At 37.2% G+C, this 141814-nt stretch overlaps 11 protein-coding genes, 2 long non-coding RNA genes and 2 pseudogenes across 29 annotated transcripts in view; 8 read left to right on the plus strand and 7 right to left on the minus strand.

Annotated features, from left to right (window-relative positions):
- Positions 1-8185: 8185 nt before the first annotated feature.
- SCY2 (SecY protein transport family protein) lies at positions 8186-13038 on the plus strand. Its single transcript, XM_086236444.1, has 14 exons — positions 8186-8509; positions 8723-9247; positions 9383-9471; positions 9612-9691; positions 9820-9909; positions 10262-10353; positions 10639-10722; positions 10897-11038; positions 11361-11477; positions 11716-11845; positions 11953-12076; positions 12191-12297; positions 12468-12589; positions 12684-13038. Exons 1-13 carry the CDS (start codon positions 8437-8439, stop codon positions 12555-12557), a joined length of 1743 nt encoding a protein of 580 aa, XP_086092570.1. The 5' UTR covers positions 8186-8436; the 3' UTR covers positions 12558-12589; positions 12684-13038.
- Positions 13039-13983: 945 nt separating this feature from the next.
- On the minus strand, positions 13984-14927 carry LOC147292071 (putative disease resistance RPP13-like protein 1 pseudogene; annotated as a pseudogene).
- Positions 14928-16788: 1861 nt separating this feature from the next.
- LOC147292072 (uncharacterized) lies at positions 16789-23290 on the plus strand. 8 transcript variants are annotated; one of them, XM_086237639.1, is made up of 11 exons: positions 16789-16941; positions 17063-17248; positions 17453-17547; positions 19995-20059; positions 20169-20217; positions 21028-21681; positions 21780-22015; positions 22095-22310; positions 22412-22513; positions 22590-22670; positions 22760-23290. In XM_086237639.1, exons 6-11 carry the CDS (start codon positions 21033-21035, stop codon positions 23186-23188), a joined length of 1713 nt encoding a protein of 570 aa, XP_086093765.1. In that variant the 5' UTR covers positions 16789-16941; positions 17063-17248; positions 17453-17547; positions 19995-20059; positions 20169-20217; positions 21028-21032; the 3' UTR covers positions 23189-23290. The 8 variants fall into 8 exon arrangements, with proteins under 8 accessions (XP_086093765.1, XP_086093764.1, XP_086093767.1 ...); XM_086237638.1 differs by having other exon boundaries at positions 17080-17248; XM_086237641.1 differs by having other exon boundaries at positions 17151-17248.
- Positions 23291-26226: 2936 nt separating this feature from the next.
- On the minus strand, positions 26227-29129 carry LOC147292073 (uncharacterized). The gene is made up of 4 exons (XR_015121453.1): positions 28876-29129; positions 28353-28389; positions 28002-28186; positions 26227-26327 (listed from the first exon to the last, which is right to left on the minus strand). It is a non-coding gene; the product is annotated as an uncharacterized LOC147292073 (long non-coding RNA).
- Positions 29130-29166: 37 nt separating this feature from the next.
- Positions 29167-30164, minus strand: LOC147292074 (uncharacterized). The gene is made up of 3 exons (XR_015121454.1): positions 30032-30164; positions 29861-29954; positions 29167-29367 (listed from the first exon to the last, which is right to left on the minus strand). It is a non-coding gene; the product is annotated as an uncharacterized LOC147292074 (long non-coding RNA).
- A 15631-nt stretch (positions 30165-45795) lies between these two features.
- Positions 45796-56209, plus strand: LOC147292075 (putative disease resistance RPP13-like protein 1). 2 transcript variants are annotated; one of them, XM_086238799.1, is made up of 5 exons: positions 45796-46081; positions 47134-52041; positions 53020-53166; positions 53830-53909; positions 54125-56209. In XM_086238799.1, the coding sequence occupies exon 2, from the start codon at positions 47229-47231 to the stop codon at positions 51666-51668; it is 4440 nt and encodes a 1479-aa protein (XP_086094925.1). In that variant the 5' UTR covers positions 45796-46081; positions 47134-47228; the 3' UTR covers positions 51669-52041; positions 53020-53166; positions 53830-53909; positions 54125-56209. The 2 variants fall into 2 exon arrangements, with proteins under 2 accessions (XP_086094925.1, XP_086094926.1); XM_086238800.1 differs by having other exon boundaries at positions 47134-51312.
- Positions 56210-56232: 23 nt separating this feature from the next.
- On the minus strand, positions 56233-61518 carry LOC147292076 (protein RETICULATA-RELATED 4, chloroplastic-like). Its single transcript, XM_086238801.1, has 8 exons — positions 60791-61518; positions 60091-60159; positions 58774-58905; positions 58630-58683; positions 58502-58546; positions 57455-57594; positions 56497-56622; positions 56233-56408 (listed from the first exon to the last, which is right to left on the minus strand). Exons 1-8 carry the CDS (start codon positions 61331-61333, stop codon positions 56360-56362), a joined length of 1158 nt encoding a protein of 385 aa, XP_086094927.1. The 5' UTR covers positions 61334-61518; the 3' UTR covers positions 56233-56359.
- A 5959-nt stretch (positions 61519-67477) lies between these two features.
- On the minus strand, positions 67478-71042 carry LOC147292077 (uncharacterized). The gene is made up of 8 exons (XM_086236125.1): positions 71004-71042; positions 70405-70554; positions 70168-70328; positions 69160-70060; positions 68799-68932; positions 68214-68706; positions 67649-68134; positions 67478-67534 (listed from the first exon to the last, which is right to left on the minus strand). The coding sequence occupies exons 1-8, from the start codon at positions 71040-71042 to the stop codon at positions 67478-67480; spliced, it is 2421 nt and encodes an 806-aa protein (XP_086092251.1).
- A 1615-nt stretch (positions 71043-72657) lies between these two features.
- EMB3126 (Ribosomal protein L1p/L10e family) lies at positions 72658-78154 on the plus strand. Its single transcript, XM_086238128.1, has 7 exons — positions 72658-73104; positions 73781-73960; positions 74067-74121; positions 76476-76603; positions 77041-77124; positions 77547-77672; positions 77765-78154. Exons 1-7 carry the CDS (start codon positions 72742-72744, stop codon positions 77900-77902), a joined length of 1074 nt encoding a protein of 357 aa, XP_086094254.1. The 5' UTR covers positions 72658-72741; the 3' UTR covers positions 77903-78154.
- Positions 78155-79958: 1804 nt separating this feature from the next.
- Positions 79959-95972, minus strand: SMC5 (structural maintenance of chromosomes 5). Its single transcript, XM_086235463.1, has 30 exons — positions 95124-95972; positions 94806-94983; positions 94567-94720; positions 93672-93745; positions 92408-92557; positions 92216-92320; positions 91992-92137; positions 90912-91023; positions 90641-90796; positions 90150-90271; positions 89924-90068; positions 89775-89840; positions 88617-88745; positions 88435-88533; positions 88069-88234; positions 87837-87982; positions 87572-87635; positions 87352-87476; positions 87172-87249; positions 85915-85987; positions 85200-85303; positions 83633-83749; positions 83476-83553; positions 82614-82713; positions 82472-82526; positions 81721-81769; positions 81550-81637; positions 81384-81456; positions 80659-80762; positions 79959-80566 (listed from the first exon to the last, which is right to left on the minus strand). The coding sequence occupies exons 1-30, from the start codon at positions 95159-95161 to the stop codon at positions 80505-80507; spliced, it is 3156 nt and encodes a 1051-aa protein (XP_086091589.1). The 5' UTR covers positions 95162-95972; the 3' UTR covers positions 79959-80504.
- A 15853-nt stretch (positions 95973-111825) lies between these two features.
- SIG4 (sigma factor 4) lies at positions 111826-115490 on the plus strand. Its single transcript, XM_086238780.1, has 5 exons — positions 111826-112357; positions 112748-112978; positions 113051-113191; positions 114319-114519; positions 114994-115490. Exons 1-5 carry the CDS (start codon positions 111935-111937, stop codon positions 115270-115272), a joined length of 1275 nt encoding a protein of 424 aa, XP_086094906.1. The 5' UTR covers positions 111826-111934; the 3' UTR covers positions 115273-115490.
- A 1846-nt stretch (positions 115491-117336) lies between these two features.
- LOC147292081 (uncharacterized) lies at positions 117337-120802 on the minus strand. Its single transcript, XM_086236393.1, has 5 exons — positions 120435-120802; positions 119118-119195; positions 118835-118934; positions 118384-118526; positions 117337-117798 (listed from the first exon to the last, which is right to left on the minus strand). The coding sequence occupies exons 1-5, from the start codon at positions 120735-120737 to the stop codon at positions 117589-117591; spliced, it is 834 nt and encodes a 277-aa protein (XP_086092519.1). The 5' UTR covers positions 120738-120802; the 3' UTR covers positions 117337-117588.
- Positions 120803-136688: 15886 nt separating this feature from the next.
- On the plus strand, positions 136689-139555 carry LOC147292082 (putative protein phosphatase 2C 62 pseudogene; annotated as a pseudogene).
- LOC147292083 (17.8 kDa class I heat shock protein-like) lies at positions 137825-138128 on the plus strand (the record flags this gene model as incomplete). Its single annotated transcript, XM_086234740.1, has 1 exon — positions 137825-138128. A coding segment is annotated over one exon (276 nt), but the record flags the coding sequence as incomplete, so codon positions are not given.
- Positions 139556-139846: 291 nt separating the features above from the next.
- Positions 139847-141814, plus strand: part of LOC147292084 (uncharacterized) — a 5031-nt gene continuing 3063 nt past the window's right edge. Inside the window, exons 1-4 of one of the 9 annotated variants that reach the window (XM_086238663.1) lie at positions 139876-140281; positions 140385-140485; positions 141281-141335; positions 141536-141814. The exon at positions 141536-141814 is cut by the window's right edge and continues 172 nt beyond it. The gene's annotated coding sequence lies outside the window, so the exon portion shown is untranslated. Of the gene's footprint in view, positions 140282-140384; positions 140486-141280; positions 141336-141535 lie in introns of all 9 variants that reach the window. The other 8 variants (XR_015121519.1, XR_015121518.1, XR_015121517.1 and 5 more) reach the window with 8 other exon arrangements.

Consider the following 141814-nt stretch of genomic DNA (forward strand, 5'->3'; position numbering starts at 1 on the left):
GATGCCATGTGGTATCACATGGGAGGATATGTAAGTTCTTCTCCATATTTGGTGATAGATATAACTCCTTTTTCCTTTTTCTTTTTCTTCGACATTGTTTTGTTTTGGGTGTCACTGTTGTAAGAAGCTAAAATAAATTTACTTATTCACAATCACAAGTAATAATTGCATCCGGAATTCTCAAAAGTCATTTTAAAGCAATCATATGAAGTTTCTTAGGTCACACTTTTCTCATAAGCAGCCAATAATCTTCTAAACACATGCAGGACAATGCTTAGCTTGCATTTGTATTAGAAGTAAATATGTACAATTTGGAGGTCTAGACACTCGAGAATATTGAGTCCAACATTGATATAAAAAAAATTATTCTTCAAACATATTGAATACAGGATCGATTTATCAATTACTGCATAATCACCAAGGATTGAATGCCAGATCATGCATGTAAGCTAAGAAGCACCAGGCCAAAGCTACAATTAGAGAATGCAGGCTGCTCATCCTTTGACAGTCAAACTATCTATGCAATTTGATACAAAGGAAGTTCAGACATCAGAATACAAGGAAGCTGCAGCTACTTTGATTTCAGCCGATTATGTGACGTGTGAACTGTTACATAAGGGAAACTAAGTAATAATTGAGAAACAACCAAATAATAATTGAGAAAGTCGTACAACAAAATAATAATTGATTTCAATTTTAGATGATGAAATGCCTCATGGGCAATGATGGACTTTCTCATTTTTATTATTTTGGATGCCTCATGGGCAATGTGGATGCCTCATGCCTCATGAAGTGCCTCATGGGCAATACCTCCCCGGAGTCCTCCCCCTTCGATCAACACCCCAAAGCTCGAAATCACAGTGTAAGTAGGAAATCTCAGTCTATGTTTAGAAATTATGGTTTTGATTTTTTTTTTTTTTAATTTTGGGAAAAGGTTTAATTTTCCAAATTCTGGTCAATCTAACATAAATTTGATCATTTATACATTGCAGGCTGCACATTGGAGCTGAGATTACTGGTTTGGTACATTGGAGCTAAGATCACTTCGAAAATTTGTAAGTCCCAACATTTGGCATCTTGATTAAGGATTAGGGAGTAGTTTTTAATTAATTATGTTTTTGGCTTCCTGGATTACTAGTGTTGTAATTGTAGGAAATGTTTAATTATTATAGGAAATAAAAAACATGTTTCTGTTTAATTATTTAAGAAATTTTACTGGTTTGGTTGTAATTAATTATGTTTTGTACATGCCATCTTTCGAAAATGCCATCTTTTACTCTTTTGTTGGTAAATAAAAAGCATATTTCGAAAATGGATTGCTTGAGAAATATGAGGAAAATAAAAAGCATGTTTCTGGGTTGTGTAACTTGTGTTGTGTTGCTGGGCTGTTGGATTGGATTGCTTGTGTGTGTGTTGTGTTGTGTTGCTGGGTTGTTGCCTTGTTGGATTGCTTTAGAAATTTGAGAGTGAGGATAATAAAAAGCATGTTATGTGTGTGTTATATTGTTGGTTTGCTACTTTGCTGGATTGCTTGTTTGAGACTTTGACTCTTTGAGTATTAGCTTAAATGCTTAATTAGCTTTACTTTAATTATGATAGATGGATATGGAATCAAATAGCTCTAGCCAATCAAATAGGACATAGTGTGGCCCTAGCAGTAGCTCAATTAGACAACCATCCCCCCAAACACAACCTCACTCAATACCTTAAACATAACCACAACCACCATCTGAAAATGACCAAGCATACTCTGAACCAACTAGTATTGTTGTGGGAGGGAAGAGGAAAACCTCAAAATTTGTTGTTTGGGATTACTGCAAGAAAACCAAAAAAATTGTTGATAGGGTTGAGAAAGCCATTGTTATATGCAATTATTGCAAAGAGGAGATGCTAGCCCATTCTAAGATTAATGAGACAACTGGAATTAGGGCTCACCTAGAGAGGAAATGTGAAAAATCTCCTCTCTATGAAAAGGGTAGTAGAGATCAAAGTGTTTTGACACAAGAAACAATGGGGGGCAATTTGGTGTCACACACTTTCAATAAAAAAACGTGTGATTTAAAGTGTGTTAAGTACATTATCAAGGATGAGATGCCTTTTAGGGCTGTCGAGGTCAAGGGTTTTATTGGGTTAGTAAGTGAGCTTCAACCTAGATTTAAGATATCAAATAGGAAGAAGATTAATGCTAGAGTGAAGGATTTATTCTTAGTGGAGAAGGCAAAGATAATGAGTGTGATATGTGATGTTAGAGTGAGTATCACAACCGATACTTTGACCTCGATCCAAAATTTAACTACATTGTAGTCACTGCCCATTTCTTGGACAGTGACTAGAAGTTGCATAAAAGGATCATAAATTTCACCAAAATCACATCTCACAAAGGTGATGACATAGGAAAGACGTCCTAAGAAGGGTGTTTGAATAATTGGGGGATAGACAACGTCTTTACAATTACAATAGATAATGCTTCTTCAAATGATTTGGTTGTTGATTACATGAAAAAAAGGCTTAAGGCATTGCAAACCCTTTTGTTTGATGGGGCGTTCTTGCACTTGAGGTGTGCTTGTCACATCCTTAACTTAATTTTTAAGGATGGATTGAAGGAGCTTAGGGGATCAATTAAGGGGATTAAGAACTGTGTGAAGTATCTTCACTCATCCCTTGCTAGGTTGGATAAGTTTAGGGACTTTGTCATCTTATCAATGAAGGAAAGATGGCAATAGTGCCCTTGGATGTAGCAACAAGGTAGAATTCCACTTATAAGATGCTTGAAAGTGCATTAAGGTATAATTAAGATGGTGTTTAATAGGATGGCTGAAGAAAGTGCACCTTTTATTGCCTATTTTCAAGAGAAGGAGAAGGTGAGGAAAAACAAGAGATAATTTGGGGGGCGGGGGGGGGGGGGGGGGTTGAGAAGTTTAGGAAGAGTGTGGGGCCTCTTATCGAAACTGATTGGGAAAAGGCACAGTCCTTTGTGCATTTTTAAGAAGTTTTATGACACATTCTTGAAACTGAGTGCAACCAAAAACAGTACATTCGATATACCTTTCACTGAAATGGTTGCAATCAAGGTTGAAATTGAGAAGAAGAAAAAGGATGATAAAGATCCTGTTTTGCAAAGTGTGGCAGGTTCTATGATGTTGAAATTTGACAAGTATTGGGGGAGTTTTGATAAAGTGAACCTCCTGGTTCTTGTTGCCAATATACTAGACCCTAGATATAAGCTCCATAAGGTGAAAATAAGTTTTAGAAATCTAGGATCAACTCCTTGTGAAATACAGGAGATTTGTGGGTTTATAAAAAAATGCTTGCATACATAGTATAGAGGGGCTGCTATTAGTTAATGTTGGGACTCAAAGTTTGTACGATTTCCAAGAAGGTGGTGACAATGAGTTGGCTGATTGTGATGATCGATGCTCAATCTTTGTTGGTAAGGGAGCTTATGGCTAAAAGGAAGAAGGAGCAACTTATGGAGATATCCGATGAAATGGATAAATACCTATCTGATCCTTTTGAGTCCCCATTGAACCAAAGTTTCAAGTTGTTGGATTGGTGGAAGTGTAGCCAATCTAAATATCCAATCCTTTCAAAAATTACCAAGGATATCTTTGTTATCCCAAGTTCAAGTGTTGCTAGTGAGAATGCATTTAACCTAGGCATGAGGGTTGTGGATCCTTTTAGGGCTTCCTTGACTCCTGAAATGTAGAGGCACTTGTGTGTACTAGTGATTGGCTTAGGGCAGATCAATGAGTTTGACTTTTACAAGGAACAACTGATGAAGAGCTACTTTCTACAAGGAAGTTGAAGAAATGGAAGCATGTAAGACTAATATATGTTGTACTTGTTATACTGTTAATGTATTTTAATTATGTGTTTCAGTATGTTTTGGAAGTTGTTCTTATGTATTTTGTTGGATTTTTTTTTTTTTTTTTTTTTTTGCCATCTTTCTATGTAGGTGTAGCATTAAGTCAAGGTTCAAGAAGTTGAGAGTGCCACTGCCAACTGTCCAATGCCACATTGCCACTGCCAGACTGCCAATGCCTCTGCCAGTCTACTTGAAGAAGTTTAGAAGTGTGTTGGTAACTTGGTTTCATGAAGTATGAACTAATGTTATATTGTTATGTAATTAATTTCCTTAATCTCTGGATTTATATTGTCTGACTCAATTCTTATACAATTGAATGAGTGCAAAGTGTCTCAATTCTTATCCATTATTGAAGGCCAGAAGATCTTCACATTTACTACAATCAATGGAACCAGAAGTTCAATGTTTTTTGATTTCTTTTATTGGAACTAGAAGTTTCCTTATTGTTATGTTTTACTATTGCGATTGTTCTATTTAATTCCTTATTTTAATTCTTAGCTATGCAGAATTTCATCATTCTTTTTATATGGACCTGTAGTCCTAAACATCGAACCTGAAGCTTCGAGTATAGATATCATTTTGAACTTGAAATTCTAATTAATGCAGCCTCAACCTGAAGTTTTGAGCAATTTATTTTGGCTTGAAGTTCAAAATATATGAATCTTGTTAAGAACCAGAAGTTCTAACATAGTACATACATAAAAGAAATAAGGACTTGAAGTCTAAATATATATGAACCTGAAGTTCAAAACTCGAACATTTTAGACTCAGAAGTTTACAAATTAAATTTAAGTCCATGTTTTAAATCTGAAACCTGAAGTTTCAGAAATATGTTAAAATGGACATGATGTTCATGTTATGACTTTTGAAGAGCAAATATTTAGAACCCGAAGTTCTAACCTACTCCAAATTCGAGGTTTTGGGAAATACATAGGAACATATTATTGGTATTTTGCCAATATTGATTGAACCAGAAGTTCATTTCTATAAATTTATATGTTGTACATAATTATATTTCTTATGTACACTAATTGACTATGTCATTTTCTTTATATAGAGCCTGAAGTTCTAAATCGATATTTGATCTATACTTTATTTATGCTTCCTATCACGGAACGGAGGGATCAAACTTATAAAGAAATTGATATTCTAACGCATACAATGTGAAGTTCTTTATTCCTTGGTTTTACTTAAAACCTGAGAAATTTGAAATTCATGAAATATAGGATCAGAACATGTAGTTCTACATTAAAAAGTCAAATAAGAACCTGAAGTTCTTTAATTTTTTGTTTCTTTATTAGAAGTGGATGAAAATTGGAGATGTGATAGAACTTAATGTTCTTATGATTGATTAAATGTGTAGTTCAATGTGCATTACTTAATCAAGTCAGAACCTGAAGTTCCTTGATTTTCATGCTCTATGTTATAGAATCAAATTGAACAAGAAGTTCTCTGATCTATCATTCCATGATTTAGAACTCAAATTTTTTACAACTCCATAATTTTTTTCTTATAACCCTGAAGTTTTTGATTAACTTTAGATTAAGCCGGAAGCCTTTATTCATATAAGCTTATAGTTCTATACTTTAACAAAATTTAAAAACCTGAAGTTCTGCTTATATTTTGTATAGAAACTTGAAGTTTCATGGCTTTTAATGAACTTAAAAGTTTCATAGCTTCAATTTAGAACATATATGGCGTATATGTTCATAGTTGTTCATAATTAATTTATTGATTCACATTATAATCTGAAGTTAGATGTTAAAAAAATTATTTGAAACCAAAAGTTTCATATACCTACATGCATGTGCATTGCAAACTTAATTATGTTTCGTCCTTATATAACCTGAAGTTATATAAGCATTTGAGTTTGTATAACCACTCACTCTATTGATTTTTATATATGCACTTATGAAAATTTTTCCGCCATTAAGGGGAGAAATGATCGTTCCAGAAGAACGGCGTGAAATAGCATAATATGCATATACTAGTATTTTTCATACCATTCAATATGAGAATAAGATATGAATGATAATGCAAATCTAGTTACTGCATTTATTTGAAAGCTAGATGCATATATATACAACAAAATTGCAAAGTCACATATGGAAGTTTTATATATATCAACATGGATTGATGTCCTAACATGGTAGTCTATCAATTTGGCGGAAAATGGTTTATTGCACGCCTGAAGCGTGAAAAATCTATAAGTTCCAAAGTTTAGCTCCCCAGAAGTGGAGAGTATATGAAATAGTCCATACAAGCCCAATTAATTAAATTTAAAGATCCACATTCTGTACACAAATCATCCTAGAAAAGATGACAGTCACTGAAGAGACTATAAAAGCCCCTGAAGAGGCATGTGTACCAATTACAAAGATATATATATATATATATTTATATCTAATACATGCAAATGAGAATTGTGAGATCGTTGATATATTGATGATGTGTTTTGTCTATGGTAGCTATTAAATATCATCATGGGTTATAATAATGTGGAACCACGTTTACTATAAATGTCGACAAAATTAAATGATTGGCCAAACTGGAAAGGGGCAATTCCAGTAGAATTGAACATCATTATAAACATGGAATAATGAGAACTTATAGTTCATACACCAAAGATGTTAACCCTGAAGGTTATAGAGTGTTTGAAATAAAGTGAACAAAATCACTATTTATAATAGTACAAGGTTTCTCTAAAGAAACATGAGATTGTGGTTATATATTCTCCTGTTATAGATGCAACTGCATTTTAACAAATTTGGTAAATTTAATGTGTTCATTGCATATGGAGAAAAACCTTAAAGATTATGAAATGCCTGAAGCATATCGCCAAAAGCGATTTCCTACAAGATATAGGACAAATTACTAAGTCAAATCCCAAATTGAAAGTGCCATAAAATATTATGTGCTTGAAGCAAATCCTTGAAGGATTGAAAGAGCCTAAAGCTCAAAGTATGTATTCAACCTGAACACTATAAATATGATCAAAATTGCCTTATTGAGTACTTTGATTAGAACCCGAATTCGGAAATTGTTGCAATATATTCAAACTTTTGAAAGCAGTTATGAATTAATTGAGGCTCCTGAAGAGCTTATAAGATTATTAAATGCTTGAATATTGGATTTGATATAAATGACCTTAGGAAATGAAAATAGTGTCTTGAGCTGCAAATCGAGTACTGCACTAGTGAAATTCTTATGCTCAACGGTTATTCAATCTATTGACACTAAGAATGATTACTTGTTTCCTAAGGAAGATGTAAGAAAGATTTTTGGTCCAGAAGCACCATATCTTAATGTGCCTTATTCAACTTAAACACAATGTAGTAGACCGAATATAGTATCGATGATTGTGTCATATAATTTTTCCAATACTCAAAGTATTTTCATAATAATTCATCTCTTTTAGAGATAATTGTTTCTAACCACTTTATTTAGTGGAATTATATTTTGTTTGTATTGCTCAAATCTCAACAGGATTTCAACATATGATGACAAACATATAACCCCTGATAGTATGGAAGCCATGTTCATACAGGCATTGTCAAACTCCACTCTCTAGAAGATGGGATGTGAGATATCATTATTTGCTGGATTATTGAGCCAGTCAAATTAAAGCTTGTTGTTATCATGGAGAGCATCCAATCATTTTGCGTGTTGTACTCTTTTCCCTTCGACTAGGTTTTTGTCCCATCGTGTTTTTTCTAGTAAGGTTTTAATGAGGCAAAGCGCATCCAACATAGTATCAATGATATTGCAAAAGTTGCACTCTTTTTCCTTTGCTTTGGTTTTGTCCTATTAGGTTTTTCAAGCAAGGTTTTAACGAGGCAACCTTCACTGATTAGAGAAATATATCAGCATCAAAGGGAGTGTGCCATCAAGCATTGTACTCTTTTTCCTTCATCTAAGGTTTTTTTTGTCCCATTGAGTTTTCCTGGCAAGGTTTTAATGAGGCAGTGTCGCGCGCACATCGTAGTTATCAGAAACACATAAAAATTGTACTCTTTTCCTTAGTTAGTCTTTTTCCCATAGGGCTTTGGCTAGTAAGGTTTTTAATGAGGCAATTGTCATATTCAATGGACATCCAAGAGGAAGTGTTGTAAATATCATTAATTATGTGGCTACCTATAAATAGAGGGCTTATGTAAATGAGAAGATACTTTAATTTCTCTCCAATTCTTTCTTATGTTCTCTCTATATTTCTTTTTATTTTATAACAAAATGTGATTAATTACCAATTTACCACAGGACCCGAAGGAAAATAGGCAGCGCCTCGGATATTTCTCTCTTTCTCATCTCTCTATCCCTCTCTCTCCTCTGTATCCCTCTCTTTCTCTCGTCTCTCTGTCTCATATCTCTGTCTCCGTCGCGAGTCTCTCTCTCCGGCGTCTCCGTCTCAGTCTCGAGCTTGTCGGTTCGGTCGGCGGTTTGCCGTTTTTGGGTCGGTTATTCGTACCGTGCTCACCCCGGCATTTATTACCGTTAAAGGTGAGCCTTTTTTTAGCTTAAAGGACCAAATTACAGTCCCGCTGCTTTCTCTGAGTATTCTTCCAAGTCCCGCCATGGAAGCCACTCCTCTCAGCTCGCAACGCTTCCGTCCCCAACACTTCCCCACAACGCCCTCAAAAATTCGAGGTCAGTTATCCTTTCGTTTCCGAATCAAAAATTCAAAAAACAAAGAATAGAAAATTCTGAAAATCATTAGGTTTCGTTGTTTGGTAACTTAATCCAGTAAATTTTATGTATCGAAAGAGCTATCGTGTTCATTTTGGGTTGAGTGAATGTTCTAGCTTTAGATGAAACTTCTGTTCATTTTTGCTTATCTGAAACTCTTGTCTGACTTTGCAGGTGCAATTTTAGGTTGTGATATTCGAATTTGTTGTCCGCCATTTGTTAAAACCAACCATGTTTCTCTTAAGACGAATCCGATACTTTCAAGCAGAAGAAATTTTGTGTTGCTAAACAGAAATTTATCGTCCAAAGCAAACGGAAGAGTCTCAGCTAAGTTCTCAAACGAGTTCCGAAATGATTATATGAATGTTGAAGCTACAGCTGCAGAATCTCTAAATCTTGAATTTGATCCACCAAGGCCGAATGATGGAGCAGAAATTCTCAAATCAGATGGTGTTGATAACTCCGAGACTGAGCAGGCCAGACCTCTGATGTTCAGAAACCGGTTTCTGAATTTTGTGCGCTTTAGTTCAGTCATTAATAATGCTGCTGAATCGTTCTTCAAGAGCGAGATTCGACGGAGGTTGTTTGTGACAGCAGTACTAATTGTAATTAGTCGCGTTGGTTATTTCATTCCTCTGCCTGGATTTGATAGAAGGTTGATACCTCAAGATTACCTCAGCTTTGTCTCGGGATCCGTTGGTTAGTGATTGTCATACATATGTGGGCATACAAATAAAACTTTGTATTGTTGACATTTGAGATTCCTACATGTTTACTAGCTGTTTGATGTTGAATCTGTTATGGGGAGAGATTCATTCGTGTCGTCTCTGGCAGATGAACTTGGCGATTTTGCAGCAGAGCTTAAAATGTCCTTCTTCCAGCTTGGAATCAGTCCTCAAATTATAGCATCAATTATTATGCAGGTTTACTGCTATTCTTCAACTAGTTTAGTTTATTTATGTTTAATTTAATGAATATTTCTTACAGCTTTCTTTCTTCAGTCTTCATCGAAGTATACATAATTTGAAATTCAATTTATATATTGAAAAAACTTGATGTACAGGTGTTCTGTCATGTTGTTCCCTCCCTAGTAAAGCTGCGGAAAGAAGGCTTAGATGGTCATGAGAAGATTAAGAGTTATATGTGTGTCTAGTTATTTATCTCAAGCAGTGAGCCAAGTTCTTGTTGCACAATTTTATACCGAATTTTGCTTTGAATCATTTTTTTTTTCTCAAGATTGTGAACCCTGTGAGTTTTTCTGTCTATTCAAGATGGTGGATGTCTCTTGGCTTTGCAATATTGGAGGCTGTGATACTTTCTTGTTATTCACTTCCATATTCAATCTATGCGGCTAGCCAGAGGTAATGTGGCAAGTATATCTTCATTTTCAACAATAAGCTCCGATTTCAAATAATTATAATGTGGATGTAAAATCTTCTGACAATTTTCAATCAAAAGATCTTATAGATGTAGCTGCCTAGGTTCTCATTTCCACCATGCACTTAGCATGGTTATTTTTCTTTTTTATTTAATTAAAATTGCATGGCCTTGTTAACGTTTACCATTATGTTCAACATATATGATCCTGAACCCATAGATCTCTTGTTCTTTTTAATTAGTTGGTAAGTTATATATGTGAGGCAGCTACTTTTGCCTAGATGATATTTATCTATTGGAAGGAGTTTGCTTTATTATAATTTCGGGATTTTGCAGGGTTAAGCATGTGATGGTGACAACTATGTTATTGGTCTGTGGTGCAATGGCAATGACGTGGATCTGTGATACCATCTCAGAATCTGGATTTGGTAAGTTGACATGTTGGTTACTTGATTGGCAATTTGGCATGACTATCATATTTGCTAACATTTCCCAGAATTCTGTATTGTTGCCACTTCAGGCTTTTAGATCATAGTATCACTCAGATATGCTTGTTGTGTATTGAATGCATAGGCTCAAATAAAGACATATGTTGTTGCTTGTTGTGGTTGATCTGTTTATTCCTCTTTGTTTGCCTGTTTGCTCATTCTTTTATCTCCATCATTTATGGGATTATACTCTCTATCTTCTCTGACTGGTAATGCATATTTCAGGTCAAGGTTCATCTCTAATTATATGTGTGCAAATATTGATCGGCTACACAGAGACATTATACAAAATGTTGTCACAGCTCTCAGGTATGTGTTGCAATGAGTGCCATTAATTTTCCCTTTATTAGGAAAAGTTACTATTCTATCAAATGTAGGTATTATTCTGTATCTTTGTTAATGCTATCATTAGTATTCGGTGACTCTCATTTAACTTCAAGTTTGATGCAAGCTTACTGATTCCAAGCTTTTTATATATTGCAGGAAGTTCTGTTAGTTTGGGACCATACTTATTTGCAGTATTGGGGGTTTTCACTATAGTCACTATGTGGGCAGTTGTGGTAACTGAAGGTTGCAGGAAGATCAAGTTGCAGTACTATGGTTTTAAGCTTGCTTCTTCTGCAAGGTAATACAATTTTCACTATTTTAATGCTTAATGATCATTTCTAGTGATAGGAAGTGCACAATGCATACGTTTTCTCTATCATGGGGCTTCTTATTTTTTTTCCTACATTATGTGGTTTAATTGATTATGAAGGTGGTTGTTCTATATACTAATGTTAGATGTATAGCATGTATTGCTTATAAACTAATCTTGGTATCAACTATCAACTGAAGATTCCATTCAAACCATACACTATAGCTTCTATAATTTGAGCATTAAAAAAAGGTATGCTTTGATAAAGCTTTTTGCTGACACTATTTCTGGTCTTCTGTGTTTTGGACAGAGATGACTCGCCTATTACTGAAGTGGAGCCCTATATCCCTTTTACCATTAATCCATCAGGAATGCAGCCTGTCCTCACCACTACGTATCTCTTGGCATTTCCCAGCATTCTTGCAAGGTCACAACTAATTATTTGGCCGCATTTTTGCATCTTTTAGATGAGAACCCATTGTCTCTGTCTTTAAAATAGTCAAAGGCTTCTTATATGGTTGGTTTTATTTTGCATTGAGTTGCTCATTCCTCAATAACTCAATCATTGCCGATCCAAAAAATGTGCCTTGAGATTCTAACTGAACTTTTTTGTTTCTTTTTGAAGTTTACCATTACAACTTTCTGATAGTGTGGTTTATTGGCAGTCTTCTTGGTTCGCCTTTCTGGGAGCATGTTAAGGAGATATTGAACCCTGAAACTTCTGTTGGTGCAGGGCCTTGGGTGTACTACTCAATATATGCGTTTTTTGTCTTTTTATTCAATATATTTGACATTGTAAGTTTCTTCTGACTTTATATAGAAATATATGATTATTCTAGATTCACATTGCTTTCCCCTTTGTTTTATAGTTTGCTAGTGTTTAATCAGTAATGCCTGTCCAGGCCAACTTGCCCAAGGAAATTGCTGATTACTTAAATAAGATGGGAGCCAGGATACCAAATATAAAACCTGGGAAGGCTACAATTGAATACCTCACAAAGATTCAGGCATCGACACGTTTTTGGGGTATAATTCTCCCTTTATTTTGTCTACCTTTCATTTTGACCTAATTCCTTTTTCAGTGGCCCTCATTGAATTTATTTGCTTGCTTTTTGCTGTCCTGTGGGGGAAATTCTGGAGGTGGCGTATTGTTAAGTATCTTGGCAACAACATCAAGCATACTTGATCATTATTTACGCAATATCAATGCGGGATTTGCAATAGGGTTGACATCAGTCCTAATAATAGTAAGTACAATACCGAGTATGAGTTCTGAAATGCTGAGTTCACCACTTTTTCTAGAAGCTCTACTACTATAGCATGCTCTTGTTTTTGGTTGTGTTGAAATTTTGGATGGTAATTAAACTCAATGTAGTTATAAAAATGTGCTGCCTATTGCTGACTGTTAATTGTCCAGGTGGGTTCTATTATTGAACTTAGAAGATCATATCAAGCATATAATGTAATGCCAAGTTTAAGTAAAGCCTTAAGCCGGTATGGTGTGTAACTTCCAACCAGGCTGTGCCTTCTAGTATCCAGGTGATGCTCCAATTACTCAAAAACCCTCAAAGAAATTCTGCATAGATGGTGACGCTAGCTTGTAACAAGAGTTTTGCTTTCTTTCTTTTTTCAGTGGAATTCTCAGACTGATGAAACACCTCCTGCACCATCACAATCTGGTTTAAGGGGTCCGGAGGTTTACAGTGAAAACTAATGCTACGTTCCTTGGGTGAATACGTAGTGAAGCCTCAGTGCTGGCATGGTTTCTGTATCTAATGGAAAATCTTTTGTTTCAATTGGTGTCAGAACGGGTTTAGTTAGTGCATTGCAGAGCAATGCTGCTTTAGTCATGTCTAAGCATCTACGACAGGTTATCCAGATTCCATATACATGTTAGTCCATTGTACGCAAAGTATATGTAAGAAATTCCAAGGTACTCTTTGGGTATTCATTGGATTTATTAAGATATTGTAAATTTTTTTTCCCCCTGGATTATTGCCTTTATGGAAAAACAATCGAATTCATTATTAGTAATGGTAATACTAAGACCCAAAAAGAACACATTAGTGTTTTATGATATTATATTTTGTGTGATACATGAATTTTGGCAAGAAAGTTTTGAGTTCAACATAACAATGAGAGAACAGGGGCATCAATGCAAAAGTACAGTTGTAAGGAGTGGAAATGGAGTTTAGCACCACTAACCATTGCTTTATTTCTTTTGATGAGAGTAGAGAAGTTGCACCATGGCCATCTGTCACATTCTGATGGAAATGGAGATTGGGTGCTGACCATATTTACAGCGCTTTCTCTTGTAAGTGATGTTTATGTAAAGGATTCAATATTTTTTCAGTTCTTTCTTTTTATGTACTTCTAATAAGAACTGGCCTTATGTTACTCTCCTTTTCAGATGTAAAACTTGCATACTTTTGAAATTTATATTTTCTCATAGATTATAGATTTAGCGTCAAATTCATAATCAAACCAGATCCCTTGTTTTTTTCCCCTCATTCTCCATCAACTAGGGCATTGTTGTTTCCATTTATGTGGCTTCAAATGTATTTCCATCATCATATAAGATGCAAATATTGATTGCACAGAACAGTTATTTCTTCTGATTAGGACATAGCAGCCATTGATCCTTGTTTAGTTCTTGAATATTTCTGAATATCATATCCTCCATTCTTTTCTTGTGCACGTGAAGGTAGATAACAGTAGCTCAACCGATGGAAGAATTTTACTCTCTTCATCTGACAACTCTCATATGTCACTCTTCAATATATTGTCCCATGCTTTTGGATTTAATTCAGAGTGTAAGAGACCACCAAGCCCTCTTGCAGCTAAAGGAAGGCCTTTACACTTTTTAACAATTTGCCTTCCGATTACTTCAAGATTTAGATATGTACTAATTACACCTGCATTTTTGCAAACAACTAGCAATCTTCCTCAGTTATTTGCTTCAAATGGTGAGTTGGAAGAGTTCCCATCATAGATGCAACACCTTTATTGCGTGTTGTGACAAAAATCTTACTCCCAAGTGCTCCAAATTCAAAGGGAAGCTTTAATTTATTCCATTCCATATAATCTTTGTTCCAAACGTCATCAAGAATAATAAGAAACTTCTTCATCAAAGCCTCATTTAGTTGAACATGAAGTTGATCCAGTTCCATGATACTACAAGTTTGTGAAGTAATAGACCTATAAGTTGCTTGTGTTATTCTAAGAATATCATATTCTTCAGAAACACAAACCCATCCTTGGAGGTCAAAGTGTGTCTTTACTCTCTCATCGTTGTATACAAGCTGAGCAGAAGTTGTCTTTCCCATGCTGCCCATACCCATAATAGGAATCACGCTTATCTTATCATCAGTTGCATCATCAGATCGTAGTAATTGAATGCTGGTCTCTCTGTCTGCATCCCTTTCGTACACACTGGAATCTTCTAACAGAGAAGAACTTTCACGCGTTCTTGCTTTTCATCTATCTTGAACACCTTCTTTCAAACCAAGCACATCATTTTGGCTTAGAATAAGATCTAATCTGCCAAGAATTTCCTGTATCTTTGGATCGACAGTTTTGTCAAATTTTTCGAGCAAAGTGGAATAGAAAAGGTTGCGCACCCAACTGCTTGTGCTGCTACTGCTCCCAGAATCAGTACCCTCCTCCAGCTTGCGGCGTAGTGCTTCAGTGTTGATCTCATCCAGAACATCCCCTGCAGCATAGGCAACATCTTTAAGCTCGTCAAGCCACTTCCTCACCGTGGGCTTCTGATCTGCTTCTCCTTGGCGTCATCAAGCACAACATTGACTAACAGCAACTTGATTTCCAACTGCTTGAGCATTCCATTGGTGTTGTTCTTACCCAACGCAACTGCCATGACTAATGGCTTGTTCCGTAGACATGAAACAAAGAAATTGAAAGAGATTATCAAAGAAAGGTAGTGCAGAGAAATGACACAAAGATAAAAGAGAGTTGAACAAAATCTTATAGAACAAAGAAATATGGTAATTTTGGAATGCGAAGAACTAAGAAGGGAAAATTGGAGTAAAAAGATATGACATTTACACTTATTCGCAATTGAGAATGTGACTTTAAAGTGTTCCAATTAAAGACTCCACTTTCACTTACAGTTCAATCAAGAATATTCTGTCATTTCCGTTAGCATTTCTGTTAAAAATTGATCATGTGCCAAACACATGACCAATTTCAAGGGTAAAAGTATATTCCTCTATAAAATAATTAAAAAAATTAAATTAAATGAATTTTAAAAATTAAAAAAGAAAAAAAAAGGGGTTGGAGACCCAACCCAACTGCTACCCTGCACCACGCCAACCCAGCCCTGCCCATCCCACCACCATCTAGCCTCAGCCCTCCTACTTCCCCCATCAGCTCATCTCTCTCTGCCTCTCCTCTCTTTCTCTCTCATCTCTCTCACCCAGCCCCTCCCTCATCTCCCCCTCATTTTCATTGAGAGCTGCTATTTGCACACCATTTTTTTTCTTTTTGCATACACTTTTCTCTTACACACATTCTACTATCTTTTAAAATATAAAATTTTTCTTTAACACACCCCTCTCATTATCAAAATATCCAAAATCTCATTAATGTTACCAAATTTCTCTTACACACCCACCCAATCCATTCAAACAATACACACCCACTCAACCCTTTTAGACAATACACACCCCTACCTCCAACCTCACACCCACCTGATCCTAGCCAAGAACACACCCCTGTATACCAACATCATCATCGGAGCCGTCACCACGGCCGTCAACTCAGCCGTCGAAGTCGCCGTCAACTCACTACTGTCAATCCGCCGTTGGTGGTCTCACCACCTTATTACAACATCATAGCCATTGTTATCAACCCATAGTTATGCCTTAAGCTAAATTATTTTGATTTATATGCAAATCTAAGTTTTTTTATCAAATTTAAATTGGTTAATCCATCCCAAGACCTATTTTTTTCTATTTGAGATAATTTGGAGTGCGGGTTTTCTGGGTTTCAAGATTGAAATTTCGAGTTTGGGTTATAGGGTTTCACAGGTCGTTCAGCACTGGTCTATCGAACATTTCGGTTTCATTCGGTAGTAAGATGTCGAACCTTTCAATTTCGTTCGACAGCTTACTACCGAACGAAACTGAAAGGTTCGACAGTTTACTACCGAAAGAAACCGAAATGTTCAGCAGACCAGTGCCGAATGACCTGCGAATCCGAAAATGAATAACCAAAAAATTCACTCTTGCACTCTAAAAAACCTCACTCCAAATCATCGCAAACAGATGAAAAAAGTATTAAGATTGATTAACCAATTGAAATTAGATAAGAAAGCATTAGATCTACATTCAAATCCAAAAATTTTAGGTTATGGCATGCCTCCAACTTCCAATGGCTATGGTGGAGAGATGATGCATGGCGGTAATGAAGGTGGGTTGACGGCGGGAGGTGAGTGTCGGCAATTTTGGGATGGAAGTGGGGTCATGGGTGGGGTGTTTTGGTTATGGTTGGAGGTGAGGTTGAGGGTGGAGTGTGTAGTTGTGGTTTAAGAGTGTTGGGTTTGGAAAGTGTAAGGAGAGTTTTTTTTTTTTTTTTTTTTTTTTTCAAATGATGTGGGTTATCTCTTAAGATTTTTTGTGTCAATTAAGTAATTTCACAAAATAAATTGACGAGGGTGTGCCAAAAAAAAAAAAAAAAAAAAAAAGAAGAAAAGAAAAGAAGGTGTGTGCAAAATAGCAGCACTTTTTCATTTCTCTATCCCGCACTCTCTCGCTCGACCTTCACTGTGTGTGCAACCGGCCTCCACCGAGCCCAGCTGTCTGGGCAGTGTTCTGGCGACCCAAAGACCACCGACGTGTTCCTCTCTTTTTCGTCATTTCATAATCCCCAGGGTATGATACCTTATAGCCTCACATTTACAAGTCATTTTCTCATTACTTTGGATCTCTCATTTTCTATTTTTATTGGCATTACTATAGTGGGATTTCTAAGAAATGGGCTTCATTTTTTAAGCTTCTCATTACCCGCAGGAGTCCCACTGCCGTTAGCACCTTTTTTAGTACTCCTTTGAGCTAATTCCTCATTTTTTTGAGCCGGCCAGCCACCCTGTGTTCCTAAATCAGCTCGGAAGCCCAGCTGTACCGCCAGATTCTTTCACCGATTCCGGCCATTCTCGGCGGCTTCTGGACCCGATTTCAGGTGGGTGCTTCTCCCCTTGGGCTTCAAAACTCATAGTTTCTTGTTGATTTAAATGAGTTTTTCGGGGTTTGACTTTCTGGTGAATAGTGCCTCTGAGGGTTCTCCTTTCACTGCCGGCCTTGGGGATGTTTTGGTGTTGATTTTATGTTGATTCTAACTCTAGAACCCCTAATGGTCAACCCAAAATGAAATTGTGTTTTTCAGGTATTTCTGCCTCTTATGGCGGCATGTTGGGTGGTTTTGTTCGTGGTTCTGCCCAATTGAAACCCTCGAAGCCCATTTCCCAGTTGTCGAATTGGGTGAGTTTTTGTGATTTTTGAGTGGCGGTTGCCGCCCAATTCTGGCCATTTTCGGCCAAGCTACCAACGCCATTGGGGCTAGGTGGTGGCGGTTGCCTTTCAGCTTTTTTTGCATATGGTCATAAGTCTTTTTTTTTTTTTTTTGTTAGTGATAAATAAGGTGTTAAATTTTGATTTTTAGGAGCATGAAAATTTTAACACCATATTAAACATATTTCGAAAAATTTGGCCAAAATTTTCCGAAATTCTCGAAATTCCGCCAAAATTTTCGGCTTGAGCTAGGGAGCACTACAAGAAAAACATATTTGGGCGACGAATCTCTATTCGTTGCTCAAAATAACTTTGGGCGACGAACAATAAAATTTGTCGCCTAATGTCATATATCCCAAAGTTATTTTGGGCGATGAATACTATGTTCCTCGCCTAAATACACTTTGGGCAACGACATAATTTCGTCGCCTAAACTTACGCGCCAAAAATGTTAGTTGACAAATAAATTGGGCGAGGATGTGCATGTTCCTCGCCCAAAGTAACTTTGGGCGAGGAACATACGTATTTCTCGCCCAAACGTACTTTGGGAGACAACAAATTTCGTCGTCCAAAGAGACTTTGGGCGATGAATATACATGTTCCTCGCACAAAGTAATTTGGGCGAGGAATATAAATTATCCTTGCCCAAAGTACTTTGGGCGAAGAACATGTTTCGTCGCCCAAAGTACTTTGGGCGAGGAATATCTTTCGTCGCCCAACATGTCTTTGGGCGAGCAATGTGTGTGTTCGTCGCCCAAAGGTACGTTGGGTGACAGTATGTTTCGTCGCCCAAAGCTATTTTGGGCGAGGAATTTTGTATGTTCCTCGCCCAAAGTCTCATTCCTTTTTTTTTTTTTTTTGTACAATTATATGTATGTTATTCATACAATGCAATCGTGTTTCAAATTATCTGAACCGTTCAATTTTTAATTCCTCATTGAAAGATCAGCATTGCAAAAAATTAAGATTATTGGAGATGTAAAAGTTATGTAACGGTATTCGAATATATGAACGATCAAGAATTTGCTAATACTAATTGATGGAGTAGATGAATTCCGATTTGGCCGATTTTTTGCAGGGATGATCTTTGAGTATAAACGAATAAAATGAACGGCTCCGATCGTTGAAATTACATTGTAGTCTTCACAATTGTTGAATCGACAAAGTTTCAACGAAAAAACTATAAAATTATACTCTTCAAGTGTATTTGTATGTAGAAGATCACTTTTCTATTATGTTTTTAACGATCCGAACCGATCATTTCTTAGTGCCTCACTCAAAGATCATCCATGCAAAAAATTATCTCAGTTGGAGATGTAGAAATTAGGTTTGGCGTTTAGGGTGTATGAACGATCGTGATTCTTATAAAAATAATCAAACGGGTAGATGAACTCCGATTGAGCTCCTTTTTTTCAGGGTTGATCTTTGAGTATGAACGTATATGATGAATGGCTCTGATCATGATAATCACGTTGTGGTCTTCACAATTATTGAAGCTACAAGGTTTCAACGAAAGATTTAATAGAATTTTATTCTTTTAAGTGTAAAAACCGTTCATTTATATGTACAACCTCAAATGTCGATCGTGTTTTCAATGATCCGAACCGTTCATTTATTAGTTTCCCACTCAAAGATCATTCTTCCAAAAAATTAGGTCAATTGAAGATGTAGAAGTTTGGTATCGGAGCTCGAACGTATGAACGACCATGGTTCATACAGAAATTGTGTTTAGGCGACGAAATATACCTTTGGAGTCGTCGTCCAAAGTCTAAAATTTTGGCGGGATGAAACGGTGGCCTAAAGTCAACGACTTTGGGCGACGATATCATGTATTCCTTGCCTAAAGGTGCTTTGGGCGACGAAATCATGTTCGTTGTCCAAAGTCTTTCAATTTGTATAACCAGTTCCTGGGTTTTAGTTTTCACTCATCTCTCCCAACTCTCTTAGCTCTTGCTCCTCCCTCATCTCGGCTGCACGCGCGCCGTCCTTCCTCCTCCCTCCTTCTTCCTTCGTCATCCCAATAACCCACCCCCTCCTCCTCCCTCCTTCCTCTTCCCGAAAACCCACCCCCCCGAAACCCACCTTCCCACCGAAACTCACCCCTTCCACTGAAAACCCACCCCCCCAAAACCCTCCCCCTCCCCCTCACCGAAACCCACCCCCACCCCTTGCACCGTAAACCCACCCCCCCGAAACCCACCCCCACCCCCACCATCGAAAACCCACCCCCCCGAAACCCACCCTCCCCCGAAAATCACCCCCACCGAAACCCATCCCCCCCCCCCACCCTCTCAGCTCACTGAAACCACCTTCCCCCTCACGATAATTTTTTTTTTTTTTCAATTTATGTTATTTTAATTAAGTTTTATTATTTTATGTTTTTTTATTATCTAATATTGTGGATTTTTCATTTGTAGGATTGAACAATTTGCACTTGTTGTGGATTTTGCATAAATTGGTTGTGGAATTTCTGATTTTTGTGGTAATTAGTTAATATTGTGGATTTTTTTAATTTAGTAGTTTGGTTGTGAAATCTGAATTTAGATTGATATTGAGCTAATATTTGACTATGATTTATTTTTTTGGTGAAGGAAGGATAGTGTTGCATTTATTGTGAAGGATAATTGCATTTTTGGTGAGGTATGTGTTTAATCTATTTTTTAGTTAAGTTTTTGTATGATTTAGTATTTAATGTTTCATATATAATTGTATTAAACTTTTTTAGTGAATTAGTTTGTATGTTAAAATTAATTATAAAATTGATTAGTTAGTTTGTATGTTTTTAAATGCTAAAATTTAATAGTTTGTTTGTATGCTTGTATGTATATTGTTAGATTAATTATAGTTTAGTTTGTATGTTACATTTAATTTAGTTGTAATTGCAAAATTCCCGATGACGTAGTCTAGCACTCCTCCAATACTGGGTTAGGTCATGTGGCACGAAGCGCCTGTGTGAAGTTATCAGTCGATAACTTTGTACATTCAACTAATCGTGCGAAGTTATCAGTGGATAACTTTGTACACTAAACTTAAATTCACCTTAGACCCCTTCGAGAGTCTGTTGGACGCGCGCATGGACGCTGGGCGTGACTGCGCTCCAATATGATTCTTGAATTGTCCAAATTACCCATGGACAGTTTGGGAGTGCACAATTATATGTTGTGGTTAGCGGTTCATGTGACGTGGTTTCGATCTGAGAAAATTTCGGCAACATCTCCCTATGTGTTCTTCGAGTGCATACTAGATATTTGTTTTAAATATCTACGTCGTGCATTTGGGAAACCATAGGGAGATGCTGCCGAAATTTTCTCAGATCGAAACTACGTCATGAAAGCCAACAACCACGACACATATGTGCATTCTCGAATGGAATAGGGCCCTTACCGAAGGCATAAGGAGACGAAGAAGGGTGAAGAATCTTTTTCTAATTGTCGTGTAATATGGAAACAGGCATTATGGACCGACAGTGGATACATAATACGAATCGTGTTAGTGATGAATATTTATATGGGATCGAGTCATTTATCCAAGTTGCACAGAAACATGTCAATGCTCAGAATAATATAAAGTGTCCGTGCCAGAATTGTAACAACATGTTATGGAAGACAGTGCGTGAAGTCAGAATTCATTTGGTAAAATATGGGATGTCACACAACTATACGACATGGTATTATCATGGTGAACCGAGAGTTTATACTTCGACTTCCTCGGATGCTCGAACAATTCTGCAGCCTACTGAATCTGTTGGTGATGATAATGACCAAATGATGGGTATAATAAACGATACTTATCCATATGCATCGCTTGATCACGAAGTCAATCAGGATGATACAGAGAGCGATAATATGAATGAAGATGATGGGTTGCCCGAAGTCCAAAAAGAAATGTTTGATAAGTTTGATATGTCCGCCCCTACAGCCCAGCCCGCTCCTGCAGTACAACCCAGCCTCATAGTCCAGGGCGAATCGACCCCGATGATAGCCCCAGATCTCTCATCGAGTACTGGGTCTGCGATTCCGTCAGCACGAAGGGCCCGACGTGGTCACCGTTATGGTGTATATGATAATGTTGCGTCATCCACTCGTACTGCCTCATCATCAAAGAGTAAGAAAAATGTTTTCACAGCACTTGTGTTTAGGTTTAATTTTATTTAGATGTTATAAGATTACTGTGAAATTAATATGTTATATTTGTTTTTCTAGGTACCAAAACCACGAGGGGGATAAGTAGAGGGTTGAAGGCGTCCCGAATCACGCGCACGACCAACGAGAGGATTCGAATCGTTCTTGAGCAAGATCACCTACGACCGAGCAAGGAGGTCCATAGTACTTTCACTTCCTTTGTCGGGGCGATTATCCGTGCCGACTGTCCTATGCTTTTCCCCAGTTGGGAAAAGGTTGATGACGCCATCAAGATGAGCATTATGGGCTCCATTTCAGTGAGTATATTTCGATTAATACAAAATGATGAATTTGATCATTCCTAACAATTTAATATTTTTTTTTTTTTTTTTTCAGGTTAACTATGACATTCGGATGGAGGATCCCGATGTAGCTAAATATATGGAGAAGTTATTGAGAAAAGTTTACACACAATGGAAGCATGAGCTGCACAGGGAATATAACATGTTTGGATCGGCAGATGAGGCATTGGCCAGCCCTCCTTCGGAGATGGCATCTCGGCTTGATCAGTGGCAGTGGTTGTGCACTCATTTTCAAAGTCCAGAATTTTTGGTATGTTCTATCATTTTAAGACTTCAAAATTTTTTTTTTCTTATGTTATTTCTTTATCGTATATGTATTAATGCATTTACAATTTGCTTAATATTTAACAGAAGAAGTCGAATGTCAATCTTAAGAACCGGAAAGCGCCTGCAAGGATTGATCATCATGGTGGTTCTATGCCCTTCTCATACCGAGTGGAGTCGTATCGTCAGGTGCGTCATTATTTAATTTAATATATATATTCCTTAGTATTGTTTGAGTTTTTGTCAACATTACATTCTTTTTCAGGCTGGTTTGCAATTTCCGAAGCTCGACAACTACATGGATGTTTATGGCCGACCCAGCAACGACAAGGATATGGCGAAGCACGTTAGTTTTTTATATTTTAGTTTTATTTTACAATTTTTTATATTTGTATATGATTTCCTAATTTCTAACTTGTGTATAACATTTTGAAGGCTGAGATGCTCGCCAAGAAGGCGAGTTATTTGGAGGAGGTGGCCAGCCAGTACCCTCCGGACACTCCGTTGGAGTCGATCCCAGTCCCCGATCGCGATGCCGGTCTTCGTATTATGACGGAGACACTGGGTGTTAGGCGTGGTAGGGAGATACGCGGAATGGGAGCAGGTCAGGTTCGTGATTTCAGCGCCGGGTCTTCGTCACAGCCATCTGCAGAATTTGTCAACCTATCCATTGAAGTGCAGCTGTTAAGGGGTCAGCTAGAAGAATCGAGAGCGGCATATGCACAGCAGACGAGTAAGTTGCATCAGATGGAGCAGATGTTTGGCCAGTTGGCCAGGATTGTACCTGGGTTTGTGTTGCCACCGAACATTGACCAGTGCATGCCAGACTCCTCCACCGGTGCCGATGATGCTACTGACCTATAGAGCCATTAGTGATTGTATGTACCGATTATATTTGCATATAGTATTAAATTGTTCCTACTTTGTATGGATATTTAGATATATAAATTTATTAATTTTGTTTTATATAGTTTTTGAATAAAGATTGTTTTTTAATATTAAATTCAAATATATAATCTAAATAAATTTTAAAAAAAATTTAAAAAATAAATATGTTTAGGTGACGAACAATTCCGCCGCCTAAACGTACTTTGGGAAAGGAATAATATGTCTGTCGCCCAAACTCTCTTCAGGAGACGAACGAAATTTCGTCGCCCAAAGTCTGGGGCATCATGGTTTGGGCAACCAAAGTCTCGACGAACTGATTTTGTCGCCCAAAATCTTGGGTGACGAAATTGGACTTTGGGCGACAAAATTAGTTTGTCGCCCAAAGTGTTTTTTCTTTCTTGTAGTGGAGGTAGCGACCAGAGGGAGAGATGGGAGGAAAAGGAGAGCCAGCCTCGTTGTCGGGGAGAGAGAAGAGATCTGCGCGGGGAGAGAAGAGATCGGCGCGCAGAGAGAAGATAGGGAGAGCGGGGAGGGAGAGGAAGAGGGAGAGGGAGGAGAGAGAAGAGATCAGAGAGGGAAGGATCTCATGGAGTGACTGACTAAGGGAAAGAGAAAAAAAAGTTGACTAATGAAGTAATGAGAGATTGAGAGGGAAGATGACTGGAGAAGTGGAGAGTTATGGGGAAAAGGAAGGAAAGAAAAAAAAAAAAAAAAAAAAAAAAAAGAAAAGAAATAAAAGAAAAAAAAATGAAAAAATGAAAAAAAAATAAAATTTAGGATTGATTAGGGTTTGGGGCCTTTGAGCAATTAGAAAGAAAAAAAAAATGTTTGGGATTTCGTTTAATTGTTTTTAAACCTAATATATTTTTATATAAAAAAATAATTAAAAATATCATAAAAGGCCTAAACTCTAATATCTTATACCATATCCTAAACAATATAGAGTATAGATTATAGCATATATAAAATTTACTGTATAGATTATAGAGTATAAAGAGTATTAGGGTATATAGAGTATATATGGTTTAGTATTAGGATTTAGCGTATAGATTATAGATTTATAGAGTATAAAGAATATACTAATTTCATTTATTTATTGTACTAATTTTATTTAACAGTATTTGCCTCCAGCGCGCATTATATTCATCTTATATCATATGAAACCTACTATATAATTTAGTTTCTTCAATATTTTTTATCAATGTAGTAGATAATATGTTAAATAAACATATGATAAAATTTTATTCAAAATTTTTCGTATTTTTATAGTAATTTCTGTCTAATTTTTGTCGAAATTTTAAATTCTTCGAAATTTCTTTCGAAATTTCCGTCGAAATTTTCATCGAAATTTCTGCAAAATCCAAAATTTTATTCCTTGGTGATAATATATATGTTTAATTTCAGTGACTATACAGTAGTGTATGTTTTTGCCTCCATGGAACAGTATATCATAATTTATATAAAGGAATAAATTTTAATTATGATGACAACCAAGTATATTATGTACATTGAAATGATATGAATAATTAACCTAGTAGCTCTTTTCATTGTTCCAAAAGTGAAAGACACCAGATTCAAGTTTTAGTTTTTCACATACTGTTATTGGCATTGATGATTTTCTTATTTTTTAAAAAAATCAAATTTCCAACTATGTTATTATTATTTTTTAAGAATTCAACATCTAAAGTAGAATATGAACTGTCAAGTCATAAACACTAGCCTTTTGAAGTTGACATTGTAACTTACAATTAAAGTTTCAGTAATTGTCTTTCAGTCACTGTTTAATTCCTTTTTAAGTTTGTTTTCTCATATCGATTTCTAAAGTTTCGTTTTTTACAGTTTTTACGAGCTAAACATGAGCACACATTTATATAAGTAAAAACACATAGGCAACCTGATGCAAGGATAGGAATAAAAGACAGTAGATTCAAGTGTTATTTTTTCACACACTGTCTTACATTCACTGAATTTATTTCCCTCTTTACAATTCCTTGGAAATGCCTTTCCTCCTAGTTTCTTACTCAAAGTTCTAGAGAGTGAAAATGGGGATATCTACTAGGTTCTGTTTGGTTCTTTTTTGAATGCACACACCACTTTGCTCTTGACTCACTTTTGACACTTGTTACTCTCTGTCATTTTTTTTTCTTTGGCTATTTAAAATGGGGATATCTAGTAAGAGTTGAAGGTTTATAATGTTTCTTTGGGGTTTATAAATTTTTATTAGTGTTTAAGGGTGTTTATGTTTTTGGTTTAATGTTTATTATTCACTACAACAAAAATGTCGATAGATATCAGTCGTGGACTGATATCTATTTGGGTAGCCGTTTGATATACCGAGTCGTGATATCTAATGTTTACATTTTAGATATCAGTTTTAAACTAATATGTAAACATTGTTTATATATCATTTTTTATATTATTTATGATATCTATAAAATCCGAATATCAATAGTTCTGATCAATACATATCGTATTTGAGGTAGAATATGATATAAAACCATGATATCAATATCAGGTTTGAGGTAGAATATGATTTAAAATCTTGGTATCAATATCAGGTATATAATAAAATCTGATATGTAATCTCGATATCAATATCAGGTATGGAACATACTCTGATATTTAAATATTGTTTATATATCAGGTCTAAGAGAGAATCTGATATCAAAATGACATAACATTTCAGTTTTTAGACCAAAATTGATATTGTTTATTATTTCAAGTTTTAAAAAAAGATTTGGAATGTATGATATATATTAGTTTTTTTTTTTTCACCTAAAAAGGATATCAATGAATTAAATATACAATTGTGCATGTATTTTGAAATGGCCTGAAATTTGTGCAAGTATAAAATCTTTCATTCTCATATATTTCATATTTTAAGCACCAATAACATTCAAAGTACCCAAAAAGGGATTACAATATAATATCTAACAAATAGTTCTATAGTTAAGGAAATACATAAAGAATTACTAAGGTATGACTGATGATACTAATTTGAAGATATAAAAGCTGACAACTTCATCTAGCTAGTGGAGTAGAATCATTCACATCTTAAAGTTGTGTTGATTGAGACTAAATATATATACATAAGCTCTTCTCATGAACACTAGACCTGCAAAAGCATAATGCAATGGTCTTTAATATTATTGGCTAATATACTGAACAAATGGTCCAAGATTTAAAACAAAATCACAACAATACACACAAGGAAAGAATCTATATCCAATGTTGTACATAAAAAATAAAAAAGTTGATAGTGATGAATATATATATATATATATATTAAGGTTTTGACAAGATTAAAAATATCAAGAGTTGTTTACAACACAACCAAGAAAATATATGAACTATGATACTCATCTACAACTTTGACATACCCAATTCTTGAAGCTTTAGCAAAGTTACTAAGCCATTTATAAACATTATAAAATCATAGACAAGCAAGACCAAATGGAATGGCAGGTACATTTAGAAATGGCCGGCTTCATATTCAGTAATAACTAGATAAGAAATAAATGAACAAAAATTATGTTATTTTTTTAAAACAATTTACCATGAAACTCAAAGTAAAAAAAAAAAAAAGCAGAATGAGGTGAGGAAACAAGTATTAAAGTATTATAGTAGGACACCTAAGTAACTCATTTCTTTCTTCATGTTTTCAGTTTAATAGGAAAGTAGTTTATACTGTTATCTTTACTAGTCATACAAAACTCTCACGAAATCTTCTCAAAGATTAATACTTAAACATTTTCTATTACCATCAGAACTTGTGTAAAGGCATAGCACTCATAAAAAAATGACTTCAAACCAATTAAGTCCCAAATTTCTTGATAAGCTACTTAGATACAGCCCAAAGGCCAAGATTTAACTCAAAACAACTACAAGCAACTGGAAATTAAAAGTATTTATGGTAGTGAGAAGCTACAATGCCAAATTATTAGCCAAGTAACTCAAAACTCTCACAATATGAAGGAAAGGTAAACAACTTCCCCATATAGTTACTTAAAACCCTTGTGTGCCTTTGATTAAAATGACCAAAAAACCCTTTTGATGCTTATATAACCTAGAATAGTCTCAAATAGAAATAGAAAATTAAAAAAACAAGTAGAGGGAAGTAAATTCTTCCATCACATAACTTCAGTATCTTAGTATGTCTCAGTAGAGGCAAGCATATAAGTAGAAACGCAAATATGGAATAAGTAATCTTGAAACTAGCACACACTATTGGTAAAATATAATTAGGTTACACAATGAACTATAAAAGCATATTTAATATGGTGTAACATAAAGTCTAAGGGACTGCATAATAGAAAAATATTGACAAGGTTTTTTGTACAATAGTATTGACAAGGTTTTTTGTTTAAATCACTCTTTAGCATGTCTAGTACATATTTCATAAGTATCAGATCATAAGCATGACTCAAAATGACCAAGTTACACTCAAAATCCCTTTAAATTCATTAAATTATAGTTGTTTCTAGTGCTGCAGAAATTTCTGCTAGCAGGTCCATCTTAGAAAATTCACAACAAATTCAATACAAGTCCGAATTACTTGGTTCTTGTCCTAAACCAAACATTAGTAAGTCTAATTTCAAACCCAAGTTTGATTTGAACCTTACAACATAGATTTCATACAATATTAAACCTAGGCAAGGGAAGGTCCAGAAAATTACCAAGTATCAAAATAAATGATATCTACATATCAACTTTCTCAAAGATGTCATAGATATGAAAAATTTGACAAGATAAGCTCAAGCATAAAAAAGAAATAAAGTGTTCAACTAACCTGGATGACAAGGTTTCTGAAATCAACTTTTTCTCTTTATTTTCTACTTTTGTATTTACATAGAGTGTGCTAATGAGGTAAGTTGTCCAACTTCCCAACAAGCCAGAGAAGAGGTAAAAGAGTATGCCTGAGAGCATGCCCAGCTGTGAGAATGAGTATGGCAGAGTAAGCAGAACTTAAGCCACCTAATCAAACACACATTACAAACAAACAAACAAACCATTAGAACCCACCAAAAAACAAACACATAATGAACAAACAAAGATTACCCATTTCAAATTATATAAAAAAAATAGAGCAAAACTGTAAAAGAAAATTAAATCATAGACAGAGTATACCAAAGACTTGTACCTTTTCGGCCCTTATCTCTAGCCCATATTAACATCACCTGCAATGAGAATGGAAATCAATTAATTTATAAATAAAGATATAGAAAAAGGCAGTGGGAATGATCTTTATTACCCTATACCTATTCCCAAGTAGTTAAACTAGGAAACCAAGCCCATTATGAGAGGTGGACAAGAAACGATGATATTTGGTTAACTAAATTGGGTCTTTTATTAAGCTTCATGTAGAAGTAGTTATAGTATGAAAAGTTTTGTAGCATTTTGAGGTGAAACCACATTTTAAAAAAGAACTACATGTAAATTTAGAATTCCATTTAATCAAATTTACCTAGTATGACAAACCTACAACAAATGAGGCCATATATATAAACTGTCAGTACACATTTTTCCAAAACCAAGAAGAGCACACATAAATAAGAATATTAACTTCTATACATCAGTTGTGACCTTATTATTTTTAGGAAACAAGAATGGTAGAATCATATCCCATAGCATTTATATTCAAAGAAATAATAGATATGGAGTACCTGCTTATGGCTAAGTTCTCAGCAACTAAAACATTAAAGGATGGGATGGAAAGATAGAAATTGGTTGTCCCAATGAGCCCCCTCCCTGCTGTATTTCATTCAAGTTCAGAAAAACATAAATAAGTTCAAAAATTCTAGATAAAGAAAGAAAGCACAAAACTAAATCCTTAAAAAAGCACTTTAAGGTGAAACCGCATTCAGAATCACATAGGAAAGTAAAAACACAAGACAAAGAGAGAGAAAAAGCAGTAACAGAAACTAGAAAACAACCAAGCAAGCAGCACAGTTCCATTGCTCAAACCGAGGATAATTTTATAAGAGAATGTTGTCCCATATATTCTGTACAAGCAAAATGCCACTTATTCCCAGAAATAATCAGAAAAAAGACCTTTTTAACTTTTAAACAAATTTCAAAAGAAGAATCCACTGAAGGAGCCTTAACTTCACTGCTAATTTTTCCTCAACATACTTGCATGCTTCCCTCATAGCAAGCTGTACACAACGAGATACATGGCTAAACATAAGGGGTAAGCCACAAAACATTTCACATAAAGAGCACTTGGATGCAGTTCATAAATATTAAAACACTAACAAACAAAAATAATACTCACTCTGTAACCACTAATATTTGCTCTCTGCAAAATAAACCATAGATTACCAAGCCACCCATACAGAGGGATTCATCCAATACAAATTATTTCATAATCTAATTACCCTATTCTCCATAATTTAAACCCTACAAGTCATAACAATTTATCTAATGGGCTAATATCATAACAGAACTGATTTGATCTACTATAAATTTAGTATAAAATTTTCAGATTTCTCGTTGAAGGAGAGAAATAAAACAACTAAACCCTAGACCCATTCATAAAATCAATGAAAAATTGGTTTTCAGAATTAGCAGCTGAAAATTGTCACAATTCATGAACAAATCGAAGAAAAAACATGAAGAGAAACCCAGAAAAAAAAAATTAACACTTACCATAACCTGTATATCGAGAGGATCTTGACGCGGCGACGGCGACGGCGACGACAAGAGAGAGGCTGGGGTGCGACTGGTCAGGTGAGAAGTGCGTCTGCGAAGGGAGAGGCTGAGAGTCAGAGGGTGAGAGAGAGACAGAGAAGTGAGAGTGACAGAGACAGACGAACTCACTAGGAAGTCTTAGAGTGGCGACAACGACGGCGACGGCAGGTGTGTGAGGCTGAGCTGAGAGAGTTTTTGCGACTTGCGACTTGCGACTTTGCGAGAGAGAGAGACAGACAGAGAAGTGAGAACTGACCTAGGTTTTAATTTTTTAGTATATATAGAATTTGTGTTTAAGTGTTGGGAGCTAGGGTAAGTGGGAAAAAAAATCATTACATATCATATATGTTTGGGTGTTAGGACAAGAAAATTATAAGTGGTATGTTAAGATATAGTTTATAGTTTAGATTGATATCTTTATAAATTCTTAGAAAAAAAGAAATATTATATATCAGTTGAAAAAAACCATGTGATATCTAATAGACTTTAGAAATCAGCTAAAAAATTAACTGATATTATAATTTTTACAATATCAGTCAATTTCAAATCTAATATAAAATTGGTGATATCTATTGACAATTTTGTTGTAGTGATTTTATGGTGTTGTGAATTTTGAATCAGTGATTGTCACACAATTATTGATTTCGAATTAATTAGTGACTCTTTGACAATCACCATTTGAGTTTATAAGGGTTGAAGGTTTATAATGTTTATTTGGAGTTTATAAATTTTTATTAGTGTTCAAGTGTATTTAAGTTTTCGGTTTAGTGTTTCTTATTTTATGGTGTTATGAATTTGAATCGGTGATTGTCACACAATTATTAATTTTGAATCTATAACTGTTTTACAATCACCATTTGAGTTTATAAGGGTTGAAGGTTTATTTATGTTTATTTGGGGTTTATAAATGTTTATTAGTGTTCAAGGGTGTTTAAGTTTTTGGTTTAGTGTTTCTTATTTTATAGTGTTGTGAATTTTGAATCGGTGATTGTCAAACAATTACTAATTTTGAATCGGTGACTGTTTGACAATCACCGGTTGATTTTATAAGGGTTGAAGGTTTATTTATATTTCCTTTGGGTTTATAAATGTTTATTAGAGTTCAAGGGTGTTTAACTTTTTAGTTTAGTGTTTCTTATTTTATGGTGTTGTGAATTTTGAATCGGTGATTGTCACACAATTATTGATATCGAATCAGTAACTGTCACACATTTACTGATTTTGAATCGGTGACTGTTTGACAATCACCATTTGAGTTTATAAGGGCTGAAGGTTTATTTATGTTTCTTTTGGGTTTATAAATGTTTATTAGAGTTCAAGAGTGTTTAACCTTTTGGTTTAGTGTTTCTTAATTATTTTATGGTGTTGTGAATTTTGAATCGGTGATTGTCAAACAATTAATGATTTCGAATCAATGACTGTCACACAGTTTCTGATTTTGAATCGGTGACTATTTGAAAATCATCATTTGAGTTTATAAGGGTTGAAGGTTTATTTATATTTTTTTAGGGTTTATAAATATTTATTAGCATTCAAGGGTGTGTAAGTTTTTGATTTAGTGTTTATTATTTTATGGTGTTCTGAATTTTGAATCGGTGATTGTCCAACAATTAATGATTTCAAATCAGTGACTGTCACACAATTATTGATTTCAAATCAGTGACTATTACAAAATAACAAAATAACAAAATTTAGGGTGAACGTACGTTTAGTATTGCAGATAAATCCCATGATATCTATAAACAAGCTGGTCAGCAGGTTATTTTCTCTATCATTTTGGTCTCATTTATGAGTTTATTATTTATATTGACAACTTAAAATATGGTGTTTTGCAGCATATTGATGATCTAAGGTCAAATAGTTTAGGTTTTTACGATTAAATTGAAGAAATCTTGGCTTTTGCTACAGGTTGCAGGTCTCACTAATTTTTATAAAATTTGAAAATGGGAAGACGTTGCATATTGTTCTATTGTGGTTAATCACCTGCATATTTGTTAATCATAGTTAGTTAGTTAGTTAGCTTTATTTAGCCATGTGTTAGCTTTTGGTTATTATTAACTTTTTTGTAATTTTTAAAAATATGAGATACTGCTGACATCAGCAATGGGTAAGAAGAGTGGCAGGAAGTGTAAATACATTTATATATTGAGTCCAATATTATTGTCCTTTATTTCTATTATTTCATTTTAGTCGAAGCTTATAATTTCAAAAAAGCATTGACCACTATGTAATTGCTGATTACTTTACTAATTTTTATGTAATTTTCCCTAAAAACTATTTAATAAAGAAAAATGAGTGTAAATGAAGAAAAGTACAGTGCAAAAATTGCCTCGAATTTATATCAGAACACGTATTTAGGGTTGTGTTAATGAATGACATTTATTAATGGTTTGTATCAACGTGAGATATTTCGTCACTTCTGTCAAAACTTCCGTTAAAATAAGACTATGTGACAGTCATATCCCCTTCTATTAAGGGTTAAAATTTTCATTTCCTATTAAAAAAATTAAATTTAAAACTAAAAATAAAAAAGATTTAAACTAAAAACAAGAAAAAAGACAAAAGAAGAAGAAGAGTGATGTAGAACAAATGGCAGAACGGTTCATGCAACAACTCGACCGCCAGAAGGCCAAGAAAAGAAACAAGCTTCAGTCCGGCCCAGTGTCAGAAATGGGCCCATGATATACCGATTCGAAGGGAATGGCGAGACAAATCCAATTCATTGCCACATGCAATGATCGAGGGCCTATTTTGGCCAAATTCCTTCGTTTAGGGCTTCAAATAAACAATTTAGTGTTTTTGAATAAGTTCCCTCAATTGCACTTTATTTCCATTTTTGTTTCCGTTTTGAATTTCGAACGTCTAGGGTTCTGAACGTATTTAAATAACCTTTTTGGCTGTTTGTAACATTCATTATTATTATTTTCAATCAGAAAACCTTGAGATTTCTCTCATTTCTCTGGTGGATTCCAGATTCTTTCTTAGGATTAATGCTGATTTTCCTTAATCTCTTTTAATTGCGTGTTACGCTGCGTCAAAGAGGTGCATATCGCACCCCTTCCACCTCGCCCTTCTCTCTCTCTCTCTCTCTCTCTCTCTCTCTCTCTCTCTCTCTCTCCATTTCTCTCTTTCTCTCAGTTTTAGGGGGGATTTTTGCGTTTGATTGGGATTCCTGAGGAAAAAGCGTTAAGTTTGGGTTTTGGAGAAAATTTGGCAGAGCTTCGGTGAGAATCCAAAGGTGTAACAATGGCAGGGTTTTGAGGAGATATTTATGGAGGATTGAGCGAAGAAGGAAAGGTCAGGGTTTTGAAATTAAAAAATATATATATATTTACATATAATTACTTTAAAAGAAACGACGGTTTGCAAGGTAACCCATTAATACCTCGAAAAAAAAAATCGAGGCAAATAATGAGCTCCTTTATCACGCTTACTCATGATTACTACATGCAACCTCAAATAAACCCTAGTCTGCGATGTGTATCTCAGGCCGTCCTTTTTTCTTTCATCTCTTTAAAGCTCAATATTGTCGTTGCAATTCAGTTTCATGCCAACACGTCCCTTCACCAATCCTTTCAGACACTTTTTCAAGAATCACAATCCATGCAAACTTGTTAAGTACTGTGGCTTACAACCCAAAAGTTTAAAAGTCATCGTGCTTCAGCCATGGTAGGCCGAAACACTCAGACTTGGGGGGCAATGTTGGCACCCCTTATGAAATACTGCCACATGTCCCATTCCCCGAAAACCCTGAAACACCATGTGCTGAAAGCTGCCTTTTGAGACCAAAGTGGCGAGCCGAAAAGAACCGTACTTCTAGTCAACAATTGTTTTCCATGAGCAAAAAAATAACCAAGATAGAAAAGAGTTTTGAGCCGGAAGGAAAGCTACTGTTTCGACCTAGGCTTCCTTAGTGGATAAGAATGACTTAGAAGAACCTTCAAGAACAATGACAAGGATAATGACAGCTCATTGCCAACCCCCTAGGGCTTACATCAGCAAGTTGAGGTCATCTTTCAGCATCACATTCATGGCCATACACGTGTCCATTAGGGCATCATAAAAAGGAAAAAACCTTAGTACTATATAAGGACAGATATGGCTTAAGAACAAGGACTGCCTCCGAGACAAAGAAAAGACAAGTTATTTCTTCATTACAAGACTTTCATTTTTATAGTTTTTTGAGCACTGTTGCCTCTACTTTTCACTGTTCTTCACTGCTTCTTTCGTTTTCTGAATTTTTCTTTTTTCCTATTATCCATCAGGTAATCGCTTTGTACCTAGGATATTAGATTATTTCGGATTATCGCATTTATGTTGTTTTTGTCGTTTTTCTTTGGGTTTCACCCAAGGAATAAAATTTCGGGTTTCGAAGAAATTTCAATGAAAATTTCAACGGAAATTTCGAAAATTTTTAAATTTCGACAGAAATTAGACGGAAACGACAGAAATTGCTATCAAAATACGGAAATTTTGAATAAAACTTTATCATATGCTTATTTAACATATTATCTACTATATTTATAAAAAACATTGAAGAAACCAAATTATATAGTAGGTTTCATGTGATATAAGATGAATATAATATGCACTGGAGGCAAATACTGTTAAATAAAATTAGTATAATAAATAAATTAAATTAAATAATTTTTTTTTATATTTTATAATCTATACATTAAATTCTAATACTAAACCCTATATACTCTATATACCTTACCTTAATACTCTTTATACTTTATAATCTATACATTAAACTCTATATACTCTATAATCTATACTCTATATTTTTTAAGATTTGCTATAAGATATAAGGGTTTAGGCCCTTTAGATAATTTTTAATTATTTTTTATATAGAAATGTACTAGGGTTTATGGTTTAAAAACAACTAAACGAAACCCCAAACTCGTTTTTTTCTTTCCAATTGCCCAAAGGCCCCAAACCTCTTTTTTTTTTTTTTTCTTTTCTTTTCTTTCTTGCAATTTCAAACTATAAACTAACTATTCTTGAAGCTCTTCTTTTCTTTTATATCAAAGATAAATGACAATTAAATTCTAACTGTGAGTTCTATACTCATATTAGGTAATATTTTTTACTGAAATCATATGTTCTTATGACTTTTTTAATTAACATGAGTTACAATATGTGATTATCTTTATTAAGAGAACTAATGGACGACTTTGCTCTAATTTTTTGTTTGGTCTAAATGTCTAATCCGGTTTAAAGTTTAAAGGGTTTTTTTTTTGTCCAATTGTTTGTCAATGACTTGTTTACTTAATAATATCTTTGTCAGAATTTTCATTCATTCATTTAAAACACAATAAAGGTTTAATCACTGTCAATTTTCACAATACAACTCAAGAGTAAAAGTCCCCACTAGATATTAATAGGAGCTAGCATAAGGCCAGAGCATATGATTGATGACACCCTATTTTTTTCGAAACCTCTAGTTTTGTTGAATAATATGTGTATTAAATGGTAGGCGCGCTACTTAAGAGATAAAAAACATTAATTAGTAATTGCTTAAACTTAAACTATTAGGACAAGCTACTAAGGGTTTAAATTTCAAAAATTTCGATTTTTAGGGGTTCCGAAATTTTAACACCCATTCGACCAAATTTCGAAATATTTTGGCGAAATATTTGAAATTTCGCCGAAATTTCGTCAAAATTTCGCTCAAATACCCAGCTGAAGCCAGTGAGGGACTGAGGGAGGAAGCGGAGACCAGAGGGAGAGAGGGGAGAAAGAGGCGAGCTGGCCTCGTCGCCGGCCGTTGTCGAAGGCAGTAGATCGAAGAGAGAGAAAAGATCGGGGAGGGAAGGAGGAAAAGAAGGAGAAAGGAGGAAGAGAAGGAGGGAGGAGAAAGAGGGAGGAGAGAGAAGGTCTTGGCGTGGGTCTGGTGGCTGGGCAGTGGGAAAGAAGAAAGAGAAGTGGGTTTGGTGGCTGGGCAGTGGGAAAGAAGAAAGAGAAGGAAAAGCTGAAGTCACGGGAAGAAAGAAGAAAAGAAGGAAAGGAAGGAAGGAAAGAAAAGAAAAAGAAAAGAAAAAGAAAAGAAAAGAAAGAATAAAGAAACAAAAAAGAAAAAAAAAAAGAAAAGAGAAAGGAAAAAAAAAGTTTAGAATTGGTTGAGGTTTGGGGTCTTTGTGCAATTAGAAAGAAAAAAAAAATTGGGGTTTCGTTTAGTTGTTTTTAAATTTTAAATCCTAATACATTTCTATATAAAAATAATTAAAAATATCTTAAAGAGCCTAAACCCTAATATCTTATACTATATCCTAAAGAATATAGAATACACATTATAAAATATATAAAATTTAGTGTATATATTATAGAGTATATAAGATTTAGTATATAGAGTATATAGGATTTAGTGTATAAATTATAGAGTATAAAGAATATAATAATTTCATTTATTCATTATACTAATTTTATTTACTAGTATTTATCTCCAGTGCGCATTATATTCATCACATATCACATGAAATCTACTATATAATTTGGTTTTTTCAATGTTTTTTATCAATATAGTAGATAATATGTTTAATAAACATATGGTAAAGTTTCATTCAAAATTTCCATATTTTGATAACAATTTCCGTCGTTTCCGTCGAATTTTTGTCGAAATTTAAAAATCTTCGAAATTTCCGTCGAAATTTCCTCGATATCCGAAATTTTATTCCTTACAAGCTACTGAAAAATAGGTGGATTTATTACAATATATAGCAATAATATTCGATAGAGATATTTTTCATTCTCTATCAGCTTTCAATCTCTATCAGCTAGTCGCATATTCGCATCCAAAACAGAGAAATTTCATGTTCTTGCCGAGATGCTCTCCTCCCATCCCTCTTATTTCTCTCTGCCAGTCGCTCTCCTTTCTCCTCCTTCTCCCTCCTCCCAATCGCTTCCAGTCTTCCTCAGTTCCTCCTTGTCTTCCCCGATCTCTTCCTCTTTCTCCTCACCCTCTTCGATCTCCCTCCCTCTCTTGGCCGCCCAGATCTGGAAGGAACGGTGGTCCGGTCATACTCCCCGATCTCCTTCCCTCTCTTGGTCGCCCAGATCTGGAAGACGGTGGTCCGGTCATACTCCCCGATCTCCTTTCCCTCTCTTGGTCGCCCAGATCTGGAAGACGGTGGTCTGTCACATGTCAGCAAGGGGAGGACTTCTATGAGTGAAATTTGGAAAATTTCGCGAAATTTCGATAATTTCGGTGAAATATTGATGAAAAAGTGACGAACTCGTGTTAAAATTTTCATACCCTCTAAAAACGAAATTTTCGGCGAAATTTTGCCGAAAATTTTGAAATTTAACTACTTTCACCCACTTTAATATTAGAAGAATTGTTCATTCCTTTTGTGTGTTTATTCTCTGCTCATTTCATTGTTGCCAACAAAAGTCCTTTTGTTTGATTGATTAAGTTATAGTTGATAGGCACAAATCCCTATAATTTTTGCCCTGAAAGTCTCATTATTAGTTTATTTATTGCCTACTCGTTTCTATTTTCAATACTTATTTCTTCTAAAAGCCAGATCTTTATAATTAGAGTATTTTAATATCTAGTTCCATTTATTGTCTTTTCCCCATTTTAGATCTAATATCTTATTTCTTTGGATTGTCTTTCCTTTTTATTTATGTATGGTCATGGATGAGATTCGTAGTCAAGACTACTGTTGTTTGTGAATATCACTCTGACCACATTTCCATAGTTTTCTTTATTCAATTTCATTGATTTTTCTTGCAACCACATACACAAGCCCCAACCTATCTTGTCACTGAATTCACACATAGGGCTAGGGTTTTGAGGTCACAGTGAAGTTCTGAATCCTCTTAAGCATAGAAAGGACTTAGGCCAAGTTTGGTTTCTCTCGGCTGCATAATTGCCTGAACAGAAGTTAGACTTGGGCCGAAAGGCCGATTTATATCTTTCCGGCCTAGGGTTTGTCCCGGTCGGTGGCACTCCCACGCACATTTAAAAAGAATTTAGAAAAGGCGCAATCAATCTCGATCTAACACGTGGATCAAGATTTTGTTGCCGAAACATTAGCAGAGGCTTTAAGGCGTTGGGATTGAGATTGGGGAAGGGCTAGGGTGGAAAGAACTATCTGGTAGTTCATTGTTTTTGTACTTATTTGCTCTTTGAGTTTCTTATAACTCTTTCATGCTCTATTTGGTTGCTCTTTGATTTTCTTATAATTCTATCATGCTTTATTTGGTTGGACCAAGAAAACATTAAAAGAAATTGGAAAAGGATCCATGACATTTTATTTTTAACACAAATTTTCAATGGAGCCTATTTTATATAAAATTTAAACGATCTGAACCGTTTATTTTTTAAGTTTCCATTAAAAGATCATCCTTGTAAAAAATTAGCTAAACTGTAAACCATTTATCATATACAATTAAATGGTTAGTATTTTAAGTGTTTATTTTTTAATTATTGATCTTTTTAGTTTTAATATTTTTTAAGTTTGAAATAGAATTAAAATTTTATTTAATATAAAAAGACTAATTTGCCCCTCATTAGATGACAGGACCGCCCCCGGATTTCACCCTGAAACCCGGAGAGGTCCCGCGGGAATCCAAAATCAAGGAAAATCCTACCGAAAATTCGGCAGAACCTCCCCTGAAAATGGACTAACCCAAAATTTCAAAACCTGTCAAAAGCACTTCTAAGTCTTTCAAGCCACCTCTACCACAAGCACATAAGGGTCTCAGACCCGTCCAAAGATAAATACAACTAATTTTCATAGGTTATCAGAGCCATTCTAGATTTTATCTTTATACAAATAGCATTAAAAGGAAACTCTAAAAGCCTACAAGGTCTTCACACGCTTTCAAAGTGCCTCGACGTTCTTCTTGGCTCGACCGCTCGTACCTGGGGAAATTTTTAAAATAAATAAGACGTGAGAGAAAAATCTCAGTGAGTGGACATAGAAGTTTTAATAGCATGTAGTTTTTCGTAAACTCTAAATTTGATTTTTCCTCTAGAATTTCCCAATTTTAAAACATTTTCACAAATCCCTTTTTTAAATCATCTCAAAACTGTAAATCAAACTCTGAAAAACACATAATACTTTGAAGCTGTAAAATTATTAAAACCTCTAAAATAAAATACACTGCCTTAATGAAATTGTCATTTAAAACGTTTACTGGTGTAATATATTTTCTCAAAATACTTCCCAACTGAAAACTCACGCCACACTAGTACCCGGGAAACTGCTGGTCATACACTGCCGAGTCATCTCTAGGCAAGTGCAGAGCAAATATACACCTGTGCTGGTCATACACCGCCGAGTCATCTCTAGGCGAGTGCAGAGCAATTGTATACCTGTGCTGGTCATACACTGCCGAGTCATCTCTAGGCAAGTGCAGAGCAATTATGTACCTGTGCTAGTCATACACCGCCGAGTCATCTCTAGGCGAGTGCAGAGCAATTATGTACCTGTGCTGGTCATACACCGCCGAGTCATCTCTAGGCGAGTGCAGAGCAATTATGTACCTGTGCTGGTCATACACCGCCGAGTCATCTCCAGGCGAGTGCAGAGCAATATTTACCTGCTGAAGGGGGTACTAATATGACGGTTTAAAACTACTCATTTATCTTCATAAAATTCGTAACTCAAAACCATATTTCTATTTTCAAGACTCGTGATAACCAAATAATAAAATCATAATTTAAGAAAACACTTCCAAATCAAAGATCCAATTCAACTGCTATTATCTCTCAAACAAATTCAGTAACCAGATGAAGAAATCATGAATTTAGAAAAGCATTTGCAAATTAAAGTCCACTCACAGTGAAAAGTCCTAGCTTTGATCCTCCATCGGATCGTCACGAGTCACAGCCGTGTCGCCTATAAAATAAGAAATCAAATAAATACAATTAGTTCCGACTCGAGACACTTAAATATAAATATGTTCTCAACTTACACCCGACTCTCAATCTAACTCGACGATTCCCAACATCTACTCGTAGATCCAAACCTCCTCCATAAACACTTCAAAAGCTCCTCGGCTCAGCCTAACCACAAACAACATAACCTAGATCGATAACCCACTCCACAAAGTAGTCCCAAATACTCATGAAATCATGGAATATTCACAGGGGTTCGAAATCACAATTGTTGCTGCGCTAAGGTGGCTGTTTCCAGCCCAAAATTAACCGAAATACAAAAACTTCTCAAAAATTTCTCATTCGTTCAAATCTAGTATTAAATTTTTTTGGGTTTCCTAAAGATGGGATTGTCCAAACCACACCAAAGTTACCCCAAGCTTCAGCCAACCCTCAGCAAACCCGAAATGGGTTCCAACTTGTAAATCAAACTTCCCAAAACTCAAATTTCACTAAATTTATTCTAAATTTCTGGTTCTACACATCATATGAGGTTCTTAGAGATGTAATTGTATAAGAAACAACAATAATGGCCTCTAATTCTGAGATTCAAAGAGAACCCGAAATTGGCCTTAAACCCAAGATTTTTCATTTCCACTAAAATTCAAAATTTAACAACCAACTCAGAAGAAAAAGGGAGGCCCATACCTAAATGAGAAAACCCACTAAAAATCCTCTAAGATTCGTGGTGAAAACTGGCCGAAAATTTGAAGAATTAAGGCCGGCGTCTCTGTGAGAGTTCTCTGAGCAGGGGTCGCACAGGGGGGCTGGGCTAACTGGAGGAGGAGCTGACGAGCTGGCCGGCGTCGGGGAGGCACGCCGGTGACCTCAGGTGACTGGAGATAGCTGGGCGAAGAGAGAGGCAACGGCTGAGGGTTTTCTGGCTTGTTCCCTGCGCGAGTGTTGGCTGATGAAGGGAGTGGCGGGGAGTGGTGGTTGGCTTGTGAGGGTCACGCCGGTGAGGTCGGGTCGGTGAGGGGTGGTCGACGGCGAGGTGGTGGTGCTGGTGGTCGACTGGTGCAGGGGTGGTTGCGGGGGAAGAGAAGACCGAGCGAGAGAGTGTGCGGGGAGAGAGAAATAAAAAGAGAGAGAGAGAGAGAGAGAGAGGGAGAATATACCAGAAAATTCTAGAGAAATAGATCAGAAAAAATTTTCTGATTTTTGGTTATTTAAAATCCCACTTTTATAAATTTACAAAATTGCCCCTCACTTCACACGCCCGTATCTTCCAAACCGTAACTCAGATCGAAGCGTGCTACGTGTCTATGAACTCGGGGGATCGAAACCTATCTAACGGACCCGAAGTCAAAATCGAAAACCCATTCTTTTTAAAAGTCAACTTTTGGTCAAGCTTAAATTAAAACAAAAATAAATCAAAACCCTTTTTATTTTCCAAATAAATATCAAAATCTTTAAAATACAATCCAACACCCTTTTAAAACAATCTCTTAAAACATAGTTAAATAAAAATTTAAATTTCTAGTGAAAATTTGGGTCGGGTCGTTACATTAGATGAAATTTGTAACAAAAGTTATCAAATGTCCTACATTGATACAAATTATTAATAAGTGTTCTTCACCAATACAACTTTAAATATGTGTCATAAAATAAAATTAATCCTAAAATATGTGTCCTATTTATAAAATTTTCCCTAAAAACAAAGGCCCTCATGTCCTCAAGGTTGTCATGTTAAATTTCCCTATCAATTTTAGAAGGGAAATTTAACCTGAGGGCCAAATTGGCCGATCAGTCTCCCAATGATTGAACAATAAGAAATTATTATCTTCTTCTGAAAAAAAAATTATCTTAATTTAAGCATAAAACAGAAAAAAACAAAAAGATGTACCCGATACGCAGGAACCCCACCCCCTCCCCCTCTATCTTTCCAGCGACCCCTCCGCTCGACGCCGGCGACGCCTCCACTTGACGCCGGTGACCCCTCCGCTCTCTCTTTTTCTTTCATCTGAATTTAATGGACTCAAACTATGAGGAAATCAAAGGAGTCACGTTTGAATGTAAACGTCAAAGGGTGGTGAGGACGGGGTTTCTTAAGTGTTCAGTGAGGGTTTCCTCACGGAACTTGTCCCCAAAAGGAACCGAACATATCTATGCAAAATAAAAACTGATAGGTTTGTTGCATATTTAAAATCGCAGTTTTATGGTTTTATCATTTATGCAGACTTTATTTATTTTCTTCTTCTTCTGTATATTTATGTCTATATCTTGGTGTTGGAAATTAAAGAAGACGAGGGACAAAAATAAACTATAGAAAAAGCGAGGCCGAATGGGAAAGTGATGACCGGACGGGGTAACGTTGCTGCAGATCGAGCATGGGGGCTAATGGGTTTTCCTTTTTTTTTTTTTTTTTTTTTTCTGTGTTTTATTCTTAAATTAAGATTTCTTTTTGGGAAGAAGAATATCACTCTAGGTATCTGAGTGCATTTCTTGACCCAAAAAAAAAAGGTATCTGAGTGCCTCTATTATTAGTGGTAATTATGGTAAATTTGTAGAACATGTGGCACATATATAGATGAGTGGTGACTGGTGACATTCACCACCAAATTAAGGTGGCGAACAAATGAGCATGTAATGGTCATCTTCATCATCATTTCTAGCACTAATATATTTACATGCTCATCTAATGTCTCCACGACAGACTCCACTAAATGACTTGAAACCACACAAGGAAGCATATAGGCCTCTTCATATTTTCTCTTCTGCCTCTTTTCATCTCTTTTCTTTTCAAACTATAATTATCTCTTTCTTTGTTACACTTTGGTTGGTGAAGAACATCGATCTGCTGCTTATCCAAGATTTAATTAAACTGGTATATACTTCTCATTTATCTTCTTTCTTTAATTGTCTTTAATTTGTTTTTTCTGCTCACTCTGAGATAGTAAGCACATCTAGCCAGTTCCTCAATCTGTTTGAAGAACAGAGCGAGTATATTCATCAATCTATACTTTCTTGCTTAATTATCAAAAGTCGACACTTCCTATATACTTCTACTGTTTTGATACATATATATGTATAGGGAAAAATTTTCAAACAGGACACCTACTTTGGGGTCAATCTTAGTTTAGAATACCAGTTTGAGTTTGTCTTAGTGTAGGACACATATTTAGGGTTTGTGTTAGTTTGGGACAATCTGTCAACTCCGTTAACTTTTCCATCAAAAAAGGGATAATTTGGTCATTTTATATTTTTAAAACAAAAAACTGAAAAAAAACAAAAAAGTTACTACTAAAAAACTAAAAAGATTAAAATTGAAAAAAAAAACAAAAAAAGAATTAAACTCTCTCTCTCTCTCTCTTTCTCTTTTTCTCTCTCTCTCTCTCTCTCTCTCTCTCTCTCTCTATCTCTCTCTCGGAGCTGGGTGGGGGGGCTTGCGAAGGGGCGGGGCAGGCTGGGTTGGGGTGAAGGGGGGTGGTCGGGGAGGGACTAGGTTGGGTTGGGGAGAGAGAGATAGGGGTGGTTCTGGGTGGGGAAGAAGAAAGCGGGCGGAGGGGGGGGCTGGTGCTGGGTGGGGGGTGCGACGGGGGCTGGGGGTGGGGAGTGTGACGGGGCGGGGGCTAGGGGGAGGGGGCGGATCGGGTTGAGTTGGGGAGAGAGAGGCAGGGGTGGTTCTGGGTGGGGAAGAAGAAAGTGGGCGCGGGGGGGGGGGGGGAGGGGCTGGTGTTGGGTGGGGGGTGCGACGGGGGCTGGGGCTGGGGGGAGGGGGTGCGATGAGGGCTAGGGGTGGAGGGTGTGACGGGGCGGGGGCGAGGGCTGGGGGGAGGGGGGCGAACCAGGTTAGGGTTGGGTTGAATGGGGTGCGACAGGTGGTCGGGCAGGCTGGGGGCGGAAAGGGGGGAGAGAGAGAGAGAGAGAGAGAGAGAGAGAGAGAGAGAGAGAGAGAGAGAGAGAGAGAAGGGGGAGCTTGAGGTTGAGTCGACAGGTGAGGCCTCTGCCGACGGGTAAGCTGTCGTCGACAATAGGGCGTAGGTTGGGCGATGTGGGTTACTTTTTAATGATTTTTTTTTCCTCAAAAAAAAAAAAGTTTTGATTTTTTTTAGGTAGTAACCTTTGTTTTTTAGTTTTTTTTTCTTTTTCCTTTAATTTTTATTTGTTTTAAAAATATAAAATAATCAAATTATCTCTTTTTGGACGGAAAAGTTAACGGAGTTAACGGATTGTCCCAAACTAACACAAACCCTAAATGTGTCCTACACTAAGACAAACCCAAACTGGTGTCCTAAACTAAGATTGACCCCAAAGTAGGTGTCCTGTTTGAAAATTTATCCCATATATATATATATAGGGATTAATGTTATTTTGGTGCTCAGACTATTACACTTATATCAGTTTGGTCCCCAGACTTCTAATTTGGAAAATAAGGACTCTGACTTTTTCAATTTTGCCAATTAAGATTATTCCGTTAATTTACATATTTTTCATCTAAATTTAGCGGGAAATGAAGGAGAGAAAAATGGTAAGATCTAAATGGAAGAGACCATTTTGCCCTAAAAAATGACAACACGTGAGTAGCATATGGTGTCATGCAAACGGAAATTTAGATGAAAAATGTGTAAATTGACAGAATACCCTCAATCGACAAAATTGAAAAAGTCAGAGTTCTTAATTTTTCAAATTAAAAGTATGAGGACCAAACTGATATAAGTGTAATAATCTAGGGGACCAAAATGACATTAATCCTATACATATATTTATATATCTATATAATATATTCTCATTGATTGACTGTTATTGTAATGATTCAGAGCAATACTAACAAAACAAAATTGAGATGAAAACACTCTAAAATGACTAGGAAAGTATCTCAACAAAAATTTTTTTGTAACATGTCAAATTGGATTTTAATTCACGTTTGTAACATGTCATTCATCCAACTGATTCCGAAAGCCTCACATAAATGACATGCTAGTCTTTATAAAGAAAATTCAAACTCTTGATCATGGATTCATATTTATTAATTTTTTTTAGCTCTCTTGAGAACTTTGATTTGGATATGGTGAAAATCAAGTGCCTCTCTTAAGATTGCCTTAAAAATAATAACAAAAACAAAAGTTAACCAAAAAAATCTCTTTCAAGATAAACTGATTGATAATTCTATCCTAGCCAAAAAAATTGTGACACCTAACAGGTACTATTTATTATGGCAACAAATGGTATATGTAAGTGCTAAATTAAGGAGTTGTCGGCATTCATTCATTCAATTTGGACTTACTGATAAGCGCAATCCATCATCTGAACTACCATTCATTCATTCAAAAGGATAAATAAATGTTATAAAATGGGCTCAACATGAAGTGATTGAAGATTAAAGGACTATATGGTATATACCAATGAGTAGTGGTGAGCGCCTCTGCAATTAAGGTCGTCATCTTTTTTGTCTTGGACACAGATATTTGTTCCTTTTATATTAACTTCGAAATATAGAGGGTTTAATTTGCAAGTTTGTAATTTGATATTTTGTCATTTTATTAGTTGGTTTCTTTGTTCTACCTATTAATTTACACATCATTACTGCAAGTAAGTACTGGGTACAGTCAGGGAGGCTGGGGGAAAAATTTGGAATGAACCATTTTGTATATAATTTTGTTTTACAAACAAAAAAATTATAAAATTGTGTAAACCAATTTTTATTATATATAAAATAATATCACAATTTATATAATTTTAAATAAAAAATAATTAAAGTTGTAGAGTTTTATCTCTTTAAACATATTATTTTGAACAAAAAGCAAAAAGTTCATGGACTTGTCAAACAACATAGCCCCTGCTCAGGGCCGGCCGTGGGTACAGTACGTGGGTAGGTAGTAGTAACACCCACTATGTGGTTTTCGGCCAGGAAGTTGACACCCACTTTAAAGCTAAATATTTGTACCCACTATGTCATTACTTCCACAGTTCCACAACACCACACACTCTGCGTTCTAATAAATAATAATATTAAAGTGCATATTCCATCCAATTACTTCCAGTGTTCCACATACACCACACGGCCCACAACCTCTCTCTTCATGTTCTGATTTGCCTCTTTCAGTTTAACATCCATTTGCTGCCGCTCTATTTTATCTGCCTTTGATTTTTGGTTGGTGATTCGATCATTAGTGCCGCCTTTCACTTTGGTTGGTGATCAAGAAACATATATCCATCTGCTGCTGAGACCCAACGATTTAAGCTGGTACTCTGATTCTTTCCAAACCTAATCAGATCCCTTCAGTTTGGATTTATTGACCAATCATATCGAATCACGCACGTCATCAGAACTTCATCAGAACTTCCATGTAAGTGCTTATTGCAACTGGAAATCCATTTCATTTTACTTAAATGTGTACTTAATTAAATGTCCCTTAGGGTCCGTTTGGTATTTATTTTAAAAATCATGATTAATTTTAAAATTTTGAGTTTTAAAAATAAATTTGAGAATTTAAAAATCAGTTTGGTATGAAATTTGAAAATCAGATCAAGAAATCCATCTTTTTCTTCCTCCTAGATTGCAGCAACAAAAACCAAAAAACCCAAACAGCGAGTATGCATATTCCCACTAGCTTTTGCAATTCCAATCCCGCACACCCACTCTCACTTCGACTTTGAGTGTTTGGAAACACTGTGCCCTTTGCGTCAATGGCGGTGTCAGCTAGTCGGCGACAACAGCAATGTCGTCAAGACCAGCCTCCATTGCTTCTTCTTTGCTGGGGTTTCTAAGGCCCATTAGGAGCATAAGAGCCTTAATCCAAGAGCTGGAGGAGATGAGAGAAAACATGAAGGCAGAGGGACATAGTGAGGCAGAGAGAAAACGACGGGCCGAGAGACATAGAGAGGCAGAGTCTCGTGAACGAAAAAAAAAAAAGTGTAAAAACGATAATTTATCATATTCAGAAAATGGGCTGTTTTTGAATTATTTTTGGATATTCATATTTAAAAATAGATTACCAAACATATTTTTAAATTTTAAAATGATTTAGTGTTTTTGAAACTAAAAAACTGTTTTTAAATCTATTACCAAACAGGGCCTTAATTACCAAACCAAAAAAACAAAGTAAGTTTGCTATCAATGAGACGATAACATTTACATTAAGTTGATTTTGTATTATTTATGAAGTTTGGTTTATAAATTTGGTTGTTGGTTTGGACAAAAACCTTCTAACATGATGTGTAATTGGGCATATATTCCATTGGTATGCATATACGCAAATGGCATAAATCAACTTAATACCAAGAAAATATAGCAACACAATATAGTACTCAATCAAAACTACCATTTCAATTGCAAGGGACAATCAGAATTTCCGTAAAATGACGTGCCTTTCCATTGCATATATTTCATTTTGTGCAGTTCTGACTACTCTTGATCGATTCTTCTCAAGCTTTCACTTTGTGCTTCTATACGATCTTGATTGCTTCCCAAGCTTGCTTCCTGCAAAAGAAACTATGCAAGAAGCTATTGTTGGGGCAGTCCTTCAGGTGCTGCTCGACAAGTTGGCGCACTGCGAGTTCCTTGGCTACTTTGGGCGCCTAATGGGTGTCAACCAAACTCTGGAGAAATGGCGTGCTAATTTGTATTCAATTCAAGCAGTGCTAAAAGACGCAGAGGAGAGGCAACTAGAGAGCGTGGCAGTGAAATTGTGGCTAGATGATCTCAGAGACTTGGCTTATGATGTGCAAAACATTTTGGACAAATTTGCTACTGAAATGTTGAAGCGCAAGATACAGGGACATCAAGCCAGCACAAGTACTAAGGTATTGGGTTCGTTGTCAAAAGCTAAATTCAGCTTTGATATGAACTCAGAAATAAAGAAGATTACTGATCGATTACAAGATATATCTAAGCGTAAAAGGGAGTTTGGTTTGAAGGAAATTCAGATGTCTACCAAGGAATGGAAAAGGCCACCCAGTACCTGTCATCCGGATGGACCTGTGATTGGAAGGGATGAAGAGAAAAGGCACATTGTTGAATTTCTGTCAAAAGAAGAGGCTTCTGCCATCAATTATCATGTAGTTGCCATTGTTGGTATGCCTGGAGTTGGAAAGACAACACTTGCAGGACACGTATTCAATGATAGTGTAACGGGAAAGTTTCATCCAAAAGGATGGGTATGTGTCTCCGATGACTTCAACCTTGAAGGAGTGACAACAAAAATTCTTGAATCAGTCACTAATACTCCAGTGAAGAAATTCAAAGAATTCAATAACATTCAGGAGAATTTGAGGAAGGAATTAGCAGGTAAAACTTTTTTAATCGTTTTAGATGATGTTTGGCACACATGCGACTATGGTTCATGGGCAAAATTGCAGTCCTCCTTTCTCGTTGGAGCGCCAGGAAGCAAGATAATTGTGACGACACGTGATGCAAATGTTGCAAGGATGATGGGAGCCAAAGTTCATGACTTGGGGTGTATATCAAATGATCATTGTTGGAAAGTCTTTGAGCAACATGCGCCATTGAACATTGACAATGACATACTACCAAATTTTGAGATACTCAAGGAGAAAATTATTGAACAATGCAATGGATTGCCCTTGGCTGCAAGGTGTCTTGGTGGTCTTCTACGAACCAAAGAAATAGACCAATGGGAAGAAATATTGAACAACAAAATGTGGCGTCTCTCAGACCAAAGTAGCATTCTACCAGTATTAAAATTGAGTTATCACTATCTCCCTTCATATTTGAAACAGTGTTTTGCCTATTGCTCGATACTTCCAAATGATTATGAATTTGAGGAGAAGCAATTGATCCTTTTATGGATGGCTGAGGGTTTGATTCAAGAACGACCAGAAGACAATAAACAAAAGGAAGAGTTAGGTGGTGATTATTTTCAAGAGCTAAGATCTAGGTCATTATTTCAAAAATCAAGCAAATGCAGTTCAAGATATGTAATGCATGACCTTGTTGGTGAGTTGGCACGATGGGCTGCAGGAGAAATATGTTTTAGATTGGAAGACAAGGGGAATGATGATTCGCAACTTAGATGTTTTCCAAAGGCTCGTCATTCGTCTTACAGTGCTGCCAAATATGATGGGGTCAAAATATTTCAGGCTTTTTCTGAAGTTAAACGGCTGCGAACCTTTCTGCCACTTTCACAGTCCTCTTGGAGTTATCTGGCTCATAACATTACTTTTGATCTATTGCCAAAGTTGCAGTACTTATGGGTGCTTTCTTTGAATGGCTATCAAATAAGTGAGCTGCCAAGTTCAATTGGTAAATTGAAGTATCTACGATATCTTGATCTTTCTTGCACAAAAATAACAAGCTTGCCTGAATCAATAAGTGACCTTTACAACTTACAGACATTGATATTAGAAGGTTGTGATGATTTGAAGGCCCTACCTAAAAACATGAAGAATCTAATTAATCTGCGTCATCTCGACAATTCATATATGTCTTCATTGGAAGGAATGCCAGCGCAACTTGGTGGATTGACCAATCTGCAATCGTTGCCTAATTTTGTGGTGGGTAAAGCTAGTGAATCAGGGCTAACAGAGATAGGGCCCTTATTGAATCTCCAGGGGACATTGTGCCTTTCAAGATTGGAGAATGTGATTGATTCCGAGGATGCTAGGAAGGCCAACTTAATTAGCAAGGTGAGACTTGATGAGTTGCTACTAAAATGGTCTTATCCAAGTGACACAGGAGCAATGCAATCAGTTGTGCTTGACTTCTTAAGACCTCATAGAAACCTCAAAGAGCTCACCATCATAGGTTATGCTGGTTCCAAGTTTTCAACATGGATTGGGGATCCTTTATTCTCTAATATGGTGCTTGTAAGCTTACAAAAATGTAATAATTGTCGTTTGTTACCACCACTTGGACAACTACCTTCTCTCAAAGAACTCCACATAGAAGGAATGGCTGCAGTGGAAAGTGTTGGTCCAGAATTTTATGGAGAGGGGAGCTCACCTTTTGCACAATTAGAGACTCTTGAGTTTGAGGATATGCAACATTGGAAGAAGTGGTTTCCTCACTCTCAAGATGAGGGAATTGCAGTTTTCCCTTGTCTGAAAATGCTTTCCATTAAAAAATGTCCCAAATTGGAGGGTGGGCTACCCGAGAACCCTGTTTCCTTATTAGCAAAGCTTAAGATTGTTAACTGTGAGGAGTTGGTGGTTTCACTTGCCAACTATAGACAACTTTGTGAGTTATACATCCATGATTGCAAAGGGGTGGTTCATACAGGAGCAGTTGACTTTGAGTTACTAGAGTCCATCTGTCTTTCATATATTTCAGAGTTGGTTGTTTCACTTGCCAACTATAGACAACTTCGTGAGTTAGACATCGACAGTTGCAAAGGGGTTATTCATACAGGAGCAGTTGGCTTAGAGTTTCTAGAGTCCATCCGTCTATCAAATATTTCAGAGCTGAGACTTCAAAATGATGAATTCCTGCAAGGATTGAGAAAGGTTAAAGATTTGAAGATTACTGGTTGTGAGAACTTGACATCTTTGTGGAAGAAAGAGGATAGATTATTGCAGCACCTGAGTTCTCTTAATCGTTTGCATATTGAAGGCAACTCTTTCCTTGTTGAAAAGCTAGGAAAAGAAGCAGAGGAGTTGCTGCAATTGCGAATGGCTTCCAATCTTGAATATCTAAAATTGAAGGATTGTGAAAGTCTTTTGAAGGTACCAGAAGGGTTGTATCACATGACGTCTCTTCAAGAGCTTGAAATATATGGATGCTCAAGTCTAGTTTCTTTTCCAGATGTTGGTTTGCCACCTTCTCTTAAAGTCATACAGATATGGAGCTGCATGTCTCTGATGTACTTTGCAAAACGCCAGATTCCTCCAAGTTTAAAAAGAATAGAGATAAACAGGTGTACGAATTTCAAATCATTAGTAGAGGAGGAATCAAAGGTAGATGGTTCTTCGTCTTCTTCTTCTTCTTCTTCTCATTGTCTTGAGCACTTGGAGATAAGTTATTGTCGATCTCTGACGTCCTTAACATTCAGAGGCCAATTGCCCAGGGCACTTAAACATCTTAAGATATATAATTGTGAACAGTTGGAATCAATAACCGAGATGTTCTCCCAGGACAACACTTGTCTTGAATATATTCATATCAGCAATTGTGAAAATCTTAAATCCTTACCAGAGGGCCTATGCCACCTCACCGCTCTTCAAACGTTTCATATTCATAGTTGTGGAAATCTTGTTTCTTTCCCGAGAGGGGGGTTGCCCTCCAATCTGAGAGAGATCCGAATCACCGGTTGCGGCAAATTGGAGGTGTTACCGGACATGCACATTCTCAACTCTCTTCAGAAATTGACGATTGATTACCATCAGGGTTTCACTTCCTTTCCCCCCAACCTAACATCTCTGACGATTTGGAGAGTCAAGAGTTGTATGCGGCTGTTGGAGTTGGAGTGGGGGTTGCACAGACTCACCTCTCTAAGACAGTTGTCGATTGTTGGTGAAGATCCAGATGTGGTGTCGTTTCCACCCGAGAATAAGGATACGCAGCTCCCCAAATCTCTCATTCAACTGCGGATTGAAGGCTTCCCAAATCTTCGGCATCTATCCAGTAAGGCCTTTCAATCCCTCACCTCTCTTGAATCTCTTACATTCTACAACTGTGCAAAGCTAGCATCCATTCCAGAGGAGGGCTTGCCTCTTTCACTTACGCAACTTGAAATCAAGTATTGTTCGGCACTACAAAAGAAATGGGAAGCGGGTAAAGGACGATACTGGCCCAAAATAGCCCACATCCCTTACATATATATTCAGGCAGAACAGACCACCGAACCCGCGGAATGGCTTAAAATGGAACAGCCACAGTTCCTCCGGTTGTCGGTTCCCGACTGTTTCGGTGTCGAACCACCGGAACTTTCAGAAAAAATGAAATACTGCCTGCCAATGCTTACTTGTGGTCTTACCTAGAGCATAGTTTCTCATCCATAAGAAATAAATGCAGGAACTCCATATAGGCCAAGAATTATCCACAAAGTTGAGATGCTTATATTAGATGCTCACAAAGCTCATGGTCTTTCGGGATTAGACTATGAAGCTCACCTCTCTTCAAGATTTTACAATGGGATGTTGGCCAATGACGTACTGTCTCCTTTCCTGACCACTGATACTTCCCATGAAGAATCTTGTTAAGTCCTCATTAATGGCTGTCATTGGACACCTGACATGATGCCTGTTCCAATCTTGCTTTCGCAATCGGAGGCTAACAATCAGAATAATAATGGAGCACATTTGACATGTTAATTATAGAGTAGGCGACTACATTACACACTTGGTTTTCCTGGTAATATTTTGCTTCTTTTTTCCTCTTAAGTTTTTCTTCAAGCAAGCAAGCTTATTTGATATTATGTCAAGATTTAAAACCTGATCTGGGGCATAATCTTTAGGGGACTTAGCAAAAAGGATTATCTGCAGTTCTCTGTAGGGAAGCTTTTAGCCACAAAAAAAAAAGCCACCAAACTCTGTTATCATCTGTAGATTTCCTTGCCGCATTGTAATAATTGTTGACACAGCATTTCTACTAACAGATTATGAGGAAAAAATCGAAATTATTTATGTAAACTTATGAAATGCCAACAGAGTACCGTGTTTTTTTTATATACGAATCATTGTCATTATATTTGTAAGGAATTCAAGGAAAAATGACAATTATCAAATCCATTGAGTAAATTTGTGTTGACATCATGAACAGAGCTTTTTACCTGTTTCTAATTGTTCAACTTTGAAGCATACATGTTTTGGAGGAGCTTGGTGGATTTCCATAAAATTTATCATTTTTAAATCCTTCATTGGACACTTAACTGGTAGTTTTCTTACTTTTAAATTGCATGTGCATTTCTCCTTCTGTAATATATTTTTGAGTAATAACCAACATCTTTCACGGAAATATTTACTGAGATGTGCAAACAGTTGCAGTCATAATAGACTTAATAGTAACATACTAACTTGTAAAAAAAAAAACAGTAATATATATTATTGTGAGTAAAGAGAAATAGGAGAAGCTTGTATATCAAGTAATCAAGTATTCTTCTTTGTCCTTATTGTGTGCTACAGTACAGCATTCCTTTCATTTCCTTTCCATCCAAACCCCACTCCCCATCAAGGTTTAATGTATATATCAATAAGAACAGATTTATTATAAAACTGAGAACATGGTCACAGTAAAGTGAAAGTAATCTATTGGTCCGCCAGTTATGGTGCTTACAATTTGCTATTGTACACTTTGAACCTCAAAACTTATCTGCTCTGTATTTTTTCTCAGGCATTTCCATCTACAATTTAGCTTAGAGGTGGCCATGATAATAACTGCTTTTTTTCAACTCCTTTGAAGCATACATATCTTGGAGGAGACTTGGTGCACTTCCATGAAATTTGTTGTCATCAATATCCTGTATTCGACTCTTAAGTGGTGAGTTTCAATAAATTTTCAACGCATCACCTTTTCTACATTATATTTGGAGTAATAATTAACATCTCTCATTGAAATATTCTTGAGATGTGCCAATACTAATTGCAGTTTTGATAGTAATCTGCATGACTTGTCAAAAAAAAAAAAAAAAGACCACTAATATACTGGAGTAGAGTGGAAAGGCTTGTACACAAAATCCTAGTTTTGGGAAGCTTAGGCATTCTGATTAAAAGACTGAATTTTCCTGCTTTGGTTTGATTCAATTTGGAGAAAATCAGAAGACTACTGATAAAGCATCTCCCATTATCCTTAAGTTTCACTTTTATTGTTTAAAGTACAATGGTTGTAGTGGACTGTGGAACCAAATTGTTGAAAATTGTTTTGAACACATCCTTTTCCATCCGCCTCAAGGGGATCAGTCTTCCAGCCTTCTAATTTTCTTACAAGATAAGTTAACTAACAGTGATATCAATCCACTTAGACTCACTGACATATTGAACTTCTGATTATTGTAATGAACTAGATCATTTTCAATTTCATCGTTTCTTTTTCTTTTTTCACCTTAATTTTGTTTGCATTTTAATTATTAATTGTAATGTGGCCAATAAAAATGAAAGGAAAAAAAAAAGATTCCTAGTAATTCATTTGGTTTTTATTTTACAGAAAGTCCTTTGCATCAATGATAGACTTGAAGAGAAGAATCATCATCACAACACTTACGCCTGTTCCTCATCTAGCTCTGTGTAAGTGCAACTAAGTACCTCATCTTTATTTCTACTTATGTTTTTAATCTCTTCTTTACTGCAAATTACAACTGAGGTTACATTGTGTCAGATCATCATTATAATCTATTTGTTATATATCCTAATTGTTAGCCGCTGCAACTATTCTTTTCCTCTCTGTTAGCTGCCTTGCTGCCACCGCTTGCAGCGCTCACTTTTTCCTCTTCTTTTGACAGCCACAGTCAGATCTCTTTCCCTCTTCCCTTATCGGTCTCTCTGTCTCCTCCATGAGCCTCGTCAACGCTTACTGAGCCTTCTTCTGGCGTCTTGCTTTCCTCCGTGAGCCTCGTCAACGCTCACCGAGCCTACATCCTTGCCACTTCTTACCTCTCTTTTGTATATCATGTCTACTACTGCTGCCACCTCCTCCTCCTGTGTCTCAACTACTTCCACTCCATCTGATGAATATTTCTTACACATTGTACCAATTCTCCCATTGTGCATCATTAATGCTTTGGGCTTAAACTATTCAGATGCTATATACAGATGACAAAAGCATAAGCTGTGCCGGACTAGTCTACAAACTCTCATCCCCTTTCACGAAACAGGATTTGACTATATGGAAATCTGTTAGCCAACCAATGCAATGTACCTACCTTCTCAAGAACGTTTGCAGGCGCCAGTAAAGTGGTATTGTGTATACTCTTTACCTCTCTGCAGACTTTGCTTGCTCCATAGTTCAAGTGTGACTCCTACCATGGTGTTGTCTCCTCCGAAGGGTTGCATCTTTCAGCATTGAGGGACTTACAAGCTCACATTGAAAATTGTCTACTTAATCTTCAACAATAGGCCCGATTTCAAAATTTTCAATTAAGGGCAGACCTCTCTTGCTTTGTGAGGATGATGATGCCAGTGGTGCAATATCAGTTGTATTCTGGCATGCCAAATGACTTCTCTCCAAATGCAAATCAATTTCAATTTTTTTTTTTTTTTTGAGTTACATTTTGACAAGTATTACTTAGCATGTTTTTGGATAACCGGGGACTGTAAATGTTTTTCTGCCTTTTAAAGCAAGAAGTATTGTACTATCGGGTTATGTCAATTGACTAGGAAACTCTTGATTACATCTCCATGCTCTATCAATGTATTAAAATTAATAAGTGAATATATGATTTGTTTATGTATTGGTAATGCCTATAATTTCTCCCTGAGTAGCCAGTGAATTGTTTGCTGACCAAAGGGTTTGCTAAGTTTTGTTTAGAATTTCATTTCCTTTTTTAATTTTTAAATAAACTGTTTTTGACAATTATTATGTAAAAGAAAAACCATAGAACCATGCAAATGTGGTATTTCTCACTAGACTAACAGACAAGTACAAGGGCTCATAGCTCTTGTAGTAAAACACTTGCCTCCTCCTCATATCCAATTTTCTTCGACACAAATAGGTGAACTTGTGAAACTAGTGTCAAAAAAAGCAAGTGATAAGACTCGAAGTACTCAGCTTCACTGGTTGATAAAACCACTACACTTTGCTTTTTCGACATCCATGTAAAAGTTGTTGAACCAAGATAGAGAACATACCCAGTGGTACTCTTTCTTTAATCTTTGTCACCTCCCCTGTGTATCCATGTAATATGGCTGCAAGCCAATGAGACTCCTATTGATGAAGAGTCACAGAGACGTAATAATAAAGCAGATGAAGAGTCATAATAATGATGACAGATGAAGGGTCATAATAATTCAGCATTAGAATCATAATAGTTATTTTAATGTTGTCATTTATCTCACATCCATTCATCTGCCACATTCATAAGGGTGAGAGGTGCTATTTGAGTACTTCCCTGTGGATTCAAGGCCATTCATAGTACAATACATGGTTATTCTTCTAGTTTCAATTCTGTTGTACCTATGGTGTCTCCATGTATCTGCTTAAAACCCAACACTTTACACTGTGTTTGGCCTAGTCATAGTGAGATTACCTCAAGTTTCCAATCAAGCTTTTAGTTAATGTTGGATCAAAATTTATGCCTTCATCTTTTGTCAAACGCAAACTTGCTATTACAGTTGCAGCCAGTCAGCCACAGAATTGCAGCTACTCATCGTAAACTTTTCAAGCAATTCCTTAGCATATCTCTTCTGAGACACAAAACTCAATTTGCAAGCAAGGCTCTGCCCATGCTACTGATTTGGTCTTTTCTACAGAAGTTGACAAAGACATCTAGGAACGAAGGAAATTGGTGTGCATAACCTTCATTACAATGAATTTACAACACAGTTCTGCTTTCATGTGAACTACATAGGATCAACAAAACTAACAAAACTCACAAAACAAAAAACATAGGAGGAACAATACTAAAACAACCCTGATAAATCTATTGATATCCTCTGTAATTCCATAAATGTAATCGATACCCATTCAAAGATAACATTTCCTTACACAATGAGGTAACTTTGTTTATGTACCCTATGCTCTAATCACGTATCTTTTGGATTCCAATCCAACGTGCATAATCAACCCACCTGTTCCAGAATACAGAGAATTATGATTAGCAAGTAGGAAAACACAACCAAGTGATACAATGAAACTCAAGGAGAACTCAGATCTTACATCAAGGACCCCAAGAATGTGTTGCCAGTTCGAACGGCAAAGCAAATTACACTCAATATAATCTTGTGTTGGTGTAGCAAGGGTTCTAGAATTCGTTGTTCAATTATTCCAGCCAGAACTTGGTACCTTTTAAACAAAATGTATATCATATCCTTGTGTAAGTTGCCAATAATTCAGAAAATCAATAGTAGAGTGGTTGCCAAATAAAACAATTAAGACACATAAATAGTCAGGAGATCTCTTAGTTGTTATCTTAAAATCCCCTTGCGAATTTTCATAGCTGTTATTTCAATCTCATGCAGGTCCCCAGTTTGCTACACAGATTGTCCATCGTTGGAATAAGCCATAGTTACATCCACGAAAATAAGCAAGAAATTACATCTTCTAGATGCGGGTAATGTGGATTGAGAGGTTAAAGCTACTTGGATTTTTTTTTAAAGTCATATTATGGTATATGTCCTTTCACATAATAACCGTTGTATGGATTTTATAAAGGGTTGCTTCTGTCACTATGTTCTTGTAGACTTTATATGGAGTCAAGCAATAATTAGATCACTGCCCAAAAACCTAAACCATTCCCATCAATTTTATGTAATTAGAGCTTCTTTCTCTTTTCTCATATGCACTTAGGATAAGAAAAATAAATAAATAAAATGGTTCTTGATAACCCGGATGGTCCAGTGCCATCTAGATATGCCACAAATGGTTTGTTTGTTTGTTTTTTTTTTTTGTATCTGAGCCTATCTCAAGTTTCTCTATACATTAGTCAGTATGGAACAGTTTGTAAATGGCATATGCATAGTATAGAGAGAGAGAGAGAGAGAGAGAGAGAGAGAGAGAGAGGGTTAGAATAAACAATAAATAACGCAGCCACATGAGCACAGAGCGATCTATTCTTTCACCTTTTACTAAAGAATAAAGAATAAATAGAATACTTAAATTTGGAAGGCCCCTGTACCTCAGATTGCTAGAAACTGCCATATAAACTCCATAGGCTGCACTAGTTGATAATATGGGAACATCCTCTGCTTCACCAGCAAAAGATTTATCGAAAGCTTTTCGTGCATTAATCAATGCATTTGTTACACCTGTACCAACCTGAAAATAAAAAAAAAAATGTAATCAGTCATATGGCATCAAGCCATCAAATGGCTACTGATGCCATGAACCATATAACAAAAATGGTAACTTATAACCAGAAATGTTCAGTACTTTCAGTTCCATTTTGCTTGCTATATCTCTAGTCCTCAAACTAGAAATGTTTGAATTACTTAGTTTTCAATATGAAAAAGGGCAGGTTATCTAACATCTCCTGATCTCTCCAGGGGTATGGCGTAAAGGAAAATGAGATTTACTTTTAATAGCAATAAATTAAGAACGCTAGAGTCTCAGAATGACAGAACCTATTTAGAAGACTGGTTTGAGGGACGCCTAGTCTCAGAATGGCCTTTTCATATTATTTGGAGAAAATTATTTACATGCTTGTCATTGATGATACATGATTGCAATTATCCTATACTCATAGAGACATGGCCACCAAATCAATGCAGTTCTACAAATTACTTGGTTTATTTTTGATAAAATCGAGTACAAGATTAGATTGTATTTTAGATAAACAAAGCTGAAACAACCAAATGTAAAAGACCATTAAATTAGAAACAGTCAAGGATTATAATTCAAGTAAAGAAAGAAAAAATTGATAAGCAAATACTACATAAGTATCCTATGTGTATCAATACAAAATGTTAGTAGAGTTATTTTACATGGCCAAGCAAAAACTGATGTAGTTTATCCATGGCTGAGAAAAAGGATTATCTATAGCCTTACCTAAAAGGCATGATGATACAAGTATTCCAATATAGCATGCAGAAAATTGTTGTATTGTAATGTCACACGAAAAAGAAAAGAGAAAGAAAAGGAAAGCCATCATGCTTTCTATGTATTGTGTAAAACTTGAAAAGTCTAAAGCTGAGGCATTTCAGAACATCTAAGGTGTTTAACTTACCAGAGATGCACCGGTCCCAACTGCAAATAGTTTAGCTCCATTTCTCTGAATAAAAATATTAAATTATTATTAAATCCAATTTTCCACGAACATGACTGCTAAATTTTTTCAGATAATCCAAGACATACCACTATTGCACCTATTCTCTGTAAGAGTGAGTAAGATGTTCCAGCCAAAGCCACCTGCAGTTAGGATTGATGATTCCATGATGTTATATTCATATGACAAAAAAAGCAACTTCAAGTGTCAGAAATAGTTAAGCAAAAAATAACCTGAAATGCATTATCAGGACAGCCATAGAAGAACTTAGCAAGATGCCCAGCACTGACAGCAAGAGGAGGTCGAAGCGAAACGGTAGGAGCAGGAAGCCAGACAAGCATAAAATCGGCTATAATGGCCATCACCTAAGATTAAAAAAATTAAACAAAGAAAAAACTGAATTAGTGGGATGCCAAATATTCTCTTTTTAAAGTGAGAATATTTTATTAACAAAAAAAAAAAAGAAGCAGCATGGCAGCCAAAAAGGTGGAACAACAAAGAAACAGAAAACAGAAACACTATACCAAGTAGAAAAAGAAAAGAACAGATAGCATGAAATTGGTAAACAAAAGACATAAGCTAAAGTTGAAGAATTGCTGCAGAGCTTTTGTGCGCTAAGCCGCAACTCAAAGGTTAACATCCATGAAAGCTTATAACTATCAAAGGGACAACTCTTTCCTTTGAGATTAATAAGCCTCTGAAAGTGTGAGGAAGTAGTCAAATGAGTGAAGAAATTTAAATGAAGAATATTATATACCAGATCCTACTAATAAAACTGCAATTAAATAAAAAGTGATCCCCGCATTCTATAACTCATACTTTAGATAACAAGTTGATATTGGCATTGCAACCCAGTTAACAGATTCTATCTCTGGTGGTAAGCCCATTATGGATGGCAGGCCAAGATATAAAGGAATGTTTTGGAATACTCCTATTGAACCAAACAATGTAAACCAGTCAATTCTGAAAAGGACCCCCATAGCATGCCAAGTTTTATACCACAGTTTCCAGTTGGAGGCCAAGTTAAGAAATGCCAAATGTATTGATTGAAAAAATTGGATTACATGAATTTATAAGATACCTAGAACCAAATTGCCAAAAAAACAACTACAACAACGCCAATAACAAGAGAGAAAAGTGAGGACCCTGCAATCAAGCAACTTTCATTAAAGGAAAATGAACCAGAGACATGAATACCAAGTAAGGATTATGTAACTGGATGTGCAAAAATTGCATATTGAGCTCAATATGAACAAAGATAATTTTCTACATCTATTCCAATTCACAACCCCAAATAAAGATACAATGATTGACTTGAAAGGCAGATTTTCCTAGTTTAACTTGGTTATTTTTAATTTTTATATGATAACATTTCCCCAGATTCCACTAGTGTTTCTTAGAATAACTCTGTTACTGGCCCAAATTGTGCAAACATTATAATAATCACTTGTATTAACTGCTCATGTATGAAGCTGAATAAAAATACTTAATTTCAAGAGAATAGTTTTGCATTACGTAGAACTATGAAATCCAACATGATAGATATATACCACATCCGCAAATACAAAATCTAGCTCCTTTGTAAAATTTTCTCTGCGCCGCTCCAACTCTGCAGCAGTCTGAAACATAAGCAACATGGAACGAGATTACGTCAACAGATATAACAGAGACTTAATTTTGTATTCAATAATTCGAAAATTTAAGAATAAAAATATGAAGCATGCAGTAAATGAGTATACATATAATTGCTAGTAAAAAGTCCAAAACATTATCTTTGAATTGAAGACTTAGTTCATAGCCACGTGGTTTATAAGAAATATCCTTATCTAAGTTCAACCATTAATCAACTCTAGATTGAGCTCTTTATGGTAACGAGTTATTTAGAATTGATGTTTACAAGGAGTTACCAATCTCCAATCGAATAAACTATCTGCTTACTGTAATTTCATAGGATTAAGTCTTTGGGGCACAAGTCGTTCGAGAGATTTTTCGGAACCATGTAATCAAGCCATCTCATTAATTAAAAAATCCCAAGAATTCCAAAATTCGTTGCAATAAAAAACAGATCGAATTCAGCATTACATTATTTTACTTGTTTTAAATGAATGAACCCAAAATGGACCCGAATATGAATAAACAAAACATTGTCACCTCAGTTAGGAGACTTCATTATTACAAAATATTAAACATTGAATAATATACCCAACTCAAAAAAAAATTATTAATAAGTTAGAAGTTAGAAGCACAGACCTTAGTAAATATTCCAACACCACACTCCATGGCAACCTTAGCCAAGAACAAGTCATCAGCAAGCAACCGCTCCTTGAACCCATCAAAACCAAGCAACCACCTGAACACCGCGGACTTCTCCAGCTCAAAGAACCTCTTCACAATCGACCCCGGCACCCGCCCGGCCTCTATGGCCGCGGCCAAGTCCTTCGGCAGACTCTCCGACGTCCGCCCCGCCTCCGCCACCGCCGCCAATGCCTCCGCCTTGTTCCGCTCCCGCTCCTCGCCACCGCCATCACCACCGTCATTGTTATTATTGTTATTGTTATTACTTCCGCCTCCTCCTCCTCCGCCTGCGGGGGGCCCACCGCCGTGAGTGGAGGAGAATGTGGCGGCGATGGAGGAGCGCTTGTTGGTGAAAGTGAGGGAGGGAGCTGTGGTGATACTGCGCGTGATGATAGTGAGAGAGAAGCTTTGTGGGAAAGAGAATTGGTGGTGGTGGTTTGGTGAAGGGAAGGAGAGAGTGTGAGTGGTGGAGAGGTTGGAGAAGGTGGCGACTGCCATTGTTGGGTGGTTATTGGTTGGTTGGTTGGTTTGTTTGTTTACCCTCTCTAGTCTCTAAAGAAGTAGAGAGAGAGAGAGAGAGAGAGAGAATCAGAGTTCAGATGGTTGAGTTTGGTGTGTGGTTTTGGTTGGCGGAGGAAGTGTCGAGTAGGTGGCACGCGCTTGACCAAACTGGTCTTGTCTTCCTTCATCTCCTCAAGTCCTCATATAATTGTCTCTCCAACTGGTCTTCTTGCGATTTTTTTTTTTTTTTTTTTTTTCTGGACAAGATCTCTTGTGGGATAGAGTAAGACTAAAGACTAACGAGTGGTTCTATTGTCTTGACTCTTGACCACCCTATCTATTCAATTATTTTCCACACTAGGGTTTACAGTGTCACACTTGAATTATGTTACGTTATCCTATCATTCTATGTACCACTTACATTAGTTCCATACAATTTTCCGTTGAGTAATGAACACATGCGCATCACGTGCCATTTCTCTTCTTCTTCTTCTTTTTTGGTCGAATACGTGCCATTTCTCTTAACGTCATTTCGCGTGCTTAGGAGAGGAAAGTGACAACTAAAATCAAGTGGCATTCGATATTGATACATATACCATCCAATATCAAATTAAAGTAGAATGTTCGAACTAAACCACGAAGCATTCTAACCCGCAAATAAGGTTTCGAGTGCCTAACATTTTTTTTTTATAATTTTTTCTTTATTTTTTAATTATTTCTGTTTGTCCAAATTTTTTATAACCTAAAATTTAAATACACCAAATTCAACACACATTGAAGTAAAAATAAGTCGGTGAGAATTACACCAATTGAACAAAGAGTAACTCTATATATGAAATGAGATGTAACTTAATTAGTGAAAGTTATAGACTTATAGTTATATAAAAAAATTTAATTTTCGGATTCCTTTTATGGATTAATCTACAGGGTTTAGGGCTAAAGTCCTAAATACTAAGTCACAATTACCTAAACTCTAAAAGCATAAATCATAAAACAATACTACACTATTTTAACAAACTCTAATTCTATTGAATTATAAAGTGTAACTTTGCGAAAAATACATATAGTGTCAAGAAACAAAAATAAAGTGCAACCAGTGACGGAGCCAGGATCTTCATCTAAGGGGGCACGTACTGTATAAACTTTTTGGAACACAAAAATATTTAGTATTGATTAATAATTTTTTTTTTGGTGTTATAAGCATAATATTTTTCCTTTTATGGGTCTTCAAATTTTAAGAATGTTGTATGATAATTTCATTGTTTTTAATGTACATTTGTTTCTCTCAAGCCATTCATAACAATACAAATCATCTTTACATAATTAGAATTACTTTCACAAACAAAAAATTCAAGAGAATTAACTTGTTCTTAAGTTAATAATCATTAAGTATTTCCAACAAAAATAAGAGTTTTTTTTTTATAAAATGAGCAACATAGATCGACTTTTACCATTAAAAAATATATATATAATGATCATCTCGATTTACACATGTTACGCAAGAAACAATTTCATTTTTTATATAAAAAATAATTATTTAGGAAATATATGTCATATATTTTTTTCAAAAATAATAAAAAATCAACAAAAAAAGTCAATTAACTAAAGGCGAGGGGGGCATGTGCCCCCCCGGTCCCTATGTGGCTCCGCCCCTGAATACAACTATGGAGTTCAATATGGCGTCATAATTTTATTTTTTTGAAGCCACTCCATATCCCTTGGAAATGAATAGAACTTTTACATGGTTTCATGAGTGAAACATGCAACTTTTTGTGGCTTTTTGCTAATTAATATTAAATGGAGCCAAACAAACAAAAAATGAAGTAAAATGTGACTCACATGATAAAAAATTGTGTGATTTTAATGTAGTCACAATTAGTTAATAAAATATAAAGTAAACTATTGAAAATTGCCCATAAGAACCATTTTAGATCTCAAAAACTTTCATATAGTTTTTTTTTCAAAAAAAAAAAAAATTTAAGGACAAAATCCCCTTAAAATCACGAAAAATTTGAAAAAATAACCTAAATTTAACATTTTTAAAAAAAATTTTGAAATTTGGCCATAAAGTAGTGTTCAAACACACATCGAGCACTACTTGATAGGGTTCAAGTACTACTTGAGAGGGGGCGTTGAGCACTTCTCGAAGGAAGTTCGAGTACTATTTGATAGTCAAAATTCTAAAAATTTTAAAAATTGATCAAAAGTCTTTAATGGAAATCAAAATTGATTAGTTTTCCAAATTTCTCTAAAATCACAGCGTGTATCAACTTTGCATTTATCGTTTGAATGCTTGTCCTATTCTTTTTTTTTCTTTGTAACTACACTGCAATTGCTTTTGATATAATGGCATGAAAGGGTGCAATTACAATATTTTTTTTGTTCAGTATGTTTTAGGAGATTGTTGGGTTTTTGGTGTACAATTTATAATTTTTAGTAGGGCTACATATGTGTAATTGCAACACAAAAGTGAGATGTAACTGCAATGCAGGAACACATAATTTTGTCTAAGCATTCGAACACTCGACGAATTGTGTAATTGAAAAACCTCCACATGATGGTTTTTGGGTCTCTTAGAAGTATGTTAGGCCCTTATTAGTATAAAAAACACACACACACACACATATATATATATATGTATACACGCGAGTGTACTAAAGCTAATTATTTAGTAAATTAATACAAAACTAACCATCATTTTGAGCCCACCGTACAAACAATTCATTTTTAAGCCACACTTTAAAGATTATCTTTACTAAAAAAATCTAAATTAAAAGTCGTTTCCATTTAATTATAATTACAACAGTAAATGATAAAAATGTCACACTAGAATCCCCAATGATAAAATAAGAGAGCTGTTATTTGCACACCCCTAATTTTCTCTTTGCACACATTTTTCTCCTACACACCCCTTATTAATTTGTCAAATACAAAATTTCTTTTTGACACACCCCTATTATGACCAAAATACCCCAATGTCACTAATATGTCTAAATTTCTCTTTACACACCCTCTCAACCCAAACATTACACACCTCCACAAACACACACCCCCACAAACACATCTACACTACACACCCCCCCTACCTCACCCCATCTCACCTCACAACTAACCAGCACCCACCATTGCCGACACCCACCTCCGGCTTCATCACCGTCGTCATCGCCGTCGTCAGCACCGCCGTGAACTCCATCAGTGGCCTCATCAAATTTCTGCCATTCCTATCCCCACCACAGCCACTAGAAGTGAGTTTCTCGAATAAATTAGTTGTAAATGTAAATGTTGTTTATTTAAATGTAAATCTAATACTTTTTTTTATCTAATTTGAATTAGTTAATCCATCCCAAATACCGTTTTCGTCTGTTTGAGATGATTTGTAGGGAGGATTTCGGGTTTTGGAGTGAGCATTTTCGGGGTTTTTAGTTTTCTGATTTCGCAGCTCGTTCGAATTGGTCTGCCGAACGAATTCATTTCATTCGGCAGTCAGCTACCGAACTAAATGAATTGGTTCGGCAGTACCCTACTGAACGAATGCAAAATATCGGATTTCCATATTTTGGTTCGACAGGTGACTGCTGAACAATGAATATTAGTTCGGTGGTTACCTGCCGAACGAAATGAATTGGTTCGGCAACACGCTACCGAACGAATGCAAAATTTTGAATTTCCCTATTTTGGTTTGACAGCCATCTGTCGAATGGTGGCCACTGTGTTCGACAGTCAACTGCCGAACAGTTGCCACTTTGCTCGGCAGTTGACTGCCGAACCACCTGTGTTGATTTTTTTTTTTTTAAGCTTTTAAAAAATCATATATTTGCTAAAACAATTTTCAATTTCTTGTTTGAAAATATAGGATGGACAGAAGAAGAATCAGACGTGGTGCATCTTCATCCAGAGGGGAAGTTCCCGATGTTGCCGATGATATGCAAAGAACACGACCCACAGCTTCTGGGCGAAGAAGGCTAGTACAAGCACGAGCTAGTCGTGAGGCAGTTCCTGAACAAGCTGAGGTTCCGGTTGAGGATTACAATGAGGATAATCCCAACGAGCTTGCTAAGCCTTTCTCGGGAGGTCTCATTGACACGTCCCTGCTGAGGAGTTATGGAACTCAAGTAGCTGCTGACATTTGGAACAACGAGGTATGATCTTTAACAGTTGGTATTATATGCTTGTGTAACTTGCAGTAATAATGAGTGAATTTCTTTGGTTATGTTTGAATTAGGAACGGGAGCCTTTGAGGTGCATGTCCAAAACCACCAAGCTTCGTGAGTGGAAGTTGTGGGCCAGAACAGATAATGACCGGTTGAAGGGATATGTCATTAATTCTGGGTTGACATCACTGGTGCAGTTTTCTTACCGTACGGTTGACAAAGTGTTGGTGTCCGCTTTTGTTGAGAGGTGGCATCCGGAGACCAATACATTCCACCTGCCTTTTGGTGAGATGACCATCACACTAGATGATGTAGCCAACATTTTAGGCATTCCGGTTGGTGGTGCACCAGTGGCTACACTTGTCGAGGATAACATTACTTCTGAATATCTACTAACTGCATATTTAGGAGTTAGTGGGGATCAGGCATCAGAGTAGTTGATGGACTTTGGTGGTGAGTATGTACGATTAGAGTGGTTACATACGTGCTTTAGTGATGTCACTGATGCCGACTCTGAGCATGAAATCCAATGTGCAGCCCGGGCGTATCTGTTGTATTTATTGGGTTGTACCCTGTTTGTAGATAAGACTGGCACAAGGGTACAAGTCCAATATCTCAGACTACTCACTAATCTAGACACTGTTAGCTATTACGCATGGGGCGCTGGATGCCTAGCATGGTTGTTTAGGCAGTTTGGATTTGCCTCTCGAGCTGGTGTCAAACAAATCGGCGGATATATGACACTGATAGAGGCTTGGGTGTACGAGCATATGCACACCATTTTCGGTCCATCGTACGATATGAATTATTCCGAGAATTCACCTCGTGCGCTCCGCTGGACTCCAAGGCGGGATGGTGGCAATGATCTTGAAGCAGTGCAAAGAATACGGCAACGACTTGATGTTTTGTCGGCTGACGAGGTATATTTGTAATTTACAATTCTTTTTATAAATTTAGGATTATATTATTACGTTAATGTTTTCAACTATATAATTTTATTGTTTTTTTTTCAAGTTATTTGGGAACCATACAAATCTCAAAGACAAGCACACCCATTGCCAGCTATAGCATTCTTCACAGGGATGATAAGGTGTTTTGATGTTGTTGAGCCTTACTGTCCCGAGAGAGTACTTAGGCAGTTTGGAAGGGTACAGACGATCCCCCCTGCACCACGTGCGGTTTTTCAGGGGGTTAGAGGTTCGAATGCGCACTCATACAGACCCATGTACAATTATTTAGCTGGTATATGGGAGGCATGGGGAAATCACGTGTTGTCTGAGGAGGCGCGCAGTATACCGGTGAGGCGGCCATCGGATACTGTGAGAGGATACCTCGATTGGTTCACCTCTATATCACATCCAATCGTCCACAACCCTACTCGCAGAGGTGCATTTGACCCACACGCCACATCGGATATTGCATACTATCGGGTACGTAAATTTACACAATAAATTTTCTCATTTTCCGATTGCATCTGTTAATGTTCGCATATTTTGGCTTTTAGGAGCGCGAGGCTCGGATGCTACGGATTACCCAGCCGATTATTGACATGGGCGAAGAAGTTGCTATCACACGTCCTACTTACCTCTATCAGTCGGTTCAGAGTTTGCAACATATTTTATAGGGGACGCACTTGCAGGACACTATGACATACCAACGCGGTTCGAGACGGCGTCCCCGCCAATGATTATAACTTGATATTTTTGTAGTTTCTGTAACTAGATAAGGTTTTATTTATGTCAAATACTATGGTTAATTTATATAATTGAATCCACCTCATTATTTATGTGAAATACTTAGGTTCATGCAAAACAAATATCCACATACTTATATATATTTAAATCCACATACTTATATATATTTAAATAATACAATAATCTCATCATAACTCAATGTAAATGCATCAAGTCCAAAACATAATCAATCACTATCAAGAGACACAGGTTCTTGTGTGGATGGATCACTATGGCACACAAATTCTTTGAATTGCTCAAGGCGATGTTGGATCTAGTATAGGTGGCATGGGGTGATCCGGTACTAAGTGTACCTATAAAATAGCATTACACATGAGTTCAATAAATATGGAATAAATATCCACTAAGTGTACCTATAAAGATAATTTAAATATCCAATAAAACAAACCATATAGTTCAATGTGTACCTGTACGAAATGATCGTCATTGACAAAACCGATACCAATCTCACGAATCTCGGATCCCTCTAGTATATCTGGGTGTACGCTAAATGGTAGGCATGTTAAGCATAACGACCTAGATACATGGGTCACCACTACACCATAGCATGTCGTGATAACATATCTCATCTCCGGCATGTCCATCCAATAATCCTTTGGTGCAATAAGAGGTTCTTCAAAATACTCAATCGAATGCTTTAGCTTAGCAACTCGAGATCGACCAAATATGGACTCATATAGGATGGACAATGACCGTAACGAGTGGAATAAATCTATACGCACTTTCCGCCACGCATCTTCACCCAACCCCAATGCCAAAGCTACGACTCTATACCCACAATGACCGTCGGATTTCACATCAGTGGCACCGGTAATGAATGGCCTAATGCTAGCTTTGAATTGCTGTGTATACCGGTGGGTCGGAACAGATGGCGTGAGTGATGTCTTATATGCCTGTAGAAAAATATAAATAAATCCGATTATGCAATGAGTATTAATAAAATAAAGTAAGATCATCCAAATGAATATATACCTTCAATTTTGATACTCTTGCCTTTGGCATCTTCTTTGGCGAATTGGTGCCAACTGTACATATTGTAGGTGATGGTGAGTGGCTACCTTGACCCGAAAGTGCATACTCGAAGGCAGATGACAAACGGCGGGTAGAATTTTCGGCTTTACTAGGGCGCCCTTTAGTCTTTACCTTCGCACGCGGTTCTTTTAGCACCGTTATCTCTAGATTCATAAGCTCTTCTATTTTCAAACTTATCATCCTCTTAGTGTCCTCATTCTGTCCTTCCATCCATATTGCTAGTCTATCAAGTGTTGACTGAACCGATGGATTTGACACTATCACTTGTGGTTCGTGAAGCATATCCAACTTTCTCCAACGGGGATGCACTGAATCAAGTGGAATACGCATCTTACGTCGCCTATACGACAAAATCTCATGTGCACATGGCAAACAGTGTGTATGGCGAATAGTGCAATCACACGGTAATGTTCCAGTCGGATTTAAATCGGCCCTACAAAAAGAAAAGAATTATATTAGTCAGTAAGCATCACATTAATGAAGTGTTCATGGTAGTAATTATAGTTGAGTTAGTATCCAAATTACCGGCCAATCTCACAAGCAATTATAGTCAATGCCGCCATAGATACATAACCAATCAAATCTTTCAATTCCGGCTGTCTCATTTTGACTTGGACAAACGTTTGACTCTTCTCAAATGATGCCTTGATGTGTGTATGCTGCAATACTAACAATAAGTGTATATGTGCCCAAGAGGTATCAAAGGGAAGCTGGCTAGAGCCAAGTTCCCTTTTTAGCTTCGCGTGTGCACTTTACGCCCTATTAATAGAGTCAAGTTAGTTTATATGCAACACAATATAATAATTAACCAGTAATGCCAAATATGTGAAAGTGTTTACCTATTGGAAGTTGTATTACCAAAATGCATACATATGTCTGTCCATACAGCCACAAACTTCTCCTTGAAAGGTATCAACCAAGTGTCCTTCAAATAGTCAATAACTCCAGGAACCCAACCAAACTTAGATTCAATCTGCTGTAAGTCTCTTAAATACACATCTTCTGACGTTGAATTTACCAAGGAATACCATGAACTATAAAACTTATCCCAATCATCCTTGGTTCCAAACTTTTTCTTGCAATTTGCCATCACATTTTTGCTAATGTGCCACCTACACAATAAATGTCTAGCAGTAGGAAAAACTGCAGAGATTGCATTCATGAGTGCTAGATCTCGGTCTGTGACAATCACACCAGGAAGACAATCATCGCTGAGTAACGACCTCAATCTAGTCAAAGCCCAAATGTAATTGTCTTCATTCTCATAACTAATGTAAGCAAATGCAACTGAGAAAGTCATGTTTGTGGATGTGACCCCAACAATCTCAAAGAGTGGCAGACGGTACCTATTAGTCTTATACGTGCAATCCATGATCAATACATGTGGAAATGCACGTAAGAGATCAACACAACCAGGGTGGCTCCAAAACAAATCAGTCACAATATCATCACCACCAGAACATCTATGCCACTCAAAGTATTTGTGTTCAGATAACTTACTTAGCAAACACTGCATTTCAGTTTTTCCAGCCTTCTCTTTCACCCTATTTCGGTGTCTGACATTGTATATTGTTTTGATTGTTGTTGTATTCGAATAATCCCTTTCCTTCAAGATGGTCAGAATCTGCTTCGGTTTCACTAAACTCTTAGACATATCCACCAATAAAGAACTCTCTGTTTCAGATAATCTCCCCACAAATGAATGTCCTTCACCAGTAACTAAAACTCTATGGTTATGCACTCCACATACCACACTTAGCATCCATTCATCCTCATCTATGAATGTCCTTCACCAGTTTGCACACCCTTTAATGAGAAGGGGCATCCACATCTTTTTGTAGTAGAGTCCCTACCATCCTTAGGACGTTTTACTATACAACTATCAGCATCATACTTGGATGGCCTATGGTGACCACTTCGTTCGCAACCAAGGAACACTCTAGCTTTCTTCTTCCCCACCCCTGCTGTATTAGACCTCATAATGACAATGACTATGTTGTTCGTCCTTCCTTGTGCACGTGCCCAGCTAACCAATACATCCCTCGAATGAAATATCTACACATATGTAATTTACATTATTCACATTTCAACTACATTTGCAACATATATTTCCCAAATTACAAATTCATACCTCGTTTGTTGTGAATTCATTACTATAGTCACGTGAGTATTCGGTCAAAACCTTGGCCTCGACCTCGACCTCGACCTCAGCCCCAATGTAGTCCTCAACCTTGCTGTTTCGAGTAAAAGCACCACCATATTGCTCATATTGTTCATCATCCTACACATAAAACATGAAAATAATGTTAAAACAGTACGTTCGGTAGAAGGTTACCGAACGAAATGAATCTGTTCAGTAGAAGCTTACCGAACGAAATCATATTGTTCGGTAGTAATCTGCCGAACCAATAACCTTGGTTCAACAGTTGACTAGCGAACAATATCGATTTTTGTAAACAAAATACTTCATTCGACAGATGTCTTCCGAACATATGTAAAATGTTCGGCATGTGTCTGTCGAAATTCATAAGTTCATTCGGCAAACAGTCACCGAATGGATTTTTTTAAATTTTTTTGTAATTTTCATTCGGTAGTTAACCACCGAATATGTTAGTTGTGTTCGGTAGTCATCTGTCGAACAATGCAGAAACGTTCGGTACTGGTTCGCCGAATGAACCGCGAACAGTAAATGAAAAACACGAAAAAAAACCCAAAAAATTACGATCATACCTCGTCGAAAGGTGAATAAGGGACGAGTGAAGGCTCCATTCATGAAAACTAATATGTATTTCTACAATCTTATTGCGTATATGTGACCAAGAGAGAAAACTTAGGGTTTGGAGGAAAAATGAAGAGATGAGGTTATGAGAGGAGGGGGTGTGCAATGAGAGTTTTAGGATTATTTTGGTTGAGGTTTAAGAGTGTTGGGTGAGGTGTGTAAGAGTGTTGGGATGGGTGTGTAAGGGGAGTTTTTTTTTTTTCAAATAATAAAGGTTGTCCTTTTTGGTCATTTCTCTTTGTGTCAATTAAGTAATTTCACAAATTAGGTTGTTAGGGGTGTGCAAAGAGAAAATTAGGGGTGTGCAAATAGCAGCTCTCTAAAATAACTCACCTAAAGCGTTGAATGTTAAGAATGTCCACCTGAGTTTTTATAAATTTGTTAAAAAAACTAATGATATAAATGTATAGCCCGTAGAAACATTGTTCTACGTCGTGTTTGTGCAAGGCTGAGTGCTCGATGGTTCCCTTTTTTCTTCTACGTAGACAATTGAAATTATTGAACAATAACATATAAAATTATGATGAATGTGATTCTAAATTAGTGTACTTTTGTGTTGTTTATTCATTTTTCACATGTATGTGTAACCAAAAAACATAAGACATTTGTATAAATATCATTTTTATATGATGGTTGAAACTGTTGGCTGGGTTGTACTTAATTTGCTCAATAGTTTCATAAAAAAATAAAATAAAAAACAAGCACCAAGCATTCGGCTCATTAAAATGGGCCGGCTTGAAATAAATGAGCACATGTGGACCTTTTTATCCTTGAGGACCATATTTTGGGCTATAAAAAAGCCCTAATTATAATTATTTCAATTTTTGTTTTATGAAAACATTGTATTCATTTATTTATTTGACTACAATTATATGATTAGATGATTTTTAATCATCTCGGTGTGACCGCTTCTGTTAGATGACTAAATGAGAGTAAAATAATATAAAAGAATTTGTGGGCTGGGGAAAGAAAACTGTAGGGTGGTTTCTTTAGAAGTTCCTTCTTACGTTCGGAATTTCTTCTGGCAAAGGCTATTCCGACTACCCTAATATATTTTGGACAAATTTTTTTCTATTTTACCTTTCTTGCAAAAAATTATGGAATTATCCAAACTCATTCGGTACCATGTTACCAAAATATACTAAGGAGTTCGACAGCTTACTGCCAAATATAATGACAATATTTGATAGAATACTGCCGAATATCTTTTTTAATTCCATTCAGTAGTTACTTACCAAAAACTCCGCCAATGTTCGGCAGTTAGGTATCGAATAACCACAAATATTTCGACAGACAAGTATCGAATAACCTAACGAATAAAATTTAAATTTTTTATTTTAAGAGTAAAATTAAAATTTAAAAATAAAATGGTTAACCCAATAATTTAAGATAGTCGGAATTAGAGAATGTTGTGAGCAGTTTTTTTGGAGGATGTTGTTGCTGGGCTTGCTAGAGCCCGTTTCGTACACAATTAGTTTCTTTCTTTTTTTGGGCCTCAGTTTAACAAAAATAATAATAATAATAATAAAACATTTATATTTATCATTTTAATTCACTATTGCTGATGGAAGCTATGGTCTACTATCCACAAACTCTGCAGTAGACAACAGAGCCACCTCTTATCTCGAATTTATATGGATAGATAAGCAATTTGCCCAAGGCTTCATTTGCAGAGACACAGCTCCAACAATGGCTACAAGTACCACACCCTCGTCCCTCATGCTAACGTACGCCGCCTCCTCTGTGCACCCACAAGACCTCACTTCCTCACTCGTCTCCTTCAAGCCCAAGCCACTCTTCAAAACTTTCTCTCTCTGCCCACTGGTTTTGAGGCCCAGAGAGAGAAGACCAAGCAAGTGGGTCAATTTGAGTTTGTTGAAGGAAGCCAAGTCCGAGCCTTTCCATGTGGTTGCCGCTGCTTTGACTGCTGAGGCAGAGTTGGATGAGGATGTGGAAGAGAAAGATGGAGTAAAAGGAGCTGATGGGTCTGTTGCTGTTGCTGTTCCTAAGCCCAAGAAAGGGAAGGCCGCATTGCTTTTAAAGAGAGACAGAGTATGTGCTTTTTTTTGTTTTCTTTTGCTTGTTTTAGCTTTTTGTTTGGGTGGAATTTGTGTTTTTAGTTATTTCGTTTGTGGATTTTGCTTGCTTAAGGATTTCATTATGGTTCTGGGATTCAATTTCAGAAATTATTGCCTTTTTATTGTGACAAACTATGCCCAATGATTCTTGTATTGTTCTTTCACCTTTTGAGAAATATGGATTAATTTAGTGATTAGATAATGGTTTTTTTTTTCTTGTTTGCTTATCACTTTAGAAATCGTTTCAGAAAAAACCCATTGTTGAAACCTTTAAGGAGATACAGAGTCATTCTAACTCATTCGTTTGTTCTTTTTCTTCAAATTCTAAAGTTAAGGATTGACTGAATTATTTAGGTCACTTTATTGTCTTTGAGAAGATACTGGTTCCACAAATTTATTATTTGTATCTCTTCAAGGTTGATTGGGTGTCCCATTCTTTTAGTATAATTAAAAAGTGAAGAAAGCCAGTTGACTGAAAATAGAAGAAGAAGAAGAAAGCCCCAAAGTTTTTTTTTTTAACAAATTTTTATAATTTGGTTTTAGTTTATTTTGTTGTTGTTAGGTATAGTCCTATAGTGTCCTTTTTTTACATTCTTCCAAGATTTCGGTAGTGATTCAAGTGTTCAATTGTCTTGTCTTGAAAATGTCAGACGAGGTCCAAAAGATTCTTGGAAATTCAAAAATTGAGGGAAAACAAAAAAGAGTATGAACTGAAGCCAGCAATAGCTTTACTGAAAGAAATGACGAGTACAAAATTTGTAGAAACTGCTGAAGCCCATTTCCGCCTCAACATTGACCCAAAATATAATGACCAACAGCTAAGGGCAACTGTGAGTTTTCTGATCTCTGGTTGATAATGGGAAATTTACTTACAGTCTTATCCACTGCATGGTACGACATTATAATCGTTTATGTGCTTGGGAATTCTTTTACTAGGTAAATCTGCCCAACGGAACTGGACAGACTGTTAAAGTGGCTGTTCTTACTCAAGGTAGTTACTGTTCTCAATTTCTCACCTTTGTACCATTGTCCTTAATTGAAAAAAAGTAATTTATATCTGTCATTTAGTATGAGCTAGGGGGATGAACCAATTATGTAAACCACTTATTTGAACTTAGTGAGGATACAAGTTTCCAACTTTCAACCTAGTGAATATAACTGTAGAGGAGCATCACTATGAGCAATTTCCATATTAGCATGTGTAAATAGGTAGGAAAAAAGGTTCTTGAAAGTTGAAACTATTATCTGAATTCTCTATAGCTAAATTGTTCTGTCAATTAAGCCTAAAAGGCTTACACAAGGAACATCTTTACTGGATGGGGTTTTATTCTCTTTATGCTTTTACCTTGATTGAAAAGAACAGAAGAAATGCTTGCTTAGCTGGAATCTCGGCATTTCTAAATGGTTGTACTTTTCTGTCAAGGGATTGTTTATGCAAATGAATTTTTTGGAGGCGGTTTAATTTTCTCATTTCTTCCATGATCTGGGTTTGTAATGGATGATGTGAATTCCATGCCACTGATCTTGGTGACCAATACCTGTCTATTTCTGATTAGTGTATTACACTCCTTTTCAAACTTCAAATTGGACTGTGGCAGTATCATTTGTCTTATAAGGTGATGCAGGAGCATCTGCTAGGGTTTCCAGAATTTAGCAAAATTTAGTAGCTTTCCAATTTTTAGTTCCTAGCTTGTTTAGGACTCTAATTTCTTGGTTATTAGATGGATTTACCTTTATGCTTTCCTAGTTAACTAAGTTTTATGCTTTCCTAGTAAGTTTAGGTTTATGCTTTTCTAGTCATCTTAGGTTTATGTTTCCCTATATAAGCTAAAGGCTTAAGTTGTAATAGAAAGTTTTTTATCAATATATTTTTCTGATAAATCAGATTTGAGAGTTTCTTTTGGGCTCCTAAACCCTAGAACTCATCTATCAACGTTCCATCTTTGATTTCATAGCTTAAATCTCTATTTTCTCTACTGTTTGTTGCTGGAAGATCGGTCTATTCTAGACTTTTGCCCTAATATAGCAGCAAGACAGCAGCCTACGCTTCTGTCCTGCATCATAAGGCATAGTCAACTTCTTCTCTATGTTTAAACTTGGATTTTTTTTGTTTTTTTCCCCTGATGAGAAGGCTCTCGTAGTCATTTGGGTCTAAACGAGGTTAAAAATTTTGTAAGATTTTTCTTGCTTCTTTTTAAGAATATGAAATGAAAGTAGCCATCAATGAGGTTTTTCTTTCTCAAGTGGTTTTTTTATTTATTTTATTTATTTTTAATTTATAAGTTTTAGCCCTGGAATTAGTTACTTAGGAGGTTGGAGATGTTGTACTGTCTTGCTTTAGCTTATAGTTGGCTCTAGGTCTGTTGCTTGTTGATTTGTACACATGTTTATACCTTGAGTTTTTTTTTTTAATTATATATATATGATATAAAGAGAGCTTCAAGTGTGAGATCCCATATTTAGGCTTATTTGTGGGGTCCCTCATGGGGCCCACTCCACATTGTATTTTGATAATCGGAACCGTCTACTTTTTTGGCCTCCATTGAAGGATCATGCTTGCAAAAATTAGGTTAATCGGAAACCATTTGACCGTTGATTAAATGATCACCATTTCAAGTGTTTATCGAAAATATTTTGTTCGTCTATTATTTGATCAACGTTTGATAGCTTTATGGTTTCTGATTTGCTTAATTTTTTGCAAGGATGATCTTTGAATATAGATTTAAAAAATAGACAATTCGGATCGTTGAAATACTATATGGAGTGGGCCCCTGTGAGGGATCCCTCAAATATGGGATCCCACACTTAAAGGGGCCTATATATATATATACACACACACTTTTGTAGATTTAATCTAGTATGGAAAATTTGTATTATATCTACAAAATTGCACCTTGGGTATTTCATTAGTCAGTTGGAATGTATTTTTTTAGGAATTTATTGTTTAATCTCAGTAGACATATGTTCTAGTTTGTTGGAATTATATTGAGATTACATGTCTTCTACTTTTCAAAAATTCTAAAATATAATGGTTCTCATATTTCCTTGCCCAATATGCAAGAAGATTCTTTCCTAGAGCTCATTTTATTCCAGAAACATGCACACAGGTTTCCTATACTTAGCATTATTTTAAAATACACCTTATTTTTCTTATTTGATCTGTATTAAAATACACAAATAGATAGACCTATAGAGTCACACCTGATACCTTTCTATAGATAGTAATGGTATCAACTCATATGACCATGTTCATGTTCTAGTGATTGGAATATTTTTTTTTTAAATTTTGTTTTCATGGTATTTCATAATTTTCCTAAAGGTTATCTTTTTCTTTAATATCTACAGGTGAAAGGTTTGAGGAAGCAAAAAATGCTGGAGCAGATTTGGTTGGTGGAGACGATTTGATACAACAGATAAAAGAAGGATTCATGGATTTTGACAAGTTAATTGCTTCACCAGATATGATGCCCAAGGTGTTGCCTCTATTATATTGTTCTAATCAGAGATATATATAGTGTCTTTATAATATTTGACTATGAAGAATCATATTCATCTTAAAGCAATGAAATATGCATCGGGAGAAGTAAAGAGATTAATCGGTTGAAACATAAATTGCCATGGTCCTTTTTTTTTTCTTTTGTCAACGAACTTCTATGTCTTATGATTGAAACGAAATCTATTTTTCCTGCCAAAAAAAGAAAACTACTCAGCTTCTTAATGGTTCTAAATCCTGATGTGCATGATGAGATTCTGATGAACAGTTTTTGTTTTTGTTATAGCTTTTTTCTAATATTTATGTTCTTTGTTGTGCTTTTAAGGATGTATCTATGCATGATGTGCAAATTCTTACATTGCTGGAAACCATGATCCCCAGTAATTTTCATTTTATTGTCTTTGCTGTTTGTCTCAGGTTGCTAGCCTAGGAAAGATTCTAGGACCACGAGGGCTCATGCCAAATCCAAAAGCTGGTACCGTCACGCCTAATATACCTCAGGTATGGTTTGGAATTTTCCCGTTTTCATTTCTCCCTGCACTTGCATGGATACTCTTTCTTACCTGTAACTTTTAACTAGTCCCTAGCTATGGTTTTAGTTCTTTCCTCATACCTTAATGCATGCACGTATACATCTATGTTTCTGACATAGTAAGAATAATGAAATGAGGAAAAAAGAAACAAGAAGCTTACAGAGAGAGAGAAGAAGAGGGTTCAAATTTGCATTTCCTAGCAAATCAAGTGATATATTAATGCATTTGACACAATGAAATACAATGAGGGCAAATGTAAAACGATAGTAGAAACAACCTGGTTATTCATCTGACTATGAAAGTACATGAATTGATTTACTTGTGGGAGGCCAACATCATAAGAAGTCTGCTTTCTTAGCCTAATTCATTTACTCTTATTTTCTGTTTCAGGCCATAGCAGAATTCAAGCAGGGGAAAGTTGAATACAGAGCAGATAAAACTGGTATAGTTCACTTACGCTTTGGAAGAGCTGACTTTCCTGAAGAAGACCTTCTTGTAAACTTGCTCGCCGCAGTTGTAAGTTCTTCTCCTTCTTCCTTAATATTTTTGCTGTCTGAACTGCACCCACTTGCCATGAAAATTGATTGTACTCATGCTCTACCTGACAGAAATCAGTAGAAGCAAATAAGCCACCAGGTGCAAAAGGTGTCTACTGGAAAAGTGCACATATATGCTCGTCGATGGGGCCATCCATTCGGTTAAATATAAGGGAGATGCTGGATTTCAAGCTTCCAGCAAATGCTTGAAGAACACTAACACCTGTACATGTCTTAAAATTGTTTATTCAGCCTCTTAGGTGCCACTGTCAAATCTTTGCCAATGTAGTTAGTAAAGATGGTAGGAGAGTTAAGGGGGATGAAGAGAGTGGGCGACCTTGATGTTGTATTTTGGTCGGGGACTGTCTCGTAAAGAGCATATGGTCTCTTCTACACTGAGCTAGAAAGGCCATGTACTTTTGTGATCAATATTATTAACTCATCACTTTAGATTTTTGTTTATCAATGAGTTTTATGTAGCATATCCAACATATGCCGATTATTTAAAATAGAAAATTTGGCTTTCCTATTGGCATTCTGTAAATTAGGGTTAGAGCATGTACAATAAGAAAATGCTAAAGCACCCATAAAGCATAGCTTTTCAACTATAGCTATTGCTTTTAGGTTTTGGCTCCAATGAGAAACAGTTATAGTTATATGTTAATATTTTAATCTTTTTAATATATTTACATATTTTTTTTATAAATTAAATCATTTTAGTAGAAAGGTGCTTTTCAACTAGAGAAAAATGCCGAACTGTTGTGTGGTCTTGTAGTTTTAGTGGTTAATAGTAATATGAAAGATTTTAAATATTGTGTGCCAACTTAAAATATTCCCTATAGTTTAGGAGCTGCCACTGTCAAATATTTGCCAATGTAGTTAGTAAAGATGGTAGGAGAGTTAGGGGGATGAAGAGAGAGGGTGTTGTATTATCTTTTGTGATCAATATTATCAACTCATCACTTTGGATTTTTGTTTATCAATGAGGGAGATTTTATGCAATATATGCAACAATAGAAAATTTGGCTTTCCTATTGGGGATACTTTAAATTCTTATTGAGGGTCCATCATGGTTAATGCCAACTGTTAGTGCATTTTTGGACACTTTGTAGCATCCAATTGCATTTTTCTTCATAAAACAGAAACAAAAACAAAAAGTGTTTTTTTCACCTTTTCCTCCCCTCCTATCAAATTTTATCTTGGAAATGAGGCTAGTTCATGCTATAAATTCGGAGAAATTGTTGTGCATATCATTTACATTTTGGTTTTAATTTTTTCCCAGGTGATATGTGAGTTTCTTAACCATTGGATTGTATAAGAGATGATGTGGCAGCCTTATATCATCAAAAGGCAAGCAGAGGATGGACGTCCCTTGGAGAAAACCCATTAAAGTCCATGTCTTTCAATACCTCCATTGCTTCCTTAGTCCTGGACTTTGAATACGTCCATTGCAGCCTCAACATACAAAGACCCATCAAATTACTTATTGCATACCCTCAACAAGAGCTCTAATCTTATTCCAAGGCATACCCATTTTCCCAAACACATTCGAAATCACATAGTAAGATGATGGCTAATTTGATTGGCTGATCAAATGAAGAATGAGATAACGGTAAGATGAAGATGAAGGGAAGAATAGAAGATGAAGAGAAGTGAAGAGTAAGGAGATGAAGGCATCAACTAGAGGAGAGAGGGGAGATGGGAGAGGGGAAGGAGTGGAAAAAAATAAATATGCAATGAGTATATTTATATTAAAATAATGAAATTTGGTATATTCAATGTAGGCGGTATACAAATACTTCAAACAGCTTTTCTGCTCCTAGTGTGATTCTTTTCTCCTTTTTTTTTTTTTTTTTTTTTCTTTTATTACAGAGGATGGGGAGGGTTCGAACCATTGGAACACTCGCCCCCTTGCTATATGACCAAACCACCCCCAACCTAAGTGTACCAAAAAATAGGCCACTAAACAACAAATAGCAGTTTGATTGGATTATGTGGTGTATGCTTTTTTGTGTTAAAAGAAAAAAAACCCCAAACTACCCAAGTGATTTCGTTTGATCAGTTTAATCGGTTAAAGCCCATACTAAGGTTGTATCGCGTTAAATGAACATGTCATTTTAACAAATAATAAAACGACAAAATGCTGTAGCTGATCATTTGTTTCACAATATAAAGAAACTTAATCGAGTATGCATCATATCCACCAAGTCCTGTACGAAACTAATTACATATGCACACTTCATGTTCACTTGCACTACACGCTTCTTTTTTCTTTTCAATCATTAGCACAAGGGAACGAGGGAAGAATCTCAAATGCATTTCCCTTTTACCGTTTTTTTTACCTGAAATGCATTTCTTTTTCAGATCAAAGGTCCTGACCACAATTCGCAAGGAAACAAGAAACAAGACTTTGAAACATCATGAGGCTATACATATGAAAATTTATCTTCAAGACACTCGACAATCAATAGAAAGCGATAAAACCAATAGCAAAATCCTTGTTGCTCCCAAGTATAACGCTTTTTTGGTTTGCTAATGCCCAATTGATTCCTTGCTGCATAAACACAAGGCATTCATATGATTTGAGACTAGACCCTCGTACCAGAAACTACTATAATACATTTGGGAAGGTCATCTTTATGAAAGGGTATCATTGATTAATTTACAAGGGATGAAAAATGGAAATTAATTTGTACAGTGCCACCTGATTTGGGACAAAACACTGCTTACTTCTGATGGACTAAGCCAATTATCTTTGGGTGCCCTTCACAAAAATTCCTGATTGGTGAACAATTTAAATGTAATTGTAATTTCAGCATTGGCTTTTTCCTACTAAGCCTATGACATTTCCCCAACAATCACCACCGCTCCAGACTGAATTAACAAAAAATATTGAAATATAGGTGAGTAGTTGATAAGTTTCAACATATCAATAGATAATACTGACTTTTATGTATCACTTTTACCTTTCGCCGGCTGCTCGATCCAAGGGCCATTCATTATATTCAAAATGCTGCATGCTTCACTGTATTCCAGATCTGGTAGCAACTTTGGGGTAAGCAAGAAACACCTGATTAACGTTGACAGAAACCAATGCTTACGTCACCTTTTAAAACTTTGAATTCAAGCATATGAGAAGCAGAATTTGCTTCGTGAACTACAGTTTTTAAGACAATAATGGTATATGCTCATACCCTCTATTGGGTTGTCACTAACCTAAATTCTGTACCATGTAAATTATTAGATTGCCCCTCAACGTTGTGCTACAAACAGCATAGACAGACCAGCTAAAAGCAAATTGCACAATGGGACATGGACTACACTTGTTATCCTTGCCATGTATAGTGAACTAAAATAACATTATTACCCAAGAAAGATTGGTGATTATGGCACCAAAAGCTTAAAACAAAAAGTTTCATTATTGTACTCATTCTTATAATTGTTATCATGCACCTCTACCCTTCATGTTTATAAATATTATGACAACCCCTAATTGGCAATGGTCTGGACTTGCTCAATCAGACAAACATAATAATTTAACATTGCCTACATTAATGAAGATACATTATAATATACAAGTTTTTCTAGTTTTTCAAGTAAAACAGTTGAGTATGAGAACAGAAAAGGCGGCTTCTAAAACAGAGCATAATAGAGACAGATAATTATCATAGGTTATGATATCTCTTCTTACTGTGGTGTATTTGGTTGAGATGCTGCTCTTACTAACTGCTGGAACATCTTTCTTTCATTTATAGGATCCATCCCTGAGAAAATATCAAATGCCACAATGATTTTTTCTGAGATACATGGAACTTGATCTAACAAAAAAAAAATGATAAACACACTTGTGAACCAACCTTGATTTATCTCATCAACCACCCTAAATGGGCAGTTTGTTAGGTCTTGAAGAGAAACAAGATAAAGTATAGTTGAAACTGAACGCTCCTATGAAATGGAAATTTCAAGGCACAGTAAGGCAAAACAATTGTAGTCAAATCAAGAACTGAAGAATTTAGTTAGTGTAATACCCCTCCAGATTGATGGTGGGCACTTAGAACTTGAAGCTGCCCTGCTTGTCTGATGGTCATAATGTGAAACAAAATAAAATTGAGAACCGCATTAGTACATAATTATTCAGAAGCATAATTTCACATAACAAATCAAAATTATGAATTCATAGCATCTTAATGGAATAAGGGAAACCAGACACTTCCCATTAACCTAAGATAGATTTTCAATTAAGCAGGATATTGATACTAAGTGTAATTGGATTGACAAAGAAAACCAAGCAGTTAGGAAGAGGTCTAATCTACATTATCTGAAATTTGGTATTAGTCATAGTTCCGAATCCAATATAGCTTATAAAGGGATTGTGCACTAGATTTCCCTTCTTCTCTAAACCAATTGAATACCTCTCACAAGCTCAGTTGGTGCATAAGTAATCCTATGAAAAAGATGTCTCTATCCTAACGACTGTTCCAGCTATAATGTCATAGATCATACTATTTCCTCCAGAATTATGACAATGCTTTGCATTTGGGAGGGGGAGGTGGCAATGCATTTTACTGTCCAATGACTCAGAACTCCTAAAAGGTGCAGAGATATCATAGCCCAAAATTAGAAACGAAACTCTAGACAGTCAAGCAGATGATGGAAAAGATGAAGACCAAAGAATGGAGAAAGGTAATCTACTCTATCAGGTCATAAATTAAACTTCCAAACTCAAATGCCAAGTAGTGCCATGAAACTATATGCAAACAGGAAGGAAAATGCAATCACCTGAACTTTACTTTTATAAGTACCCCAAATTGATCGAAGTCCATTTCATGCTCATCTGAGAAGAAACATTAAATCAAAAGGGGAAGTAAAAGAAAAAGTTACAATAAAAATGACATTGTCTAGAAAGTGCAATATTGAATACCCAAAGAAACTTCCCCTGCAACAGCCATCTCTTGGAAGTTCCAACTGAAAGTCTCATTTATCTGAGCAACAAGGTTTCTTAATGTTGGGAGCCAAGTTTCCTACAAGAAATTAGAAATGAGGTCACTATTTTGAGGAATACATTAACAACATCACACATATTAGCAAAAGAACATTATACTGATGAAAGTAGGCAAAGATGCACAACAAAGATGCATAACAAAAGTAACTTCGACGCCGACATTTAGAATCTGAAACCCTTCATCACTGTTGGTCCAAAACTTTATTCAACTTGACCATCAAAATAATACAAGTGAGGATTGGCAATGAGAAAATTGTCCAATGCATTTGGAATTTGTTGTTTGTTGCACCTAATAAATTGTAGCAACAGATAAGAACCATGGTTTTAATGGAGAATGTAAACTGCGCACAACCTAACGACCAGAACTCAGGTTGAATTTTCTTTAAGAACGCAAATGTGATACCCACTTACCGAGAAACATTGTGGGTAAAAGAAACTTTTAAAGACTGCTTCCTTAGAAGTTCGAATGTGAAAGAAAATTCAAGTCACAATTTTCTATGATTGGTTTTTTTTTTTACTCAAACAATCATTACATAACAGTTGATATCATCTGTTACATTTCCTTTCAAAAATGACAATAATGGACGAATATAAGGACATTTCTGGATTGGATCGATTGATCCCAGATTAAAATTTGATGAGTAGTTCATTGTCGTGACTCTAGGTGGATTGGTTACAGCAAGATGTCAAATTGCCAAAATTTATTGTCAGGTATTGATCAAGGAGAGCAACAGCCAACTTCATAAAATACTCATTAAGGTAAGAACTAAGCCTCACTCACCTTCAGATGATCTACTTCAGCTATACACCTCCTAAGCTCTGTTTTATCTGCTTCCAATTTCGTTGCAATAGCTTCTATCTATAAAATAATTGCAAGTATGGGTGACACATTTAAGAAGAAAGTAGAAATACTGCTAGCAAAGAAGGGAGAAAATTACCTGGCACTGACGGTCTTCATATTCTTTCAGTATATTGTGATTTAGAAAAAGAATAGAATTAGCCTGAGAAATATTTTCCTGAATAGCAGCCTCCAATTCTTCAATTGTAGTAGGCATCTAGACACCCATATAAAAAAATATTATTCCCCAGTACTCTTAGGATTAGGAAAAAAGAATTGTTAGATTTTGAATAAAATAATAAAAGGAGAAATGGGAGAGACTAAACAGACAACAAGAGATTTTACATGGGTTTGCTACATTAATGCAAGAGGAACATACACACCACAAGCACAATATGAAATGTAAATGTTATTTTCCATGGCACTTTGTGAAGGAAATTGGAGCATCCAACACCCAATTGGCCAGGGTGGAGAGACCCAACACCTTATAAACAAGTAAGGCTATAATTTTCTAATGTGGATCTTTTGTCTCAACACGCCCCTGCACATGGGGGCATCAATTAAGCCTAACACATGGAGAATTCAAATTGGGTGACGTGGGTGCATGTGTGGCTGTTGGGCCTAACATATAACCTGGCCCTGATACCATGCTGAAATTCACTAAGAAATATAGAAATAGAGTTTAGAATGATCTTATGTATATTCTTCTCTCAAAGGAGGAAATATATAGCCTACATTCCTATTCCATAGAAAAGGAAAGTAATTATGCCTAAAAATCAACTTCTAATTCTAAGCCTATAATTAACAATTAACCTATAATTAAGTTAATTACAATCAATCAGCTATACAAACAAATATTGAAGATGTCAACACTTTAAGCCCCTCCATTGGTTGTATCAGGACCAGGTGAGCGTCAAATGATAAGTCCATTGGGCCAAGCTGCTTCTACTTCAATACACGTAGGCAATTTTTGGACTAATCCATAGGCTTCAATAATCACCAAAGTTTACACAAAACGTTCATAAGAGGAAATCAAGGCCATAGATACTTGTCAATGTAGAATTCAATCCTAAGAAACAAACAGGAACACATCAAATTTTATCCTAGTAAATGTGCTGCCTCAAATAGTGTTCCTTCTTGGCCAAATTTTACAAGACTACAGCTCCCAAGATCTAGCTAACAAGTTGCTCATTTACCGTCTTGTTCGATTCTTTCTTTCATACAACTTTTGACGTATCCAAATACTGGCTTACCACTTCATATGAAATTGCACCATATATCATATTTTTATATAATATATTTCAATATCCTGAAAGAATGACCTATTGGTAGGGTCGAATCTACAGCAAGGGCTGCATGGGCTTTAGCCATGCAATTTTTTAATTTCTTTTTATTGTGTTTTCTAGGTAATGTTAACCCAAGTTCACCCCAGCTTTAGCCCACTCCTGCCTATCCTATCCCACCCCAGCCTACCCCAGTCCACTCCTGCCCAACCCATGTTGAAAACTTGGAATCCCCCATGCCTAATGGAAGTTCAAAGCATCGGATGCTCCAAAACAAGTAACACCTGAACACCTGACAACAATTTGTGAAAACTCATACAGTACAAGGAATTCAAATATTTGTAATCTTTTCCAGGTATTAGAGTTAAATCATTATATATACACCTCAAGAAATGCCTTCTCGAGTTCTGGAGTGATAGTAGCAATGGACTCTGCACGCTTCTTGGCGGCTGAAAGTTGTTCTCGGTAATCCTCTACTGCCTTCTTACCTGGACAAGAAGCAAAATGGCAATAATCAGCATTACAAAATGGGTGAAAAGAAAAGTACATATATATATAAGGTATCAAATATGATCCCCTTTTCTTTAGGTCATTGGTAGATAACTGAAAATGACGGAAACCATGTACAAAATAGTCCAGTGTCCCTAATTATTTTTTTTCAATCCTGTAACTGTTGCTCAGTAACAATTTACAGTTATAACCCTCTTAATTACATCCAAAATAAAGGAAGTTCCATATATATATATATATATATATAGTCCTTAAAATTAGACCACATTGCAAGGGTGGTCCCACAATGTTGTGCTCACTTATCTTAAACTTAGGACATCCTCATTTGAGAATTACCCTATATGTGAGTGTGTGTGGGTGTGTGTGTGTGTGAGCAACAAGGCTTTGGACTTTTAGTTGACCAATTCAATATTCTGACTATTTTTAAGGCAAAAGAACTACAATAAATTACTTTATTACAAAAGTTATATATTATGATAGACAACTTCTAAGAAGAGCGACTTTAACACAAGTTTATGCACATACCATTAAAGTTAAAACAAATTTCTAGCGTAGGAAGAATCTCAAATTGAATTGAAAAACTACTCACACTCATCAAGGTGCAGACTTGCTTGAAGAGCAACTTTTTCATGCTGCTTCATATTGACCTCCATTTCTCTAATCTAAAAAAAATAAAAAGAATATATCAAGTAATTAGAAAATGTATGTACAATGTAATCATTTTACGCCATATTAATATTATCCTTACAATAACAAAAACAAGACTCATAAAGAGACATACAGTCAAAAGCAATTCAATCTAGCAAAGGAATAATTCATTAAAGTAATAAGAGGTAATAAGAGGACACCTTATCTGTTTGCAAACAAACAAAAGGAAAGTTTCAAGCTAATCATTGTCTTTTGTCCTCTCCTCACTTCCAAGGGAAAAACAAATCCCTAAACTATTACATTCTACCTCGAACAAAAAACATTCGCTTCAGATTTTTGACTGTGTTTTGAGACTTACCATGCCTACTTGCGGAAAAAAGATGCAGACACTAATTATAAGAAGAAAAGAAAAAGATCTTTTGAAATTCATACCAAAGCCCAATACCTCTGTTATCATATATCCTTTCTGATATGAGATTATCTGAAGGTCCATTGCACTCACCCCAATCATCAAAAAGCATTCACTTCAGATTTTTGTCTGTGTTTTAAGACTTACCATGCCTACTTGTGGAAAAAGATGCAGACACTAATTATAAGAAGAAAAAAAAATCTTTTGAAATTCATACCAAAGCCCAATACCTCTGTTATCATATATCCTTTCTGATATGAGATTATCAGAAAGTCCAAGACAAGTTTTGCACTCACCCCAATCATCATCAGTAAATAACCCCCCGCACTCACGGCACCATATGACGGAACATAATAAAGGTATCTAAAGCAAACCACCCCAGGCAGGAAAATAGATTAAAAGTCGTCAAAATGGTGAAGAAAGCCCAACTATGAAGTGGCAGCAGCTCATAGTATATTTCTGGGTGCAAAAGATATCCATTAAAATTTGGCAGTTGGTCTTTAGAAGAGATGAGATAACAAAGGACTAGTAAGGCAACAGATGACAAAACCTACTTCTCAGGAAACAGAAAATAAAGCATATCTACTGCATAAGTAGAAATTACTTCCTTCAGTTGTTTATTGGCACAAAGAGAAAGAAAAAAGTTTCATGAAAGCAAAATCATACTTCACAACCTATCAATACGATTTTTTCAGAAACCTATTTGTAAATTTAGTACGTAAACTCACGCAGAAAACGGGTCGGTAAAAAGGCTCAAAACAGCATGTTCTGGACCATAATTAAAAATACCTTTGCATCAAACTCAATGGACACCAAGTGTTTTTCAGCAAAACTCTGTTTGAAAGAAACAGCCTCAACAAGTAAACTCTGAGAAAAAAAAGACAGCAGAGTTAAAAGAATGCAGTACAGAAGAGTGAAAAGAATTGTCATCATCAAACTATAATAATGAAAGTTAGCACAAAACCTGACCTTGATGTCCATCGCAAAATGGAACCGGTCAATATTATGTTTTGCAGTTTGTTCAGTAAGCTTTGCCATAACAGTGTCCGGATCATCCTCCTTCTCCAGAGATTCTAATTTCCTTTTCCTTTGTTCTAAGATCACCAGAGTATATGATTTGTAATATAAACAAAAAAGAGTGAACCATATAGCTTTTAAAATGGCAAATCGCTAACCTATTATTACTTACCAATACGGTTTTCCATATCACGCCGTTTTTTCTTCTCATTCTGTATAATGGTGAGAATCTCCTCCTAAAACATATAGCACGTTATTCTGCATAAGAGATGGATTTGTATGCCTAACCAACCCCAGTTAGTAAAAGATTCAATGTATAGTTAAGATGTGTACCCAAACATGCACACACATAACAATTGTACAAGAAAGATCAAATATTAGCCAGGTAATAATGTATATAACACAGAATGCCATCTGTTGTACTCATTACAACATACCCGCTGTCTCCGAAGATTAGCTGCTTTGTCTTCTACTTGTCTTTGCTCAATCTGAAGAGATCTAACACTTTCCTGTAAAGCAGTAACAGATTCTTCAAGCTCCATTTTTTTGGATTTCAGTGACTCAACTTCCCCAGTATCCAAACCTGAAAGTGAATAGTAAGACTTAAGTTTTTATAAGAAAAGTCTTTGGAGTATGTGCGAATTCAGGAAAGGGTTTGTAGAAACATACCACATAAAAAAAATTGAGAACGATTCACTGATTCTACACTTGCAGATTCATGACCACCATATCTAGATTTTGACCATCGATAGTGATTCTCTGGAGTCCAAAAATCTGAAATCCCCAACTTCGAAACCTCATCAGCCTTCTGATCAGTTTCCTTGGACCCAATATACTGAGGAAAGTAGAAATAAGAAAATATATTATACTCATAAAATTTTGAAAGTCAACATATTATCAGAAATGACATGTTTGAACTTCCCAACTTCAGAAAGGTTGACCTGACCAATTGCCAATATACATTACAAATTTTTTGTAGATTTTATAATTTTTTCCCTGACATATACAAGAAAAGAGGAAGTTTGGGAATCATACTGATCTATCCAAACCAGATTGTCCAGTCAAAACCTCCTTCACAGCAGTAGGAGCATCAAAAACTTGGTCAAGCCGGGAATAGATGCCCACTGCACTCATCTGCTCAGCGAAATGGAAGAAAACAAAAAAAATACTGAGACAGGTTCAAATTTTATATCAAATAGGGCACCGGGGACACATACCTCCTCAGAAATGTGAAAGGGTTCTGCCCGACAACTTTCATTACCCACATAATTTAAAACTGGAACATCAAATCCCTTGAGATTTTTGACCAAAAAGTCCCGATCACCAGAATCTTGAGTTATAAAAGACTACAAAATAGGAAAAATAAAATCACCAACAAAAATGGTTAGATACTGTCAAACAGGGATGTTTAAACAACTGTACAAGTTACTGGCACAGACTAGGTGAAATCCAGCCATATAACCTGCTAGGGGCAGGTATCCACCAACCCACTCACCCACCCACACACACAGATAAACTAGGAAAATTTGATTAAATGCTTGAATATAATATAGTGCAACACAAACATTTTATTCTTTTTATTACATCAAGACTCAAACATAGGATCCAAACCTTTGCCCACCTCTCCAAATGCCACCGGAGCTAAAGCTATTGGACTAGTGCATCCCAAACTTCGGTAAGGATTTAATTCATGTATAAAGTAATGGCTTCATAGGTCTATGTAGTGAAAACTTAAGGTTTAAAAATTCTGGTTAGAAGGAGAAGAATTGGGAGTAAGGCTGTATTGCATGTTGGGCAACAGACATGCGTGGACCCAACGATATTATACTCAACTTAACCATTTAGGTGTAATAGGATATGGGCAAGCCCATTTTTAAACAGGTCTCTACACCCCTACATATCGCAATCCAGATAGCACAAACAAAACATTGCCATTTTACAATCCAATCCAATCCAATCCAATCCAATCTGTAATTGGATTGGATCAGTCTTTATAATCGGTTTTCTTCTTTTTGTTCTTACACTTTTGGCTAATTTTTAGTTTAATTGGACGTTTTATTTACTACTAGGCCTGTTTTTGTAGACTTAAATCATATTTATTGAGCTTTTTTATTAGACTTAAGTCATACTTAAAAATAAAATACAAAACACATGAACTAAGAAATACTTGAGATCTACGTTCTACAATAAAATACCTAACTCCTACCCTTGTGTACCCTTCTTGAGTACTTGAGGTCTCTAGAATTTAGAAAACCAAAACGTTGATCAATACATAATATAAGCCTCATACAAGACAAACATGGAAAATGCTTAATCCGTAGCACTCAGAAGCAAAATATAAGATTAAAAATGTGAAAAAATAGAAATTTAATTACCTTCCATATGTAATAAGGAACATGGTCTTCTAAGTAAGCGGCATGAACCCGATCTGACACATTAACCTATGTTTGCACTCAAAAGAGTATTAAAAATTTGTGAAACCATATTCGTCAGTAAACACAAGATCTTATGTTTACATACAAACCTCAAGCAACACAGGGCCATACACCTCCTTACTGAATTCATGGCGGTGTTCTTGCAGCCAATTATAGGCTTCAAAAATCTTATCTGCTCCAGACCTTCGTAATGCCTGTAAGAGTTTAGTATTCGTACTTTCCATGTCCTTCAGCCTGAAAATGGTACAACAAAAGATGTTCAAATTAAAAGTGTAAAGACATATGGACATCATCTAAACTTGAAACGTATTTTACTTTTCCAAGCACTTGCTTAGGGAAAATCTCTTTTGATTTAAAAGAGGTTCCTTCTCTGATCTCTGATTCCTCGCTTCACGTGCAGAATCGTCTAGGTCCACAATTTGAACACGTAATCTTTCCTGGTCAGGAATATTAACTCAGTAAAAGGAGGGAAGAACTCAACCAAATCAAAAGTATACTAACCAAATAAAAACAGTGAAAAAAAATAGATGTTAAAAGATTGTTTTGAATACATAAGTGTGCTACATTGTTTATAGCCAAACAAAACCACAGACTTGATACATATTTGCACCAAGAAAACTTGATAAATACCAGGCAAGGAAACCATAACCTCTTAAAATTGGTTCACGAAAAACTAGCTCCATTTATAATAATGGATGAAAATTTAACCCATTTATGTTAGTGGGTGAAAATTTAATCCATTTATGTTAATCATACCAGGGACTGCCTGAAGATATTGACATTCTAACATAGAATCCATAACTTACAAGATTATCCTTAGGAGGTTCATAAGGAGGCAGATTTTCAAGTTCTATCTCGGCAGCAGCTAGATCCTCTTTGGCTTTTAAGATTCTTTGTTGACGAGATTCTTCTTGCTTCCTCAAGTCTTCCATTTCTTTGTATTTTCCTTGTACTAGCACCCCCTATAAAGATGTAGACGAACATTGAAGCACAAAAAAAAATTCAATTATCCATGCTACAACATACTAGAGAAACGGACAAGCACAATAGAGGGAATAAAGTATCATTTCAACATACCAAATGGTTTTCATTTTCCAAAAGTTTCATGCGTTTGTTTGCATTCTCAATGATGAGTTTGCCTACTTTTTTACTTTTAGACTCCAATGTTGCTTTCTCTTGCTTTTGTTTCCTGCAGCCAGTAAAATAATGAGTATACAAGCACCTAAAAGCAGAATTAAGGGAAGAAGATTCTTAAACTCATCATTCTCCTCAGATTAAAAATATGAAATATTATCATAATTCATATCAATTATAAGTTTATAACTCACAAGGACAACTTATAGGTTGAGATAAATATACATTTGGGATAAAAACTGCTTTTGTTAAACGACCAACATAAATTTGACAGGAATTAAATGACTGACAAATGGAGACATGAGAATAACAAGAAAATGATATGCCTGCAGGATCAACATCTACATGTGTGTGTGTGTGTGTGTGTGTGTGTGTGAGAGAGAGAGAGAGAGAGAAAGGGGGGGGGGATATGAAATAACTGAAAAAGAAACTTAAACAAAATTGGTAGAATGCACAATGTTACAAAATTAATTGCTCTAAAAGTCTAAGATTTTGGAGTAGCTAGCAGCATTAAACATGAGCTCCACACTGGAGGAGCAGTGTTGAAATAGACATCATTCTTCTATATCCATACACAAAATCCAAAGGCAATATGTATCAAATGGAATGAAAGTATGAAACTCATGCCTCTCCCAGGAAAAACAAAAATGATCTACCAACCCAAGCCAAAAGAGTAAAGAAAATATTTTCAAAAAAAAAAATTTACATTGTGAACAAATTTTCACCAAGATCAAGCACCAGTGCTGAAGCAGGAAATGAATACACCACTAGATTGCATGAAGAGCATATAGATATGTAGTCTTTTAACAGGGCATTTAATGCTTCCAAGAAATTGCATGGCAATCTTAGCTTTGTCAATTATCACAGATATATGAAAAACAGACACTTCAATAAATGATTCTCTAACAGAAAGACATCATTTGTTATGACAACGAATCAGAAAGCTGAAAACATAACTTAACTAGTACAACTATTTTCAATATAGTATGCATGAATATAATCAATTGAATGAAGTCGTCATACTCAATAGGTTCTCGGAGATCATTTAGAGTTCTTGCAGCTGCGTCCAACTTCTTTTTTGCATCCTTTTCCCGCTCCTTAGCTTCCATATATTCAGCCTTCTTCATGTCATACATTAGCCATGGCATTTTCTTTTTCATGGTCGCAGCCTACAAATGACATCACAGAAGGTATCTTAATTTTCATTGAGTACATATATGGTGATGAACAAAACGAAAAAGGCAAACCTTCGCCAGAAGTTCTTCTCTTTGGCGGACACGCTCAACATCTTTCTCTTGTTCAGCATTAAGTGCCTTCAGCTGATTCAAGGTTTCTCCATTTTTTTCAACAGCCTAAATCAGAGAAGACAAAATGTCTTAATAAGATGATCAAGTTTTTAAAAATTTGTAATACCAAGAAAGGAGAAACTAGAAACTCACTTGCTCAATTCTCTTCAGTTTCTTGCTTTTCTCAATAAGTGCACGATGTTGGATCGGCAGTTGAGGATCGCCTACAGCCTTTTCAGTCTCTTCTAGAAGTTGCACTGGACTTAATTTGGCAAACTCACAGACACGGTCTTGTGGTAAAAACTACACTCACAAACCCCCCCCCCCCCCCAAAAAAAAAAAAAAAAGAGAGAAAAATAATCAAAAAGAAAGAGAGAAGCAATTACCAAAATTCATAATTTAGCTACAAATTTGTTAGCAATAGATTCAAAAGTATCATAAATATAAGTTAAAACCAAAAGATCTAAAAGGGAGACAAATAACAGGAAATCAAGCAAACAAATTCATATACAAACAGTGATATGTTAGCACATAGCCAACTACACAAGTGAGATCATCATCATATTCAAACCTTCATTACTCAAATCTATAATTTACCCATTTTTTTCAATGTTAGTGCATCTAGAAAATTTCTAATAGATCAGAAGCTTCAATCCAGATGGAAAAAATACCCCCATATAAGACCAATATCTAAGCACACACTCTAATCAAAATTAAAGAAGTGGCATTTGTTAACAAAATCACTGAGGAAAAAAAAAACTTCTAATTTAACTAGCACTGCAAAGTACGTTCAATGGAATGCAGATAAACCTAAGGTCTCCTTAAATGATCCTCTACCCAGACCCAAAAAAAATTATCTTCTACCTAAATCAGTGAAATGTCATATGAATGAGATAACAGTCCTCATCTTTCTCAACTTCAAGGAAAGACTTTGCATCTTTCCTGTAAAGACTAAGACACTAACAACAAAGAAATGATGCATCAAAGTTTTGGGGGCATTAATTGTAACAGTTTCTACCATCTACTGTTGTCCTTCCCAAGTAATTATTTGAGTCTGTACATATTCTTGCATCTGTACAAAACCAAGCAATTTGCATGCAACTGGTTATTCTAGACAGCCTCAAAATGATGCCTTCTATTCTAATAAATTTCTTGTTTCTTTCTGAAAGCTAGAAGCAACAAAGACTACTTATGGAGCTAAAAACTTCAACAGACTATTGTAATCTAATTACAAGTGTCCAGCAGCTTCAAATATCACAGCATGTCTAGGCAGTGACCTTAAATGAAAAGGCAAGATCTTCAGCAAAAAGGAATTTAAAAAACATATACAGGTCTATGTATATCAAAAGTTAGATTATTTCATTCAAACATTATCATACATGCAATGATTTGATTGTAATTCCCAAAGGAAACTCACTTGAGTTAAATTGTTGACTTGGATATTAAACCTTTGAATGATTTCAGCTACAACCTTTTTAGGCACCACTTTTCCTGAAATCCAAAGAAGACTGGTTAAAATAGTAGTCAAGATTACTCCGCTGTCTTCTCAATGAAAATGATAGTTAAACAGCCCCAACTTTTCCTGAAATCCAAAGAAGACTGGTTAAAATAGTAGTCAAGATTACTCCGCTGTCTTCTCAATGAAAATGATAGTTAAACAGCCCCAGTTATTTGGGAAGATAGTTTTTTTTTCCTTTGATGATATATAACACGTGTTATAGAAAGTGGGAGAGGAAGCAAGAGAGAACTAAACCAATTCCTAATTTCTTCTATCTAGCAAATCACACATCATCCAACTGCCTACTTCCTTGAATACTAGTGGCAAGAAATTTGTAATCAAAAAACCACAAGAATCAACAAAATAAGCATGTATACAAATTTAACACCAGGTAAAAGGAATGTTAAGAGGAGACAAGAAGAACTGCAAAAGAAAAAAAGGCTACATGCATGGAAGAAGAACTATTGAAATAGAAACCAATGCATGAAAAAATTTAAAGAAACGACTAAAACCCAAGTCAAGCAATAACCATAAAATCATAATTCTATAAAATAAAATAAAAATAAAAATCAGCTTGTGGCTCAGATAATCCTCCTTTTCTTGGGAAAATGTAGGTTAAACAGGATACTTTAAGGGGCTACAAACAAGTACACTAAAATTTTCCTTCATGACTAAAACCACCTCAGTTTCTGCCTTAAGATCTCACTATTTGTTGGTTCCTAAATGCATTCAAGAAAAACTATAGAAATAATAGTCAAAAACATTGAAGACTAGAGTTAACTGTAAGAAGTATTACAAGTATTAAACTACTCACCATTGTACAACCATTCAGATTTATTACGTGTATCAATTGTACGCATAATGATAAAACTCTCTTCTTTAGTGTCGCCTCTCAAGGTAATTTTAATATGACCGGACTCCTTCCCACGCTTCACATATGCTCCAACACTGGTTGCCCTCCCAAGCAGCTGCATTTAACAAATTCCCCATCCTTATATACTCTTAGAAAAAATTACAAAATGGGATCACATACATTACCAGATATCAACTAACCTGAGGCTCACCGCCGAGACCCAGTGCTATTGCACATACGAGAGAGCTCTTACCGGATCCATTCGGTCCAATTACTAGGTTAAGACGAGAGCCAGGTTTGCATGTTAATTTATCGAAAGTCATAAAATTTTTTAGCTCAATCTCAGTTATGCTTCCTGGCATATAGTCATCTTCACCCCTGAAAGAAAAAGAAAAACCCTAATGCTAAACAAGACTGACACATGAATACTAAAAGCAATAAAAAGGAAATTTGATTTCATTAGTTGACGGTAAAAGATAAAAACATGGCGTATAGTTGAGAGAAACGAGTCGCCGGACCTTGTAATCTTGGGACGCTTTGCCCGAGGCTCGGCCATTGGAACGATGCCGTGCTACTTTCTGATGCTTCGGGAAATTTGGGCTTTTGAGATTTATCTGAAACCCTAGGTGGTGATCGATTTAGTAAAAGCTAGGGCTTTGGAAAAAGAGAAACTTTGGCGCCAAAAAAGAGAAACAGTATCTGTTTTTTGGGTGAGAGAATTAAATCATGTATTCATAGGCGTACGGCCTGGGAGGAGTTTTTTATTTGGCTCAATTTTTTGGGTTTTTTTAAATTTTAGTAACTAAATTTTGACTCATGTCACCCAAATTTTAATTTATTCTGATTTAGCAACTTAAACTATTATTTTGTCTCAAATTGGCATAAAATCAAACTTCTGTTAAAAAATAACATAACCTAGGGGCATTTTAGTCACTCCAATTCATTTACTCCCCATCTCTTTCCAGCTTGCTGGTTCCCCAAGGGCTCTCCGACCGCCGAGCGATCGGTTGGTTCGCTGAGGGGGTCTTTATCACCCAGCTTTTTCTTCTTCTTCTGCTATCTTCCCTTCTCTCCTCCACCTTCTTCTTCTCTTCACCTGTCGGCTCAAACCGCCACCGACCCGCACAATCCGCAACCGACAACATCCCAAACCGAACAGACCGAAAAAGGGTGGGTCGGTGGCGGGCCGGCACCACCGCAAACCGAGCCTCTCGAGCGGCCGGCAGTTTGGGTCCCAAACCAACCCACCCTGACCGATGCCCACCCCTGTTAATTCTCCAATTTAATCAGAAATTGTAGACTATAAAGCATCCCTTAGGCAACAAGAGAGTTGTCAGTGAACACTCTGCAGTGCAATCATAAGCTCCACAGGGAAAAGTATTCCATGGCATTAGCCAAAAAAATAACCATTCCATTCCAAACAACCAAACCATCCATTAAAAGACCAAAAAAAAAAAACATCGAAACAACATTTCACTTATAAGTTATAACTTTTCTGACAAAACCCCAAACCTGTTGTGTATGTGAGTATGTGGCAAGTTCTTTGTTGATGCAAATTTCCGTAAAAAAGTTACAACAACTTAGGGGTAGTGACCTGGCTGATCCGAAGCCCTGCTGGATGATGACGTGAGATCTTCCTGTAAGGGAAAACAAGATCAAAGGAGATGGACCGGTGTGGTACCAGCCAAACACGCTCCGATGATGAAGTCAGTGATGGTGTTTGATGGTAGGTGAAGAAGAACAAAGGATGAACTTAGGAGAATAGGAAGAACAAGGCAAATGTTCTGGGTTTATTCTCAGCAAGTTGGGTATGCTCTTTGGGGTGAGTGGAAATCTTTGTAAGTGTTTGTCTGGTGAGGAGTTTGATAGCTAGATTCATTTTTTTCCCATTTTGCACATATGGATTGATATATATAGGCAAAGGAGATTATGATGAGTAAGTTACCTGCATGTGACTGGCTGGTTGAGAAAGATCCACGAGTTCGATCGTGAACAGTGGCATGCACATCTACCCACCTCTTTTGCATTCAATGCTGCATTGAATGCAAGTATGGAAGATCCAGGTGAACTGCCCCAATAATCATGAATGCAGGCTAGGTTGTCTCTTTTGTCAGAAGACTTCTGTCAGGTGCATTTAAGTGTGGCAGTTCACCCTAACGTGATCTTCCTGGGAATGGCGGCGGAGAGTCGAGCCGAGCCGACCACATGATCTTATGCGTATACATGAAGCCCATGTGTGATCGGATCGGACATAGGATTCCAGGCCGAGCCGGTCCAGTAGATAGGGATCTCTCCGAGCCTTAACTGGTCGACGCCAAAACTCGAAAGGAGATTATCTCTGTACCGAGCCGAACCGAACCGGGATGACCATGGAAAGATGAACATTCAATCCCTTGGAAGATCATCGGTTCAGCTCGGACCGAGCATGGAGGACTCGGCATGGAGACCCGACCTGAGCTGGCGGAGGAAGTGCTGAGCAGTGATGATGTAGAGGTCAAAGTCTGACCGCTGAGAAGTCAAACATTGAAGTCAGATCTGACCAGCCACGTGTCCAGCCCTGATTGGCTGTTGGATCGGTGTGGGTTTATCCACAAACAGGAGTCCCCTAGCTTCCGATCCGAGCGGACAGTGATGGATTGGAAGTTGAAGTGTGGTGACCTTCCCAAAAATGGCATGTTGCTTGATCCGAGCCGAACCCAACAGGTTTACGTTCCTGAAGATCCGAACAGGTGATGACTTGTGATTGTCCAAGATATCTCGGGGACAGGTGAAGGGACGTTTGGTGTCTGCATGGGGGAACGTAAGGGTCACATCATTTATGGGTATTTTGAATGTTTGACAGGTGTCAAGATCTGGGATTTGAAGCGCCACTTTTAGGTGGCTGAGATCGGTTTGCATGGGGGTATAAATGTGACTGTTTCTCTCTCTTCCCTCTCACATTTTCAGTCTTTCAAGCTTTCCCTCTCTGCAAAACCTCTCTCTCTCCCGCAAATTTCATTCTCTCTCCGCCAGTTGAGTGGTGGTCCGATCTCAAATCCGACCAAGTACGGCGATAGGCGAGGTGATTCTGAGGGTATTGGGGGCGAAGACTTTGGGCGGAGGAAAACCAGTAAGTGATTCTCCTCACTTTTGAGTTTTTGCATTTTCGGGTTTTTTCTGGGTTTGTTCTTGGTGTTCTTGAAAAAGACACTTTTTGATTCAAAAAGGTAAGAGAGAGAGTGAGAAAAAGTGTTTGCCATGTCGACAACTGATTCGAGTGGTCGGCTCGGCTCGGGAGAGGCATTTGATGGGGACAGCGACGCCGAACTGAGCCGAAGCCCACCGGCGGGTGAGGCGAGTTGGGACGGGTTGTCCGAAGAGTTGGACGAGGTCGGCTCGGCGCTGGATCGCAACCCAGGCGAGGAGCGCCGAGCCCGAGGGGACCAGGAGAACCCCGAAGTGTTGAGTTCCGATCGGGAACAAGGGATGGCCGAAGGTGATGATGAGGAACCTCTTGACGTCGAGCCGATCGTGACCATCCCGAGTAGACTCACCTCGGGTTCAAATGAAAGGGACAGGGGTCACGATGCGTCGACTTCAGCTCAGCAGGTGACGGGGAGTTCGATCGACCCGGACTTCTACGAGGAATTAGCGTGGAAGGCCAATCAGATCCCCAATGAGATGACCGAGTATCATCTCGGGGATTTGAGGGATAGGTACTCAGTTCCCGAATCTGTACTGACGAGGTTGCCGATCAGGGGAGAGAAGCCGAGCCGACCCCCAAAAGGATGGGTGACAATGTACCCCGAAATGTTCGAGAACGGGGTTCGGCTTCCCCTGCACCCTTTCCTGCAGGACTGGCTCGCGACGATCGGCGCGGCGCCACACCAACTGAACCCAAACGTATACAGGATAATCTTGTCTATGCACATCTTGTGGCACAAAGTGCACAAGTGTGTGCCAGACAAGGATCTCCTGTTCTGCAACTACGCGCTGTGGTCGAAGCAGAGCGAGCTCAGATTCTACAACCTCCAGGCGTATTCGGGGCCACTCTTCGGTGGGAATCCCTCCTCCCAGAAGACATGGAAGAAAAGATACTTCTTTGTCTCTGGGGATTGGGAGTTTGCCGATCCGAACAACGCCACCCCGGCTCGGGTCCCCAGAGCCTTTAGGATTCCAGGTGAGCATTGGACGTCTGGGGCCGATCCGAAGATAACTTGTGTATGTGTTTTGTGATAGTTTTCTTTTGTCTAACTCTTTTCTATTTCACCTTTGCAGTTAGCTGGGGCAAGTACAAGCTCCGAGGTGAGCTCAAGGACCAGATCGCCGCGATCAGGGACTCACCAGCAGAGTACCTGTCCACCAAGTTTCTGCTCGGGGAGACCCAGATCAGATCGAGCGGGATCTCCTGGTTCGTGCCCAGGTGGAATCCGCGAGCCGAGAGGGGGATGAGTTCTGCCGATATGGAGGCTCGTCTAAGGAAGAAGGCGGCGCGGAGCGTCCAGAGGAAGGCCGCGGGGCGGGCCCCTGCCGAGCCGGTCCAGGCTCCTGTCGCAGCGACAGCTCAGCCCGGACCTTCTGTGCCGAGGTCGGCTCGGCAAGGAGAAAAGAGAAAACCCCCCAGACCGAGGTCCGGGTGGAGAAAAGAGCCCGGGCCGAGCCCAGTGGTCCCGGTGCCGAAGCGTCTGGCTCGGCATCCCTGAAGACGGTGGAAGTAGACCCCTCCATCAAGCCGTTTGTCACGGGCCTCAAGCGCGTGATAACGCCGAAGATACTGGAGGGGCTCTGGGTTGGTCAGGACGAGCCGAGCTTCAGCCAAAAGGCCCTGAGCACGTCTCGCCACGCCATGTTGGTAAGTCCTTTTCACTTCAGATTCATGTTTATCCGCTCGGTTCGGATTAATAATAAATTTTTTTGTTGTTTTGCAGCTCGCCCTGAAGCAATTTGAATCTGCCCACGCCGCTGTCGAGGCCGAGGCCAAGATGGGGAGGTTTCGGGAGCGGAACCTGGAGCTCAGGGAGAAACTGGCCGAGGCCGAGCGGGCGGTCAAGGCCGAGCGCGAGCGGTCGACGGGTCTGTGATCCAAGCTGGCCGAGAAAGAGGTGGAGGTCGCTCGGCTCGGAAAAGAGCTTCTCGTATCCGAGCAGAAGGTGGCCGACCTGGGCCAGTTCGCCGACGATCTTCAGCGGGACGTCGAGGCTGCCGAACGGAGGGCCGCCGAGTTTCGGCGTCAAGCTAGAGTGCTGAGCGCCCAGGCACTTGCTGATGCCCACTTCGAGGGGTATAAGGAGTTGCTGGAGGAGATCCAGTCGAAGAGGCCGGACTGGGATGTGTCTTTCCTCGGCGAGTTCGACGGCGAGGGGGACACCCAGGAAAGTCAGCAAGAAGACCTTCCTCCTCCCGATCATCAAGTTGCCGCCGAGGTGGTCGTGTCAGTGGCCGAGCCGACTCCGGAGGATCCTCCGCTGCCTGAGTGCGAGCCGACCCCGATTCCTCCGATCCCCGAGTCCGATCCCAACGCTGAGATGCAGATGGGCGGGATTGAGGTGGTGCAGCTCGGCGAGGAGACGCCTGAGGAGTCCACCGAGCCGATCCTGGAGGGGCCTGCCGAGGGATCTGCATGATTTTGTTATGTTTTTGTTTTTGTCCCCGAGCCGATGTGTGGCTCGGGTTTGATTGATTTTGGAACAATCTGTTTCTTGGATTTTTCTTGTTAATTTATCAGTATTTTCTTTTTATGAAACAAGTTGTTTTCAGTTCAGCTCGGAAATGAAACTAAAGACATAACAAGTAACACATGAATAAGAAAATGATAAAAGTAACAAGGTATTTTGAGGTCGGCTCGGCATACCGAGCGCAACAAAATGAATAGTAATGATAAATTGAAACTTGTCTTCAGATAAGCTTAATAAGCATAACGAAGATAAGTAGGAATTTGAAAACCCTAGTGATCCCGGATGGGCTCGGCATACTCATTGAGATGTTTAGGAATTTTGTTTTTTGAGAAAAATACTCAAACCTACTTTCAGATCGGCTCGGCATGCACGATGAAAGTTTTGGTTGGAGTGTATATTTTTCTCTTAGAAATATCCTGTTGAACGTTAGGACTGTAGAAAGTCGCTTCGGCTCGGACAGAAATTTTTATAGACCTGATAAGTCTGTACTATGTCGAGCATCGGGCCGAAAGTGGCGCGCCAGCTCGGCACAGAAGTTTATAGACCTGATGAGTCTGTAATATGCCGAGCGTCGGGCCGAAAGTGGCGCGCCAGCTCGACACATGAGTTTATAGACCTGATGAGTCTGTAATATGCGGAGCGTCGGGCCGAAAATGGCGCGCCAGCTCGACACATGAGTTTATAGACCTGATGAGTCTGTAATGTACCGAGCGTCGGGCCGAAAATGGCACTTCGGCTCGGCACATGGGTTTATTATTATTTTTTTTTTGAAGGAAACACTTAGATCTTTCCTCTTTGTTGAAAGTGTATAGGAGTAGAGTCTCCAGTGTTTGCTTCGAAAAATAAGAAGAAGATGAGTCAAAATGTGTTCATCCTTTCATTGATTGGAATGAGTGTTAGGTCGGACACTCCCCGATCCTAACTACATTTTTACTGATAATAAGTCTTCAAGTGTTCAGCGTTCCAGCTATGCTTGAGAGGCTTCCCGGCCAGAGTGGCCAAGTTGTAAGTGCCAGGCTTGACTATACCTGTGATTCTATATGGTCCGGTCCAGTTCGGATCGAATGAGCTCTCCTTGACGGCAAGGGGATTCTTCTTCATGACGAGACTGCCCAATCCGAAGCTCCTGGGTTTGACCCTTTGATTGTAATATTTGGCTACCCTCTGTTGGTAAGCGGCTCGGCAGAGATTGGCGTCGGTTCGCCTCTCCTCGATCATATCCAGGCCGAGCCGAAGTCCGGTGTCATTGGTCTCGGGATTGTATGTGCCGGTCCAGAATAAAGGAGTCCCCATTTCAACCGGGACGACGGCGTCGGTTCCGAATGCCAATGCATAAGGTGTTTCCTTCGTGGAATTGCGATAGGAAGTCCGGTAGGACCATAGCACCTCTGGCAAGAGTTCAGGCCAATTCCCTTTAGCATTATCAAGCTTAGTCTTGAGGGTCTTCTTGATGATCTTGTTGATGGCCTCGACCTGTCCGTTCGATTGCGGATGGTAAGGGGCGGTGAAGCGCAAGTTGATGTTCAGACGTGAACAAAAACTTCTAAACTTCTTACAGTCAAATTGTTTGCCGTTGTCCGCGATGATGGTGTGCGGCATGCCGAACCGGCATATGATGTTCTTCCAGACGAAGGTCTCCATCCGTTCGGCTGTGGTAGTGGCTAGGGGTTCGGCTTCGGCCCATTTTGTGAAGTAGTCGACTGCTACTACGACCATGGTGACTTGCCCTTTCGCCTTCGGCATAGGGCCGATCAGATCGAGTCCCCACTGTGCGAATGGCCAGGGACTGGATATGGAGGTCAGCAACTGGGGAGGTTGATGAGGGACCGCGGCAAATTGCTGGCACTTGGCACAAGCGCGAGAGAGATGATCTGCGTCTTTGTTCAGCGTCGGCCAGAAGTAACCCTGTCTGATCGTCTTGTAGGCGAGGGCTCTTCCTCCAGAGTGGTTTCCGCATATCCCCTCGTGGATTTCTCTCAGCACATCCTGACCTTCTTGGGGAGTGACACACCGCAAGTAGGGTAGGGAGAAACTCCTCTTGTAGAGCTGACCGTCGATCATGCTGAACCGAGCCGACCTCGTCCTGATGAGACGTGCTTTGTCCCTTTCCGGGGGGAGGATCCCGGAGACCAAGTAGCTGATGATCGGCGTCATCCAGTTCGGCTCGGCCTCGGTCTGCATGACGGCAGATCCCTCCTCGGCAGTGCTAGGCCTATCCAGGATTTCCACTGGAACGTGCCTGGCGGATCCGGTATCCGTGGCCGAGGCCAGGCGTGCCAAGGCATCGGCTCTGCAGTTTTCTGCCCTCGGGATTTGGGACAACCTATATTCATGGAAGTTCCCGAGCAGCAAACGGGTCTTCTCGAGATAAGCGGTCATGCTAGGCTCTCGAGTCTCATACTCTCCTAATATCTGGTTGACAATGAGTTGGGAGTCGCTGAAGATGTTCAATTTGGTCGCGCCGAGCTCTTTTGCCAATCTGAGTCCGGCGAGGAGTGCCTCATACTCTGCTTCATTGTTAGATGCTTGAAATTTGAAGCGAAGAGCATATTCCATCACAACTTGTTCTGGGGAGATCAAAACAAGCCCGGCCCCGCTTCCCATTGCGTTGGAAGATCTGTCCACGTAGAGGGTCCAGGTGAGAAGATCAGCCTGGCTGCGATCGCCGTTTGTGTTCGGATCAGACGCGGTTGGTGTAGCGTCGGCGCATGGTGGGTCTTCCGTCGAGGCGGTCGACTCACAGATGAAGTCTGACATGGCTTGACCTTTGATGGCCGTCCTGGGACGGTAGATGATGTCAAACTCGCCAAGCTCGATTGACCACTTGATGAGCCGACCCGAAGTCTCGGGTTTTGCCAGGATTTGTCTGAGCGGCTGATCAGTCAAGACGACGATTGAGTGAGCCTGGAAGTAGGGCCTTAATTTCCGAGCCGAGCTGACTAGGGCGAGAGCCATCTTCTCGAATTTTGGATACCTAGTCTCGGCATCGGCGAGGGCTCGGCTCGTATAGAAGACTGGGTGTTGTACACCGCCTACCTCTCTTACTAGAACTGAGCTGAGAGCCGAGTCAGAAACGGAGAGGTAGAGAAAAAGTTCTTCACCCTCCGTTTGTTTGGATAAGATGGGAGGTTCCCCCATGTGCCTTTTCAGATCTTGAAAGGCCTGCTCGCATTGGGGGGTCCATGCTATGCCTTTCCCCGCTCCCTTCAAGGCTTTGAAGAAAGGGATATATGCACCGGTCAGTGGATTTTGAGATGAACCGGTTCAGGGCGGCGACTCTTCCAGTCAGACTCTGGATTTCTTTGCGTGTCTTTGGGGACTTCATGTTGATCAAGGCTTGGATCTTCTCCGGATTGACCTCGATCCCCCGTTGGCTGACCAGGTAGCCCAGGAATTTTCCGGACCGAACCCCAAAGACACATTTGGCTGGGTTCAGCCGCATCTGATACTCCTTCAGGACTCCGAACATGTTTGAGAGGTCCTTGACGTGGTCGTCTGCCTTGATGCTTTTGACCAGCATGTCATCCACATAGACCTCCACGGATTTGTCTATGGAAGATCTGAACATGTGGTTGACCAGCCTTTGGTAGGTGGCTCCAGCATTCTTGAGGCCGAAGGGCATGACTTTGTAGCAGTACATGCCGCGATCGGTTATGAAGGATGTGTTTACCTGATCGGATTTGTGCATGAGGATTTGGTTGTATCCGGAATAGGCATCCATAAAGCTGAGAAGCTTGTGCCCCGCCGTTGCATCGACGAGCTGATCTATCCTTGGTAGCGGAAAACTGTCCTTGGGACATGCCTTGTTCAGATCGGTGAAGTCCACACACATCCTCCATTTCCCGTTGTTCTTCTTTACCATGAACACGTTGGCGAGCCAGTTGGGGTAATTGACCTCCCGGATGAACCCGTTGTTTCGCAACTTGGTCACCTCTTCGGCCATGGCGGCGTACCTGATCGGATCGTACGACCTCCTCTTCTGACGGACCGGTTTGCATCCCGGGTCGATGTTCAGCCTGTGGGTGATCACGTCAGACGATATGTCTGGCATGTCATCGTAAGACCAGGCAAACACTTCCGCGTTGGCGCGGAGGAAGTCGAGTATGGCTGATCGCTGTTCAGGGCCGAGCTGGGCACCTACTCAGACGAGCCGATCGGGTGTGTCCTCCGAGATCGGCACTTCCTCCCAGGCCTCGGCTGGGAGTGGGCGAGAATCCGAGTTCGGCTCGGCTGTGAAGTCGAACGTCTCCGCTCTTGGCCATCTGCCCGAGTCAGCGATGGAGTCAAGTTCCTGCGAGTTCGGCAGCTGACCCTTCTGCTTGATTGAAGTGGCGTAGCAAGACCGAGCAGAGCACTGGTCTTCCTGAATGACAATGCAATCGTCGCCCACCGGACATTTGATAAGGAGGTTGGCGTAGTGGACGATACAGTCGAGGTCGACCAGAGCTGGTCTGCCCAGGATGATGTTGTAGGCTGATGGCCGCTTGACGACGATGAAGTACGTCATGCAAGTCTTCTTGATCGGTCCTTTCCCGAGCGAAAGGGAAAGGTAGATGTGCCCAAGGGGCTGGACCACCTCTCCCCTGAAGCCGATCAAGGCTGGTGTGTCAGCCTCCAATTTGTCCTCGCCGATGCCCATCTGCACGAATGCAGAGTGGTAGAGGATGTTGACCGAGCTCCCCCCGTCGACGAAGGAGCGCGCGATGGTAGTTCCGGCCACCTCAGCCACTATGACGACCGGATCATAGTGGGGGAAGATGATTTCGTTCGCTTCGTTTGGCTCAAAGGTGACCGGTGCCCAGTCTTTCCGTTGTCTTTTGGAAGTGCTGGGCTGACCTGCTTGGATCGACAGGGACTCGTGAGCTTGAGCCGCCTGTCTGACGTATTCCTTCTTGGATCGGTTTGAGCTTCCCACAAAGGTTGGACCTCCGCCAATTGACCCGATGGCGGCGTCCCTGACGTCGATGGTGTTGGTGGGCTTCTTCGGCGCGGCCTTGGGTACCCTAGGCCCGCCGGCCAGGAATTGGTTGATCTTACCCGCCTGGGCAAAAGTCTCAATTCCGTCACGGAGGGCGTAGCAATCACCCGTGACGTGGCCGTGATTGGAGTGGTACTTGCAGAAGACGCCCTCCCTGATCTTGTTTGGGGGTGGTCCCTTGATCTCCCTTGCAGCTGGGAGTTGGTCCTTGACTTTGGAGAAGATCGTCTCCAGACCGGCGTTGAGGGGAGTGTACTTCGTGTACTGGACAAACTTGGGTCCCTTGCCCAGAAGTTGACGCGGCTCCTCAACTCGAGACTTCTTGGTTTGGGCCTGAGGCTTAGGACTCGCGACCTCTCCTTCCTTCCGTTTGGCCGGGGTCGGCTTGGAATTCAGTGCCTCCACCTGAGCATCCCACTCTTCAGCCCGTGCCCATTTGGTGGCTTCAGCAGAGAGCTCATCGTAGGTGGATGGAGGGTTCCTCATCAGGTGGGAGCGGAATCCCCCGGCGAGCAGACCTTGCATAAGGGCGTTCTTAGCCGATCTGTCGTCGCAATCATCACACTTCGTGTATTCGATGTTGAAGCGGATCAGATAGGTCTTAAGGCTCTCCCCTTCCTGCTGTTTGATGAGCGATATATCGTTCAAGTTGTAGAGTCGTTCGGATACAACCCGATATCTCGTCAGGAAGGCTCTCCGGAGATCGGAGAAGAAGTCGATGGAGTTCGGCTGGAGAGTTCGGAACCATCCCCGAGCCGAGCCCTTCAAGGTTGAAGGGAAAATTCTGCACTTCGTGGCTTCAGATGCCTGGCGGGCCTCCATGGCGTATCTGAAGCTGTCAAGATGGTCGTAGGGATCCTTGGTCCCGTCGTACTGATCCATCTTGGGGGGTTTTGTATCCCGGGAGACTTCAGCATCCATGATTCTGCTGGTGTACGGGAGGGGAAGCTCTTCCCCGTGGTCGGCTCTACCGGTATACCCCCTGGAGACTTCGACCTGGCCGAGCCGATCGTGGACACTCCGGATTTGGCTTTGGACCAAAGTTCGGACAAGATTTTCCACATTGGGTGGGGTCTGCTCGTCCGCAGTTTCCCCCGAGCGCTCGGTCTGGTTACCGAGTCTCTCACTCACCGACTGACGAGTGATCCTCTCGTCTACCGGTCGTCGATCGGACATGACCATGGTAGATCCCAGCCGGTCACTCACAGATCGCCTCCACGAATGAGCTCCTGATGGGGAAGGATCTTGGCTGGTGGTAGGGCCGAGCCTATCCCTGATTGGGACCCTGGGTTCGGCCGAATCGGCTGGACTGATGGCCCCCAACCTGGATCGGGCCGGGGGTCGCTGGCTTGTTTTCGGATCGGCACGGTTTCCCCCCGGGCCCTCGGGGGAATGTCTCCTGAAGGCCACTTGCTTCTGCTGGAGGAGGCGGTGGGCTTTCAAGAACTCGGCCTGTTCGGCCGGGGGCATGTCCTCGAAGCCTGGAAATGTGCAATCCGTGTTTTGCCGAGCCGATCGATCGTCCACGTCGGCCGGGGTGCTCTGCCGAGAAGGAGATGGCGAAAAAACCTCCGGCTCGATTCGGGTTCGGCGCGATCGGAAACCCGATCTGTCGCTGTTCTCGAGCTGAGCGCGATGACGCTCAAGTTCCTCGGCCAGTTCGGCCTGTTTTGCGAGCAGCTCATTATTCTGCTTGAGGAGCGCATTCTCAGCGGCCAGATGTCGTTGGTTCTCCTTAAGGAGTTTGTGAGCAGCCCTGATTTTTGATGGACCTTTGGACTTTGGCGTCCTGGGGAGTTGTGCTCCCCTCGTCTTCTCAGGTGTCTCAGGCTGATGTTGTTCATCATTCTGAGACGCTCCTGAAGAAGAACTGATGTCACGAAAGATAGTAGCCATGATGACTTGTTTGGAGGAAGAGCTTAGCACCTGTGGTGATGAACACAATGGCTGAAGATGATCTTCCCACAGACGGCGCCAATCTGTTGATGCAAATTTCCGTAAGAAAGTTACAACAACTTAGGGGTAGTGACCTGGCTGATCCGAAGCCCTGCTGGATGATGACGTGAGATCTTCCTGTAAGGGAAAACAAGATCAAAGGAGATGGACCGGTGTGGTACCAGCCAAACACGCTCCGATGATGAAGTCAGTGATGGTGTTTGATGGTAGGTGAAGAAGAACAAAGGATGAACTTGAGAGAATAGGAAGAACAAGGCAAATGTTCTGGGTTTATTCTCAGCAAGTTGGGTATGCTCTTTGGGGTGAGTGGAAATCTTCGTAAGTGTTTGTCTGGTGAGGAGTTTGATAGCTAGATTCATTTTTTTCCCATTTTGCACATATGGATTGATATATATAGGCAAAGGAGATTGTGATGAGTAAGTTACCTGCATGTGACTGGCTGGTTGAGAAACATCCACGAGTTCGGTCGTGAACAGTGGCATGCACAGCTACCCACCTCCTTTGCATTCAATGCTGCATTGAATGCAAGTATGGAAGATCCAGGTGAACTGCCCCAATAGTCATGAATGCAGGCTAGGTTGTCTCTTTTGTCAGAAGACTTCTGTCAGGTGCATTTAAGTGTGGCGGTTCACCCCAACGTGATCTTCCTGGGAATGGCGGCGGAGAGCCGAGCCGAGCCGAACACATGATCTTATGTGTATACATGAAGCCCATGTGTGATCGGATCGGACATAGGATTCCAGGGCCGAGCCGGTCCAGTAGATAGGGATCTCTCCGAGCCCTAACTGGTCGACGCTAGAACTCGAAAGGAGATTATCTCTGTACCGAGCCGAACCGAACCGGGATGACCATGGAAAGATGAACATTCAATCCCTTGGAAGATCATCGGTTCGGCTCGGACCGAGCATGGAGGACTCGGCATGGAGACCCGACCTGAGCTGGCGGAGGAAGTGCTGAGCAGTGATGATGTGGAGGTCAAAGTCTGACCGCTGAGAAGTCAAACATTGAAGTCAGATCTGACCAGCCACGTGTCCAGCCCTGATTGGCTGTTGGATCGGTGTGAGTTTATCCACAAACATTCTTAACTCTTTACTGATGGAGCGATTATTTTTTGTGAAAACACTAAAAACTCATTTGAGGAGAGCTACATGCGCGTAGACACGGTGGAAGACCCACCTCCGACTGCAAAAAAAGAAGAAAGGTTTTTGAGTGACTAAAACGCTCTTAGGTTTTGTGTATTTTTTGACGAAAGTTTAATTTAATTTTATATTAATTTGATACAAAATAATTATTTAGATATTAAATTGAGACAAATTGAAGTTTAGGTACTACATCTTACCAAAAAAAAAAAAGTTTGGGTACTAAGACATAAGTTAAAATTAAGATACTAAAATTGATAAAAGAAAAAACCCTATTTTCTTTTTCCTTTTTGATATTGGGGGGGGGGGGGGGGCGGGGTGTTTGGTATACTACAACTTTTTACACTTTTTACTCTGTATATAAACTAGTATATATAGGCATCGAATTAGAGAATCACTTAAGATGCCTATATAAAAAGTCATTGAATCACTAATTACTGAAATTTGATTGTGCTTAAACCAATATGAAATTAAGTAGCTAATCAAGCATAATGAAATTAAATGGATTTGGATAACTAATCATTCTTCGTTGATATCATACTAATCAATAAAAATTACGTCATTTTACAGCGTAGGTTTATAATCAAAACCGTTCATTTTTTAGATCACCTTTTAAAAATGATTTTTACAAAAAATCAATCAAATCGGAAATCATTTGATTATGTAACTGTTATTGAATAAACAAACAAGTAAGTCTAACGTACTGTTGCTAAAACTGTTATTTGGTAACAACTTCATGACCAAACAATTATTATTTGGTTAATTTTTTGCAAAAATGATGATCTTTGAAAAATGATCTAAAAAATGAACAGTTCTAATTATGAACTTACATAATAAAACAACGTAATTTTGTTTGATCAGTATGAGATTAGCACACTGTACACAAGAGATTAGCAAAAGATCTAGATCCTTAACGATAATAACATTAAGTCAAAGAGATGAACAATAATAATATTATTTAAAATGAGATAAAATTAAATACTCCAACAAATTAAGTAATTAACAATAAGTTACTCTAACATCTTAAGTACTTGACAATGATTACTAAACTATAACACTAAAGTCAAGAACAATAGTAAAAAGATAATAAATATAAAAATATCATGTTTGTGTATATACATAAAATTATTAATAATATTCTCACAAGAAAAAAAAATTAATAAATAACAACCGTTTATGAGTCGACAATTTTTATTTTGGGTATTTCGCATAAAAAATTAGTAATAATATGTTAAGAGATGGTTTAATACATTACTTATGAAATATATGTGGACTACGCAATAATATATATATATTTTTTAATACTGACACTAAATAGTATTAAACATGTAAAATGAAAGTAATTAATTAATTCAGACAAAAAAAAAAGTAATTGTCCAGACAAAAAAAAGGTACTTACATTTATTATTGGGTGCTGCTATTCGGACCCAATTTTTTTTATCAGTAGCCTCAACAATTTAATAAAATGTTAATTTATAATTTCATCCTAATGTAAATTGACTGTTAAGGAAAAATATTTAATTTTAAAATTTTAAAAATAATTAACCTAAACTATACCCAACATCATCAGAATACCCAATAGCTGCTTTGTATATCCAACATCCTCCCCTCCTCTCTCCAACATCTCTACACACCTCTCATCTCCTTTTTAACAAAACCCTAAGCCCTACTATACTAACATTCTCTATATCAAGGCAAACAAGCATAATATTGATGAATGTATGCTCTGGTCACGGTTTGGGAGTCTTTAAATAAGTTATTTTCATCATTCTTTATAGTTTTAACACAATAGGCATTTTTTAGGTGGCAATAACCCACCGAACACTAAGTAATGTGTTCGGTAGTTAGCTACCGAACGATTCTAGAAAATTTAAAAAAATAATGTTTGACGTTGTTGCACCGAACCTCTCTATACATGTTCGGCCGAACATAACTTGAATTTTTTTTTTTTTTTTTTTACAAAACCCTCTCCATTTTGTTCAAATTCGACATTAAATGGTTAGAATTCAAATTATTTCATCTCATACACAAATTATATAACAAATAACTTACATTTGAAGCCTGAAATCTAAGATTTGACTGGGTGTGGTATTGCTTTAGTGGTGGTCGTCGTCATCGTTGGTAGTGTTCATTGGTGGTGCAATTGGATCTCACGTTTTGGTGGTGGTGGAGATGGAGTTAGATGTTTATGTCAAGTATAAAAAGTAGAATATGTTGGATGTGGTTGGGTTGTAGTAAGGGGAATTTGGAAAAACTTGTTAGGTAGACTAATACATTTTTGTAATTTCTAATTTTTAATTGGGTATAGAAAGTGTGTTGGGGCTACTGATAAAAAAATTGGATTCGAATAGCGGCACATTTTAATTGTTTCATTTGGATGTTATAATAAATACAGAAAATTAAAGTTTAGTCCTTATTATGTCTCTTTTTTGGACTAAAACTTTATGACTTTTTTTTTTTTTAAATAAATGAAAACCCTTTGACCACTACTATGTTGTCATTTATTTTTTGGATATCCAGTGCCAAGCTCTCGGTTTTTTTGTTTTGTTTTTATAACAGCCAAACGATGCAAGAAGCGTTCGTTGTTGCTTCCTCCGCCTATTTTTTAGGGTATAAGGTAACCCATACCATCTTAGGGTGTACAATGAACCTTGTGGAAGCCGACAAATCGGTGCCCAGCTCTCGAGAAAGAAGCAAAAATGTACCACCGAGCACTCGGCAATGACTAGTGGTTACTGAGCGCTAAACGCTTGATATCTGTGAACAAAAAATTGCGAACATACATTTTTTGGAGTTTAGTTCGAAAATTAAAAGCCATAAGACTTAAATTAGTAAAATTAAAGAATTAGGATGAAAGTCTCTCTAATAAATATGGGTACCAAGACTTAGTACAAACAATGCTCCGATCCTATTGGTAAGGTAAGGCTTCATTTTGTAGGTGGTTGTTGGTTCGATCTCCGTTCCATTCCATAAAGTTTTGTAAGAAAAATTAAGGATTAAATGCCAGCTGATATTGACAAATTTGGGAGGAGCGAGCATATACTTACCATGGAAAAATTATTGGGTATAACTGATATACCGTTACATGGTCGTTTATATTGGTAGGGTATACTATTAATAATATCTATTCACATTATAACATATAGATTGAGAGGTTGGCAAAAGTTTGGAAAATCATTGTGCGAAAAATTCAAAAATTTTGCCAAAATTATTGAAGTTATCACAAAAAAATGGACAGTATTATCAGTATATTATCAAAATATCAACTTATAAAAGACGAAATTTGGAAATTAAGGACTATGCTTGTTAATAAACCCGGTGATAAAAACAGAATCAATGTATTGGGGAATAGAAAGAGCACTGAAAAATCAATGACTCAGCCTTCAGGTAAAGAATCAAAGATTCAATGATATCCACATAAACTAAAATCAGCTCCATGCTCCTTTATCCCCTCTCTCTCTCTCTCCCCCGCCAATAGAAGCCTTGTCCCGCTCCCGCCTGGCAAAAACACAAATATCTCCAAACAAAGAAGCCTCCGACTTCCTTGGACTACAGCTAAAAACTTAAGGCACTCACTCACTCACTCACCCACTCTACTCTGTATGGCCATCAGCACCATATGTTCATCACCTAACCAACCTCCAACTCTCCCAACACTATCACTCCCAGCCATTTCACCACTCAATACCCACCACCCTCTCCAACTCCACTTTCCTTTTCCCTCTTCTTCCTCCAAATTTGGTGCCAATTTAGTCTCCAATGATGCATTGGTCATTGCAACCGCGGCCGAGGCGGTGGCTCTTGCGCGTGCTGCAGCGGAGGCGGCCAGAGACGCCGTGGCGGTGACAGCTGGGATTGGTGGGTTGGTAGTGAGGAGGAAGAGGAGGAGGAAAAGGAGAAAAGGGTTGGGGTCTTTGGATGAGGAGGGAAAGAGGGATGTTGAAGATGAAAGGGTGTCATTTGGGTTTGTGAGATATGGGTATTTGAGCCCAAGAGAAGAGGCAGAATGCTGCCTAAGTCTCAAGGTATTCTTATTCTCAATGACTATGCTTATACATTAACTGCCATTTAGTTAGACAATCATTGGTGATGTTTTTACTTTTTACTATTATTTGTTGACCCAATTATTAGAATCACACATCTGAATCTGCTTCTGAAAAATTGATGAGTCCTCTTGTACTTCTATGTAGATTTCTTTGCTAATCACTTATCAGAATTTGCAAAGATTACTTTCTCAAAATGCAGTTCTTAGGAACAGTTTTAATTAGAAGTGCATTTTCTTTTGACAGTTCTCAAATTATTTTTCAAGAGTTTTCGAATGCTGAAAAGTTAACTTTAGTTCTCCATGTGTGAATGGTCATTACTGCTCAAATTTGAGAATAACTTTGTTTGATAATTAACCTTTAATGGCACAGGAGGGAGCAACACTAGAAGCAGGAAGAATAAGAGTCCAAGAAGCTCAAGAACATGAGCCAACCTCGAAACAGTTGGCCAAGGCAACAGGGATGAAGATGAGAAGGATAGATAAGGTGTTTTGTAACAGAAGAGAGTCACAAGAAAGGATCATCAGGAGCTACCGGAGACTTGTCGTCTCTGTTGCCAGCAGTTATCAAGGCAAAGGATTAAGCTTTGATGACCTCATTCAGGTTCGTACACCTTTCATTCCTATTTAACTTTTTCCTAAGCTGTTTGAAGAATCTAAGTATCTATTTTAGCAGGAAGGGAGCATTGGGCTTCTTCGAGGGGCAGAGAAGTTTGATCCTGAGAGAGGATGGAAGTTATCAACATATGTCTACTGGTGGATTAGACAAGCTATAATCAGAGCCATAGAAAACAAGTCTAGAATAGTCAGATTACCAGTGAGAAGCTGACCTAATTAACTTTTGTTCCTAAAAAGTTGCATTTCATTTTTTCTTATTACTGTACTGCTTTTTCTTGGCATTAATCACTGAGTTTATTTAATTTTGCAGTTCACTGTTCTTTATATAGATATAGCAGGCCCCTTCCATTGAGGGATATATATATATATATATATTTTCGATTGACACTACTTCTACTTTCTAATTGAGGTTGTCTGATCACCGAGGCTAGGGAATTTATAATTCTTAAGTAAGTATTTAGCTGGCTTTATTGGTGTGGATTAGTCTTTGGTTGGCTGAGGGAAGGAGGAAGTTGGGGCATACAGTTTTGCACCCCATGCATGACTTGGTTCACTGTCCCTGATACAGAAATGTGGACTACTTTTAAATCAAAGCAGGATATTCTCCATGTAGAATTTCAATGCAAAATTATCATGCTGGGCTAGCATAAGCCAGGTTTTCTTGTCAGTCCAAAATGGGCTCAAGAATTTCTGCCTTTCCTTTGCTTCTTGCTTACTGTAGATATCAGTTGGTGATTGATATCATGTTATGTCTGAGCAGAAAAGTATTAATGGTTGAAGCTTTGTCAGATGTGGATATACAAATATGATGAACTATGTTAGTGTGCTTCGTCTGCTTTTTTCTTCCTTAAGTTTCTGAGTAATGCTAGAGCCACAAGGAGTTTTACTAATTTTCTTTAGAAACTGATGAGGCAGCTTATGCTGCAGTGCCTCGTCATTTCATTATAAGCCACTGGCAGGGGTGGGGTAGAGTGGCATGGTGGCTTGGCATCTTAGAAGTCATATAAGTTTGTAAGCTGACTTTGTAAAAACCCTTTATACATTAGCGTTTTTCATATTTCTCTTTTCCCATATTCTTTAATCATGATGCCACTAACACCAATATTGTCCTTGTATATATGAGCCCGACCTGATCATTCTTTTACTTTCCATCATATAATTCTGTCATTTTAACATGTCATTATATTCTGTCATTGAATAGTAAATTGAATGATTCCCTTTCCTTTCACATATTTAAGTTTGCCTTTTATACAACTCTTGGAAGGTATGCTGGTAAAAATGCCTTCAACCAAAGATTACAGAAGTATGGTTAGTTTATTTGTGTAGGGAAACATGTGCGGGATGATGGCAAAGATCACAAAAGCTAAAATTTCCCTCAACCAAAGATTACAGCGGCTGCCTACCCATGATGAAATTGCCGAAGTGGTCAATATGCCTGCTTCAACTGTAAAGCTTGTTTGTGATAGGAGCAGACCCCCAATTTCATTGGACCGAGCTATAACTGACCGGGGCTGCATGACACTGCAGGTTCCTGTCTAGACTCTTATTTTACTTTAGTGAACGCTTGAGTAAAACTTCCATTGAAAGGAAGCTAATAAGTCATGTTTGCTTTCATGCCTATGCCCTGTTGGCAGCTCAAATGATAGGGATGATGCTGTTAATCGAAGCTTAGGCCTGATGTAAATTGAAATTAGGGGTTCTATGGTTCTCATTTATAACTTATATGAACTCTCTAGTGCTCTTGGATCTGAGGATTTTGATATTGGACTCGGAAATTATGGATCTTTCATTAGATTTTGCTCCTAGGAAGGGTTATAACTGAAGCAAGTTTGCAGGGTTTAAAATCATTCCAAGGGTGAAGAGAGGTTCTCATGAGGCTTTTTATCTATAGTCCTCCATGTGAGGAGAACTTCATGAAAATAGAAAAGATTACGAAAAAATAGTATATATCAGTTGCGGTCCATAAGTCAATCCTAATTTATTAGTTCCATTCTGTTGCAGGATATCATCCGAGGGCCAGATGAGACAATGCCAGAAAATATGGTTAGAAAACAGCTCATGAAGCAAGAGGTAGAGAAGCTTCTAAGTACGCTGAGTGATAGAGAAGCAAATGTATTGAGATTACACTTCGGGCTCAATGGAGACACCCCTCAGTCCTTTGAGGAGATAGGAAGACTGTTAAAACTTTCACGGGAGAGGGTTCGACAGATCAAGGGCATTGCATTGTCAAAATTAAAGCAGACAAGTAATTTGGACAATCTGAATTTGTATATTGTATAGTTTTTCTATTATTTGATGAACAGAGTAAGAAGATAGAAAAAAGGTATATAGCACAAAAAGGAAAAAAAAAAAAAACTTTGTTCATTGGATCAATTTTTTTATTAGGTAGATCAAGGTTTTGTCAAGTATTGATTGGGAATTTCCTATTCCTATGCTCGATGGTGATTTTCCATTATTTCTCAAGACAAAATGAAATGAGAAGTTAACCAATTATTTGACCTTTGAGTTTACAGTAATCCTTTTTTTGATCATCCAACTTGTTCCTTCACCAAATAAGGAAAAAGTCTAGCTTCATCATGTGGATTGCTGTTTGAATCTAGGGTTCCATGCATGGTTATAAGCTCCAGAAAATGTTGGTGTTCCGAGCAACATTTAGTTCTAAACTTTGATTTTTCTTTTTGACAAAGGATAGAAACACAAAGCAGGGCCCAAAAAAACAGAAAGGATAGAAACACAAAGCATACAACAAAATAGCCTTCTAGCTATCTCACACAAGACTCTAATTATGTAAGGAGTAAGGACCTATAGAAATCATCCATCTACAGCATCATTTTTTTTTGGCCAATATCTACAGCATCATTTTAACATGGGAGAAGGTAAGAAACAGTACTGGTTCTCTAGGAGCTGCAAGAGATCCTTTTGCACTTTGTTGTTTTTCCATCGATCATATACATGGCCTAGGTGTGATACTATCGCTTCATAACCTTAGCGGTGAAAAATGTTAGGAATTGTGAATCAAATACAATTGTTCTACATAAGATAAACGACTGTCTAATATTGGGGTATATTATATGGAATATCTCCTTAGGTGACATTTTAAAATAAAGGGCAAAAAACCAATTTGGTTCGTAGTCTGGCTCTTGTTTCACTTGGGTCATGTAGTTTTAATTTTTTTAAGGGTTAAATATAAAAATGATCAACGAATTTTATAATGATTTTCAATTTGGTTCATTAACTATAAAAAGTGTCAATTTGGTCTACAAATTTTTTAAGTTGTACTAAAACAGTACAAACGTTAACTTTTATCTGAAATTAATGGAATTGATCACATAAAAATCTGATAAACGTACTGAAATGCCTCTGAAAATGTAGTCACATGACTAGTTTCCGTTAAATTTTTCGATAGAAGTTAACGTTTGTACTGATTTGGTACAACTTGAAAAGTTTGTGGATTAAATTGACATTTTTTATAATTAGTTAACCAAATTGAGAATCAACGTAAAGGGGCAATTTTTGTATTTAACCCTTTTTTTAATCAAGTTCTTGTATTTTATTTTTGTTACAATAAAGTCAAAAATTAAAATTCCATCCAAAGTTTAGACCATGAACCCTTGCTTTTGTCAATGTAGTGAGTGTAACTGTTCAAATTTTATGATTGTTTTGCTTTTGCCCCTGCACTCACAAAGGCAGCGGATAATTGGCGGTCCCAAAACTTGGACACCAAAGTCGACTTTTCGCACAACACACGCTCTAAGCTGCTAGAAAGTCCAGCAACACCCTTTCTGGATCTTCAAGCAACGAGGAAACCCTTGCTTGAGTGCATGCCCTTCACGCCTTCTTTCATCCTTTTGCTTGAGTCAAGCTTTTCTAAATTGTGAGGAACAAATGGGTGCAACATGGGTGGTTAGGCCACATGAGTCCCCAACAAATGGTTTTACAGTTGATGGTTTGGTTGGGATGCATGACATGAGGGCTCGAGAAGGTGTACCATAAGATCTTTGTGCTTGAATATCACTGATGGTCAATATTTATTTTAATCTCTTCAAGTGACAACTAGGTCTTTCTAGTAAACCTCCACAATGTGGAAAGTTGGGAAAAATATCCATTCCATGCAACATGGAGGGCCAGGCTAGTGATAGAACATTGGAACTCAAGCCTAAGGATGTTATGACAGGAACATAGAGTGATCCACTATTAAAAGCCAAAGGATGTGCTATCTCCTCTCTTCCTATATTTTGAATGTTTTATTATGCAAGATGAGATGAAATTTGATCAAGTTAGGTATTAATCCTTCTTTTCCTTTTTGGCCAGGTGAATAAATTTAGTATTACACCACTCATAAAATGGTGTCATTTTTACATCCTTCACCATCATTCAAATCAAAGCCATTGTTTATAACGGCAACATTTACAATTTGGACTTATACCTTCAAGTACTTCCAAACACAATGAGCCAATCGGCTCTTGGTTGATAGCCACACTAGTCATCCTTGTGAGATGCTTCTAAACGCTCCAAAAGTGATGTAATTTGGGAGATGCATATTCTCTTGAAGGTGTAAGCTAACATTACATTACTTGCTATACGTGTCTAATATCCTTATTCTTTCTTGTGTAGATTATGAAGGATGTACAAAGAAGCAGAAGATAAGAAAATACATACAGAATAGCTTAATAGATCCAAACCAGTGGTTATCTGCACCATCTTGCTCCTCTCAAACATCTTTACCAGAAGAATCATGACAATAACGTGTCCCACTTTTGTCTTCAATTCATCGAGTGAGCTAATCTTCATCCATTTAGGCCTCTCCTACAGACCAAACAATCATCCGGTTATCTTGGTATTGCTGTAAAAGAAATACTAGAAGCCGAAAATGGATAAAAAAAAGAGAGGAAGAAAGAGAATAAAATGTTATCTACTTTAAGGCTTATCCTTTACTAAGCAGTTCACACTGATCTGGGAGAAAAATAACATAAAAGCATGCCAGTAAGTATGAAAATTTAGGTTCAGAATACCATGTAAGTGCTATGAAAAGATTTAGTGAGTTTAAGTCCACATCCTCCATATGTCTAATCATTAAATTGTCTAATTTTTGGTGCCTCTTCTGATGACACAGAGCAAGATTTGTTATACTAGTACTTGATATTTTGGTCTAGAAATTTTGAAGGAGGAAGCACTCATAACTCATTGTAAGGATGCTCAATTAGATGTTCTCCATTTGAAGGTAGCTGGCTAACCAAATGGAGGGACCAGATTGCCTGAGGAGTAAGCAGATTGTATATATACTAGCTCTGATGCAATAAGACTGTATTCGTGATGTTAATATCTGTGAAAGTTTGAGAAATGTCTATTTGAATGCAGATTATACTTGAAAGGGAAGGGAATTAAGATTACCTTCAGAGCAAACATTCCAAACAAAGAAGAGCCCTTAAGAGCACGATCAGAATGGGAAGGCACATCATTAGGCACGTTACTGATAAATAATCCATACAATCCCATACCAAATATTAACATGACAGTCCCAGCAAGGTAAACATCTGCATCAAAGAGATATTCAGACATCACTGTACCAGCGAAGAAGGCTATAAATCTATAATGATAGAATTAAACATGGAAATATCAACATCTCTTCCCAAAAGGTAATGGTGGCCAGGAAATGAGTTATAACATCATGTTAACAAAGGAGTGACTTTTCCATTGCATAAAAGTCATGAGATTTCATGTATTCAAAGACATGTATAGTAGTTAGGATTTGAAAGCATATCAAAAAACGCACTGAATTATTTGACAAAATACTTCCACAAAAAATAAATGGATTCTTTGAAGTGAAGTCTGAAAATTCTACCAATAGCTTCAACTAGTCGTAGAACCATATGTCCAGTGTGATGCCCTTTGACACAACTAGTCCAGTAAACTTTATATGCATCTGCAATATAAAAACAACCCTGCAAAGTTGAACGTAGTATGAGTATGTAAAAATACATTTATTTGTTATGTCTAGTGTGGAAATTATAGTTGAAAGTGTAACCAAACCTTACATTGATATTTTCAGAGTTGAAGACCACATAGAAGGCATAATTTTTTTCTTATAAAATAAGATTAGACAATATACGATAAAGAGAAATTACATTGAGAAAGCACAGCAATGAACCAGCCAATGAACCTCCAACAGCCAGTAGTGCCAAAAATCGGAAGTCAAATATTACCTGCTCAACAATGACTTGTGAGAAATGCTTAGAACAGATTGTTATATGCTAAAAGTTTTACAAACAGAGGAAGAAAATGCATAATTGTTTTTATAATTGATACCTATAAAACATAAAACAGAAATAAACAAAACGGTAAAGAAAGAATCCAAACCTGGTTCTGAATAGTGTGGAACAGAGCATGTGTAAATAGCATTTTTCTTTTTCAGAAAATCATTATTTTTATAGGCAATAAAATTAAGCACAAAGTAGCTTTTAGATCATGTCCATCTTTTCTAATTGTTTGTATGATGTATTTCGAAGTTTGACGTCAATCACTCTTGTGAGACCATGAGAGGTTTCTGACTATAAGGGTTCAAAATCTTAAGCAAATACATGGGATAATCGTAAAAATAATATCCAGTTGATGGCCCTAGAGTCTATACTTTGCCATTGGTTGTATTGGCTAATTTGATACATTAACATTTTGGTAGTTTCATTTTCATACATATCCTTGTCACTAGTTTCTATATATATGCTAGGTTGTACATTATTGTCTATAGTATTACGTCAACACTCATGATTTCATTAAATTTTTTCAATATTATGTTATATAATAATTAAATCAATACTGTACTATCATCCTTCCTTTTTTCAAGTTATTCCTGTGAAGTATTCTGATTGCCTAATCACTAAGAGGGATTAGCTCCAACCTGTCTGAGGGTTCAGAATGAAAAAAATACTAGTAGTTCAGTTACTTCAGTATTACCATTTATGATTCTTCTTATTGCTCAGCAGCAATCTACCAAACATTTAATCTGCACACTTGATATTTAAACTCCCCATGCTTTGCACGCAAGTTTAAAATGGCTTATCTCAGCATATTTAGTAATTAGTAGAAATTACTTGTTCTTCAACATCCATAATTCACTTTCTTCCACAGTTTTCACTGGTACCAGTGGGAGCAAACCACGGGCCTGACCACTCGACTAAACCCTCGTTGGTGATAGTTTATCTATATCGGTTGATAATACAAAAAATAACTCTGTCAGTCTGTCCTCTAAAACTATTCAGAAGCATTCTCTGTTTAGAAGGATTTTCCTTTTTTCCTATTTCAATTTCACTCTTATTCCAGTTCCAGCATGAAATCATTGCAGTACAGTACAAGTAATAACCGAATGAGAAGAAAACTAATACACCACTGCAACCAAATCCAACACAAAATTAAGCAAATATAGTGACTGATTAAATTCAGTTTACCCTTTCAATGTTAGACTCGGTGGATCGGGCAAACCGAACAAACGGGTTGCCGTTGGCAAGGGCGTAGTTGAAGCTGGGCTCGGGCGGTCTCGAAGACGCTGCAAAAGGTTTCGGTGAAGTTTCATTGGAGGAAGCTTTGGCTTGAGTTGGGGTTGTTGGTTTTGATTCCGGCGATGGCGGGGAGCTGAGAGAAGAAGCAATAATGGGATATTGAGAGAAGCGCTTAGAGCTTGTTAATGGGCAGCGGCTGATTGCGGCGGCGACGGAGACGGGTGAGGCGGAGACGGAAGTGAAGAGGGCCATTGAGTAGAGAGAGAGAGAGAGAGAAATGGAGGGGTTTTGAAAGATGGAGAAGTAAGATTTTTTGGTTGGACTGCTAAGACTTTTCTGTGCCATTGGATGGCGGGTAATAACGGTAATTAGGGAACGGACGTGGCATTCACGCGTAGACAAGACGCGTGGGACCTTTGGGCCAATGCTGGAAGAGAAAATTGAATTTAATTGGTTCTTTTTATTTATTTACTTTTTTTTTTTAATTTTAAGAATGATTAAAAGTTTGGAGTGGCCATAAAATTCTAAATAGGAAAATTTTTAGCAAAAAGACCTCGACTTTTATCTTTTTTCTCAGTTGAGAGTGCGATATTCAAAGTGTTCTAATTAAAGACTCATAGTTTACTTAAATAGCAATAAAAAACTTTTGGTCAATTCCTTCATAATCGCTGTTTAAAATTGGTCATGTGACCAATTTGCGGAGACAAAAATTTTAGCAAAATGCCTAAACTTTTACTCATTGTCTCAGTTAAAGATGCAACATTCAAAGTGTTATAATTAAAGACTCATAATTTACTTAAGCACCAATCAAAGACTTTCCGTCAATTCCGTCATAACCGCTGTTTAAAATTGGTCACATGACTAATTTACTGAGGCAAAAATTTTAGCAAAATGCCTCGACTTTTACTCATTGTCTTAGTTAAGGATGCGACATTCAAAATGTTCCAATTAAGAACTTCTAGTTTTCTTAAGTATCAATCAATGACTTTTTGTCAATTCAGTCATAAATGCCGTTTAAAATTGGTCACGTGACCTGCACGTGATCAATTTGTGGGGGCAAAAATGTCTTTTTAATCACTATTAAAAAATAGTAATACAAAATTAAACGAATTGGAAAAAAAACAAAAACTGAAAATAATAATTAAAAAAAATTGGGAGGGACTAGGGACGGCGTTGAGGTTGACGAAGTTCGGGTAGAGCTCGAGAGCGTCGGCGAAGGCCTAGTTCTTATGGAGGTTTTTGTAACAACCTGACCCAAATTTCACTAGATATTTGAATTCTTATTTATTGCGGACTTAAGAAGCACAAAAGAAAGTTGAATTGTGGGAACCAAGGAAATTTTTTATAAATTAAATTGGAGAGGAAAATAAATTTTGGAGATTCTTGGATTTTTATTTGAGGTCATAAGGACTTTTCATGAAATGATTTAAGTCATTAAGGATTTTTTTGGATAATTATTTGGAAACATTTAATTTAAATGGAATCATTTCGGGAACCTTAAGTTTGAAGTTGAGTCGGTAGGAAAATAGTAAAAGTCGAGAGGAGTCCATGGGAACCTTCGGATCCATCATTGGGTGAATTGTTTAAATAATTGGACGACCATATGCCCTTAATGAGAAAGTTTGGATTTTACAAAGGACCTATTTGAAAAATGAATCATTTGGCTATGATTTTGGCTTGGTTGGATATAGCTCAAGCTTACAAGCGTGTAGGCGAAAACGGATCGAGAATCCAAGTTATGAGGAAAAAGTTTTGGACGTTTAAAGATTAGGGGTAGTTTGGTGATTTTGACTGGAGGCTTATTTATAGGACCAGACCCTTCCTTCAGAACTAGACCTGTGTGACCCAGGGAAAGCAACTCGCCGGACCTGCAACCCGACTTGACCGGATTTCTCTCGTTCTGTAACGCCCTAGAATTTTTGAGCTTATAGAAATTTTTTTAGATTTATTTGGAGCCATTACTAATTTCTAGAATTTATTTAAGGTTATTAGTAATTTATTTATTACTTTTAGAAATTAAGGAAAACCATTTCTAAGTATTCCGAAAATTATTCAACTAGGTTTTCGCTGTTATAAAAACAATTTGAGGCCTTAGTATTGAAGAACTCAATAAGATGAACCCAATGACACTAAGATCATAATTATCCGAGGATCGGATTATTTATAAAGAATTTCAGAAGTTAAATTGTAATTTTGAGGAAATTACAAGCACTTTTAAGGACATTTTCAAGGACATGGGTAAATAAGCACTTTCAAGAACATTTTCAATTGTTTAGAGAAAATGTGTAAATTGTTGGAAAAACTAAAAATATGGGGAGATAGTACAGAATGCCACGAACCACATCTTATTCTTAGATTACATTGACGACTACGAGATAATTTCTGGTAAATTTCAGAAGAAATTAGAGAAATGACAAGATTTAAATAGAAAAGAAAATATAAAACAAGGATCACGATCTCGACCATTGATCAAGTTTGATCCAACGGAAGAGTGCTTGGCAAGAAAATGGAGTGATGGATATGTGTCACGCCCATAATTTGCCACTCATTTTCTCTTTTACTCATTGTACCCACCAAACTGCTAAGTAGACCCACCTAAATTGCTAAGTGTACCCACCTTGAAGTCTATAAATATGAAGCCATTTCTCATTTCCAAATCACACAATCATCTTGAGAGCTTCTCTCTTTAAAGATTTTTCTCTCTTTCTCTCTCTAAAATTTGTCCATTTTTCTCTCCTGAAACTCCCCAACTTGTTTTCATTATAATTTCTTCATCCGACGTCTGATTCGATATCCGTTTTCGATCACACGATCGTGATGCCGAGCTCGACCTTTGTAGATGGTTTTTAGGCCGATACTCTATAAAAATTAGGCTTTCATTTTCAAAGGCTAAGGTAAGACCCTAAACCTAGTCGAAATTCTGCTGAAATGTTGTTAGAATTTTCTCCTATTAATTACATTCTTGTTATGTCTAATTTAGAAAACTAAGTGTACCGAGGTTCTGCCCGTGAGAAGTTTTCAACCATGTAACTCAACAACCTAGCTTATTTAAATTACTAATTATTTAAGTTTTAGTTATAGTCGAAACGCTGCCCAACTTTTGATTAATTAATCAACCTAATAATGGATTGAGGAAGATATATTAATGTCAAACGATATGCTGTCTAGATAAGTCCATGAGCAAACGGGCGTTGGACACTGGCCGGGCTTGATACCCCCCAGTCTCTCATGTACTTATCTAGGCACATCGTAGGGCATTAACTTATCAACTTCTAAGACTTTATTAAAATGAACTTGAGTAGAAACAAAATAGGGGTTCATGAATTGAGCCATTACTTGGTTCCTGAACAAAAGATTCTGACATGACTGTCTGCCTTGGGGTGCGGGGTCATGTTAGATTAGAAACCCAGCAAATACAGAGATTGGTCTTAGTAGACTGGTTTATGAAATTTTCTAGGAACACGACTGAAAGGAAAGGTCATGTTGAAATTCTATGTATCAAAAATTACTTTTGACTGAATTATTGTCGGACTTGGACTTTCCAGTTACCCAGAGAAGAAGTTGGGACATTGGTGCTGTTGGACCGCATCATCAGATTAAGCTTGGACTCCAAGTAGGGAGAATCCTCACACCCTGTCTATGAGACTTTTATTGTGTGTATGTATGATAGTAAATATTGTTGAGTGCAAAAATGCATTGTTTTTGCTTATCATATCGTATGGATTTTTGTGTGTTAACTGATTGATGATCCGAGTGTAGAAGGTTGTATTTTTATAACATTGGGTTCGATTCCCTAAACTTCCGAAAGAGATTTGTACGAACGAGCTAGTCGAATGTCCGATAGGTAGGCTAGCTTATGAGGTACTAATCAGTGATGACTACTCTCGCTACGGTACTAAACTTTTATTTGGTAAGCGTAGTTGTTTATTAATATGTTCGATCATCATGTAAGTTTCAATTATTGAGTACTCACAAAACATTTGCGAAAGACTGCATGTTCATACTCAAAGATTGTGGAAATACAACTATCATTATTGTTGCTGGTTTTTGTGGTGAATCTTTTCCAATTGTTTTTCTCTTCTGACCATATATATCTATATGTTTATTTTAACCTACTATTTTCAAACCTAGCCAGGGTCCCCTGAGGGTAAGTTATGAACGTATGTGATACTTACCCCTACCTGCGTTTTTGCAGCTATTCCTGGGTTTGACGATCTTGATTGATCAGTTTGGACGTGACATTCTTGAATCTTGGTTGGCTTCCGCAAGGTCTCTAGGTCTTTTACCATGTTCTTTTGCTACTACCATTGGAACCTTGCTTTCTCTTTTGTTGTTGTCATTTTCTTTCTGTTAAAGTTGTAATATATTTCAAATATTTGTAGTGTGTTGGTTGGGGTCTTTTGTAAAATGTTGTTTAAGGTCTTTTCTGAACTCGTCACCCTAATGGGTTGGCTTTTTAATATAAACTACTTTGAAGTGTGTTTAATTATATCAAATCGTGTGTGCAATTTAACTCTGATCCAACTCATATTCTATCAAATAAAGGACTTAACTTGTTTTAAGACATCTTGGGATTATAACGCTCGAGATACGAGTATTACATTCTTGGGGACTCTTCAGACGGGTGTCGCTGTGGCTATCCTAGGTTGGGACGTTACATGTTTCGCCACCACCTAACCCGATCTTAGTCAGGATCTCTTTGTCTCGCCGTTGCCGTCCTCCTCATTACCTCAATTTCTTCTCCCGACCACCACACGAGTTAGATCGAGGCCGATAAGAAAACGCAGCCACCGACTTTCTCATAACCTCCGGCCACTTCAGGTCACAATCTTGGGTGGGTTTTATTCCTCTTCTTATAGGCTTCAAAACCCATATAATTAAGCTTGCTTGTTTAAATTCAATATTTTGGAAGTTGGGGTTTTAGGCCTATTGGGCCATCGCGGGCTCGACGAAATCCGATGGCCTTGGGTGGTTTTTGTGGTGTTTTTGGGTCATTCTCAACCCATTGTGACCTCTGGGTTTGACCCTAACCCGAATATGTGAGAATTTGTGAATTTTGTTGAATTTGGGAATCAAACCACCACTTTGGGCGGCAATCACGGTGGTTATGACCATTGGATAACCACCTGGTGACTTTCAATTCATTATTAGGCCGCTAATAAGTCCATGGTTGAAATTTGGATAGATTGAAGGTGCTAGAAGGATTTGGAACGTGACTCACGCGGACCACGATCGAGAATCTTGCCATATACCGAAGCGATTTCCGAACGTATTTCGATTGAGGTATATTCTATTTCTTCTCTTATATTGATTTAGGTAATCTTATGAGACGTGTTGGTGGAGTTGAATTTGAGTTTGGAGAAAAACAAAGGGATTTCCTTATGGTTATCAATGGAAAGTATGGAATTCGTATAATTAAATGGGAAAATTTTAGCACAAAAACATGACATTAACACCCTTTTGCAGTTGAAGATTCTACTTTCATTTTGTTCCAATTAATGACTTCACTTTGTTTTAAGGTGCAATTAAGGATTTTCCCATCACTTCCGTTAGTTAAATGTGTCATGTGACTTGCACATGCTTGATCTCGAGGGGCATTTTTGACTTTTTCATTGCCACGTGGACTAATTAATAATAAAAAATTTTAAAAATAAAAAATAAAATAGAAATAAATTGTAAAAAATAAAAATACAAAGGAAAAAAACAAAAAATGAACCCAAAAAAAATGCAAAACTAGTTGCAAATCAAAACTAACCCTTCCTTTTCCCCTTTCTTCTTCTTCTTCTTCTTCTTCCCCACCAACCCCTTCTGCACATTGCCCCCACCCCCACCCGCACCCCCTCCTTCTCCTCCTCCTCCTTTTTCTAAAATAAAAGTAAAAATTAAAGAAACCCATAATTAAATTAAAAAACACTAAAGAACAAAGAAAAATATCATCATCATCATCTTCACTCACGCCCAAAGAACACTAAGAACACCAAGAACACTAAATTGAAATCATTGGCCAAAACAATAATCACAAAATTGTTTTTCATTTTCTATTAATTCCAGGATGCAAAGGACATTCACATGTTTTTCTTTCAAAAAAAAAAAATTGTAAACACATTCATTTATTTAGAAAAATAATCAAAAGGTGACACGATAACACGACACGACACTTCACGAAAATTTACGGGTTTGGGTTTGAGGTTATAGGGTCGGGTTGATATCAGTGTCACTCGTTAGTGACCTGTTAAGATAACGGGTCGGGTTGGGTCAATTCGCAGTTACCCGTTTCACCCGTTAAGGGAATGACATTTTAGTAATTATGTTAAGACCACATCCTACATCCTACACCCTACCACATGTAATCACATTCACACATTCACACATCCACAGCCTAACCTAATAAAAAACTAAGCTTCATTTCACTCCTAAAACCAAAATTGCGCCTCCACCTCTCTGGCTCTCTCTCTCTCTCTCTCTATCTCTCTCTTTCTCGGGCTCCCCTCTCCATCGATCGTCTCTCTCAGTCTCTCATCTCCATCGATCTTCTCTCTCTTCTCCATCGTACATGTCTGTCCTTTGTATCGCCACTCTCGGTCTCTCCTCTCCATGGATTGTCTCTCTCTTTTTCCTTTGTTTAATGAAATCTTATAAAATAATTATATTTTTGCTTAAAAAATATATTAGGTTTTTTTGGGTGACACAGGTTGAGTCAGTTATACTTTTGGGTGGTGTTCAGTTTGGGGTTTTTACCACCCGAACATTATCAAGTAGTGTCAGGTGAACCTGTAAGCACTAATGGGGTCATGTTGGGTTTGACCCGAAACTGTAAAACACAACCCATTTTTCAGGTCTACTCCAAACAATCCCATTTTTTTCTTTCTTCTTCTTCTTCTTGTGCAAATCCGCCGACCCGACTCCCAAATCTTAGGCTACTTGACATCGTCGTTTCGCCGAATACTCATAACTATCATAACATAGACAAGTAGTATGTAACAATCAATCAGATGCAAACGTGATGCTGATATAGCATGACAAGATTATCACAAAACTCAAATCAATTAATGCTGGAGTGCAATATGTCTTTGACAAAGTGAGAAGGCTTGAAGGAATTTTTTTCTAAGGGTTTATAGAAAAATTAGAGGGATGAAATACCTAGAGCACTTCGTGTTGATAACATGTTATAGAATAGGAGAGAAAGATGAGAGAATTCAGAGTGTCTTTTTCATTAGCATAAGGCCTCTATTTATAGGCTCTAGGATGACTAGGGTTCTGCTCCCAAAGTCTCATATTTTACAAGGGATTGGACTCTCTGTAATTATCTACACAATTATCTTCTAGATAAATACAAGAGATAAATATAAAATGAGATTTGTGAACAGCCACATTATAACAATATTTACAACATTTGTTCCTTTTTTCATTGTGAAATAAATGGGTGGTTGGTGGTAAATTGCTTGAAAGATAAACTTGTGTGGGTTCCTATTTTTTATGAACATGATTGTGTTATATTTTTTATTTTTTTTATTCATTGGTAATATTTTATTGTTTAACCCTTCATAAATGAAATTGCTCTCTTGTAACATTTTAGTTAATTGAGGACAAATCTTGAGTTTTGAATGTTTTGCCAATCAAAGGTGTTTGTTTTATTTATATAGATAATATATGATAATTGAAAGTATTTCACTTGATAATAGAAGCAAAATACTTATGATATTTGTTTGACAGTGCTTTTAGAAGCTTTAAAGTGCTTTCAAATAGCTAAAAGCGTTTACTTGTGTTTGACAAAAATAAAATTTTTTTTGGATTATAAAAGCATTTGGAAGCGCTTCTTGGAGAAGCAGAAAGTGCTTCTAAATACATTCACAAGAAGAATTTGGATTTGTTTTTATAAAAAAATTATGTCTTTTTAACAAAAGCGCTATTGAGTAAAAGCGCTTCCTACAAAAGTACTCCCAAACAAGCCCTTAAATACCACTAAACCACAAGTTAGTTGGTACGCCACGCTTAATTTTAAAATATAGAAATATAGTAGCAAGAAACATTGATGAAACACTTATAAATAACGCCTGTATTGTATAGTTGACTCAACAAATAATCATATTAAATAAAGTACTTAGAGATCTTTATCTCAACAATTCCTAATAAAATGAGAATTTTTTTTAATTTTATTTTTAGAAGAGCTTGTACGTCCTAGACTATTTTGTTAATAGGGAAATGATTTTGTGCCCTAATCTGATGTGGCAAAATTATTTTGTACACATCACTATTTAATTACTACATCAGATTTATATATATCATTATTGTTAAAAGATTATTTTGCCCAACCTAAATTTAATGGTTGAAATTACTACTTAATTGATAAGGGATATGTGATATCTTCTTTATTGAAACAGTGCAGTATTGAAATCTGTGTTTTTTCTAGATCTTCTCCATTGAAACAGTGCCATCGAAAGAAAATTAACTCCCCATGTTGTAATTGAAACAGTGAAATTATTCTATGCATATCAATTATTATTATTTTTTGGCCAATCCATCCATATCAATTATAATTGAACTAAAAAGTTGCAGAAGTAATAAAATATAAGAGAAACGATATGCATGATTGCAGAAGAATATGAAAACTGCTGCACTGCTGCACTCCCTATGCCACTATTTAGGGCAGATGACTTAACAAAAATTAACACTATAAATGAATCATAAGATCAGATTGTAAAAGAACTCCAATCGTTGGAGTAGAGAAATCACCATAGTTAGAGTTCCTCAAATATGAATTTTTAGGGGTTCTAAAATTTGGACAAATTTTTATTTTAAAGAGATGACGTTAGATTGATTTTGGGATGAAGTCTTTTAAATTTTAAATTTTTGTAATTTTAGATTTGCAGGTAGGAGTTTAGTAAAACTTACCCATGTGGCTAAGGAGGAAAGGTGAAATCTACAAAAAAGATAGAAAAAATGGTTGAAAGTATTTTCTTTTGTAAAGAAGAGAGATCTGAATAGACCAAAACAAAAAGAAGAGGGATCTGAATATATATGTAGAGAGGTTAATTTCCTGGTTTCAATCTCGATCATCAGCAATGTTTAGTAATTTGGGATTTTGCATTTTGTTTTTTATAATTTAGATTTTTTAAGATTTATAATAAAGGTTATAATAGTCTTTATATAACAAGTGATTAATGAGATGGATTCAATAATATTAATATTTTAAATAAAAAAGGATTTCCATATCATTATTAGGGCACTCTAGCATTGCCCTTTGTTAATAACCTCTATTGAGAATATCATATTTAATCTCCACAAAGTTGGAGGTCAGTTCGAACCTTCCCAAATAAGAAAATAAATAAAATAAAGTGTTGGGTATAGATAGTATGTTAGGGCTAAAGAGCAAAAAGTTGGGTTTAAACACACCCACCTTTAAATTTTTGTATGAACAAATGTTTTGCATTACTTTGTTAGAGCATGTGCAATAGAGTGTCAATGACAATTCAATTTCAGTTTATTGACATTTTTGAAGAAAAAAGGTTTGCAATGGAAAGTCCAAGAAATAAAATTTCGAGTTTCGAGGAAATTTGGACGGAAATTTTGAAGATTTTTAAATTTCGACAGAAATTAGATGGAAATGACGGAAATTGCAATCAAAATACAGAAATTTTGAAGGAAATTTAACATATGTTTATTTAACATATTATCTACTAAATTGATAAAAAAACATTGAAAAAATCAAATTATATAGTATGTTTCATGTGATATAAGGTGAATATAATGCGCGCTTGAGTAAATACTGTTAAATAAAATTAGTATAATGAATAAACAAAATTAGTATATTCTTTATACTGTATAATTTAATTATACACTAAAATCTAAACCCTAATACTCTATATATTCTATATACCCTAATACTCTTTATACTCTATGATCTATACATTAAACCCTATATACTCTATATTTTTTAGGATATTTGGTTTTAAGCCCTTTAGGATACTTTTAATTATTTTTTTATATAGAGGTTTAAAATAACTAAAAGAAATCTCAAACCTTTTTTTCTTCTTTCCAATTGCCCCCAAAGGCCCCAAACCCCCCCTCATTTTTTTTCTTTCTTTACTTTTTTTCCCCGTGCCTCTCTCTTCAGTCTTTTTATTTTATTTTTTATCTTTCCTTCCTTTTTTCCCGTGTCACTTACTTAGCCAAGCTTTATCTTCACTAAGTGTAACAACCCAAATTTTGGCTTATGGTAATTTTGTTACTTAAATTTTTCAAATTTGTTTTAAGGAATTAGAAATTTCTTTAAATTTATTTTAACTAACTTAGACCTTTGGTTTTGGTTCTAGAGCTTAGTTGTGTGGAAATGAATTTTAGAAAATGAAAATTCAAGAATTTGACGATTATTATTTTTTTCAGAATTAAATTATAAGAGTAGGATTTTTCATAATTTTTCTGAAAGCAATTTGACTATTTTGAGGTTATAAGAAATTAGTACTCATCAATACGAGTTCGTAGAATTTTTCGGTGAATTATTTAGAGTCTCGAGCTATTTTTGGTGAATTTCTGAAGTTGGAGAAAATAGAAAATATGAAAATTTCGATAATTTTGATAAATTTTGATAAATTTCGATAAATTTCGATAAATTTCGGTAAATTTCGATAAATTTCGGCGAAATTTTCTCGAAAAATTATTAAACATGTGTTTCGATTTCGACACCCTAAAAAAATGAAATTTAATTCTTTGGGAGTGTCAATGTCAAAAATTAAATTGACATGGGTGTCAAAAATTAATTTGACAAATGTCAAGAATTGATATGCAAATTGAAATTGACTTCATAAATTCCAAGAAAAAGCTGGATCCACTTGAAAAATAAGATGCATATGAGGAGAGAGAATATATAGTGCAACTTATGATTGGTCGAAACTCATTCTAGTTTTTTTTGTCGAAACTCTTTCCATATTTTCACTTTTATCATTTTTTTTGTAGAAATTTAATATTCTTTTTGGGTATTAATCTAAAATTATTTAAAAATAATAAATATTTGGCTCATTTGAAAGATTTTAGTGAGACATTTTCAATGATATAATTTTTAAAATAATTACATTTAGAGATTTTAATTTGTAAGAGAATATACAAAGAGTGATTAAAAAACATGAAGATATTGATTTATGTAATTGACTTGAACCATTGCAGTAAACTGTTTCATGTCAATTCAATTATTGATACGGGGTCAATAAAGCTTGAATTGAATTGACATTGACCCTCAACCATTGCACATGCTTTTAGAGAGATGTTAGGGTTTGAAAAATCAAAGATACAGTTATAAATAATTTACTACCTTATCTATTCTTCTTATGTACCAATTAGTCTTAGAAATAATTACTCTATATTACATCTTTACTATGATTTTTAACTTCTAATACCAAAATTATTAATATATAACAATAAGTTACTCTTCGTCCTCCTCTCTCTCTTCTCTTTCCTCTCTCTCTCTCTCTCTCTCTCTCTCTCCCTACGATGTCTCTGAAGAGCGGACTCTCGCTGTCCGACGAGAGTAGCCGACGGTGTGGGTCCCATCCCCTTCCTCTCTCTTTTCCCTCTCCCTTCCCCAGCCTCCGATCGTGCAAAGAACGCGACGATAGTGACTCAAAGAACCAGGCAGAGCCGAGCTTACTTGCCGGCGATCTGCCATTTTCGGCGGTGTCGATGAGGCACTAGACCTCCTTCCTCTTGTTGTCCTGAGCTCAAAATTAGCCTCTGATCGTCCACCCGACAGAGTCACAGAGAGTCATCGATCTTATCTAATTCGATTTCAAGATCAACGAAAATGAACGATGTCGATCTCTAGCTCCAAGCAGATCCAGCAGATGGTGAGGTTCATTCGATCTTCTTCGATTCGATTCCTAGATCAGCGAAAATGAATGACGTCGATGTCTAGCTCCAAGCATATCCTGCAGATGGTGAGGTTCATTCACCAAAATAGTTTTCGATTATTTGGATTTTAAATTAACTGAGATTTGGTTATTATTTTGATGTAGTTTCAGTTTTCTTATGCAATTTCAGTTCATAGTTTCAGTTCAAAGTTTCAGTTTTCTTATGCAGTTTCAGTTTTTCGATGTAGTTTCAGTTCACAATTTCAATTTTTTGATCAGTTCAGTTTCAATATTTTTCAAATGTACACTTGTGTTTTGTTGCATGACAAATATAAATGGGTTAAAATTTTGTTTTGGACATACCATGCTAATCAATTGGTATTTTCTGCATTTTTGTGTCCTTTTTTGTCTTTGTGTCGTGTGTTTTCTATTTGGCTTTCTAGGGGGTGTGGGCTGCAAGTAAGTAGAAGGTGGGCTTTGAGTAATTATTTTTGTTTGGGTGCTTTTGGTTAATTTAAAAGGTTGCCAATACCTTGTAATTAATGAACTCTTAGTCTTATCTACAAAGTCATAATATCAATTCTTCAAACTATCCAACTAGTCTGAATTCTTTTGTAATTTAGGACAAAATCATTTGACATTATTTCTTTGTGTAGATTTTTGTTTGGGTCCATTAACTTTAAGATGCTCATAGCCTAAAAAGTTAACTAAAAGCACATAATCTCAAAAATTTAATTTTAAGGTAATATCAACCCACCTACAACCATAAATTTAATTTTCAGGTAACATCAGCCTACCCAGAACCACAAATTTAATTTTCAAGTAACATAAACTCATCCACAACCCAAAACAGTTTCAGCACTATGCAAACAAATTTAATCGTAAACCGTTTCAATTTTCACCCGCAGTTTCAGTTTTCACTGCAGTTTCAGTTTTCATTACAATTTTAGTTTTCACTCGCAGTTTCAATTATGGGAAACACTCTTATAAATTCGCAGTTTTAGTTGTCTAACACAGTTAACAAACTCAAAAAGTCGCAGTTTTAGTTTGCATTTTCATTTTGCAATTTCAGTTCACAATTTCAATTCATAACTTTTCTAGATATGAGTTACAGATCTTTTGACAAAAAGGAAAAAGAGTTTCAGATCTAAAAACATAGCCCAGGAAGCGGAGGAGCAGAGTGCTAAGAGGAGGAGAAGCCTAGGAGGAGAGACGGTGGCGAGAACGTTGGATCAGATCTGCCCAAAAATAGATATGTCCTATGCCTCATCGCACCCTCCCAATTTTGAAAGATGTTGTATGGGTGCTTGCTTCTTGCGTTGACTATAAGGAAAACAGCAACAAGTGTGTGTAAATGTAAGCACCCACAATTGCAGAGTTTGAATGATATGATGGAATTGTGAAATTGATTGATATGATGAAATGAGTGATATATGCAGGAGGAACGTGTATAGAAAAGAGAGATTAATGTTGATGATGGATCAAGAAAGTAGTAATAGCAGCAGCAACCATGTTTAGGTGACCTGATTATTAATAAAAGGTAGAACTAAGAGAAAGAGAAGTGACTTGATTATTAAAAAACTAACCTAATTGTTATATTTTACTAATAAGGGTATTACACGTTAAAAATAATAAATAAAAGGTAGCCTACAGTAATTAATTCTTTTTGTTTAATGCTAATGAATTTGTACATTCTGTTTTTAATAACTATTTCCTCATTAGTGTAGCCGGTTCTCAATCAACATTGTCTCCCCAAAACCTATTTGTGTCTACGTGTTCTTTGTATATTTTGTTGTCCCTCTTACTTTCCAGATGTAATATATTCTTGTGCAGAGTGGAAAACTGCTCAATATATATACATCATAGAAAATTTACTTCAAGACAAACACGATGATTAATATAATATCATACTATAGAATTAAATTTGTATGTTTTTACTGTGTGTATTGATCTTACTTCTATAGAAAAATATAACTATAAAATTAGCTTTGTTTTAGGTCATACTAATGGTTATTTCTATAGAAACATACAACCATATAGCCAAGTGTAGAATAGAAAGTCACTTGTTTTTTAATTTTTTATTTTTTATTTTTTTCTGAACTTGTAAAATGCCACTTGACTATAAAATACAATATTTAATTGAAATAACTTGAAACCTAATAATTAAATGCATATATAATGACCTTAGCCAAAGCTATGGTTAGTGGATAACAAAAAAAAAAAAAAGGCTAATTACAAAATACCCCACCCAAGTTTAGTGTCATTTTCAATTCCCCCCATAAGGTTTCAATTTTTTTAATGTGGTACATATAGTTTTCAATTTAAATCCATGTGCAAACTGAAAAAAAAAAAACAAAAACAAAAAATGACTCAATTACCCCCACCTCCCTAGCCCCATCTCTCTTTCTCTTTTTTTTCTCTCTCTGGCTTCCCCGTTGTCCCCCCACCCTTCCTAGCCCCTTCACATCCCCCTCCCCACCACCGCCGACGACTCCCCCTTCCCTTGGCGGCGACCCTTCTCTCCCCTCTGCCCCATCCTCTCTTTCTCTCTTTCTCTCTCTAGCTTTCTTTCTCTTTGGCTCCCCCGGCGGCACATTGTGAAGAAGATTGGGAAGTTAAAGCCATAGTTTGAAAGTAAGAACTTGTTGAGTAGGAGAACACCAATGTTTGATGAGTACCAGAGGATAATGAGGGAAGATATGAAAATGGCTTGTTTTGAGAGCATTTTCAAAGGTTTTGGTGCAGAGATTTGTTCTTGGATTTGTTTTAATAATTTGTTTGGAGAAGCTCTCATATGAGCTTCAATGGAAAATTGGTATTTTTTTTTGTTGCAGGAAATTAATATTTTCTGTTGGTGGGGAGGGGGATTCGACGGGGCTAGGGAGGGTGGGGGTAATTGAGTCATTTTTTATTTTTTTAGTTCTTTTACATTTTTTTTTGTTTTTTTTAGTTTTTTTTTTCAGTTTGCATATTGAATTAAATTGAAAACTATATGTATCTATATGTACCACATTGAAAAAAATGAAACCTTATGAGGGGAATTAAAAATGCCAATAAACCTGAGAGGGGTATTTTGTAATTAGCCCAAAAAAAAAAACTAAGGTCTCAATTATTAATTGAATGAACTAGCCTCTTCGCGTGCACCAATTGATTTTGTTTTCCTTATTGGGCATATAATTTATTAAAAATGATGTTTCAAGTGGTTGCTATCTTTTAAGACTTTTTTTTAAAACTTAATAGATTAGTTGTTTACAGATTTACCCTTATTAAATTTAATTTTTTTTTTCACTTGAAATTTTAATAAATCATGGGCAATTCATGAAATTGGGAATGTTCAGATTTATTTACTTTATTATATAAATAGATTCACTTTATAATAAATTTATTTTAGGGTTTTTTTTTTAAAGTCCAGTTCAAAAATTAGCTAGGCTGATAACACATCCATGTGCTACAGGAAATCTCAACCCGGTTCACATTAATGAGAAACGCGTGACACAGAAGACACCGAGCACTTAGTGAGCAGTACTGAGCACTCGGCACTGCTCAGGAGCCCTCGGCAATTGCCACTGTGCGACAGTGACAATTTGAAACTATGTATAACGTAAAAATAATTATTACTAATTGCCACTGTCATGCAATGACAATAATTGACTATTACTAATTGCCACTGCTTGACAGTGGCAATTTGCCCATTTAAAAAAAAAAAAAAAAAACATGCTGAGCGTTTGGCACCAAAAACACAGAAAAAAAATAACGTGGCTTTTATTTGTACAAAGTGGACCTATTTATCATTGTAACTTTTTAGGTGAATTTATTTATTATTCAGGGCTGTAAAAAAGAATTTAGAGTAATGTACTTTTTTATTTTTCTAACCAAAATTAATATTACATACAACAAAAACTTTTCTCGAATGAAAATTCCTCTTGATTAATTATAAGTTTTCTAAGTATTCCTATAAATGGTGTTTTCCTTTTAACATCTAAAAAGTCACTTGACTATAAAATATTCAATTTATTTAGTTATCACAATGTCATTGTTCAAAATAGCTCTTTGAAAGTTTGAATTACCCTTGAACATATGCATATATAGTGAGTGACCTTAGCCAAAAGCTAAGGTCAATTGCTTGACTATTAATTAATTATATCAATTTCACCGTATAACAATTTATCTCAAAATAATTTAATGTTTTAGCCAAACAATAATTTTATAGATTTAAAACTTTTCTAGCTCGAATTAAAAATTCTCCCAAATTAATTAAGAAATGACTAACTAATTAAAGAAAGAGTTCTCTTAATATATCTATAAATGATGTTTTTCCTTTAACTTGGAAATAATGAATTAAGAATGAAGCCGGCCATCAGCCATGGAATGGATTTCTGAAAGGAAATTTGTGTTCAACTTGATCATAATGGGAATAAGTGTCACTTGGCTTATTTTATCAATATTGATGGTTGTGGAAGCTGATGATGAATTTGCTCAATATTTATCTCCACATCCCCTACACACCCAAATTTCCTTTTCCTTTGCTTCTAATTCTAGTGAAGATCACCTTAGTTTTGAAAATTATATCCCTAAGACAATCAAAGTTGGCAATCAAATTTTCAATAACTTGAAGCAAAACGTACTTGGGTTAGCTTCCAACCTAAAAGATATAGTTGGGTTAGGTAAAGGTGTTGAGAGTAATGTGGAACAATGTCCCACATCGGAAAACTAAGACTTAGCATATGTGCTTATAAGTCTTGGGCCTCTCCACCCATTGCCAATTGGTTTTGGGTTGGATGCTCTAATTCTATCATGGTATCAGAGCTTGGTTATCCGCGTGTAAGGCCCAACGGCCACACGTGTTCCCACGTCACCCAATACAATTTGTTCACGTGTAAGGCTCAAAATATCGCCACACGTGCGGGGGCGTGTTGAGAGTAATGTGGAGCAATGTCCCACATCGGAAAACTAAGACTTAGCATATGTGCTTATAAGTCTTGGGCCTCTCCACCCATTGCCAATTGGTTTTGGGTTGGATGCTCTAATTCTATCAAAAGGTTCGTCATTAGAAACTCGACCCGAAAAAAATGGTTCTGAACTTGTAGGTGTAACATATGGCTTCCACTTGTTAAAGGGAGTAAACAACCATGCTATGGAAGACTATGTTGTTGCAGAGACTTCGAAAATTGGTGAGCATGTAGTAGGACTATTCAGTGTTTTTAAAAACGCGCCTCAGGCGCGCCTTGAGACGCGCTTCAGGGCGAGGCGACAGCCAATAGCGCACGGCGTCGCAGGAAAGTGGTTTTTTTTTGTTTTTTTTAACTTTCTCAGTCAGATTGGTGGCGCAGAGGCAGTCGACGGTAGGGGCGGCGGCGAAAGTAGAGGAGACAGAGATAGAGAGGAGAGATAGAGAGGAGAGAGATAGAGAGGAGAGATAGAGAGGAGAGAGATAGAGAGGCGACAGAGAAAGAGAGGGGAGAGAGAGCTCGATCATGATTAATTGGCAAAGGAGGGTGATGGGGTTTCAACTCAGATGTAGGCTACACCTACATGGACTGGAAGGAAACCCCACATGCCCACATCTTTGAAATCGACCTTCCAGGCCTTACAAAAGAGGATGTAAAGCTTGAAGTGCATGAAGGCAGAGTGCTTCATGTCAGTGCTGAGAGAAAGGAAGAAGAACCTGCAGGGGACCCAAAGAATGAAAAGTGGCACTGCAGAGAAAGAACAAGTGGGAGTTTCTCAAGGCATTTTCGGTTGCCTGAAAATGCCAAGGTTGAAGAGATAAATTAATTTTGTCCTCACTCTAAGAAAAATATCAATAAATAAATTGAATTGCTCGAATAAATTAATGAAAATTAGTTTCCCGGGGTTATAGATCCCATTGGCCCCTATATAAATCAGCCAGGACCTTCTATATTATTTTTAAATTTTTTTCAATTTGATGATATGGGAGCCCAATCCCAACAAACTACAAAATGACCCGAGGCCTAGCTACACCAATCTGGTCCTATTTATGGGGGTACCCAATATCAGTAAGGGGAAGTGGAAAACAGTAAAGCCCAATAATTTTGTGGATCTATAATGCATTAATATATAAATTAATTCCGCCACTCTATTTTTCTATATATAATATATTATTTAATATTATATATATTTGAGATTGAAGTTTTAATAAGTTAACATAATATCTTAAATAATATCAGCTGGTATATGTATAAATATATTTATGGGACAGTAACATATTAGAGTTCGGTGGTCTAGTGGGTAAGGCACTGCTTCTTTACTTGGTCTTGTATTCGATCATATTTAGAATTTGTTTTTCAATCTATTTTTTTGTTAGTTTTTTTGGATTTTGGGTCTTATGTTCTAGATATATATATACTTATATATATATTTACCTATTTATATATGTTTATATATATATTTATAATTTTTTTATTATAAAAAATATGTCCCGAAAAGCTTATGCCTTAATGCGTCGAGGCTTACGCCTCGCCTTCTACGACTAAAACGCTTTGCGTCATATTTTTGCATCTGAAAACACTGGGACTATTTGCCATATTTGATGGCTATACAAGCCATGATATTCCTGCATACTTGCAGTCTCATCTCCTTAACAATATCATAACAAAGCCTGATTTCCTAACAAAACCAAAAAATGCAGTGAGGAAAGCATATATTGAAACCGATACTAGCATTCAAGAGAAATCAAAAGAAAATACAATTGCTTTTGGTAGATTAGCGGCTTCAACTGCAGTTACAGCAATTATAATGAAGCGGCGAGGTAAGTCAAATTATAAGCTTGTAGTAGCCAATGTTGGTGATTCTAGAGCTGTTATATGTTGCGAGAATGGTATGGCTAAACAACTATCTGTTGATCATGATGCAAACAATGAAATGGAAAACGAAGCAATTAGGAGGAGAGGTGCTCACGTGTCTGACCCTCCAATGGGTCGTGTTCGTGGGATGTTCCCACTAACGAGGGCATTTGGTATAACTTACATGAAAAAATATGTGAGTTGTGAACCAGATGTAGTGGTGGAGATGATAGATGGTGAAACAAAGTTTCTTGTGTTGGCTAGTCGTCCACTATGGAAGGTGATGTCCAATCAAGAAGTGGTGAATTCCATTGGACAAACAATGAATGCCCAGGAAGCAGCTGTACATCTTACACAAAAGGCACGCAATATGGCCAGCTTTTTTGATAAGGATGATATTTCATGTGTTGTTGTAAGATTTAATTAGGTGATTACGATATATATGTATGCCCTAAATTAAGTTAATAATTAGATATAACTTTTTGAGATTATCATTATTGTAATTCTTTAATTTCTTCTTTTTTTGGTCAACATCTCTGTAATTCTTTAATCTCACTTTTTTCATGAAATAAGGTTTTTGCTATATATTGTACATCGGAAATTCTAACATAACTGCAGGTATTAGATGCCTTCAACCTTTTGACCGTTAGATGAGATATATTTGATCTAACGGTTGAGAAAAAAAATAAAGGCTGAATCGGTAGCCCATTATGAGAGAGAAAGACGTAACTGAACAAAACAAAAGAAATCCTTCTGAGTCGCAAACAAAAAACGCAAATCTCATCTGCTTCTTTACCCTCTCTCTCCCGCACCCTTTCTCCGATCAAAACCCAGCCGTCCGGCGGCAACGTTGACAAAATCGGCCTCAAATATTCGTCTACCACTTACCATGTCGAAATCGATGAACCGATTGAACTTCGTGACGGCCATCCGCCTTCTCCGGCGGAGTTGCGACACCGACCACCCAAGACATCGTCCTCTGGACACACTGATCGTCTGGGTGTCCTCCTTTAGACCTAAAATTCAATCATGAAGGAGAATCAAAGGAGAACAGATCCAACCCCTTCGCCGGCGATCTGAGTTTTCTAGCGGCTTCGAGGTCTCTCTCGGGGATCAGGTATCAGGTCATGGTCGCTACCGGATCATTACAGAGGTATAATTGCGTCCTCATAGAGAGATTGTGAATCTTGTCAATTACCTTGCAATGGCTTTCTGAAATTTGTGTATTTAAATTCTCTTACTTGTATGGATTTCAGAGGAATTGGTTTTTCTTGCTATGCCAGAAAATGTAATTGGTGTTTTCCCCGATTTGGGTTTTCACATATAGCAGCACAGAGGCCAGGAGGAAGATCTGTTGGTATGTTTTTTTCTATCCTTAAACTGGATACATGTTGGTATGTATGGGTACAGTTTTGTATGCTGCCTTGATGCAGGAATTTATGATATGTGCAACTATGTGTACCTGCATTACCTGTACTGTTACGTTCTCTGAATCTAATGTTATCAGGGAGAGATAAAAATTGTCTGAAGTTTTAGTTTTGTGTATGTTTGTTCTGGAGTTAAAGGCTAATCCCGCATCTTATTTTTCCTATTATTTGTGTAGATAGCATATTTCCTATGGCCATGTGCTTGGTCTTCTCTAATCTGCTGATGTTGATGCTTTTTTCCATTGTTATTGAAAGACCAATTTTATATTTTAGTTCAAGGTTTTAATAGAAGAAAATGGTAGATTGGATCAGTGCCTGTAATCAACCAATTCTTAGTAGGGCATTACAATTTCTGGCTTACTTTATTGGCTCCATTTCTGATTGGTTATTTCTTAAATAATAAATTTGTATTAAAGATTTCTTTCCCATCTAAGCATTGTATTATTTTACAATGCTTAGATACGTCCTTTCGGGTCCTGTACTCGGGTATTGTAGATCACTGCAAGTAGTGAAAACTACATGCTATAGGACCTTACATATAATTGCTTAAATGGTTTTTGTACCTTTGTGCTTGATACAAAAACATGCCACTGGACCTCTTCTTTTATTCTGTGATAGCATGACATGTTATCGACCTGTTTGAATTGCATACGTGGTTCATTTTTAATTCATATTTTGAAGCATTATGTATAGCATCATCTATTAACTCATCAAAATATGTTCAGATATTCAATGTGGGATTGTTTCAAACTGCAACTGAGCATAAGGAACAGATTCATGGTAATTCATTTATTTTAATCTCTGAGAGTTCAACAATTGACCTCCACACCTCTAGGTTTCATGAAATGCAGAGCTCCTGTCTTAATGCTCCCTTTATGTTTGTCAGCTCATGTTTCTTTACAAGATTTAACATTTTTTTTTTTTTTTGAAGTAAATGATTATATGTGATACTGAATTTATTCTTATGAGATTGTTACAAGAATGCTGCAAAAACATTCTATGATGAATTGTGATGGAGATATGGTATCAGCTGCACTGGTCAAATTCATGACTAAAAATTGGAGTAGAGAGGTAGAGAAGAGAAAACGAAGGCCCTTCATCTGAGTTTTTGCTAAGAAATGGGAAGGTCACTAGTAATTCAGACTTTTTGCATGGACTTGGCAGCCGCTTTTGACTTTAACAACTAGAGACTAAATCTATTCCATGGTTAAAAATTTTGGGCATGGGTGTTCAGACAATATATGAGCATGAAATTCTTC

This window comes from Dryas octopetala, chromosome 3, assembly GCF_963921425.1.
Source record: "Dryas octopetala chromosome 3, drDryOcto1.1, whole genome shotgun sequence".
Lineage (NCBI taxonomy): Eukaryota > Viridiplantae > Streptophyta > Magnoliopsida > Rosales > Rosaceae > Dryas > Dryas octopetala.

Bases quoted from the DNA above. Each gene is read 5' to 3' on its own strand.
- LOC147292081 (XM_086236393.1), bottom strand. From the start codon at position 120,737: ATGGCCCTCTTCACTTCCGTCTCCGCCTCACCCGTCTCCGTCGCCGCC. The intron at 118,935-119,117 runs GTAATTTCTCTT...TCAACTTTGCAG, and splicing joins CATTGCTGTGCTTTCTCAAT to GGTTGTTTTTATATTGCAGA. The intron at 118,527-118,834 runs GTAGAATTTTCA...TCTTTGATGCAG, and splicing joins ACGACTAGTTGAAGCTATTG to ATGTTTACCTTGCTGGGACT.
- LOC147292075 (XM_086238799.1), top strand. From the start codon at position 47,229: ATGCAAGAAGCTATTGTTGGGGCAGTCCTTCAGGTGCTGCTCGACAAG.
- SCY2 (XM_086236444.1), top strand. From the start codon at position 8,437: ATGGAAGCCACTCCTCTCAGCTCGCAACGCTTCCGTCCCCAACACTTC. The intron at 10,723-10,896 runs GTATGTGTTGCA...TATATATTGCAG, and splicing joins AATGTTGTCACAGCTCTCAG to GAAGTTCTGTTAGTTTGGGA. The intron at 12,077-12,190 runs GTATAATTCTCC...GAAATTCTGGAG, and splicing joins GGCATCGACACGTTTTTGGG to GTGGCGTATTGTTAAGTATC.
- SIG4 (XM_086238780.1), top strand. From the start codon at position 111,935: ATGGCCATCAGCACCATATGTTCATCACCTAACCAACCTCCAACTCTC. The intron at 112,358-112,747 runs GTATTCTTATTC...TTAATGGCACAG, and splicing joins AATGCTGCCTAAGTCTCAAG to GAGGGAGCAACACTAGAAGC. The intron at 112,979-113,050 runs GTTCGTACACCT...CTATTTTAGCAG, and splicing joins GCTTTGATGACCTCATTCAG to GAAGGGAGCATTGGGCTTCT.
- LOC147292077 (XM_086236125.1), bottom strand. From the start codon at position 71,042: ATGGAGCCTTCACTCGTCCCTTATTCACCTTTCGACGAG. The intron at 70,555-71,003 runs GTATGATCGTAA...TTTTATGTGTAG, and splicing joins CTTATTCACCTTTCGACGAG to GATGATGAACAATATGAGCA. The intron at 70,329-70,404 runs GTATGAATTTGT...ACATATGTGTAG, and splicing joins ATGAATTCACAACAAACGAG to ATATTTCATTCGAGGGATGT.
- LOC147292076 (XM_086238801.1), bottom strand. From the start codon at position 61,333: ATGGCAGTCGCCACCTTCTCCAACCTCTCCACCACTCACACTCTCTCC. The intron at 60,160-60,790 runs GTCTGTGCTTCT...CTTATGTTTCAG, and splicing joins GTGTTGGAATATTTACTAAG to ACTGCTGCAGAGTTGGAGCG. The intron at 58,684-58,773 runs GTTATTTTTTGC...TCCTAACTGCAG, and splicing joins GTCCTGATAATGCATTTCAG to GTGGCTTTGGCTGGAACATC.
- LOC147292072 (XM_086237639.1), top strand. From the start codon at position 21,033: ATGGACCGACAGTGGATACATAATACGAATCGTGTTAGTGATGAATAT. The intron at 21,682-21,779 runs GTAAGAAAAATG...TTGTTTTTCTAG, and splicing joins TACTGCCTCATCATCAAAGA to GTACCAAAACCACGAGGGGG. The intron at 22,311-22,411 runs GTATGTTCTATC...AATATTTAACAG, and splicing joins TTCAAAGTCCAGAATTTTTG to AAGAAGTCGAATGTCAATCT.
- EMB3126 (XM_086238128.1), top strand. From the start codon at position 72,742: ATGGCTACAAGTACCACACCCTCGTCCCTCATGCTAACGTACGCCGCC. The intron at 73,105-73,780 runs GTATGTGCTTTT...TGAAAATGTCAG, and splicing joins TGCTTTTAAAGAGAGACAGA to ACGAGGTCCAAAAGATTCTT. The intron at 77,673-77,764 runs GTAAGTTCTTCT...TCTACCTGACAG, and splicing joins TAAACTTGCTCGCCGCAGTT to AAATCAGTAGAAGCAAATAA.
- SMC5 (XM_086235463.1), bottom strand. From the start codon at position 95,161: ATGGCCGAGCCTCGGGCAAAGCGTCCCAAGATTACAAG. The intron at 90,797-90,911 runs GTATGTTGAAAT...ACATCTTTATAG, and splicing joins TGGAAAATGAAAACCATTTG to GGGGTGCTAGTACAAGGAAA. The intron at 89,841-89,923 runs GTTTGTATGTAA...GTGCAAACATAG, and splicing joins ATGGCCCTGTGTTGCTTGAG to GTTAATGTGTCAGATCGGGT.